This window comes from Cavia porcellus, unplaced genomic scaffold, assembly GCF_034190915.1.
Source record: "Cavia porcellus strain 051 isolate PalLab524CR breed Dunkin Hartley unplaced genomic scaffold, mCavPor4.1 scaffold_19, whole genome shotgun sequence".
NCBI classification, from domain to species: Eukaryota; Metazoa; Chordata; class Mammalia; order Rodentia; family Caviidae; genus Cavia; species Cavia porcellus.
Genome location: NW_026947502.1, coordinates 61,517,787 through 61,661,965, shown reverse-complemented (window position 1 = coordinate 61,661,965; position 144,179 = coordinate 61,517,787). Strand labels below are relative to the sequence as shown.

Sequence of the window (144,179 nt, the reverse complement as noted above, 5' to 3'; positions counted from 1 at the left end):
CTTTTCTCACCTACCATGCAGCTCCCTGAAAATAGTACAGTGTGACAGTAGGAAAATGTGTGTTCTGAATGCTTTACCAATTCCTACACCCATCTTATTTATCCCCAAGTACTTGAGAAAGAAGAACACTCTCTCCATCATCACAGAATGGTTGAGTCCTGGAGTATGGCAGATCCTCATACAGCGTTCTCAGACTCTTGCGTGCCTAATTTTTCCACCTGTGGGATCCCAACACACTTCCTACTTCCATTCCATTATATTTCACCCATCACACTGCACCTCAGTGCATCTCTGCACTTATTAGATATATGTTTACATTGTGTCTCCTCTGTGATACAATTTTTAAAAGACAAATAATTATACCTAAAAGAACCTCTAATCAAGGTGAAGCACTTGGGTGTGTTAGGAGAACATGAATAACTCTGGCTCGCTCCAAAAGACTGAGCTCAGACCCAGATGGGGGTCATGAAGAAATTCCCTAGACAAACAGGGAATCCACTCTAGTGGAGCTATGATAACGATTCTTTCTAGAGCAGCTAATAAAGATTCTTCCATTTCAATACTTACAGCAATTTTGCCAACTAGAAGTTTTCAGTCCATTCATATAACACAAAAGCAATAAGGGACTTAAAAAGACAAATAAACAGAATTTGAAAATGACTTTAAAAGTCAAATTTCCAACATTTGACACTTAAGAGTTTTCAAATGATCCTTCTAAAACTGTAGACCTGCTCTGTTGATCCGCGTCATGTTATCTTAGGTACAGCATCCCAGTGAGATGTGAGATTTCTGTTTTACCTGGAGTACACAGTCATATCCTTATCCTCCTCTTCCCAAAATACAGTGGCATTTATTCAAGAACTGTCTATTCCCCTCAGGCAAGTAGCACCCCAGACTCCTCCTTCATGTAATCCACAAACACCTGGGAGAAAAACCAAGCCACCATACAGTTAGAATCTTCACCCACAACAGGCCTTTTTCATGGGAAAAATGGAGGAAAAGGTTAATCTGGGTCTAAAGCTAGCATTTTCAAGTTCAGCCGCTCTCCTCTGGCTGCACATACCTCTTGCATTCCATGCAGAAGCAACGAGGCAGTATTAATCTACGTAGAATTCAGGTGCTTCAGTAAAGGAAGTACGAACTTTTCCTGAGAGGTGGCCTAAGTGACCGTGAGCTTGTCAGATTGGCTAACAGCAGAACCATGTGGCCAGCATGAATTATGAGAGTCGGACAGAATATATCTTCACACATAAGGCAGATAACATCTCCCCTTGGACTTGTAGATCTCAGTCACAAAACTCAGGATGGAAGAAGTCTTGTCTGTTTCCTGCAGAGACAGTAGCTGCCATCGACCCCCATCACAAAGTCCCAAATGTCTTTGTCACCTGGAGTGTGAAAGAGTAAGCAGAGCTTACTAGACAAGTGACTTAGGAATCTGAAGCAGGATCCCCGGGTATACTGCAGAGTTTACAAAAAGCAACATTTATAAAATTGAGGAGTGTGAATTCCAGTCTAAACTCTGCACAGGTCTCATTAATGCATCCGTTGCAGGCAGGCACCGTCACTAGCACTGCTTATCCTCCACAGGGTCAGAGTTCTACCACGTTCTCTAAATCCTACCCCAAACCTCACCAGCACACAGGATTGTGAGTTTCCCTTCTGCATTTCCTTTCCAGCCCACAGTCTCAACAGGGTATGTGGTGAGAAAGTAAAATTAATCACCAGGCACATCTGGTTTTTCCTCACTACAGGACTGTACATGATCATTAAAGAAAATTAGGGTAAGAGAACCAGCAATAAAAATCACTCATTAATTTTCAGTATGTTATAAATATTTTTGTTAACAGGAAGGTACTACTGATGCTCATCCGGGATTGAGGAGGAGGGTGTTTATCACTTACCAGCTCTGAATATGATTTTCTTCTCTTTCTCTAGAGTAAATGTATATTAGAATTCTGATAGTTTAAGTAATTTTCCTTCACATTTCAAGTAACAGTGGCCAGAGGGTAGAGGAAGGGGATAAGAAATTAAACATCTATTCTAATTATCTGATTTTCTTATACGTTACAAATTTAAAAACCTCATGCTTAAAGCTTGGAAGAGAATTCACAGTCAAAATGACCCAGTCTTTTTGTTTATTTCCCATTTGGCCTCTTTGTACCATTAGCAATCCTTTTTGACTTATGCTTCTCACTATGAAAATTAATCATAATAATAGCTATTGGAACTTTCTAAAAACTATTGTGTTCTTTTACTCCATTTCTGCTGGGTTTTTGCCTAACTCTACTATCGCTGAGTAATGTGCTAGGAGATCAAACTCAGGACCTCACATATACTCAGCAAGTTCTCTAAGCCAAGTTGCATATGTACTAATTGTACATAATTTTTCAGTTAGAAAGTTCCTTCCCTGACATGAGCAACACCCCTCATGAGAAGAATGGCACCTCTCATCCATAAGAACAAGCAGTCCCACACTGGATCCGCTGCATCCTCAGACACAGGGGACACCCAACCACCAACTCCGAGTCAGCTGTACAGTTGGTTCCCCACTGGATGGGGCAGCAAAATAAGCACTAATCCACTCACCTGATCCTGGAGTAGGAAACGGCCAGCCAGACACTGGAGCAACCAGGCCCCGCGACTGTGGACATTAAGACCAACATCTCCCTGAGGCCCCCTCTGCAGCCAACGTGCACCGCAGACCGAAGTTTATCACTCAGCACGGAGAGCAAACACACGCTTTGTCTTGGATGGAGGCTACATTATGAGGGGCACAAACAGAGGGGTTTCCATTTCAGAGAGGCCCCTCAGAAAACCGAAGGCCCTGGAGCGAGGTGTAGAAAATCACAAATGGCCAATGCTGCAGACTTCAGAACGAAACAATTCATTCAATAAGATGGGACATTTTTTTACTCAGTTTTTAAAAAAATATTTATTTTTGTGTTGTTTTTATCTTTCCTTAATTGGTTTTGGGGGATGTAATCCATCTTTTTAAGCCCTCTTTTCTCTTTTAGCTTTTTTCTTTTCTTTTTCTCTTTTTGTTCTTTTCCTTATATTTCTTCTATCCCATTTTTGCTGTTTCTTTTTTCCCCTTTTTCTTGTTTCTTTCCTCTGGTAACTATTCTCTATCACTGTTAATTTCCTTGTATTCTTCAATAGAACCACCTGTCTTAGTTTCCTCTTCCCTTTTTCAAATCCTATTAATTTTCAAATTTTGCATTTGCCATTTTTCATTCCCTACTTCCTCACCCCTCGGCCTTTACTAATACAACTTCTAAGCTCTAGGAACCTTCAGATAGCTGGCTAACTTTACAGCATTGCTGTTGAATATTGTTCTAGTGTTAGTAAAGGAAAAGTTGTTCCATTCAGTAGCTATTTACTGTAAAGTTGTTCCATTTAGTAGATTTTTACTATAGGTCAATATTTTGTTTGTTTTAGTGTTTGCACTATAATTATAGAGCTCTCTTCTGTGGTTAAGGATGACACTTTATTAGTCCATAGAGTTTGTCAACATTCAATGTGTGTTTGATGATATAATCAATGTTTATCTTATTACTATTACTGGGATGACATAGAAACTTCTATTACTTGGTTTTTAGGGTTACTAAAAAATCTAGATTGCACTAGGATCATTAATGATGCCGTGATTCTTTTCTAGAAACTGGTAAAGTCCCACCTCCAGTAAACAGAGGTCATTGGACCCTGGGAAAGAGGCAAAGGGCCTGAGGACACCACTGAGGATGGAAAGAAGAAAAAGATTAACTGTAATTAGTAAAAACTCAGAAGACGTAACAAAGGGCGCAAAAACTCTGTTTATAGAAATAATAACAAAAATCTCTCCACATAAGGGAAAGTTTAAACACACAGAAAGTGAGGCAAATAGAACTTCATATAATCACTATAAGAAAAGAAGTAACACATCACAGTCACAATCCCTGAAGATCAACACAGAGGAAAACCTTAAGAAAAGTTAGAAGAAAGCAATAAATCACTTATAAAGGAAAACTTATTAAAACTGTAGCAGGTTTTTCAAACCTTAAAGACCAGGAGAGCTGGGGTGAATGCTTCAAGTCCTAAAACAAAAAAATTTCTGACTCAAGTTGACATATTCTACAAAACTATCTTTCAAAATTGATGGAGAAATAACACTCTTTAATGATTAAAAAGCACCTGGAGAAATTCATGGCCACTAAAATAGCACTCTAAAAATTTCTCAAAGATATTCTAGAAAAGTCACTGAAGCTAACAATGACCAAAGATCTAACAAAACAAACTCATCAGGTAAGTTGAAGAATTAAGTACAAGAGAAAGATATCAAATCAGCAACATAAAAATACGGGAATCACCTATCAGTGATAACTCTCACCATGAATGGTCTTGATTCCTCAATCAAAGACATAAACTGGCAAAAATGGATCAAGAAGCAAAATTCAACAGTATTCTGTGTATAAGAAACATATTTAACCAGTAAAGAAATTTCTGGATTAAAAATTTAGAAGGATGGAAGACAATGTTTCATGCAATAAGAACCTAGGAAAAAAGCAGATATAGATATCTTACATTTGTAAGAGGCAAACTTCAGCCCAAAACTGATCAAAAGAGGCAAAAGTCACTGTATAGTGATTAAAGGAACAATCCAACAGGAATAGATAGCAGCTATTAACATATATGCACTAAACAGTAATACATTCAACTTCATAAAACCAGTACTAGTGGGTATAACAAGTCAGACAAAAGTAAGAACAATTACATAGAGAGACCACAATGCCCCACTATCTCAAATATATCAACCAGACAAAAAAGTAACCACAAAAAAATCAGAGCTGAACAAAATGTCAAACAAATGCTTATAATAGATAACAGCAGAGTGTTTTACCTAACAACAGAATATATGTTCTCCTCACAAGCACATGAAACTTCTCCACAACAGATTGCATACTAGCCAATAAATCAAGGGTAAGTAAATGTAAAAGAAATGAAATTGTACCATGCATATTATCAAATAATGGCAGCTGGGCATGGTGGCACACACCTGTAATCCCAGCACCCGGCAGGGTGAGGTAGATGCAGCACATCAAGTTCGAGAACAGTGCTGCATATTGAGCTATATGTCTGCATTAGTCAGAATTTTACTAGAGAGAACAGATATAACACAACATGTAAAAGAAACAACAAGATTGGCTTACAGTGGTCAGCCACTGAGTCTGATGAGGAAGCAGAGTCTGTATGAGGATGTGTGCAGGGGGTGTCTGCACGCTGGAGGCCGAAGGGTTCAACCCAAGGTCTGGAGTTCACCCCAGTATCTCCTGCAAGTCCACACCCGCAGGCTGACGGGTCTGCGACAGAAGACAGAAAGCTCCATGATGGAGCTGAAGGGTCTGTGCCGGAAAGCTGAGGAGTCTACACTGGAGGCCGGGAGACGAGGTCCAAATCAAAGGTGAAACCAAAGCTTCTCCAAAGAGTGGGATGCATTCGTCCTTCCTCCTTCCCTTTCATACCTCCAGGTGATGAGCCACCCTAGGGTGGGTCTTCTACGCCCTTGGATGTAGAGTTGCTAAACCCATTTAGTGAAGCTTCTAAATGTCTCAAGTTGACACAATCAATCAATCACTACATTGTCTAAAAATAAAAATAAAAATATCACAGATCACAGCACAAAAAGAACTTAGAAATCAATTTTAAAAACAGAAGTTATCCAAATCTATGGAAACTAAACAATACACTGTTAAATAAACAATGGATTCCAGAAGAAATCAAGGCAAAAATAAGTTCCTAGAATTAATAATGACAGTATGGTATTCCAAAATTTTGGGGACAGCAAGAAGGCAGTCTTAAAGGGAAGATACAGCTGTGAATGTCCACATCACAAAACAGAGTAAGTCCAAATTAATAAGCTAATGATGTATCACACAATCCCAGAAAAACAAGAACAATCTAACCCAAAGCTAACAAAAAGTAGAAAGATCAGAGCAGAAATCAAAGAATCTGAGACCCCCCAAAAGTACAAATAATTAATGAATCAAAGAATTAGTTCTTCAAAAGAATAACAAAAACAGAAAAACCCTTAGCCAATCTAACCCAAAAAAGGAGAGATAAGACACCAAATAAATACATTTAGAGTAACAATGAACAACACTGAAATCCTGAAGGTTATTAACAAGTATTTGCAGATCTGTATGCCAAACAAATTATATAATTTTAAAAAGTGGGCAGATTCCTAGTATACGTGAATTACCAAAATTGAACAAAAAAGATTTTAAAATCCTAAGTAATCCAATAACAACTTATGAAGTTGAAGCAGTAATAATAATTTTCTTTTAAAAACTACCAAGAAAAGCCTAGGTTCCAGAAAGTTCACTACCAAATGCTATAAAAACTTCGGGGACGTTCTAGCACTAATACTCCTCAAGCTTTTTGGTGAAATTGATAGAGGAAGCACCCTCAAACTAATTCCTGAAAGCTACCATTATCCTGATTCTAAAACCAGACAAGGATCCAACCAAAAGAACTGTACACAAATCTCTTTAATGAATCTAGATGCAAAAATCCTCAACAAGGTGCTCACCAAGCAATCAGAAAGGTACTACATTGTGGTCAAGTGGGTATCATTCCAGTGAAACACAGAAGGTTCAGCACATGCAAATAAATAATCGCAATGGAACACAGAAACAGAAGCAAAGTAAAAGTCAATAATTATCTTAATGTTGCTTAATAAGATGCAGAAACACCTTCAAAAACTCAACATTCTTTCATTAAAAAACTAAAGAAAATTAGTATAAATGAACCTTATCTCAATCTAATAACAGTCATTAGGACAAACCTACCACCAACATCATATTACATGGAAAAAACTGAAAGCTTTTCATGTAAAATTGGCACAGCAAAGATGTCCTCTCTCACCACTCTTGTTTAACATGGGCCTCAAAATATTAGCCAGAGCAAGCAGATAAGAGAAAGAAAATGGAAACAGATAGGAAAGTAAGAAGTCAAATCATCATTATTTACAGATGACATGATCCTCTACATAGGAGACCCAAATAAACCCATCAAAAGACTCACAATTAATGACCACGTTCAATCATGTAGCAGTACAAAAAATCAACACACAAAAATCTATATTTTTTTTCTGTACACCAAAAAGAAATGAAGAAAAACACCATTTGTAATAGGCAAGGAAAATTAAACATTTAGAAGTTAAGCTAACTAAGAAAATAAAAGAGCTGTACAAGGAAAACTATAGTGCTCCATAAAAGGAAATCCAAGAGGACATGAGAAAATGAAAAGTTATTGAAGAGGCAGGTATTCCTCTTCTAGGCATCTTCCCCAAAAAGTGAAAGATATTTTATTATGGTGATCTATACATATCCATGGTTAGAGTAGCACAATTCATAACAGCTAAGCCTTGGAAGCAGTTTTTATGTCCACCAACAGATGGATGGATAAAGACAACATGATGTGTATCCTGGACTATTACACTGCCATAAAGAAGGACAATCCCGAGTCATTGGTAGGGAAATGGATGCAGCTTGAGACCGTGATGTTATGTGAAATAAATCGCGTGCCCAAGCTTAAGTATCACATGATTTTTCTCGTATAAGAAACCCAAAGTATAAACAAAGAACAAAATAAGAGACATATAACAGGAAGTAGGGAAAGGGATCAAGAGATGAAGAGGTGATGGGAAACAAATATGATGAAAAAAAGAATTAAGATACATTATGAGCCAATTGGATGCAAGATATGTAATCATTATGCACTGGAAATGTATGCAAAAATAAAATATGAAGATCAAGAGATTTATAGAGTGGGGAGGGAAGAAAGAAAAAAAAGGGTTGCAAAAGGAAATTCACATGCCTCGTGTGCATGCAGCTTCTCTCCACAAGAGCAGACATTGTGTACTACAAACATACATGAATTGATGAATTAATTAAATTCAAACTTCCTGATACTTTTTCCTGCAATGTGCCAGAGGTGGAGCTATATGTGGGGTTCCTCCTACCTGCAGAAAACTGGTGGATAGTTTCAACTTTGGGAAGCATTTCACTTTCTCCTGTTTTCTGAAGCTGTGTTTTAAAACCTCAGGATTCATTGACTTGTGACAGGTGCCTGTCTAGTGAGCCTGACAGAACTTGTACTTATTAACACAGTTTAGTTGTTTTCCCTACTAAGTAGTAATTCTGATCTAGAGACACAATTTTATCATCCTCCTGCTACACACCCCCACACTCACTTACACATGTGTGCAACACAGTGCTCAAGGTCTGTCTCGGTTCAGTGAGATTGATCCGCACATCATTTCTTGCACAAATCCTAAGTTGCTCTTTGGCTACCTGGGAAGTTTCCAGTTTGCTTCTATTTTCTCATAAATACATGTGTCCACACTAATTATTGTCTATTATATATGTTACTTCACTACATTAATCAGTATTAAAATTCTTCATATTTTGACATTGCCTGTCTTTCTCTCTCTTGCTTCTCTCTTGTTCTGTTCTAAATTTTCTTGTTAGCTAAAGCTTTGCAACTCTTCCATTTCGGCCTTCAAATAATGTCCCTTGAGTAGAACTTCTAAGTCACAGAGGGTAAATTTTACAAGGCTCTTATTCCTTATGGCCAGATTAGCAGGCTGGTGCATGGCCCTAGTTTTACGCCTGAATGCCAAGCTTGATAATGATTTCTTTTTTTATTTCTTTGTTTTGAGTTAGTGCTAGATATGTTGGCTTATTAAAATCTAGTTCCACTTGATAAGCAAAAATAGTATGTCATTTTTAGTATAAGTCATGAATGTATGAGTGAAAGAAAACCATCATGATCAGTTATGAGGGAACATAAGCACATTAGGAATCAATTGCGAATCACAGTACCTAACCCATAATAAGCACACATTTTGAGATTTAAGAGTTTTTTAAAAATTCACAATACAGAACTTAATTCTTTTGTAATCACTATTTCCTCTCAAATCTGTCTTTTACTCGGTAGAAATGTTATAATTTTCCAGGTTAGGAATAACAATGCTTTATCTATACTCGTGGTAAGTTACAAAGCGTGGTTTCAGAGGTGCCACTTTGATGGATAAAACCGTTCTTGTTTAAAATAATGCAGCTGACAGAGGAGCCCAAGAGCTCAGGGCGACCCAGCCTCACGTATGTAGAAAGCGGCACTTACGAGGTCGAGAGGAAAAGAGAAGAATCAGCACTTCTCTTTCCTCTGCCTCTGGGAAATTCCCACACTACCACTGGCTGGTGCTTAATGAATAGATTCTCTCAGGAAGAGCGTCCCGTCCCGTCACAGTCTGATCTAAGTTAGCAAGCTTTCATTTTGTGTAGACAAAGAAAACAAAATGCCAGGCTGGCTTCTCAGCCTGAGGGCCTCTTAGTGAAGGAAGCCCTCTATAGTGCAATCCTTTCAGCTACGCTGAGCATGAATCAGTCTCCTAGAAAGCACGCGTTCTGCATGAATATGAGCACATCCGGATTGTTAATTTACCTTCACTCACGGGCAGGTAACCTGATGCTGCCGGACCCTGCAGGCTCTAAAGGGGCTGAGGAGCAGAACGCAAATGCAGGTCCTGTGTGTGTGCAGCATCTTTCAAGTGAAATGTTCCCCCAGGACTTCGGGAGCCCATCGCCAAAACTGCTAGGAAGCTGTGAAATGTTAGCTGCCCATCGGTAAATATGCAGGAGACCCTGGACAACAGAGCTTTTCTGTCTTATACAGCTGGAGAGGAAACTGCATGAAGCAGGGCTCACAAATAACTACCTGTACTGGATTTGGGAGTTAAAACTCTTGAAAAATTACATCTAAGCCCAGAGAGCTGTAAGCTGTAGATCTCCAAAGTCCATGTGAGCAGTAAGTCTTCACAGTGGTTTTAGCTTTCCAGGGTCATGTCCATAGCCTCTTCCCAGGCTCTTACACAAATACAATCACATCGGATTTATGCCAGGACACAGACAAGTACGTAATATTCCCTGCTTCATGGGAATAGGAGCTTAGTGCAGCTGAAGAAGAGAAGTGGGCAGACACAATGGCTTCTGGAAGGAAGTGGATTCATCTTGCTTTAGTGTACACCAAGGTGAATTTGGGTCTGAGGAGACAGTCTAAAGTGAAGTGTGCCAAATAATGTTAAAGACAACTGGAAAACTTTGAACTAAAGAGAGAGTTAGGGAATTTCTGGGTCAAAATAAGAGGAGGAAGGAAGACAACCAAAAAGCATTAAGAAGTAGGAGAATTCTGGAAACCTTCGATAAAAATCATCCTTTAAAGGTCTGGTTGAGGGTACTTTTATGTAGAATCCCCAAGTTACATTAACTTGTGTCTTTGTGCTCGTGTGATGTAAGATGCACCTTTAAAAATCTATCTTTAGAAATCTCAGGAGACTCCTTAAGAAGTTGCTTTAGTATTTGTATAAAGAAAACAGGGGAACCCCTAGCAAAATAGTTCTTTCCCTCCACAGAATGTACAAATATCTGTGGGTAAGATTCAGGCTTCAGGTTTTTTTGAACTGGTTCTTTCAAACACTACTAGATCTCAAACAACAAGAAGACTTCAGAAAATAACTGGGCTCTACTCAGAAAAGCAGTGTGGATGTGTATTTGGGGTGCCTAAAAAAGAGAGTGGAGTAGTTTTCATCTGTCTCGTGCTTCCAAGGCCAGGGCTCTCTTGCTGGGAGAAGACGAGAATTGAGAGAAGCACATGTGTAATACATACAATCTGTGTCTACATAGATAGCGCCTAATTATCTCAATAAACATAGAAACAGATGCAATGCAGATGGAAAGGATATGAACACATGGAGAATACGGAACCCGTGGGTACCCCATCCCGCCATCCTCCCTCTCGGCTTCCGTGTCTTGTTGCTGTTGGAAAATTGCGCTATTTCCCCATCTTGCCAACCCTAGGATTTAGGGCTTAAGACACGTTTGTTGTAGAATGCTGAGGGGGTCTCCCCTATAATCAAGCACAAGTTCCACACTCAAAACAGCCGGCAACGGTGCTGTGTGGGAAATGGTGCTGAAAGCTGCGTGACCATGAAATTCAGAGTCCAGGTCTATCTAATGTAATTATAAGAGTGTTTTGCTGAGTTCTGAGCTTATCAAAATTTAAGGGATATAAAATTGCATCTGCAAAAGAAAAGTATCTTTATAAAGATGAAATTAGGGTTTTTTACTTCATAACCATAAATTTATTTGTTGGAAAATTGTGCTTACACTTACTGAGATGTTATTTAAAATATTAATAACATTGGTAAACTAATATAAACATGAAATTTTACCTGATTGAATCTTTTTTTCGATTTGAGGAAAGACTAGGTAAGATTACAAATATCCACTCTATGGCAAAGTAGCTGAAATGTGGTCAACAATAAAATATGAGCTCTTTCTCTGGTAAAAACTTTTAAAATTCCTTTCTTATGCAGGAGGATTTGCCTTAATATTAAACCAAAGATGAAAGAGAATCCGGGACATGCCTCCCCTGCCATCACGTACACCTTCAGCATGTGTTTGAGCGGCGCCTTTCATCAGCCACCATGAAATGTATCAACAGGGGAAGTAAATTAGTGATTACTGGACTGGGGTAACATCTATCTATCTAATTATGATAAGTGGTAGGGACACGGTGCACACAGAGAGGGCACCAGAGCTGCTGCAGGGAAGCTGGATGGGGTTCAGAGAGCCTCGGCGGGGAGGCGGGCTGAACTGACACAATCGAGGACCTCATAATCAGTGTCAGCAAGTGTTATTCCAAGCACATTTTCATGAAATTAGAATAAAAATTGATATTTTTATTCAATCTAGATTGTTAATATGTTTCTTTCAGATTTAACTGAGTGTGAAGAAGCCCTGTACCTTTTCTAGGAAAAGTCTTTTCCCCTGAAAGCAGAAGAACAGAGAGGTACAAAATGGAGCACTTTTCACTCATTCACTCTGTTTATTAGAGAGCAGCTCTGTGCTTGCACTCACTGTAGGCACTGATGACATATGCATCAATAAGACCTGGAAATAATGGCACATGGTATTTCTAAATCCATTCCTAAGTGCCCTGGAGAGCTTGTATGTTAGCTGTAATGTATTAGGGAGAATCTCTCAAACTGTAAGATTCAAAATAAAGTAAAATAAACAGAAAATTCTGAGGCATACTTAGACATTTATTCAGAAACCATTCTGTACTTTAAACATAGTTGGTGACAAACAGACTTATAGTTTTTCAAGTGGGGTCCTGCAGGAGCAGTATTTAGACTAGCTTGGGAAGCCCACTGCAAGGTCACATCTGAGCTGGGGTGTGAGTACCAGTTAGAGTAGAATTACTCTAGGACTCATTTCTTGGCAAAGCAGTCAGAAATTCCTTAAGTCTAAATGAAGAAATATTTAGATTTGCCTGCATATATTAAAGACAATAAAGTATGCATTGGGCTACAGCTTCTACATTTCCAAAAGACATGGATTTGCTCTAAGCTTTTTTCACACAATGGAACCTTCGCGCTTAGAATTTTACAATTCATGATCATGACAATAAAAGAAAACCAACAAGGAAGAAGAGAAAAATAGGAAGATATGGATGAGAAACGGGACAAAAAAGATACAAAATTGTTTATATGGAGCATTTTGCTTTTAATACTAGCCTGATTCAAAATTGCCATTTATTTCTTCAGACTTCCCCAGTAAGACGGCAACAAAGAGACTTAACTGTCAAATTAAACTGCAGCGTGACCTATCTCTGTGGGAATCCAACAAATGAAAGACCTAGTTTTCTATGACATTAGAGATCATTTCATCTAACTTTCTCATTTTACAAATAATGAAACTGGGGCTGAGAGAGTTTAAATGTCAGCTATCAAATTTCACTGTGGATTTGTAGCAAAATCATATTGAAAAATAATAATAGTATTCTATGGAGATATGATGTTGAAGTATGGTAAGAAATGAACTTTGGGAATGGGAAAATTTCCAGTGTATCTGCTTCCCTTCTTTAATATTATTTCTACATACCACGATGCCTTTAAAATGTTAAATTTCATACACTTGCTTGATGCTTTCTTTTCTTTTATCTATTTGTTGACCGAAGAGGTTTAGAAAATGGTTCTCATTTATACTCTTTAATATCTTTCCTATCTTTGATACATGAATCTCAGTCACTATAAAACTTACTGTTTAACAAACAGCACTGTGGGAATTACTGACTCTAATAAATACATCAGATTCGCTGTAACAGAAAATTCAGATCATTTATTATTTTCCTTTTAATGTGGCAATACAGTAATGCTTTAGTGTTAGGGTATTTGCAAGAATGGTTCACTCCTAAGTTGCCTAGACCAAGGTTAAAATCTTAAAGCTTTTCCCACACAATTTAAATCTACTTTCCCTTTTAAATACACAAGAACTCTATGAATGCCATGTTCACAAAGGCAAATAGCAAAACTCTGGTAATGACTTCAATTTCTTTTTTTAAAATAAATTGGTACTCTACTAAGACCTTTATACACCCTGTTTTATTTATTTCTCATACCAAGTATGCAGACTTTTTTTACTTAACACATGCACTGAGTTTTAGAACCAGGTGTGGTGGCGCCTGCCCACCCTGGAGCCCTGCACTCCAGGAGCCCGAGACTGAGCCACCACAGGGTGAAGCCAGGTCGGAAGACTGAGCAATTCAGCCAGACTTTGCTTCAAATAAAGAATAAAAAGGGCTGAGTTTGTAGCTCAGTGTGAAGAACTAGGCTCAGTCTCCAGAGCCACAGAGAACATTCTCCTTTTTGTCTTTAAAAATAAGTGTCTAGTTTGGAATACAGCTCAGTGACACAGCGCCTGTCTGGCAAGCATGAGGCCCTGAGTTTAATTTCTGGTACCAAAAATAAATGAATAAACATGTATTTACCTCAGGTTGTGTGACCTGTATGGCTCTAAATAAATCTAGCCCCTGCCTGTGTTCCCCATCTCGTTCGTGCTGGCTCTCATCTTTCTTGCTGTTTGGGTTGTCCTGACCCTGCTCTCTACACCCGTTCTCTTAACTCTCCATGCAGCCAAAGTCCCGCTCTGGTGGTAACATCATGGTGCCTTTTCCCGGAGCCTCTGGGAGCTGCCTTTGGAAGCTGGTTGGACATGATTTGAAGACCTCAGCACATGTGCTCAGACAGCACTCTAGTTCTGAAGTAGATAAGATTTGGACCACACTCTTCCCCTGTGATGGTGCAGTGGGGGTTGTCACAGCCCTTCTCACCGCCCTTCACTGCCTCGGGGTCCTCTCACCACCACCAAGGATGGCCAGTGGGAGGGGGCACCTGGCCTCGCTGTCCTCCAGGGTTGCTTAGCAGCTGCTCTCTGGCCTTTCCAACAGAGGTGCAACTCCGCTGCAGCCATTCCATTCCTCTGTTGGTGCAGACACTGCTGTCTCTGAAGAAGTGGCAAGGAAACCATGTGGAATGTGGCAAGGTATGGGGAGGTCTCAGACCCATTATTAACATCTCCAGTTTCCTCACACCTCAGGAAACAGGGGTTAGCCTGGCTAGCTAGCCCTCTTGCAGATTCTCTGGTTTCAGCCCTGCCATTTCTCATAGAGACACCACAGCTGCCATAACCCAGAACTCATGATCCCCACTGAGTGCCAGTGTGACATGTCTCTCCTGGAGGCCCTGCACCCCCTTCAGAAAGTGTCTACCCTGACTGCAGTGGGCTTGAATGTAAACAGCAGTGGAATTGCAAATTTAGACTATCCAATTGGTGTGATGAAGAGTTTAGACTAATTTCAACTAATTTCTAGCTGTTAGGCACCCAGCAGTCCTCTCACACCTCCAGGGCTGGTCCAAGAGGGCTCACTTGGGTATTCCAGCTCCCACTGGTGTTGCAGCCCCACTCCTGTTCAAATAAGAACCCTTATCCTGACTAGTGTGGGTACACAGCGTGCACTGAAAGAGAGCTGTACGCACTAGGGCCATTAGCCTTGGAGTGCTCCCAGGACCAGAAACGATGGAGCTGGCCAGTGGCGTCCAGCACACGGGCCAGTGGTGGCTTGCAGCAGCAGAGGTAGTGTTGACTGATAGCATCCAGCATCAACCAGTGTCCCCAGCAGCATCAGGGCCCAGGCCTGCAATCACTAGCTCATGATTTCTATCCTAACTGAGCAGAGGAATCTTCAACTGACTGGTGACCATTTCCTATTTATTTTTTGAGTTCACAGTCTCTATGAAGGTAGAGACTTTATGTAGATTAGCTGAAGCTAAATACCAGAAAATATGAAAAAAACAAGCACTTAAGATACAAAAAAGAAAAAAATGAAAATAAAAATCAAGTGTTCTCTGTGCCCAGACTCTTCCCCCCCACCCCCTCCACCCTCAGCCCCAGTTTACCTGTCAGTCCCCAACGCTCCGCTCAGCTTCCCCTGTGTGTGGGCTCACTTAGATGTCTTCTTCTGTGAACTTGGCCCTTCTGGAATCTCTTGAAATGTTAGACTTGGGGAAAATGGATTCTGGGCTAATAGCTTACCTTTCCATCTTTACTGCAACCTGTGTACATCGCAGTTTGCACATGCAATTACTTCTCACAGCAGCACCCTCATATTTTCATTGGTGAACTGGATGAAGAGATTAATGCAGGTATCAGAAGATCAGGAAGTGAAGAGGCAGAAAAGGAAAAAGAATCAGAAATAACTGCAAGCGAATAATGACACCTATTGCTTCAGGTTAACCTACTGAATAAAATAACTAGTTGTCTTTCATGGGAGAGGTACTTTGGATATTTAAAAGATTCAGACCCTCAATTCCAATTACCCGAGTGGTTCTCAACTACAAAAACTTGGTAGGTGTGAGAACCAACTGAGGAAGCTGAGAAAGTATTTCTCCCCGTTTTCCTAAAAAAGTAAGAAGAAAAACAAAAGTGAACACAAACAGAAAACAACTTTTTCTCAGGGTTGTTTATGAAAGCACTAAGGATAAATTTACCAAAGTTGCCATTTCCCACCATTTTCTTACAGAGATTTGGCCCAGGCGCACTAAATCTGCAGGCTGCCAAATTTTGACTCATTCGTCTTGGCAAGGGCCGTGGAGACAGGCTTCCCGATGGCACACGTTGTGGTTCAGTGGAGAAAGCAAGCGCGTTGAAAAGCGACACCTGGGCCCCGCGGCGCTCCTTTCCCATGGCTGTTACTGAGATGGGGTCGCCAGTGTCCCGGGCCTTCGGCGATGCCAGTGCACTTCGTAATGCCCATGCCCGCAGCAGGAAAGCATGGAGGAGCTCAGGGAAAGATGCAGAGCCAAGTCAGGAAGAGGTGGAAATAAAAGGCATCAGAATGTGAGAAATTCTTCTTTCTATGGTCATGCCTTCTGAGGAGCGCAGCCAAAGGCTCCCAGCTTCGAGCCATCTGTGACTAGGCTCGCTCAGGAATCTCAGCTGGAGGTACGAACAGGCCTTGGTACCCACCCTCACTTACGTTTCATCCAGAAATAGCATAAGCCTAGGCCCTGGGTAGGAGTAGAAGAAAGCGCATTGTCAGGTACCTACAGAAAGAGAAAAGGAGGAAGCCTGGGCTCCAGGAACACACAGCTTCTCATGAGTTGCCCCAACTGTCCCTGCCGTGGTCCTCAATGTGGTGGTGGTGGGGTCTTATTAGAAGCAATATGAGGGGACAGTGCGATCTTACCTTGCCAGAATGTGGACCTGTATGCTTCATGGTGATGGAGAAACTTAGGCAGGAAGAATTTGAAAGCAGAATCATGCCTTCAAAAACTGAAGCCAGTTAGGTTATGAAATGCGTACAGAGAGTGCATTATGGGTGTGGATTGGGTCAGAGGGGGAACGTGGCACACTGAGCACCCTAACACACCACCTGCTGGCCTCGACCCCCAGCAGGCTGTTTCTCCATGACGCTCAGCTGGACACAGCTCGTTTCCGCACTGTGCAAGGCTGTCTTCTTGCTACAAAAGCAGACTTGAGAGTGGACTTCAAAATTTAAAACACTGGGCTTTGCCAGCGATTTGTTTTGTCAGATTTATTGAATTCTTTCTCTATATGAACATAACAAAAAAGAATCGTACTTCGTTTTTAACCATCATTTTACTAGTTATAACTGTTTAATTGTACCTAATCATGCCACATGCCTATTAAATGATCCAAGTTTTCTCACTGTACTTCCTGTTCATCTGTTTTGGCTGATTTTGTTTTTTATGCTCTAATTATTGATTTGTAGGTATTCTCCATGTTGATGTTAGAGTCTACTATTTATTCAGTTATTGAGACAGAGGTAAGGCAGGGAATTTAAACGCAACAAAAATGGACTTCTAAAAATTATTCTATGTTGCATCCATGATACCTAGAAAAGTGCCTGATTGTACAGTAGTTGGTCTGTAAAAGTATTTTGAATGACAAAATGTCTGACTGAGTTCGTTGAAGTTTTGGTTTTTAAAATATCTTTGGTTGAAGAGGAATTTCTGACCTTATTAAATTTATTAAAACTAAGTGTTAGGGAATCACTAATATCCAAGCTCCTGTTCAACAAAGGACTGTGCTTATGGGTTGATTCAGGAAGCCAGACTTCCTCCTGGTGTTTGTGCCTTCATTTGATCTGCAGATGGGGGACATGAAAGCAGAAAAGTCTCCTGTAAATTCTGAAATCTTCAGACTGCAGATTTGTTCACGCATATATGAAATCATGAAGGCTGTGTCAAAGGAAAGCTTGAGGAACTGGCAGCAAATAGAGCTGAAACGCCTGATGACACGGATTGCAGTATGAATTATAGTAGAAGTCTGCCGCATTTCTTACCCTAAATATAAGCCTATACCTGAAAAGCAAAAAGAGACAATTGATAATAAAATAAGAGGATAACCTTGGGGAGGGCAACATGTTTGGAAAGATACTGAAAGTACTAGTCATAAAGAATAATGTTACTGAACTTACAATTAAATTTAAGAATAATTGGGGCTGGGGATTTAGCTCAGTGGCATAAGTGCCTGCCTTGCAAGCAGGCAGTCGTGAGTTCGATCCCTGGTACCGATAAAAAGGAAAAAGGCAAAAAAAAAAAAAAATTAAGAATAATTGTTTAGCTAAAGGTAGCATTCAAAATGCATAAAGTCTTTTTGAAAAAGAAAAACACCATAAAGTGAAGATATTAGAATATATATGTATATATATATATGCACGCACACACACACACACACATATATATATACACACACACAGAGGAGGAGTGAGGGAAGGATTAAAACTCACAATATAAAAAAAATCTGCAATACAGGAAAAGGCTAGCAACTCAAGAGCAAAATAAGATTCATATATGATTAGTCATTAAACATAGGAAGCAGCATCTAATCTTTTTATTATTAACAAGAAAGCAAATTAAAACCACAAGATAGCATTATATATCCAATAAATTAATGGATTTAAAACCAATTCCAAATTTGAATATGGAGCCAAAAAACAAAACAAAAACAAAACAACTGTATGTAGACTGTTCATTGATGTGAAATTTGATAAAACTACTTTGAAATAAGTTTGGCTTTGTCCAATACATTTGGCAATTATATTCTAATATTTCCATTACTGGGTAGACTTCTTTCAAAAATATATTCCCGTTTGCAGAACTTTACATATATATAAATTTTCATAATGCCACAGACTATTGTACGCAAAACTGGAAAGATGGCAAATATCTATAACAAAAGAATGTGTTTGTGAGTTGTGTGTATTTAACTATGAAAATGAATGAACTATAGACAACTATATTAATATTCATAGGTAGCTGTAATTACATGTATAATTATAAATAATTTTCAGCAAAAAATGTGATCCACAATACATACAACATGCAGAACATAATGCAATTTACAAAAATTTCAAATATCCTCTCCTTGAATGAGTAGGGTACATCTATTATTTTAGATTTTGCTTTTTTTCTCTCTATATATGCTCCTATTTAAAGATTATCAAGTAATTAATTATATTGATATTTATCTGAAACATTTCATTCTTTTAAATATCATAATTTTAGAAATTACATTATTTTATAATGTTTGGCATAAGTATTAATTTACATATATACATATATCATTTTCAGCTAACAGTCAGCTCTTATTAGCTCTAATTAGTTTTTGTGAGTAGAAATCATCCCTTTCTACATAATGGACATTTTATTTGTTTTAACCTTTTAAATTGCTGTTTTATTTTATTTAACTTGTTGATTTTTCTTAACTGAGACAATAATTTCTTAAAAGAATGGAAATGTGATGTAACGATAATCAGGGTTTTTGTGAGCTTAAAATGTTATAATTTTTCAAATCTCTGTAGTTTTAAAGTTTATAAACTTTATGCAATGAAAAACAAAACTTTTTTCATGTATCATCTTATTTTGTTCAAATATTAACAATTTTGAGTAAATTTTCAAGAGTTTAGAGGTTGTTTATATTCTCTCTTTTATGAGATGCCTGCTTGCTTTTCTTGTGTACTGTTTTATTTTAGTGGTTGTTGTTTATTTTAAACCTACTTATTGTTTTCTCTTTCTGAAAATTTTGCAAACAGTACAGATGTGTGGCACGATGTATGACAAACATCATGACGTAAAGGAACAAGTTTCGGGAACCGACAGTCTGAGTCTGTGGTGGGAAACACCTTCTGCGCTTGGGAAATGATGGCAACCCTGAATTTGTTGTCAGGGACTTGAGGAGCCCCCCAACGGCTTTTGTTCTGCCATCCCTTCCTTTTTCCTTGTCATTTCCCCTCCCCTTTACTCCCTTCCTTTATTTTCTAGCTAACCTAACCTAACGTAAGTTTTTAGTTCCCATCAATTCAGGAGTACTCATCATTTTCCTTTTGTCTATTCATTGTGTTTTATGTATGAATATAATTTACCAGTGTTTTCATATATATATAGAGGGAGAGATTTTATAGTTTTAATTTATGCTTGGAAAAATATTTCCTTAATCTAAGATAAAATAATTATTTTGTAATGTTTATGCTAATCCCCTGACATATGTGGAATTTGTTTTGGCATATTTAGACATAGATGTATTTTTCCATCTGACCAATCAATGCTTTATAACATCAGCTATTATGTAATTACTATTTCTATATTTTGCTGAAATTTTTGCTTTTCATTTCCAAGTCTATCCTTGTTTAATACTGGACTCCACGTTGTTCTATTGATCTTATATGGCTTGTCTTATGCCAATACATAAAACAATTACTAAATTTCTAGGTATGTTTTAATATTTGGTAGTTCTCTCCATTCTTACGTTTTTTGAGACTTTATTTTATGTGTATTAAAAGACACATTTTAGAAAAATTAATGAGATCAACTATCTGACAAAACAAAAAATACTATAGTGAACTTAATTTTACGATTTAATATATAATAAATTGATATATTTACAAACATTTTCTTACTCAAAAACAAATATATCAGCAGTAGTATGTTCTAGTATTATAAAATGCTAGATGTACAGGGAAATTCTCAAAGCGAAATTATAGAAGGTTAGATTAAGTAGAAAATAAGATAAAAAGTAAGACAAGAAAGAGAGATAAAGGGAGAAATATGACAAGGAAAATGGAAGGATAGGAGAGCATTGAAAATGTTTAATGAGCCATTTAAAATGTATATTTAGAGACATATAATTTATCTAGAAAGATATTCTTAAAAGCATTAATCCTGAGCAGGTACCCATTCAGAAGGCTGAACAAGATGAAGAGCTTGCATTTGTCCTGGAGGTGTCGGGCAGACCTGCTTGCTCTAGAACCATAGTTTATATGGACTGTTAGTCTAGACCAAAGAAATAAACTCCAGGCCCTTAAAAATACTTACTTCATCAGAGACTCCTTGTAAAAAGACAACACAGACTGAAACCAAAGACAAAAGAAAAATTGCTAATTCTCAGAAAACATAAATCTGTTTAGGCAGGTGGGTAGCAGAAGGAACCAAAAGAAAAGCTGTGTCCTGCGGTGGCCCAAACACAGCCCAAAAGCTGCCTGATTGTGAGGGGAACACATTCTCTCTTCACAGCTGGAAGTCAGTGTTCAGAGGCAGAGGCCCTGGTGAGCCCTGCTTGTGTGACCCAGAGAGCCAAACAAGCCACGTCTGGAAAACGGGCTTTTAAAGCCAGAACTTAAAGTTTTGAGATTAATACATAAGAGCATAGCAAATAGCACCAAGATTAAATTGTAGTATTAAATGACAGAATCAAGGCCAAGCCCATTGCTATATTGAACGTATCAAATATACTAGATGTGGTCATGACCAATGATTGAGTCCAAAATTTATTCCAGTAAAGGACATTTTGCGTTAATCTCCATATATCCTCCTGGCTGCAGACACACTGATCTTATTTTCTTGCCACTGTCATAAGCCTTCTAGAGTCCTCTGCAGTGACTGGACCTGTGAAGTGTGCTCCAGCTTCAGTGACTGAGGCTGCTGCTGCCTAGCGCCGCCCAGTCCAGAGCGAGGCTCGCTGGGTCCGAGCCGTGGCTCTTCCCACGGTGAAGTGACCGGGAAGGTAAACGTTCTGAGCGGATTCGGGACACGCAGGCAGCCGCACAGTGGGCACCGGCTGAAGAGAACTTTCAGAACTGCTGTAAATGTGGCAAGCGAGCTGGCTGAACGTGCTTGATGGGAGAGGGAGCGTTATGCCACATTATTGGCCATATCACATAGAATATAAAATAATTGCCTGCTATGACAGTGCAGGCTTGTAAATCCCAAAACTCCAGATGCTGAGGCAGAGGATCCTGAGTTCATGGCCACCCTACATCCTATCTCAAAAAAAAAAAAAAAAAAAAAAAAAAAAAGCATATATATATATATATATAGTAATATACATAACATATAATATATATTGATTTTAACATCTTAAAGTTTATTAAAGCTTATAAATTTATCCATAGACTGTTAGTAATATCCCTTTACCTTTTTTAAAAGCAAAAATATTAAGAGCTCAAAAAATTAAAATTACATAATTAATAACCAAATTGTACAACTGTTTAGATACAGTTGAAAAGAGAGTAATATAATTTGAAAATAAATTTGAGGAAATAATGAAACACAGAAGGACTAAATGACAGAAAATAAAGAGAATTTACATTAAAAGCAAAATAAGTTGTTTTTGAGATATCTATTTAATTGAAATGCCTGAAGGAGCCAGAATAATGAAGTAAAGGGTATGTTTGAAATTTAATTTGATGTTTTTCACTCTTAAACACAGGGATGTGCATTCAGAAATGTCAAACATCATAAAGAATTTAACCATCAAAATATTTTAATACAAAGGAATGATGACTTTAAAAAGGTGAATAGAAAGTAACTAATAATTACAAAATATTTCTACCATATGTAACAAATGATTTTCTATTAGTAAATAAAAATTTTTAAGAAGTAGAATAGTATTTACACTACAAGTCAAAAAACCCCAAACCTCTCATTTAAAACACTTTTCAAGAGCAAGTTAAAATTCTGATATACAAAAGTTGAAAAGGATTACTAAATCAGAGTATCACTGTAAAAGTTTCTGAAAATATACTAAAGGAAAGACAAAAGTAGAGTAAGAAAAAGATGAAAAAAGGATGATGATAGAAAACAATAAACATATAAATAATTAAAGAGAAGTCAGGTTACTACACAAAAAGTAGCTAGCAAAATATAGTATTAGTATCTAATTTTTGAATTTGTAAAGTGGAATTTAATAATGCAACTGAGAGAGCATTTAACTCAGAAAAATAGCCCTCATTAAATTTTTCTAATATGCTTGTATCATTTGGAAAAATACTGAAACTGGTCAAACAATGTTTCCATTTTGTTGACCTACAATAAGATTAATTATAATCAGTACCTATGCAAATTTCCCAAGCTAATAAAGAGAAAACGCAATGAAATAAAGAAGACAGTCCATTTAATGAAGATGTCCTCTAATTGGAAGGCAAGGGCACATTTTTTTAACAACTGTTTCACTGGACTTCTTCTTTGCCAAAATGTCTCTTTTTCTGCAATTTCCTTTTGTTTTTTTCAGTGCAAAAGGGTCTTTGGGTGTAGCCACTAGACCTCACCCAAGGAGTCAGTCAGCTTACTCATGAATTAGAGTTTCCTTCCAACTCTCTGTTCAGTTCTTGTGACACTCCTTCTAAATGTCAGATCAGTTGGCTTGGTTGTCACCAAGTGTAAGAGACAGATGAGCCTGCAAATGTAAAACTCTTTTATCTCTCTCTCTAAAATGCACAAACCAACCACGGAATAGGAGTCCTTTTGCAGAAGCTTTGAAAGAGTTTCCCACATAGAATGACAGCTGGGTTTATTATGGTAGTGAGTAACACGGAAAGAAGTGGCCAGAGACCCACAAGGAGAGGACCGACCCTTCAGGCAGGGCTGTTTGACGAGCGTCAGCTGGGCCCAATGTGATGACAAGCTGTGTCTGTCCCCAGAGGAACACGCACCCCTGAGTGGCACAGACATTTGTGTCTTCCACACAGGCAGAAGAAAAACAAACTAGCTCCATGGTAACCTCTGAAACTCCAGCCGGGTTTCCCAGCTTCATTGCTGGCTCCTGTTGGTTTTCGATGTAACACAACCACCCAAGCATATTCACGCAAACAAGTCTTTGACTTCAGGATTTCCTGTCTGCACCTACCACCAAGTGCCATCTAGCACAGATTTTGAAACCTCGTTTCAGTACACTAACAGTCTTAAATTGTCATTTCATCTCTACTTCATAATGTCATATATTCTAACCTAGCAGTGTGGTTAGAATTAATCTGGACTTTGCCAAATAGCTGTGCATATAATCATACATATGTGCAAATCTCTTAAATATTTATTTCAATAGAATAATAAGAACCAGAAACCAAAAAGAAAATTATAAACATGAAATTCTGAGATTACAGATATGTAAATATATAAATTGAAAAGAGATTCATGTTTTACAAAGGTAAGTTTCTTTTGCTGAATTTTGAGAAATAACAGTTGTTTAATACCTTGTCCTCATTTAGAGGCAACAAAAATTTTAAAGATTTTGCCAAGAATAAAAAATAACTCTGATTTTTAAAAAATAACAGCACTTCTCTCTAATGGGATATTTTAAAACTTGCTCCATACAAATATCTACATATGTGCAATTAATATATGCATAATAAGATGTATGAAAATATTATATTGGCAAAATTATAAATATTGTAAGTCTATCAGTAGTATAATACTTAACATTAATGAACTGCACATTAATTAAAATAGTCATGTTATATACATTTAGTTTTGTATTTCCTTAGTGTATTGAGAGATGGAGAATAAGAAATAATATATAATTATATATAACACTAAAGAGTAATACATAAATAAACACAGTTCATATTTATTTTTAGTGAGATGAGCATATTTTTCGAATGGAAATAAAACTGCGTTGATAGGCAACCACATTCTAAGAACTTCAGATCAAAGTAGGATTGGAGTCTGTCTCAGTTTTTTAAGTCATTTTTTCAAAACTTCCAGGTTTCAGTATCATAAAAGTTCTAAAAAACAACAGAATCCTACAAAGAGTTACCAAAATGTATTTTGCCAAATATAGCCTTTCAGATGTCAAGCAGTCATACACTTACATCATCAATTGTTTATGAAATGATTTAACATTAAACAAGTAAAACATATAAATAAACAAAATGTTTTCAGATTGAAAAAATTGCTTAGAAAGATGATTATTTTATTCTGTTCTCTTTTCTCATTTAAGATTTGTACATTTTGCATAGATTTGCACTTTGTCATTTATCAAGGATTGATTTAGATATTTCTCTTTTATTTTCATCTACTTTCAGTAAAAAAGAGCAAAATGGAGTATTTGTACCAGGGAACAAAGTGCAAACTAAACACCTGAACTTAGCTAGGATATAAATCCAAAAAGCACTAATGAGAAAGTAAGTCACTCTTAAACCAAAATTGTTTGGCCAGGGATCCAGGCCAGTGGTTCCCGACATCATGGGCTATCCACTAAAATTAACTGGGGAAATTTCAAAGAAATAAGGCACTAATCACATCTTTAGAATTTCTGATACAGCTGGTTAAGTAAGAAGTCCAAATTCAAGCATTATTTTCTACTTTTTATTGGTATACATTTGCCGTACATGAAGTTCACATTCCTTTTGTGAAGCTAATGCACATACATAACTTATCTTCATTCCTTTTGGCACCCTTCCTTCCTATCTGTCTCTTGATCCCTTTCCCGTTTTAGAAAGATTCACTTCCCTACTTCCCATCACTTATCTTTCACTTTACTCTTTGTTTACACTTTGGGTTTCTCACATAACAGAGAAAGCATAAGATAAGAAGACCTACCTGTATGGTTGTAACAGGCAGCTACAGATGATATATATTGACTTATGCTTGTCATATTATTTTCCTGTTGTTTGTTCCATTTTTGGCCCTCAGTTTAATTTTTTCCCTCCTGGTGTATTCATTTTCCCAGAGTTCATGGAATTGTACTCTTTGTTATCTCTAGAATGTTCTTCAGAATAATTTGGAGTCCTGGTTTGGTGGTCAATAATTTCTTTAGGTGTTGTCATGGAAGTATCTTATTTCACCACGAATTTTAAAAGACAGTTTTATGGGGTAAATCAATCTAGTTTGGAAGCTGTTTCCTTTCAGGACTTGAAATACTTCACTCCAAGCTCTCTTTGACTTAAGGGCTTGTGTTGAGAAGTCTGCTGGAATTCTGATGGGCATTCCTTTATAGGTGATTTGTTTCTTTTTTTTTTTTTTTTTTTTTTTTTTTGGTCTTTATTCATTTTTATCGGTACCGTGGATCGAACTCACGACCGCCTGCTTGCAAGGCAGGTGCTTATGTCGCTGAGCTAAACCTCCAGCCCCTGTGATTTGTTTCTTTAACAGCTACTCCTGTAGTTTTTCTTTTTTATCTGCAATGTCCCTAGAGTCATTAACCATTACTTTCATGATGGTCAACATCTCAGTAGTTTTCTAAGAAATTATTTCTGATTTGATTTTTTTAGAGCTTCATTATTAGCCAACTTTATTGGAAAAAAGGAAGAAGGAAACTCAAATTCATGCAATTAGGAATAACGGTGAAATCACAAGAGTGCCTATAGAAATCCAGATCATGAATAGTTATTTAAAGTAGTTACTTTAAGAACCCATATTCTAACAACATGGAAAAAAACAGATGTAATGGACAAATTCCTACATATATAGGAATTAACAAAACTTTATATCATGAAGATATAAAAATTCTAACCTAATATCAGTCAAGGAAATGGAAAATGTAGTTAAAACCTACCAAAGAAGAAAATCTTAGATCCTGACATAATAACTATTGAATTTTACAGGAAAATTAGAAAGAATACAATGCCATGAATTCTCAAGCTCTTAAATTAAATTGAAAGGGGACCAATACTCCCAAAGTCATTTCTGCAAGCAAGTATTAGCCTGATACCAAAACCAGAAAGTGATCCAACCCTAAAAGAGAACTATAAGCCAGTCTCCATAATGAACATGGACACAAATATCTTCAATAAAATACTATTAGACAGAATGAAGCAAAGTGTCAAGATTATATACCATGACCAAATGGGATTCATCAAAGTGATGCGGGGATGGTTCAGCATATGCAAATCATTAAGTATATTGCATCATATTGTCAGAACCAAGGACAAAAACCATATTCTGCATAATGCAAGAAAAGCATTTGAAAAAATACAACACCCATTCATGATAAACAAAATGCTACAGAAAATTGGAATAGAAGGTTTTTGTTTCAAACTGATGAAAACCAACAGCCAACATCATACTAAATGGACAAAAACTGATAGCTTTCTCTCTAAAATATGGAACAAGACAATCCACTAGTACCACTGTTATTGAATACAGTTCTGGAAACATTAGCCAGAGCAATTAGACAAGAGCAAGAAATGAAAGGAATATGGATAGGAAGGAAGACGTTAAATTTTCATTACTTATAGATTACATGATACTATACACTGGAGACCTCAAAAACTACAGCAGCTTATAAATAGTTGTTCAACTTACAAAATCAAAGCATAAAAAGTGGACAATCAAACAATGATAGTACAAACCATACTGTTCGATAAACCAACAAAAACTTAGTAGTATGGTTATCTATCTTACACACTTATATATACAGTTATATTGTTTAGAGCACTTTCCTACTAGTGATTCTTATGTTTTTTTTTAAATTCTGTAATATTTCTGCCCTTTTTTCTGTTTTGTTTTTTTCTCTAAATAAAAAAAAATCTGTAACAACTACTTCTACATTTAATAACCAAATTCAGTAATGTAGCTGGACATAAAGTCAACACTAAAAATTCAATAGCATTCCTATATACAAATAACAAACTTACTTAGCCAGAAATTAGGAAAATAGCACTTTTCACAACAGCATCCAACAATATGAAATAGCTAGGAGTAAATCTAACAAAGGAAGATAATGAATTTTACATCAAAAACTATAGTACTCTTAAAAAAAGAGATCAAAGAGGATATCAGAAAGTAGAAAGATATCCCTCGTTCTTGGGTAGGAACTCATATAGTGAAAATTACCATACTTCCAAAATTGTTATATAGATTTGCTACAATCCCAATAGCATATCTCATAGAATTAGAGGTACCAATAGCATATCTCATAGAATTAGAGAAAACAATCCTAAACACTCCTAAAATTCATTTGGATCCAGAAGAAACTTAAAAATATTAAAAACATTCTGGGATAAATTACATAGCCAGAGTTATCACAATCCACAACTTGAAATTATACTACAGAGTCACTGCGATTAAAAACATCATGGTACAGGAGAAAAAAACAGACTTGAGGATCAATAGAACAGATTCAAAGATGCAGAAAGAACTCCAAACACACTTGGACCCAAAGGATTCAAACGCCTTCACTGGAAGAAAGACAGTCGCTTTAATAAATGATGATGGAAAAATTGTCTTTCCACATGCCAAAGATTAAACTAGATTCATGATTCATTATTATCACTATGTAGTAAAGTAAAATCAAAATGGATCAAAGATGTAAATATTCAACAGAAACACTAAATATGCTGGAAGAGAGAATAGTTAGAACTCTTGAAGACATGGTTGTAAACACAGACTTTGTGAACAAAACCCTAATTACAAGGCAAATATTACAAAGACTCAGCAACCGGTAACTTGTCTTATTAAAAAGTTTTAATAGGCCCGTCTCAAATGAAGAAGTATAAATGGCAAATAAATACATGAAAAAATGTTCAACACCAGTGGCCATTTGAGGGATGCAAACAGTACTGAGATACTATCTTACTCTAGAAACAATGACCGCCATCAGAAACCAACCCTTCACAAATGCTGGAAGGGCTGTGGGTAAAAAGGAACCTTCTCCACTGTTGATGGAAGTATAGGCTGGAACAACCACTATGGAATCATTGTGGAGATTCTTCAGACAACTAAAACCAGAGGCTTCGTTTGAACCCAGTATTCACTTTCTTGGTATCTTCTCCAGAGAATTAAAGCACCATACCATGACAATATATGCACAGCCATTTTTATGGAAGCATAGTTTGTAACAGCTAAATCTTGGAAACAGCCCAAATATCCATCAGCTGATTAAAGGATAAAGAATATGTGAGGTTTTTTATGTCCTGGATTAATATTTGGCCATGAAGAATAAACTTGAGACACATATAAGTAAATGGATAGAACTTGAGACCATACTTTTAAGAGAAGTAAATTCTACACGTACATTGTTCTACATTGTTTCTCTGATGTGAGAAACTAAAAGTGTAAATAAGGACCAAAATGTATAATAGATATTCAGAAATGGGAAGAAAAAGTTCAACTAAGTAGAGGAACAAGAAAGGGTTAAGGACAGAAGACAGAAGAAAAAGAATAATGAAGGCAAAAATGGAGGCAAAGCTTTTGTAAACAAGGAGGGGAGAGGGATGGAAGGGTGGAGAATAGAAAAAAGTGGCAAGACACATCATGTACGAGTAGAAATTCCTATGATGAATGTTATCATTTTTTATATGTAAAATGTTCCAATAAAATTTTTAAAAGCTATTGGTTTGATAATTATATGACTTGTGGACATCAACAAGAAGCCCTCCCTTCAAGATAACATCCTTTCGCCTGAGTCGGCGCCTTTCTTGGACTGCAGGGAAAGAGAAAAAGAAGTCAAAAGAATGCAAGCCTTCCTGGTGAATCAGTGCAGGCTACTAGGGGAAAAACTAGATGCCAGTCCCTTCTGGTTCATGGGCTGGGAGACAAGAAGAGCCACCCCCTCACACACACACACACACACACACACACACACACACACACACACTACTGTAAGAGACTGGTTGATTTGGAGAAACACAGGCTGTGATGACAGCTGTTGAGGTAAAATACAATTTAATGCTTGTAGTGTTTATGTTTCACTGACTGTAGGTCTAAAGCCAGTAGTCTGATCATCTATTCAGAGGATAACAGTACTCAGTAGGGCGTCGATGGGGATCTCCTTCTAAAGGCGGTAGCCATTGTTAATTCCCTATTATCTTGTTTTGAAGTTCTGTATAATTTTCATTGTTTTGTTGAGTTGGGTTTTATTTTGTCTTGTTTGATTTTACTATAGCCAATGGCATGGGCAGCCAATTTTATTATAGCCAATGGCATGGCATTTCATAGATCAAAGATATATTATGGTAGCCATTTTGGATTTACTATTATCTCGTTTTGAAGTCTTTTTTTGCATTCACTGTTTTATTTGCTCAATTCTATTCTGTTTTGTTTGATTTTTTGCTATGTCAGAAGGTATGGGCAGCTATTTTGAAGACAACAAGAAGTATTATGTAACCACTGTTGATTTCTTATTATCTTGTTTTGAAGTCCTGTATCACTTACATAGTTTTGTTTTCATTGGCTTTATTCTATTTTGCTTGGTTTTATTCTCTTTAAAATAAAATTAAAAAATAAATAAGTGACCTAGGCACAGTTGGAAAGCTCCTATGTTACTGCTGTTTCAAAATTTTTCAGGCCTCCAGACCCATCTGTCTATGATACATGCCACAGCAGGGGTCCTGCTATGTCACTTGGGGACTTACAGGCCAACCTTGGATGCCCTGGATGCAGGAAAGTGTCCCCAGCACTCTCACAAGCCCAGTCCAGGTCCCTTACCAGTCATGATCAAATTCCAAGCATCAATGCAGAAAATAAATGAACAAAGAAAAAATAGAAAATGACAAAATATGGAAGCCCATAACACCCAACTCACCCAAGAAAAATCAAGGGAACAGTGAGGGGGAAGCAATACCAAACAAAACAAAACAAAACAAAACAAAACAAAACAAAACAACAACAACAACAAAAACCAGCTAAACTTTTGAAGTGGTAGCAGTGGAAATAACAAAACAGATAAATATGTCTTTTGGCAAATAGCAAAAGGAAGATAATTAAAGAGAGTATGATGATAATGTAGGAAGTTATTAGTGAGTAGAGAGCAGATATAGTTTTTAAAAAGAGGAGCTTTTGAAGGGCATAGAAAATATGAATTCCTGACAGAAAAGAACTGGATTCCATAAAACAGACTCAACTAGAAATATAGGAGAGGAAAAATTGTATTGGAAGTTTATACAACAGAGTCAACAAATGTGAAAATGGAATATCAGATCTAGAAGAAAGGCTTGTAGTTGGGGATTATCAAATGAAAATAGCAAGGAATCACACAAAATCAGTGCAACAGCTACTAGATGATACAAAGAATACTAATATGAGATTAAGTGGAATCAGAGAAGAATCAAAAGATAAGACAAAGGGCAAAAATCCCTACTCATGGAATTGATAGCAGAAATTTTTTCAAACTCCTGGAAAAACAATTTGAGACACAGATAAGTGAGTTATACTGACTTCCATACAGTCATGACCAGAGAAAACCTACAACAACTATAATAGTCAAGATTCCAGAAATTCCACACAAGACAGAATATGAAAAACTGTTAAAGAAAAATATCATCTTCAAAGGAAAGCCCATGAGATCAAAACAGGCTTCTCAGTTTAATCTTTCAGTGCATCAGAGTTTAGAGTGAAGTATTTTAAACCATAAAAGAAAATTTAAAAACCTTAACTGAAATTATTGTACTCTACGAAATTATGTTTCAAAAATGATTAAGAGGGGGCTGGAGATTTAGCTCAGCGGCATAAGTGCCTGCCTTGCAAGCAGGCAGTCGTGAGTTCAATCCCTTCCTGAACTGGCATCCAAACAAGCACTCTCTCCAGGTGGTACAGAAGTAACCTGGACTGGAGTCACTGACCAGCTATTGTAACTTCCAGCATCAGTTTCTCTGATCCACAGTGTGTTTCTGTCTAGAGGACTCTGGAATCACACAAGCTTGCAATGTCTCTGTAGATTCAATTCTCCCTTTTCATACCCTGAGTGGGGAGCTGAGAAAAAAAGTGCAGATTCCTCACTTCTTGTTCTACACTGAGTTCTGTCTCTATGCTTTCTCTGTGGGCTCCCATGTTCTCCTCAGACCCTTCCTGGGTCTGACGGATACACATCTTTTTCTCCCACCAAGTTGTTATTTTCTGTTTTTTAATGTTTATTGAAAAGCAACTATACTTCCACTTCATGATAACAAAACATATCAGTTACAAAGTATTAAAATATAAAATAGTGATAAATCTCGCCATAAAATGTACAAGACCCACGTACAATAAACTAAAAAACATTACAGAGAAATTAAAAATTTCAAGAAACATTTTAAAATGAAGCATTTGAAGATAACAATTTTATATGAAATTCCAGAAGACTTGAAATAATTAAAGTGATTTTGAAAAGGAACAAGAAACTTTGAAAGGTTGATATGGTGTTATTTCCAGAGTTAACATACATTCATATCTTATTTATTCTTTCAACTCGTCACTCAAGTTGCTATTTTCCAGTGTCTACATTCAGAATCTTGGAGAATTTGACTTGCTGCTGTTTACCACTCACCGTCTTTCTGCAAGTCTCTTAGGGACATCTGTGAGGGAGCAACTTCACGATAGATTTTGGACTTGGTTTTTGACTTCTTAGCTTGAATTACAGGAAATTAATTCATTCAATCCAGGAAATTAATTAATTAAATAAATTAATTTCTGTTCTCCATAAGCTACTCTGTCTGTGGCATTTTTCTGTAGCTGCACAACCAGAGATGATTTCTTACTGTTTTATAAAATTCTGTCATTATGTGATTGTCTGTTCATTTTTTATGCTTTGACTTTGTAACTTGAACAACTACTCCTAAAATAACAATATGTAATACATCAACTAGCGATGACTTTTTAATTTTTTTTAAAAAAAAATACTGTGTAAGAGTTCATGATAATCCTTGCTGTGCCTATGTGGTGAATGTGTTTAAACCTCTCACTCGTGGACCACTGTACAATCCAGAGAAAAGAATCATTAGATCAGCGCATACGCCCCAAATTTCTCAGTATGTTATCTAATCACTACTCAGGTTTGCCATAATCTTTTATCCCATCTCCAACTCACTCACTTTCCCTAGTATTCAATTTCAAGCTAGTCACATATTACTGATTCTCCTCTCTTCTCCTTATACTTCAAGGACTACATATATTATATATTATATCTATTTACTCATTTATCTTTTACTCTGTTCTGTGGAATATGCTAAGGGAGGATTGTAGCTTTTATAATTCCAGATAATTGACTTATTATTACTTTCCAACATGTTTATTACTTTGTCTACATGTTTTCTATACATATTCAGAAATATGGCTTATCAAAAATTATTTGAGCATTATTTGGAAGGATTATTAAGACATTGACTGGGGCTGGTGATTTAGCTCAGCGGCATAAGCACCTGCCTTGCAAGCAGGCAGTGGTGAGTTTGATCCCCGGGACCAATAAAAAAAAAAAGACATTGACTACTTTATTTTTAAACATGAAGAACTTCTGTTTATGTAGATCTTTCATTCCTTTTAGAAACTGAAGAAACAAATGTTTAATCTTGAGACCGGAGGACACACTTGGTGACACAGGAACATGTCAGCAAGTGGCATTTTTGGATCTCCTTGTCAATATCTGTGCCCAATACTACTTGTTACAAGACTGTTGACGATTTTATCCTTTGCCAAAAATGAGCACTCTTTCCATTCTACTTTCAGGTTGAAGTAAATGACACAAATGATCACTAATGAGTTTCAGAAATAAAATACATTATATAATTTATAGCTTTAGATAAGGCTCTACCATTTATTCATTAACCCACATACAACTTGGCGTGTTTGTGCAACACAATTAATCGCACCTAGTCTAGAAGGTTTTGTGCAGAGTAACCTACATGGATCCCAAAGTCAGCCATGAGTGGAATGAACAAAAACCACCAAATGTCCACACAGGAAGGCAGATGAAGTCTGGCAACATATCTAAAGTATAAATTACCGCAGAGTGTACAGTAAGTTAAAAAATAAGTCACCAGAGGAATGACCATACTATTAAATGACTGGTGTAGACACATTAATTCTAAACAAGCTGTACCTATAAGAAAAAATAGAGAGGATATCTGAACATCTTTGATCAAAACACTGACAGAAATCTACACAAAAGAGGAGAACACAGATATTCAAGTCCTGTGTGTGAAACAAGCCTCTGCGCCCTGCTTCTGTCTGTGAGTTGGCGATCTCTGTTCCCACCACCATCACTCCCTCAGTTTCTTTCACTGATGGGCATCTGCTATCTCGTCTGGCCTTCTGTGTAACTGCTTAAATCTATTCTTTCCCTCAACATTACAGAACCTTAATTTTTATCTAATCTGCAACACAGAAAGGAAAGTTTGCCAGGAATGTTCATAGAAACCATTAGATAGTCTTCATATTTTTATACATTTTTAATAGTAGGTGAAGTAAGAGATGGCTTCCATAATTAGATATTAAGAATACCTCTGAAATGGCACCCCTACCTATATCTTCCTTTATTCCTTTTAGTCATTTTCTCACAGTGCTTGAAATATTACTGGTATTGATCTATTCTGTTAAACTGAAGTAGAACTTGTACAGAAACAGCCTTTTTTCTGCCCCTGTAAAATGTTCCTAGTGCAGTCAGGCAGTCCTCAGGCAGTCCCTCTCTCAGGAATGTAGACTTGCTGCGTTCTCACTGTGGTCCTGCTCCTTTCTCAGTGATAAGGGAGACACTTCAGATAGCTCTGTTATGGGAATCTCCTCCATTAGAGGGACAACACTGGGTACCAACGTGGATAAAACCAGTAAATGGGATCATAAACAAGCTTCACAGTATCCCTCACCATGAGGTACATGGATTTGTTTTCTTTCTGGATTAAGATAAGGTTAGCTGCTAGGGTAACTAACTGTCTTTGTGTTGCCTCTGTGTCTCCATCTGCTTAGCAGCACAAAGTGTATAAAAGGTGACCTCTCCTTGGCTCAAGGCCCAGCCTAGTTATGAGCATTTCTAACGGCTGGAACAGTGCACCATTAAAGTCCTCCTGAAATATTCTTCCTTGTCTCCCCAGTTTCTTGGAAATTTTGAAACATAATCACATAAAAAATACTTATTGCCAAAATTAAAATAAGTATGCATTTATTATTTTTAAATTTTATCAGCAGAGATATGTAACCTCTTATTAAGAGAGTGGGAAAAACAAAAAAAGTTAAGAGTCATTCAGAAAAATTCTAACTTCATTGAAAACTGAAGAAAACAAGATCAAAATAGTCTACAATTCTCTTCCTAAACTGGAATTACAAGATTTGGCCAGGTCATGCACTGTGGGAAAATAGATTTAAGTTGAAATCCAAGTATATTCCTTTTTAAAAATAAGAAGAGCTTTCTATGTACATATTTCAGGAAATGGATGTATTAAGAACAATCATAGGGGAGAATCCACAAGTGCACAAAGAACTATTTTAGCCTACCAATAGAACCCTAGAAGGAATGGTTACTGACGAGTCTACTTTCAGTGCAAACTTTAAAATCAGTGGCTAAACCTCTGTCTTTTTTTTTTTTTTTTTCTTGTAAACCTCTGTCTTGGGAGAGTGAAAAGCTTTCCATATTTTATAGGTTATGACTCCTGTTCATCACTTACGTAAAGAAAGAATTGGAAGAGCTGTGTCATTCTGGTAATTTTAGAGCCTAAAGTGGGAGTACAATCACAAATTTATTATTTTTAAACAAAAAAAGATGATACAGAATTTCAAAAACAAAATAATAAGAGACTGTTCAAGTTACAAGATATAGGCTTGAAAACAATGATCAAACAACGGAAGCATGAACTGTTCTTTTAGGGGAAGTAACAGAGATTTAGTGGTACAGTCTAGGCAGATCTATGAAAAATGTATATATTCTCTTCCCTTCTTTCTTTTCTCCTTTCCCCCATCCCAGGTGTTCTCTTCATTGAGGGAATTACAGGCAAGCACTGGCAAACCCAGCTCCACCCCAAGTTTATTCCACATTTGCTGAACTGCTGTAGTGGAGACAGTCCTGACACTTGAAATGATCAGTGCTTAGCTAAAGATGATACATAATTAATAGCTAAGTGGGCTATATTTCAGGCAGACATAAGACTGAATCGAGACAGTCTTTTGTGTTTAAAGATTTTAGGCTTTGTAAATTTAAGTTACTTTTTCCTTCATCTAATCCATATCTTTCATGCTATTTTAAAATTTTATTAGGCATGATGTTGTCACCAAAATATTTTCACCTTCAATAATGTCAGCATAAATTTATTTTTTCTAATAGAATCACAGAATCTAGAATGAGAAGAGACCTAAGAACATTTGTGCTTTTTAATTTGAATCTGTAAAAATAATTACTATTCATTCCTTTTGAACTCTAAAGAAAATAAGTAAACCTCTTTTTCTGAAAAATGTTTGTGCTCATGGACAGTTATGTAGGCAAACACACTCATTTCATACAAACCGTTCCCTTATAACTTCCCTGCTGTGCATCTAAAAACCTCTTGCTTTGCTAGACACCATGGAAGCACTTCTAATTTTAGGAATTGAAGTAAAGAAACAACTCTGGGAAGCTATAAAAGCAATCATATCAGAATTAATCTCCCAGGTAAAAGAAGAAATGATAAATGTAATGAAAAAATGCTGAACACATCTAAAGAAGACATAGTTTAAAAATTAGAGGAATAATGCAAAAAGATGAAAACTCTGAATGAACAGTATAAGAAACAAACAGAATGCATTAAGCAGATTCAAAGAGATATACAGGAAATCAAAAATTCCATTGAAAGTTGTGAAAACCACCTCAGTGAAAGTGAAGATAGAATTTCAGACCTCAAAGACAAGAGTGAAGCTATTGAACAGGAAAGGAAAGATCTTTTAAAAATAACAAGGAATCAGGACATAACAATTCAACAGATGCAAGATGGAACAAAGAAAAACAACATAAGATTGATAGGGATAAATGAAAAATAAGGGGATAACACAAATGATATCAAGAGGCTACTTACAGAAGTAATAGCTGAAAATTTCCCAAACATGGGAATGAAAACTGACATGAGGATTAGTGAAGCATATAGAACTCCAAATAGCCATAACCAAGATAAAACTACATCCAGACATATAATAATCACCATCCCAGAAATCCAACATAAGAACAGAATATTAAAAGCTGTTAGAAAGGAAAACCTCAGAATCACGGAAGACTTCTCAACACAAATAATGAAGTCAAGAAGAGCATGGAGTGAAGTATTTCAGATCCTAAATTTCAGATTCCAACCCAGACTGATGTACCCTCCAAAATGGATGGAGAAATAAGATACTTCCATGACAAAGAACAGCTGAAGAATGTCATGACGACCAAACCAACCCTGCAAAGAATATACTGAGAGACAGTTTAGATACACATAGGAAAAAACCACTAAGCAAAGCAGACAATTAAACAGAATGGAAAGGTAAAGATGCAACAGCAGAAAGATAACATGTCAAAAGTAAACTAATATATAACAGTTATAACCATTAATGTAAATGGTCTCAATTCATCAGTTAAAAGAAACAGAGTGGCAGAATGGATCAAGAAACAACATCCAAGCATATGCTGTCTACAAGAACCCATCTAACCCAAAAAGAAACTCAAAGTCAGAACCTGAAATTCAAAGGATGAAAAACAATATTTTTCTGTCTTTTTCATTTTTATTGGGACCAGGGATCAAACTCGCAACTGCCTGCTTGCAAGGCAGGCACTTATGCCACTGAGCTAAATCCCCAGCCCCTGAAAAACAATATTTCATACAACAGGAACTGAAAAAAAAAGTGGAGGTAGCTATTTTGTTTGCAGATAATGTGAATTCCAAATCAAGAATGATCCAAAGAGATAAAGAAGGTCACTACCTACTGGTTAGAGGAAAACTTGAAGAGGAAGAGATAACAGTCTTAAATATATATGCACCAAATTCCAGAGCAACAAGTTATACAAATCAAGTGTTAATAGAAATGAAAAATCAAATTAGCAATAACACAATTATAACAGGAGACCTTAACACACCATTGATACCAAGGGACAGATCAATCAGACAGAAAATCAGCAAAGAAATAACAGAACTGAATCACACCTGTGAACAAATGGACTTGATAGACATATACAGAGTATTCCATCCAGCAACATCAGAATATACATCCTTCTCAGCAGTTCATGGGACATTCTCTAAAATAGACCATGTTCTATACCACAGAACATATTTAAATAAATGCAAAACAATTGAAATTATCCCATGCATGTTTTCTGATCATAATGCCATGAAACTAGAAATTAATGACAAAAGAAACTGCAAAAACCCCACAAACAGATGGAAATTGAATAATACACTCTTGAGCAATCAGTGGGTCATAGGGGAAATTAAATAAGAAATTAAACCATACCTACAAGCAAACAAAAATATAAATACAACTTAACAGAATCTGTGGGATGCAATGAAAGCAGTCCTCAGAGGAAAATTTATTGCACTCAGTTCCCACATCAGGAAGACAGAATGAAAACAAATAAACAACCTGATGCTGTGCTTTAAAAAACATATAGAAAAAGAAGGGCAAGTCAAGCCCAAAGCCAAAAGAAGGAAGGAAGCTATAAAAATCAGAGCAAATTAACGCAATACAGACTAAGAAAATCCAAAGAATCAATGAATCAAAGAGTTGGTGCTTTGAAAGAATAAATAAAATTGATAAGCCTCTAGCCAATCTTATTTAAAAAGTGGGAAAAAAAGCTCAAATTCATGCAATAAGGAATGAAAAAGGTGAAATCACTACAGACTCTGCAGAAATACAGATCATCAACACCTATTTCAAAAACCTCCACTCTCATAAGTTCAATAACACAGAAGAAATGGACAGATTCCTAGAAACATATGAAGTACCAAAGCTGAGTCAAGAAGATGTAAAACTGCTGAATAACCCAATTTCTATTAATGAAATTGAAAATATAATTAAGTCCTTACCTACAAAGAAGAACCCAGGCCCAGACGGATTCACTACTGCATTCTACAAGAATTACAAAGAAGACTTAATGCCGACACTCCTCAAACTCTTCAATGAAATCAAAAGGGAAGCAATTCTTCCTAAGTCATTCCTGGAAGCAAATATTACTCTATTACCAAAACCTGAGAAAGACCCACTAAAAAAGAGAACTATAGGCCAGTCTTCCTAATGAACACAGATTCAAAAATCCAGTGAAATATTGGCAAACAGGATGTAGCAAATCATCAAGAAAATAACACACCACGACCACGTGGGATTCATCCCAGGCATGCAGGGATGATTCAACATATGTAAATCAATAAATGTAATCCACCATATCAGTAAAGCCAAAAGTAAGAATCACATGATCATTTCTATAGATGCAGAAAAAGCTTTTGATAAGGTCCAACATTTATTCATGGTAAGAACCTTACAGAAAATTGGAATAGATGGTCTTTACCTCAATATGATAAAGGCCATCTATGACAAAACAACAGCCAGTATCATATTAAATGGCCAAAAACTGAGTGCCTTTACCTTAAATCAGGCCCAAGACAAGGATATCCCTTATTCCTGCTCCTATTCAACATACTACTGGAAATACTAGCCAGAGCAATTAGACAAGAGAGAGATATAAAAGGGGTAAAGATAGGAAAAGAGGAAGTAAAATTACCATTATTTGCAGATGACATAATACTTTACACAGAAGACCCCCCAAAACACCATTGAAAGTCTCCTAGATATAATAAATAAATTCAGCAATGTAGCTGGATACAAAATTCTCAAAAATCAATAGCATTCCTATACACTAAAAACAAAACCACTGAAAGAGAAATAAAAGAAGCCACACCCTTCACACTAGCATCCAAAAAAATGAAATACTTAGGAATTAATTCACGAAAGACTTCAAAGATCTATATAGGGAAAATTATATTACCCTGAAAAGAGAAATCGAAGATAATCTCAGAAAATGGAAAGAAATGACTTGTTCATGGATATGAAGAATAAATATTGTGAAAATGGTTGTTCTCCCAAAACTGTTATACAGATTCAATGCAACCCCAATGAAAATACCATCAACATACCTCATAGATCTAGAGAAATCACTCCTAAAATTCATCTGGAACCAGAAAGGACCTAGAATAGCAAAGACAATTCTAAGCAGCAAAGGCAAGGCAAGAGGCATCACAATCCCTAACTTGAAGTTATACTACAAGGCAACTGTAATAAAATCAACATAGTACTGGAATAAAAACTGATCTGAAGATCAATGGAATAAATTCGAAGATGCAACCACAACTACACTCAACCACCTTATCTTAAATAAAGGGGCCAAACATGTTCACTGGAAGAACGACAGTCTCTTTAATAAATTGTGTTGGAAAAACTGGCTCTGCATATGCCAAAAACTAAAACTAGACCCATGCCTATCACCATGTACTAAAATAAAATCTAAATGGATCAAAGATCTGAATATTAAAACAGAAACACTAAATCTGTTGGAAGACAAGTTGGGTAAAAATCTTGAAGACATAGGTGTAGGTAGAGAATTCATGAACAGGAATCAAACCGCACTGAAAGTACTTCCCAAAATCAATAACTGGGATCACATCTTATTAAAAAATTTCTGCATGTCAAAAGAAATCTCCAGCATTATGAAAAGAAAACCCACAAACTGGGAAAAAATCTTAGTGAACTGTCCCTCAGACAAAGGACTTCTTCCTAAAACATATAAAGAATTTTTTAAAAATCAGACCCCCAAAATTCAAAGACCCAATCCAAAAAAGGGCATCTGAGATGAATGCACAGTTGTCAGATGAGAAATACAAATGGCAAATAAATATATGAAAAAATGTTCATCATCATTACTCATTAGAGAAATGCAAATTAAAACGACGCTGAGCTTCCATTTCACTCCAAAAAGAATTGCCAGGATCAAGAAAAGTACCAACAACAAATACTGTAGAGGCTGTGGGGAAAAAGGTACTCTGCTGCACTGTTGGTGGGAGTGTAGACTGGTGCAACCATTGTGGAGGTCAGTCTGGAGATTTCTCAAAATGCTGGGACTGGAAGTCCCATTTGATCCAGCTATTCCACTTCTAGGCATATTCCCAGAAGAACTGAAAACATCATACCACAGTGATATATGTGCACCCATGTTTATAGCAGCACAATTTGTAACAGCCAGATCTTGGAAACAACGTAAGTGTCCAACAACTGAGGAATGGATAAAAAATTTGTGGTATTTTTATACAATGAATTACTACTCAGATATAAAAAAATGATCATATTGAGATATTCATAAACAAATTGATGCAATTGAGACCATACTCATAAGTGAAATAAACTCACATGTATAAATACCATATAGTCTCTCTAGTGTAAGAAATGGTAAGAATACATAAAAGTTTATGGTGATCATGATTCCCATTACATTGCTGTGAAGCCTTACAATGTTTCCATTCATTAGTTGGATTGGTTTTATCCTGGGTTGTTTGCTTTTATTATGTGTGATGGTATGAACAGCTATTTTGAAGAAAACAAGACACTATAATAGCCAGTGCTGATTTAATATCATCTTGTTTTGAAGTCCTACCATACTTTTTTTCTTCTGTTTCCATTGGTTCTATCATGTAGTATCTTATTGGATTCTATTATGTGTGGTAGTATAAACAAATTTTTATGGACAATGGGATAATATAGTAATCATTGTTTATTTTCTGTTATTTGGTTTCAAATGCTCTGCAATGCTTTCATTCTTTTGAATGGTTTTATACTATTTTATTGTGTTTGATACTATTGTGCATGATGATATGCTCAGCTATTTCAAGGAAAGAGACATTATGGTAGCTACTGTTATATCAGGTTGTCTTTTGGTGAAATATTGTGTTGCTTAAATTGTTCTGTTCTGATCTGCATTGTTATGTCCTCTTTTATCTTAATTTTTTTTTAATAAAAATTTTTTTTAAAAATTTCATGAAACCTGAAAAACATGTCTCGGTCAAAAGTTCAAAATTCCACAGCTCATTGAGTTTGCGGCTAATTTGGGCATGTGATCTTAGTCTGTACTGCTCACTAGAGATGGGGGGTAAGTCACAATCCCAGGCACATTGTCAGGCTGCAGCAGCAGGAAAAACTGGAATCACTGATGCTAAAAAGAATACAAAGGCTAGAGTTCTTTAAACACTGACATAAAGGAAGAATTGGTTGCTGAATCTGTATCTGGAACTTTCTATGAATTTCTGCATCTCCATCATTGGTACTTGGAATATTCCAGGAACAGTCTCTTTTGAGCACCACATAATTTGAACACACAATATAAAGTGAGTCAACACACTGACATGTGAACTCTATCCTTACTATCAAAACTTGGCTTTCTTTGGTTATGTCTTTCCAGGTCATTTTTATGTCAAAATTAATGTTGATCACCAGTGTTTTTCAGTCATGAATGAGATGTCAACCTGAACTTTGGAGGTTTTGTAAAGACTATTTAGTCACTAAATCCCAGAAACTAGAGAAGGTACCACTGAGCTCCACCTCACATGTGTGGAAATTTACTGTGATAAATTTTTTGTGCTCCAAAAGCTAAGGCTTTCATGATTGTCCTGGGTACTCCATATGACTGACAGTCTTAATAGTTGTAAACACTTGTCACATAATTGTCACATAAGGAAAACATGAAATTAAGTATTATATTCTAAGTTGAATCTGCCTGATTTCAACACATAACAGAAGAATATTGTGGAATAGGAGAGAAATCATTTTGTATAGTAGCATTCAAAATTTTACTAGACTAGAACATTTCTGGCACAAAGGTCTAGTTTGTCATCAGCGACATTTTCTGTGTTTTATGCAGTGTATGGAAGATGAGCAAACATGTAGCTCTTATGTGAGGAATAAGAGAATTTTAACAGATGGAATGGAGGTAAAAGAAGAGAGAAGGAAGGGGCAGAAGCTAATTAGAGAAATTTTCTATTTGAATGGCCTAGGTAACTCCTGCTATTCAAATTTGAATTAATCATTATTAATTTATTTCTAATTTTTAAATAAGTAAATCAGAGATGACCCACCAGTTCCATTTCATTGTCCATTCTCATTTTGCTTAACTTTGTCCTCTTCCCATTGTACTGCTGACTTAGATATCACTCATTTCCTTTGTCTAAATTTTATGTCTTTTCTTAAGGCTGTGAGGAGCACAGAGAGAATGTGTTATACTAGGGACATGGGTGGATTTAAAATCTGGACACAGCTGCTCTTTCAAACCTCAGCCATAGGCATGCATATAGCATAGCCTGGTGGTCCTGGTTTCCTGTGTAAGGAAAAAGCTCTACCCTCTAAAAGCTGATTCACCAAGGTATCATTTCCTCAAGTGTCACTTCATGAATGTAGGTGTCTACAGAAAAGCCTTCTTAACTGATGATCAGCATTCACAGTGATGCATAATCTTACTGCTAAAAGAATGTACTTGAATGTATTTATTCAACAAAAACTTTTAAAAGTTCAATTATTATTTTTTACTGTTGTAGTCAGGGGTTGTACACAGAGAACAACTAAGATTAGGACATGGAGTTTATAATATTTTTATAATGGTCACCAGAAGTTAACAGAGGAAAATGCAGGAAATCCATCCACAACATCAAAGACATAGATTATTTAGTCAAGAGCCTAAACCCCACAGCACATGTCCCACATGAGTCCAGATAGAAACCCAGAGCTCAGGACAATGCCTCCCACGAGTCCACCTGGAGGCCCAGAGCCCACAACAAGGACTCATGCCAGTCTCTTTTACGAATCCGTGCAGGGAAGACCAAAGGGTCAGCGGTGGAAGCCAGAAAGTCTACGCCAGCTGGATGAAGGAGCTGTGCTAGTGGGATGAGAGTTCTACGCTGGAGCCGAGAAGTCACACTCACAACACAGACCAGGGCTATCCTGAAAGGCACCGCAGCTGTCCTCAGTGACACGGAGGCCCCGAGCTCCTCCGACGACAAGCACAGTCGGGTACGTGCCAGGAAGCAGCGTGACAAGTTCATCCTGTCAACCTGAGACCAAGCGGCACATGTCTTCCCCTCCAGAGCCAAGAAGCAGTGCTCAATGTGAGGACCAAGGCTTCTCCAGGAGAACCAACAGCCCAGACGGCAACTCGTAGGAGAACCCACAATGCCTCCTTAACGTCCCAACCCTCTACCCTCCCTTCTTCTCCACCTATTTATCCTGGCAACTTTCCTCAGGTGGAGCATCTTCATTCGGTGCCATGCTAATATAATCCAGCTGACCACCAGTTCTTAATCCATAACGCTTACCCTATGACTCTAAATGTGACAAAATTATTACACTTTTGGAGATTATCACAGGGTACCAGGTAATGACCATCTAAGTAGGCTAGTGCTATGCATATAAAAGAAGTGGTAACATTACATAGAATATCTCAGCTGAACGAATGCTTCTGTTTGCACAAAATTTGGTTACCAAACAGAAACATTCCACAAACCTTTGCCTCTCTCAGGGAACTCTGCCACTCAGCCATCTTTCCCAAAATTGATGAATGAATTTTAATGAACCAAGATAAAGCTGTATTAAGATATAGATTTTGTACATAAAAAATCTAATGATTGTCAATATTATCTTAAAGGAAATATTACATTGGTTTTATAGTAGTAGAGAATAGTTTCACAATCCAACATTGTAATAAATAATGGCCAGGAAATACTGAAATTAGCAATGAGGAAACATCTACTTAGATATCTATCTAACTGGTCTGACTTATCTAAGTGTTGAGGCACTGTATTTCTGTTTTCATCACCACCAGTTGCACTGAGATTCTCTCAATGAATATGCCTTGAGTGAAAACATAAATTTCAAAAAGCCTCTTAAACAGAGATTTTACTTTCTTGGGCCTAAACATTAGTATATGGCTTACTTTTTTTCTGTTTAAAAATTTTTTGATTGTAACTAAAATTTCATATTTGGTGTAATTTCATGTTGCTTTCTTTTTAATCTTTGAAAAGTTAATTTCAAATTTGCCAACATTTTAGCATTTTCTTAGGGTTCCTTCCAAATTTTTCTCATTGAAAATTTTGGCATATTACCATATCTACTTATATACAAAACTCTCAATGATTAATCAAACAGTTTTAACTGTGTCTGAAGACTTCTACTGACAGGATGTTCGTTCATAATAGCTAATTAGGAAACATTCACTACTCACTGCCCAGCACCCAACTGGATTTGAAAACTCAGGCAGATCAAGAGGCCCCTCTGCTGGCAGAAAGACAGACCAGAGAGCCAGTGTGAAGTGCTTCATCTGTTTGCCCATGTCAGGGAGGTTTGCAGACAGAAAAGTGGGACCTCAGGGGCAAGGCGGTGGTGGCCAGCAGTAGCAAGAGGATTTGAATTCTGTTGTCCCCAAAGCAAATCCCCATGGGCTTCGTCTTACCTGTGCCATCTGGATTGTGCTGTACTTTATGCATTTGAGTTAACTTGGTGAATTCAACAAGCTGGTTGTTTGACTCTTAAGTGATGAATGTGTCAGCAAATTAGTTATCAAAATACTAATTTTAGTCATAAATAAAAAGCTAAAATTCCCATTTACTTTAAGACTTAAATTAAGATCCCTCTAAAACATATTTCAGATTTGTTTAAATACTAATTCATCCACTTTTCTTTATTAAATCGGGTATTATACATTCAGCTAGTACTTCCGAAATAATACTATTTGCCAAGAACTGTTTTGGATGATGGGTACATTTTGCTAAGGAATTTATAAAAACATTTTAATATTGCAGAGGATGTAAAAAATCTACATAACATCAGAGAGGGGGAAAATACCGGCTCATGCCAATGTGCCAGGAGAAGTGGGGTTTAAAGCAGGTCAAACGAGTTCCTGGAAGTTTCAGAGAAGAGAAAACTGTTGTCCAAATTTTTGCTAAGTGAAGTCAAAAAGCCACGCTCAAGAAAAAAGGCACCATGGTGAGCGACAGTGTGGAGTGTGTCACTGGAGTGACCCCGGCTGCAGAGGGGAAGCAGTCAGCGTAGCCTAGAAGGGAAGAAGGCAGCTGGCCCATTAAGAACAACCGTGTGCACTATAGACGATTTCGGTGGGAGGAAGAAAATACTTGTGAATATTTCCAGAACTATGGTAGATTATTGGAGTGAGCTGGGATAAGGCTTTAGACAGGAAAGCCAATAAAATCAGTGTGACAATAGATTAGCAGAGGTGACCTAGGGCCACAGCCTTCACACTGCCATGTGGAGATGAGCAGAGGCATTTAGGAGATGCCCAGACACAAGGTCCCACTGAAAAGAAGGCAAGCTGATGGGGAAGAAACATTTTTAGTTTGGTATGTTGATTGCTCATTGCTTAGTGAGATGGCTATAGAATTGTCTTAGTCCCTGCCAGCACCCAGTTGATTATTGAGTAAAATGCCACACTTTGAAGAGACAGATATTCAGGTAAATTTGTACATTACATGGTACTTATATTGTACTGTTTCTTTTGGTCTTTGACTTTTACCTAGAATATCAAAACATTGGATCTAGTTTTCTGACTTCACTTCTGAAATCAAGACAAGTTTCCTCTTCTCTGAAACTTCCAGGACCTCATTTGACCTGCTTTAAACCCCACTTCTACCGGCACATTGCCATGAGCCCATATTTTTCCTCTCTCTTTGATATTATGTGGATTTGTGCATCATCTGCAATATTAAAATATTGTTTAAATTCCTTAGCAAAATGTGCTGATCCTCCAACATTGAGGTAACAAGGAAAAGAGAGGCAATCTCAAGCTGGAATTTCAATCTTAATAGTATTCAAATTCAGTAGGTTGACTTGTGTTTTAGAAATAGAGAGTAATAAAATTAGGAAAGAGCTCAACTGAGTGGTCTGTGAATAATAACGCATGTTAGTAGAATGCTTTTCATTTTGGATCAATCACCAATGGCCATGGAAGATCCCAGGACATCCCAACAGCTCCCAGGTGAGGAAACTAGTAAGTCAAGTAGGTCTGGCAGATTTCTTAAAAAATTTGTTTTCAGTTTGCTTTGTCAGTTACCGTCAGGTTTTTCCAGCTGGATTTCTTTCCACTTTATTCCAACACCTTTAATTCTACACATATTCCTGTATCATGGAAACTAATCACTTCTCTGTTTTGAAGTTCTGCTAGTTTTGCCTTGGTTTGATGATTGCCCCCTAAAATTCATGTGTTGAACCCTAGTGCCCACCACAGTGGTGCTAAGGGGTAAGGCCCTTGGGGAAGAGATTAAGTGATGAGATTAAGTTTTGTCAATAGATCAGTGCCTTATACAAAAGGGAGCAAACTGAAGTCTTTTTTATGCTTCTGTCCTGTGAGGACATGGTGTTTGTCCTCTCTGAAAGACACAGTAAAAAGGTACCCTCCTGAAACAGAGACCAGGTTTCACCAGACCTTAGATTGCAGGAACTTTGGTTTTAGACTGTCAGCCTCTGGAAAATAAATTTTTCAGCCTCTATAAAAATAAATTCTGTTCCTTACCAATTACTTGGTGCAGGGGTTTCATTATAGCACTACAAATGGAATGAAGTGAGTTCAGTTAGTATTGTAGCAAGACTTACTAAACAAGTATGAAAAAAGTATCCTAGTTGGGGTACAGATAAGATTCCAAAATATAGCAGACAATAAAATAATTAAACAAGGTGGAAGTTTGATTTTTTTCACAAATACAATGATTCAAGAGTGTCACAGTTCATGATGTGTACATAACTGTGCTCTGTAAGGTTGTCCAGGGATTCTATGAAGGTTTATCTAAAGTGCATCCCCCCAAATTCTCATGTGTGTAGAAGGTAATAGGATCATGGAAATGCAATACTCAGCAGTGGACCAACTGATGAATCCCCAGCTAATTGTGCTATCAGAGGGTGAGGCCTGGTTGGAGGTGAATCACCATGAATAGTCTGAAAGGTGTGTAAATCTCTCCTCTACCACTCCTTTCTCTCTGCTATCTCATTACCACAGAATTCAGCAGCTCTCCTCCACTAAGGTCTGTGTGCTATACAGGCTTCTGCCTTGGATCCTGCTAAAAATGGACTGAAACCATGAGTGAAAAAATGCCTGTCTTCCTTTAAGTCCTGAGTGTTGAGGCAGTGACATGGCTACTGTTAGGGGATTTCAGCCAGATTTCTGTTGAGAATCAAGAGTGAAGAGCTCAACAGGATGACTTAAAATGTTTTGAGTTTGGCCAAAAAAGGAATTTCCAGTAAAGCTGTGGCTGCAAAGATACAGCAGAGGAGATCTTAACTACTGCGGAGGAGTAGGAGAATAAAAAAAAGATAGCCAGAGGGCATCACAAGAATCAGCAGGACTCCACCCTTACAGCCTCCAAATCTCAAAAATTAAGGACTTTACTTTGAGAAGAAATTACACAGCACCATGTTCCAGAATGCCAGTGACCCAGGGAGGTTGTTCCTTCAGATTTGGTCCATAGCTCTCAACCTCTACAGCCAGAAGGGAAGAAAGCCTGGCTACTGCTCCAGCTGGCAGCAGACCTTGCTATCACTCACACAGGGCTGGTTTTAGGCACAAGCAGAATACAATAGTTGTGTACCAGAAAGGCTTATACCCAGATTTCAGAAGAAGGCTTAACAGGGCAGGCAGTGTGACACTGACAGGACAGTGAAGCTGTGAGTGTGAAGGCACAGATATAATGGAGACCCCAAAAGTTGTAGAAGCCAGTAGTGTGAATCAAGTAAGGAAAAATGCAGGGAGAGAGCAGAGCAGCCTAAGAGAGGATTCATGGGCGCTACAATCACTGGTAGTGCCGTACTGGCAGGACCACCCAGTTCCTCTGGAGTTCACAACTTGCCACAGATTGCTTGGGATGCTGTACCTGCAACTACGAGATTTAATGTTTGCTCTGCTGGGTTTTGGTATTGCTCTGTTCCCATTCCTTGCTACTTCCTTGTTTGTAACTTTTGAATGGGAATTTTTAACTTGTAACATTGAATGTTGGAACAATTTTTTCATTTTACAGGGACTCACAACTAAGAGTTTGCCTTAGATCTCAGACGCAATTGGTACTCAGGCTTTTAAGCAATGCAGAAACTGTTAGAACTTTGGCAACTGTTAGAGATGGACTAAATTCCTATTGAATAAAGGTATGTGCATTAATCTTTTGGCAGAATGTTACAGCCTCTGTCTGTCTGTGTCTCTCTCACTCTCTCTCTATTCATATATACGATATATATGACTGTGTGAATTCTCTGAAAAGCTCTAATTAGTGAATATTATGTTAAAATTACATTTTTTCTTTTTAAAAAACATCTTATTGAGATACAAAATTGGTATGTTTTGTACAAGCACATTTGACATAAACAGCTGAGTGGGTTTAAACTTTTGTACTGTACTATGAAATCATCAGTGCAATCAGGTCATGAATGTACGGGTCCTCGAGGTCATCTACAGTCTCTTATCTGCTCCTCTCCTGACTGTCCTCTGTCTCCAAGTAACAATGATGTAGTTCCTGTCACTCCACCTGTGTCTGCATTTCTTAGATTAGTATACAAGTGATAACATACAGTATGTATCCATCTTAGTCTGGCATCTTCTCTTCAGATAATTATTTTCAGATTCATCAATTAGTTCCTTGTATCAGTAGTTACTTTCTATTTTTTATTCTTTAGTATATTCAAACATCTAAATTTTTAACAATAGTTCATTTATACATTCAAAGATTAACATTTGGGTTTGGATTTTGGACATTGCAGATAAAGCTACTATATATATTTACTTATGTGTCTTTGTATTCATTGAAATGCTCTTCTTCTTGCTTGAGAAAATATTTATTTTTAGGAAAAATAATTGGAATACATAGTATTTGTAATTCAAATTTTAAAAACTACCAAACTATATTAAAAAGTGGTTATAGAATGTGAGAGGTCCAGCAGTATTACCCTTTCTTTGAGTTTTTCTCTGTGACTCTTTACCTAGCTTGTTGACTAAGAGTAGTGAAAATAATTTTTTTTAGCAAATATTGGATTTACAATTAGGTTCCTAAATTTATATGAATGCAGTATTTACTTGCTCATTTTAAAATTCAAATTGTATTTCATGAAACTTTAACTGCTGTTTTATTTAGGGACCAAATTCAAGAATATAATATGTATTCTGTTGCTAGAAAGTGAGAGATCTTTAAAAGCAAATTGGAGAAGCAGTTGTCTCTCTGTAATATTTTCTGTTCATTTCTTATGTGTTTAAAATTGAATTCAAAACTTGTGTGTTTTCTCTTTCCCTCTCAGGAGCCACCAGATGACAATGCTGGTACTTTTCACTGCTGCCCATGGAGATCCTCCAAGATTCCCCAACACTGCAATTTATAACTCAGGCAGGCTGCTAATGCAAATGCCACACATTGTTTGTGGGACAGCAGCGGGACTGTGGATGCCACAGACCCGTCTGTGTCTATAGAAAGTCTGTTATTCTGAGCAATCGCTTTCTTCATGGCAGGCTCGCAGTATGAGAGACAATATGTGAGTCACCACCAGGTCAACTTGGCATCAGTGTGAACATGCAGCAGCTAAGGCTGTGAGCTAGTTTCTGGGAACAGGAATCACCGTGCAGAGGGTTCCCCTCTCGAGTCAAAAGCAGCTATTCAAGAAGACTGTGGAATTCGTAAGTCTTTGCTGAGAACATGCCCTTTGAGTTTCTATTTTTGGAGTTGAACTTTATGAATTACTGAAAAAAGAATTTTCATTAATTGTAGTGGTCATAAGGATTTCTTTTGCCTAACTGTCTACACATTGGTTTCTAAGCACCATCAAATGTATACATCTCTCAAAATGTCTCTTTTTGCCATGTAAATATCTTTTTCTGAACATAAATACCAGGTTTTTGTTCTTTTATTCTTTTGAATTTGTTTTGGTTTGGGACATTAAAATGCTTTAAATTTGATCAAGATGAGAGTAACAAGTCTCTATTAATGAAGATGACAGCATTTCTACAGTGACCTTTCTTTAAAAATACAAAAACTCAAATACCAGGGCCTACATAATTATAAAGGCCTCTGCTAGATATTCAATTACTAACACCTTACAGTGACTTATATGCCAGGTATTGAGACTATATGAGACATATATACGCATTTAACTAGAAAAGAGAGATAGTCATCTAAGCACAAATCAATAGTACCAGAAACATACAGAAAACCACAGCAGAGATTCCCAGCCATCTTTTCTGCTTATCACATATGAAGGAGAAGTCAGAATCCTATCAGTATGCATTGCTCTGAGGACAAAGATGACAAGTATAGCGGTGGAGAGAGCGGCATACACAAAAAAATGAGGTGCACAGAAATGTCTAAAACTCACTCCCATGGTCAGGGGATGGTCACATGGTCAGGAGGTAGTAGAGGGGAAGACTGCTAACTGTGGAGATCCGGAACAATAACAATTGTGACACATCTTATGAGTCAGGTAAAGAGCATGTGGTTAACTAAGCTAAATGAGAACCATGGAAATATTTTATCCAAGATATAAAGATACTTCTGTTTTCAAGTTTCTATCAAGTTGTAGTATGGAGACCATTTTTTGAGAAGACTGTGTACAGCTGGGACACGGATATAACTGCACTACAGTTTCATAGGGACAGTATCAATTTAAGTATTAATTTAATGTTGCTTTACATCCCAGAGGAAACAATTCTGAGACCAAGCCCAGTTGTGTTCTTCATCATGGCCAAAACTGTCTTTGGAAATAAGATAAGAAGATATAAGAATATTAGCTCCACAGAGGAAACTCTGAGATTACCTTATGACACAGTATTGTTGGTCCTCTCCATAGGTGACGAGACAGAAGGTTCAGTTACCCTAGGAGAGGTGAACAGAATGGCAAAACACTACCATTCGCTCTAAAATCTCTTGACTGAACATTGCACCTCACAGAAACGACTCCGGCACACTATTGGAAGAAATTTGTAGTGCTTGACTATTCCTCATCAGAAAGATGGTAAACATTTCTACCTCATAAGGCTGATGTAAGAATTATAGAAAATATCCACAAGGGGAGCAGAATACTTCCCTTTTATAATGGATCTTTCATAAGATTTCAACTATTTGGATAAATTAGTGTTCAAATTCTGTACATTATTCTTCTGAAAGAGGTCTTGCACCGCTGGAACATCTGGGATAAGGATGAAAGGGAATGGAGGAGGGAAGAGATGAGAGCAAGGAGGAATCAGTGTTATGGCTCACATTTCACAGAATTGAGTGAACTTTCTCACACTCTGGAACGTCAGCTAGCTGGAGTTCCAGTGGAGAGAGAGCTGGCACAGATAAGGCTCTGTGGAGAGCCATGGTGGCTGTGAGGATAGTGACTGTCAGAGAAGACTAGCAGGCCTCTGAGGAAGACAGCAGGGGGTGAAAGCACCAACAGAGAGAAGATAAACTCCAGAGACTTAGAAATAAGGGATAAAATCCCAAGCTATCTAATCACCAGCCTTGCTGACAGACAACTATCATGTTCCTACACAAAAGAACCCAACCCCTCAGAGGAAGTGCATGTGGAAGCTGGGAAGCCCTCTGTGGCAGCAGAGGTTGAAGAAACCCGCTTTAGGAATTTCCTGAGGCAGATAAACTGAAGGACAGACTCTGCCAGACAGTCCGCAGCAGCAAGCCCTCCCTAAACATGCAAATTTGACATGAGAAGGTCATCTGGCTAAACTGGAGATTTTTCTCCCTTTTCATAGTTTTCATTTTTTCTGCAAAAATTCAGTTTTTCTGGGTCCATATCTTCCTATGGAAGACAAGTCTCTTGCTTACCTGGAAACTCAATATAAATTTATAGACTGTTTGTTTATTCTTATATCCAGCCAATGGACTGGACTCCTTATGCTGATTTCCAGAGACAACAGTGAAAAACTGATTTTGATCTATGTACAGTATAGTCTAGTAAAAGAGCTATCAAACTCTAAGTCACACAGCTAGTTACTTAATCTTCACTGAAATAAATGGAGAGGCACTGTGAATGTACACCACTGTAACCACTATTGCCTTTAGTCTGTGAGCAGTGGGGAATCATTGATTAAAAGTCAGGCCTACCATAATTTGCTTTTTGAGGAATTGCCAGGATCAGCAAAGTTTTCTTTTCAGGTATTTATTATCTGAAATTTCCTTTGGACTTACAATGGGCTATGCCACCGGTCAACAGTAGCACTCCTTCCCCTGGGATCTGCAAATACTCCTGCATGGCAGTGCGAACGGCTGTCCCCAGATATTGCTTCCCAAAGAAACACACGAGGCAGACAGGACTTAGATCATCCGTTACCAAAAAACAAGGCCACTGCCCATCCTTTGGGCCTATTGTGTGTACTTTCTTTTTGTGGTAAGGATAAATTCACCGTCTTCAGTTTTGCCACGGGACCTAGTCATTATGTGTTTAGGGACCTCTGTTTAGAATTCTGGTTTCTGCTAGATACTGAAGTATACCAACATAGTATTAAATCAATAAAAGAAAAATACTCAAATGCTGCCCTGAAACTACCTGAAAACCATTGTGTTAAAGGCTGAGCTTTGTGGCCAGGTGTGATGTGCACACCTGTAATCCAGATATTCAGGAGGCAGAGGCAGGAACACCACAAGCTCGAGGCCATCTTGGATTGCACAGTGAACTCAAGACCAGCCTGAGCTGCATAGTAAGATGCTGCCTCAAAAAAATTGAGATTTATAAAATTAATTTAAACAATATTAAGCTTATACTGTGAGAGAGAACAAAAGGTAACACAAAAATCAAAATTAAGCTAGCCTCCTTTTGAAATTTCAGAATAGCTTTCGATTAAAATTAAGCCTGTTAGTCATCACGGATTGAGAGGAAAATTCATTTATGTTTATATAACCACTTTAATATGCATGTGTACTATATACAAAAATGTCAGTTTTAGATAGTAATTACAGTTGTCATAGAAAAACAAGAGAGAGGATCATTGGGCTTAGAATCTGTTGAAATTTAGAGAAACCAAATTTTCTGAGATTTTGATTATTCATGGAAAGAAAACTTTCATTGTCAACAGATATATACAATCATCTTTTATAAAATTAACTGGGAAAACAAAATTTTTGCTGTGTCACCTAATTTCTAAATCAGAACAGGAAAAGTCTGAAATGTCCAAGAAAAAGGAATAGAAAAAGAAAGACTAAACTTTCCAAAGCTGCTTGGTATATAACTGTATTTCCCTGAAACTAAAAATAGAACCAGGTTTTACATTAATCTTCATGCTAAAAGATGCAATAGAGCTTATTTTCAGGGACTTTTTCTTCATGTATAGTAATCCACATTTAATTATTTATTCATATAAAAGCTACTTGTATTTATGTGCAAAAGTTTACATTTACTCAAATGCAGTCATGTCATCTTCTTCTAGAACTTCATCATAACTCTTCAAACTCTGAATTCTAACCTGAATTTCTTAGGACTCCATTTCCCGCAGAACCACTGGTTCCAATCTCTCAGGTCCACCAATAGGACTCTCCTTACATACGCATTTTTCATCCATGTAGTCTGCTCCCAGTGCATTGGCAGCACGGCTGTTAGTGATTTTATCCCATGAAATCTTCACCACAGGCATGATGTCTTGCGGGCTGGGCTTCATGAAGTTTCTGTTAAATCAGTGTTAACTGGACATTTATGAGACAGGAGTGCCTATAAAAATGATGACAATTAATGATAGTTCACACAAGACAAACCAATTTGCAGAAACAAAAATTCAGAAAAGGTTTCTGAATTTTACACCGGTGCATTGTGTTCCTCATCCCACATGACACCCTGAACCACAACAATTCATTTTAAACCTGCCAATTTCCTTTCACTGGCCAGTGTGCATGGTGTTCCTGCATTGTGTGTGTGCTGGACTGGTCACTCAGCCAGGAGACTTCAGTTTGTCTGTTCACATAGGCATGTGCTTCTTGTCCAAAAGATCCTGCTTACAAATACTTAATTTTAATTCCTTTTTAAGTATTAAAACATAATGTCTTATTTGTATTATTTATAGATTAATATTATTTTAAAATTCAATATGTCTGCTGTATCTTGCAATAGATCCACTGGTAGCAAAATGCACCTACCTGGCCGGTGAGCTTACCCAGCACTTATTTTAGAAGGAGGACTTATATTCCATGCATCCTGAAGTGTCATGGTAGGGCTTGTCTTCTGGTTAGGTTCCATTTTTAGAGAAATACAATAGATACACTCAAACTTTTTTATTAAGTAACTTTATTGGTATACTTGAAACATACTTAATTTTATCATAGGAACTTTGTACTTGTACATGACTTACCTCAAATCCTCTTTTTCCCTATCCCTTTAGTGTCCCTTATTCCCTCTTGCCTTCTGATTTACACAAGCTTTCTTTCCACTTTTTGTTACCTTTCCTTTCTTTCATCCTCTCCCTCCCAATTTCCCTTTCTAAGTATTTTCTTGATATTACATAATATATATAGCATATACTATATTCCTTATGTACACTTTTGGTGAAAAAAGTGAAAAATGCAACATTTACACATGGGTATTCAACTTACTTCACTTGAGTATGATCTTAGAGTTCCATCCATTCACCTAGAAACGTCTTGGGTTTACCCTCCTTTGTGGCTGAGTAGCACTTCATTGAATAAAAGAGAACACATCTTTATCTGTTCCTCAGTTGATGGACATTTGGGCTGTTTCCAAGGTTTAGCTACTACAAACTGTGCCGCTGTAAACATGGGTGTGCATATATCACAGTGGTATGATGTTTTTAACTCTTTTGGAATTATACCAAGAAGGGGAAGAGCTGGGTCAAGTGGAACCTCTGGTTTTAACTTTTTGAGGACTCTCCACACTGGTTCCCAGGGTTTCACCAGTCAGCGCTCCTACAGTAGTGGAGTTCCCATTTCCCCGCAGTCCTACCGCTGTTTGTTACTGATTGATTTCTTGATAAATTCCATTCTTCCTAGGTGAGATGGAATCTCAGCATTGTTCTTTTTTACATCTCTCAAATGACCAGTGATGTTGAACCTTTTTTGTATATGTGTTTGAGATTTGTTCTTCTTCTGAGAAGTGTCAGTTCTTTTCAGATGCCCATTTTAGTATTGACTCTTTAAATCTGAGAGATCTGATTTCTTTTTTAGTTCTTTATATATTCCAGCTATTAGTCCCTAGGCTGAGGAAAAGCCAGTAATTTTTTTTTCCATTCTGTGGGTTGTCTTTTTGCTCTGTTGATGATTTCTTTTGCTGTGAAAAAGCTTTATAATAAGATAAGATCCTAGTTGTTTATTCTTTTTAATATTTCCCTTGCAATCAGGGTTTTGTAAAGCCTTTGCCTACATCTATGTAGTCAAGAGTTCTACATATTCTCACTTCCAAGAGATTTAATATTTGGTCCACTTTCACTTTAGTTTAGTGCAAGGTAGGAGACATGGATTTAATTTTTGTTTTCAGCATGCTGAAAGCCAGTTTTTTAACACCATTTATTTAAGATGCTATTTTTCTTCCAGGGAGAGTGTTTAGCCCTTTGTTGAAGATAAACTGGCTGAGTGTGTTTGGAGTTGTTTCTGCATCTTCAAGCCTGTCCACTCATTCTGGGGTCTTACGGCCAATAGCATGCTGCTTTAAGACAATAGCTTTTCAGTATAATTTAAAGTCATAGACTGTGATGCCTCTTGACTTACCTTTGTTGCTCATAATTATTTTTGCTGTTCTAAGTTTCTTCTCATTCCAAATGAATTTTAGGGTTTTTCTCTCTAATTTTTTGATGTGTGTTACTGGTATTTTGATTAGAATTGCATTAAATTGTATAACATTTTTGGGAGTATGGCCATTTTCATTATGTTGGCTCTTCTTACCCAAAAACATTTTATCCTCTTCAATATCCTTTATCACAGTACAGTACTTTTCAATATAAAGATCTTTTACTTCCTCTGTTAGCTTGATTCCTACGTATTTCAAACCACTATTCTTGGGGCAACCTTCACCACCACCTGTCCTGCTCCCCCACCCCTGCCACCATGGCCGCTAACTCTGTGCTTCTGTGCTGGTACAGAGACAGCCCAAGGCTAGTCTGTTGACTTCAATCTCCTCTCCAGGAGAAATGCTAACCTCCCACTCATGGCTGCACCCTTGCTTAAATCCCATGTGCTGGAATCCTGTCTGAACCACTGGCTATGGGGCAGAAAGGATCATGCCCTTCCATTCAGTACCTTGACCCTCTCCTGAACATTAAAACTAAGCATATTATGTAAACAACTGTTACAAATGTTAAGCATTACAACACAGGGATTCTAAACAAAATCAAAAGGTAAATACAAGCTATACTCCTGTTTTCTCATAGAAAATTCTCTAAATTTTGATACAGGAAAATAAAATCACAAATATAGACAATATATTTGGGTTCTGTGATGCTATTAATTTGGTTTTGGAGTTCAACAGATTAAAACAGGACTGAAGACAAGACGATACAAAGTTCCTTCTGCATTCTTGGCCAGTTACAATGGTACCTCAGTTCACAAATTTAGTTTGTTCCATGATTCTGGGAAAACATGGCCACGTTCACTTTCATGTGGGTGAGGTTACCCCTATCGTGCTCATCACTGGATGCAGAGATTGCACACAGAAACAAAATGTTGCCAAATGTTTCTGTTTACAAGCCACACTGTTCACAAACATAAGCATCATGAACTGAGGTGCCGCTCCATTATGCTCTGCAGTATGAGACTCAAGGACCCCTAGTGGAGATGGACAGTGGTGAGACCGGAAGAAGACCAGAGATTTTAAAAGGTCACAGCTCTGAGAGAAAGGAAATCAATTCATTTTAATTTCAATCTAATGTTATGGCATTTGACCTACGAACTGCAGCCCTTCGGATGGTGTTGGGTTGTGGAGGAGCTGTTAATGACTTAAAAGAGCTCCTATTTCCCACCACTCCTTAGACCAGAAATGCTATTCTGAAGATGCCACAGCTGGTAGACACTGGGGAAGAACTATGCCACATGGGTCATATAAGCAGGTGGCGGAGCCATTCTCCCATGAACCCTATTGCAAGGAGGGATCCAGTCAGAACAGTTGGTCAAGGCTGCGGTTGTCCCATTTCTGACATCTTCATATTGCCTAAGCAGTACACAAGAGAGCACAGCAGCTCACCAGCAAGTCCCACCGCTAGTCTGGTGGACCTGGAAGCTGAGCTATGATGCAACACAACCTATCGCTGACTCTGAGCTGCACAGTCTACACCAAGTGGTAGTAGTAGTGGCAGCCAGATGGTGGTACCAGACGTCCCTCCCCACAGAACTGAGCACAGTGTGCTTGCTTTGTGGGAAGGACCCACGAGGGGCAGTGAAGCACAAGTGTCCAACTCTTCAAGCTCCTCCACAGGCAGTTTCTGCAAAGGGAGTTGTCAGACAAACCCCCAAAGCCTGGCAACAATTCTATGTTTGCTAAAAGGTACAGTTTTTCTGTGTATTAGACCACAGAACAAGGGATGCCCCACACAACTGTCAAAATTCACAGCAATTAAATACACATTTTGAAAGCTGGGTATAATTCTAAGACAGGCAGATCAATCAGAAGTTAACGAGGACACAAGAGAAAGTAATAGCCTCACACCTTAATCATTCATAGTGCTGCGGATGACAGGCAGTCATCAAGCTAGGAAATTCCCTGAACAGGGAAAACAGTCATCAAGCTAATATGTTCAGAGTGAAAAGATGAAAATGTCTCCTGTTTGGGGAATTTGATGACAATATCTCATCGATCATCAATAGAATATCTATTCTATCAAACATCGTACTGACTGTTCTGGGCAGGATAACTAGACAAGAAAAAGTTGAAAGAAAAGGAAACTAAATTCAAAAGAAAGAAGTAGGCTGGGGACTAGCTAAAAATAGAGCATTTTCCTAGCTTGCACACTAAAATTTAAAACAAAAAAGGCAGAAGTAATGTTGCAGATAGCATGATCTTAGAACCATAAAATGGAATCTATTAAGTCTAAGAAAACCAATAAGAGAAATAGCAAAAATTTAGAATACAAGACAAACACTGAAATGATCAACTGTATATTCATGACTACTAGTAAATGAATAGTCTGAAAGAAATATTGAGGATAGTTCCACTAATAATATCAGGAAACAAATAGTTCTAAATCTAAGAAAATACATGCAAGATTTTTCACTGAATACTAATTGATGCAGTTGAAGGAAACTAAAGAAAATCTAAATATACAAAAGATATCTCATGTCCATGGATTGAAGAATTACTAATGTCTTTGAAGAAATGTTTCCATTTAATGCCAACTACAGTTACAGTCACAGAGTCAATGCAGTCTGTTATTTTTATGTCCATAAGGTTTATAATGGTTTCTTCTGTTTCATTTTTATTACTTGTCTGTTCTGTTTTGCTTTCTCAGCCTGGCCTGATAGTTTTCATGTTCATTTATATTAAAAGGATGAGCTTTGCTTGCATTTTTTTATTCTTTCTTGTTAATGGTGTTTGTATTTTATTAATAGCTACTCTTAAACTTTATAATTTTTCTGCTTCTTTTTGATTTTTTGTTCATTTCTTAGTTTCTAAAATAGGAAGGTTAAACTGTGAATTGAATCTCTTCCTAAGGTTCCCAAAACACCACATTAAGTCTAAGACAGAAATTTTTATGTGCTTTCTTTTTATTTTTCTTTAATTCAAACTGTTTTCAATTTTTCTGAAACTGCCTAGTGAAATTATAATCTATTTAAAATGGAGAACATAAATCCCATGTATTTGACCATATCCCCCAAAGCTTTGTATCTTGGTATTTTGAGTTTGTGGTTTACTATCATTCTGGCAAGAAAACATATTTTATATTATTTGAATCATTTTTAGTTTATTGACATGATCTTACATTGCATATGATAAAATGCACCTTACAGATTCCAGCACAAGCAGTCTGAAAGGGTGTGTGAGATCAAGCTGGCTGATAATGGTGCCCACGCCACTTGTTTCCTACTCATTTTCTGTTATTTGCATCATTTATTAAAGCTGAAGCTTTGAAAAGGTCATGTGTGGCTGTCGATTTCCTTACTCTTTTCTGCTTTCAGAACTGCCAACATCCGCCTTACACATTCTGATGGTGTTGGATGACCATCAGTATAAGCCGGCTGTGTCACTACAGCCTTGTCTTTGACAATATCCCACATCCAAAACAGGCATTTTCTTATGACACTACCACTGCCATTTATTTAAGAAATATGACTAGATTTGCCTAGTTTGTGTTTTTAGTTATTTTACTTTTAACTTCTATATATTTGCATATTAAGTTGGTTTACTGTAGGCATCTTGTTTTTTCATTCAAGCTAAACTGTTTGTTTTTAACTTTTCCTTTGAGTGTGCTTTAGCCAAAGTTGCCAACAATTTCTGGAACAAGCCTGACCATAAATGTTTTCACGTGTTCAGGCATTACTGCCTGTAGTCACAACTGCTCTATTCCCCAGGGTAGTATAAAAACAAACAGGCAGATTGCACTTGTCTCTTATTCGTAATTCACTGACCTTTGATTTAGATTAATGACAATTTTTTATTATTAATTACATTTAATATTATTATCGATATGTTTGAATTAAAATCTTTGTAGCTGTTTTCTATCATCTGTTCCTCCTGCCCACCCCACTCTTCTCCTTTTGGATTGAATATTCCTTGAATATTATTTTGACTGTATATTTCATCTTGTCTTGTTTTCCTCTTCCTTGTGAATAGTCTTGGGTTATAATATATGCAATTAGTTAATTGTACTCTACATTACATAAGTGTCACTTCAGCCATAGTGATACAGGGGAATGAAACTCCCAACCTGCTAGATGACCTGTATGAGTTCGTGTTCTGTAAATCGAAGAATGAATTTTAGGAACAACAGAGCTTAAGAGCAGAATATATTTATTGAAAGAAAGAAAGTTCTGTCTGAGGGACAGAAAGAATCCAGAGTGGGTTGCCAAAGACTGTCTTTTCTAGGGACTTTTATAAAGCAAAACCACAAGGTGAGATGGGTTCAACATGAGGAAAAAGGAACCTCCAAGGGATAAGGTGGGATAGAAATATGGTTAACCAGTAAGATTAATTGCTCTGGCAAAATTGATTGAATCAGGAACAAATGGGGAAGCCAGTCAGGTAGAAAGCAGGCTTTCTTACTGTGCAGGGACTCTTCCTGTAGGGGGCTGGGATGGTGACTAGTGACTCCCTCAGGGTGATGAGACCTATTTAGAATGTTACTCCTTAGGACTTGGGCATTTGTTTGATCTTTTGTCTTAGGCCTAGCCCACAATGAGAGGTGTCTGTCTCCCGATAGTTGCAAGGTATCTGGGCTTTTGCACTGGCTCCTTCAAGGACCTAGCCCAGTCCATTGCCTAGAATATCTCTACCTAATTCAGTTGCCTGCAACAGTAGTGCAATGGTCTCCAACGATAAACTCCTAGTGTCATTCCTCTAATCCATTGTGCCAACATTGCATAACATTTTAAACTTTTAAAAAGTAACAAATGTACTTTTATTCAATATTTTAAAAATACAGACTCTGTGGTAACATATAAACAAATTTCTACAATAATAATAAACCAATATTTTGAGCTGAGAAAATAACACAAACAGAATTTTCAAAGACAAAGCATTTCATATTAAAAAACAATTATGCTTTTAAGAAAGATGATTACTAAGCATTTTTCATGTATTTATTGGTCATTTTTACTTCTCAGAAGTATCTACTCACTGCAATTGCCCATGTTTGGATTGGGTCTTTTGCTTTGGAGCCCCTAACTTTTTGATACCAGTCCACTGTCTAAGAAATAGCTAGCAATGTTTTCCATTCTGCACGTTGTGATTTTTAACCACTTAGTTATGCTTAAGTTCTATAAAATATTTGTTATTTTAGAGAATAAGACATAAACACCCTGTATGTTTTTCAGTGTTTCTTTTTCTAACAGGATAAACGTACTTCTTAACGGACAAAACTCAGAAAACATTTCTGACCACGCCCAGACCACGCTGAGGTCTAGAACACTTGTCCAAGGGACCCAGTTCCATCTCTCACGAGGGCCAGGTTAGACAGGAGAACACCACGCATGTTAATTTTTTTTTCATCCCAGTAAAAAACATATTGCCATGAATCCCTTCAGAGCTCCCCCGTCACTTCAAACACTTCTCCTGCCCTTCTTGCCACTTTCTGAAGCAGCTCTGGCTGTTCATTTTCACAAGTGTTTCTAGTTGAGTGGTCCTGGTTGCCTCCATGTCCTAAATCTATTGGAAATATTTACCTTTCATGGTCCTTGTGGCTTTGAGAAAGACCCCTGAAGTTGCACAGTTGAATAATGTGGATTACAACATACAGAAATGTTTTGGACAGAAACTTGCTGTAAACACTGTGAATCCATTCCAGACATTCAAGAAACCACGAAAAGATGCAAAACAGGACTTCCGGAGCAGCTTCAGAAAGTGGGAAGAATCACAGGGTAAGTGTGTGTGAGGCCAGGGGGAGTATTTGAGAAGGATTAATGCCATTGGGCCTTTTATTACAATATTTGTTTCATTTTAACTTAATATTCACCATATTTTAATCTCACAGCTTAATAGGTGGGAACTAACAATAATACTCACTATCATAAACACCTCTGCTCTGGATTTCCATGGTTTGTGCATATCTGAAATTTCTTCATAGTCTGCACTTTCCTTCTGTTCAGATATCATCTCTGTGCATTGAATCTGTCTAATTATTGCCTGACTAATAACTGATTTAAGTGCAGGGGTAAGGATTGAGCCCCAGGACTCTATCACTGACTTGCTTACATCCCCTACACGTTTTACTTTATTTTGAGACAAATTACCCAATATGTCCTCAGATTTGTGATTCTCTTATCTTAGGCTCTCGAGCAACAAAGATTACATCCCTTTTTCACCAGGTCCCACTTGAGGCTATCTTTTTAAAAATGTCCCAGGGCACAAAGCTCCTGGTAACCACCGTCAGTGTAGAACCCTCTGTGATCACAGGGGATATGGGGACAGAGCCCATGTCCCCAGTCATTTCACAAAGAGACCCAGGGGAGCCTGGATCTGCCCTAGCTGTGTGTGTGGTTCTATCTTGCTTTGTGGGTCCACATCAGTGTATATATCCCAGGGCTCTTATCTTCATTTTCAAGGACAGGCAATTTGCAACTCCAGGTCCAGATTTTCCACTATAGAAAATACTGCTATTTATTTCCACTGGATGTCTTTTTTTTTTTTTTTTTCCACTCTTTGGTTTATTTTTCCCACATGTCTTTTTTTTTTTCCCTTACTCTTTTGAAGGATTGGCAGTCAGACCAGGGTACACTCCCCCACTAAGCTACATACGCAGACCTATTTTGTGACATGGTCTTGCTAAATTGCCCAGGCATGACTTGAACTTGCAACCTTCTTCCTTCAGTCTCTCTCAGATTGTGCCTGGCTTGTTTTCCTACTCACCTTCCATTTTGTCCTCTGTCTTCTATTTTTTAAACCACTGAAATTCTTCCTTTACTTACTGATTGTTGCTAGAATCCCCTTTGGGAAACATTTGCTAGTTCCTTTGTCACACTCTGTCAGGAACACATTCACACCTTTATTGTAATCTCAGATACTGTGTACAGTCATCCAAGTACTATAATCTTCCTTTAGTTTTCCTCACAATCCAAAAAGTTATATTTGTAATCCCATTGAGACGTTATTGGAATCCCAGCAAGTTAATTCCAACCTACCACCTCCAATGCAACCCACAGCGAGAATGAAGACACCAAGACATGTTCCAAGTTAAGGGCCCCTAAGGGGTCCTAAATTCAATCCTCATGAGGACATGCGAGCAAAGGCCCTGACCTTAGGCCTCTCTCAGAATTTATTATCTTGTGAAGAAAGGGGGTGGTTCAGGGATGAGTGACAGTGAGGATGGCAGGAATTATGTGAGTAACTTGAGCTGGCTGGACAGGTGAAAGAAGGGCATCTCTGTAAATTTCAGAGATAAAGATATGTAGAAGAATCAATTCACATAATCTAATTAAGATATCAACTGAATTGTTATGGGAGGCTGTCAATTCAGTTTCTGATATGCAAACTCTTATGCCCTATGGAATCATAGCCTCTTTACCTTGAAACTCTACCCAGTTGACATTCCTGGAGCTGACTGGCTCTAAACATCCCACTGTGCTCATAGAACACTATGGGAGGAGACAGGACTGTCTGTTGGCTTTAGAGATTACATACCAGCTCCTGGCTAGCCTTATTTGCAATGCTTAGAGCCAACTGAAGAGAAAAGGAAATACCATAGTCAGCTCTCTACATATCAGTATATGGAAATACGTCTCCAAATAATCAAAGTCCCAGTAATTGTTCTGCATTAAAGGGGAGTCACTGGAGTTGTCTCCCACACACAGTCATTTTTTTAAAATCATTTTTTGTTTTGCTTGGAGTGCAACATTTTTAAGAGACAACCTGTTGACTGCAAGTTGTTTACCCTTAGGTAGGTTTTATTTTATTTCCTCAAACTAACACTTCTTCATGGGCTCATGCAATGTGACCAGCAAGGAACTCTGACCTGTGTGCTGGTGTTCTCCCTACCTGGTCACATGAGGGAACCTTATCAGTTGTGCATCAGTTCTCCAGGGGGCAATCCTGACATGCCAGAAAGGATTCTATCCCGAGGAACAGCAGCCTTCAGGTCCAGAAGATATATTTTATTATTGTATATGCTATAACAGACAAATGCTGCCACTTTAAAGGATATTGTATTATCTTTTATCTGTGCACAGCACTTTCATTTTAGGCGACTGAGGGGTTAGTTTTGGGAAGCTGTGCATGGATTCAGTGTATCTGACTTGAATTCTATTATACCCTCTGTTCCATTCCTTCCCCTGCCTTTCTGCATCTCCAAAAGTTAACCTCCTGGTTTCCTGTCAACTCTCTTTTATTTTCAAGTGATGCTGTTTTCTAGCCAGTCATATTTAATAAAAATGAAGTAGAGGAAAAACACTTGAAATTCTATTTATGCCAAATCCGACATTGTTCACTTATTTGTGTAGGTTCACGTTTCTGTTAGCACCATATTCTTTTGTAAGAATAATTTGCTTGAATATTTATATTATGCATTTACTGATTATGATCCCCATCAGCTTTGTACTTGAAATCTGGAAAGTGGTTTATACTTGTTTATTTTTGAAATGTTTTTGCTTTTTATAAAACCGTGTAAAAAGAAAACTATTTTTAAAAAGCCCCAAAGAAGGAAACTGAAGAAGACAAAAATAAATAAAAGAATATCCTGTGACCTGGAATAATTCATACTGTTATGTTCCAGTGTTCAAACAGTCCAAAAACCTACAGGTTAAATGCAATTACTATCAAATGATGTTTTTCATAGAACTGTCTCCAGAGTCTTCTATAGAAACAACCCCCCCCCAAAAAAAAATCCCAAGTAGCCAATGCAATTGTAAACCAGAACAACACAACCAAAATCATCACATTACCTAATATCAAAACCTAGAAAAGCCAGCATAATCAAGTCAGCGTCATGCTGGTCTAACAGCAGAAGTACAGACCAAAGGAACAGAATGGAGATCCCAGCAGCAAACCCACTCTGACAGCCAGCAGAACTTTTCCAAAGGCACCAACGTCTCACAATGAGGGAAGAACAATCTCCTTAATAAATGATGTCAGGGCCACTTGCTATTCACATGCAGAAGAACCAAATTGGTCCCTCATCTCACATCATCTACAGAAGTCACTTAATTTGGATTAAAAATGTAAATCTAAGGCTTAAAACTCAAAACTGTTAAAATAAACCCGCAGAAAGCCTCTTGACATTAACATGGGCAACAATCTGTGCTTTATGACCCCAGAAGCACAACCAACAAAGGCAAAAATAGGTACGTGGAATTGCAGCAAGCCAAAATAATTCTTTACAGCCAAGGAAAACAGACGAATAATACCATGTGCACTTTGGTAGAAAATGTTTGCAAACTGTATGTTTGGTAGAAGTTAATATCTAAATTTGCATAAGAAATTGAAATGACAATAGCAGAAATAACCTCACTTAAAAAGTGAGCAAAGGCCTGAAAACAATACTCAGAAAAGAACTGGGGAGCAGGCGGGGAAAAAGAAGGAAGGAAAAGGACCAGGAATACAGCTCAGTGACACAGGATCTGCCTGGCAAGCGTGAGGTCCTAATAAAATAAGACTAAAAATAAAATCAAATAAGGAAGGAAGAATAGGAGGCAGGGACATGAGAAAGGAGATCCAACAAATTATTAGAACCCAGCATTTCAAGAATTCCTCTGACTTGCGTAGCTTCTGATAAGAAGTCTGCCTCATCCTTGTAGCTCACAACTCTGTAAAGTACCAGTGTTTATCTATTAGTTAGGTGTTGTGTAAGCTGTTCAATTGTCGACAACATATTTTGTCTTCTTTTCTTCAACATTTTGGATGTAAATTTGTGGGTTTTTTTTTTTTTTTTTGAAACAGTGTCTCATTGTGGGTTCAAGCTGGCCTGGAACTCACAGTGATCCCCCTGCCTCAGCCTCCCCAGTGATGGGATTACAGGTGAGTACCACTACATCTGGCTTATATTTGTGATCTTATTAACTTTTTAGGCTTCTCTGAAATAATTTTTTCAGTACTTCTTTATAACATTAGCTCTCTATTCTGAATCCAGGTATCATTGCACTGTGCTAAGCAGTTTGATATTTTCTGTCATTCAGACTGAACATTTTATTTTTCTTCATCTTAGTTCTTTTTATTTATTTTAAAGAAAAAAAATAGAAAAATTGAGAAGCAAATACACAAAAAAACAACAACAAAAAAAGCAAAGTGATGATGACAACCACAACAAAAAATAATGGTGATATAGGATTTCAAAACAAAATGATAGGAATTTAACAGTGGTTGCTATATTGCATGTTGTCATCCTCAAAGTAAGTTGCTCAGGCTACAAGATACAGGCATGCAAGACTGATCAAACAAGATAATTTCACTTTGAGCAGTTGCTTTCCCTTTGCTATAGCTATTATAAATTTTGGATCTTATTTAATCTTTCAATTTTTACACTAGGGAGACTATACAGTGTTTACACATGCGAGTCTGATTTACTTCACTTATGAGTATGGTTTTAGTTGCCCCTATTTACATATAAAAATCCTTGAGCTCATCATACTTTATGGTTGAGTAGTACTCCATTGTATAAAAATACCACATCTTCTTTGTCTGTTTTTTAGCTGTTGGGCATTTGTATTTCATCAGCTGAGAAGTGTGTATTCATCTCAACTATCCATTTTTGGATTGAGTCTTTGAATTTGGGAGCCTGATTGTCTCCCTAGTGTGAGACACTGAAAGAATAAATAAGATCCAAAAAGTACAATAGATACCATGAAAGGAAAATAAACTGCTCAAAAGGAAAGAATAACTGGGACGGAAGAAAGAAGAAAACAAGCAAAGGGAAATACATATACACCTGTCATGGTTTATGTCTGTGTCCCCCAGGCCTCATGAGTTTGAATTGTGCATTTGTTATTCGTTCATTGTCTAATGCTTGGATTGATGGTGTCAGTGCTCCACCCACATAGAGGTGGAGCCAGGATGTGATGCAATGGCAGGAAGAAGGTGTGTTTTGCTTTTTGCCAGTTCCTGTTTGCTGTTGGCAGCTGCCATGAACTGCAGCCCAGCCATGCCCACCTGTCTTGGAGCCAACTGAGTGTGGACTGAATCCTCCAAAAACTAAGAAATAAACCTTTCCTTTCCCAACTTTGGGCTCCAGGTATTTTGTCTCAGCAATGAGCATAAAGTAACTAAGATAGAATTTGGTACCAAGGAGTGGGGTCATTTGCTGTGACTATACCTGGCCATGTTTTTCAAGAGGCTTTGGAAATGGCTTGTGGGCAGAATTTGGAAAGATTCTGACATGTCGCCTGGATGCATAGAGCTGGAGCAGCTTAGGCTGTTCTGTAGAGGAGATACTAGTCAGAGCTCAGGAGACCAGAAAGCTGATAGAAAGCCTCATGGTAAAGACCAGGCTTGGGAGGTTTCTGCTGGGAAGGACTGCATTGGTCGTTGGACTCCACATGATGTGTGTTATGGCTTGGCAGAAAGTTTGTCTGCATTTTGCTCCTGCCCAGAGACTTTGTCTGAGACTGAGACAAAGGGCAATGGACTGATTAATCTTGAAAAAGAAATTAAAAAGCAATCGAACATTGAGGCCGTGGCATGGCTATTGTTGGGGGCTTTCAGCCAGCTTTATGTTTCGAATCAAGAGCAAAGAGCCTAGCTGAGTAATTTCCAATACTGTGAGTTTGGCCAGAAGGAAAATTCCAGGAAGGCTGTGGATTCTAAAGACAGAGTTGGGATTTTGATTCCTGAGGAAAAACAAAGAGATAAGAAAGATGGCCCTGGGGCATCCCAGGAATCGGGTTCCCACCCTGTGCAGCTTCACTGCAAAGGTGAAAGAATTTGCTTACAGGGAAAAGCTGCAGAGTGCCATGCTCCAGAATGGTGACAGAGGCCACATGAAGTTCCAGAATGGCGGCAATGTAGAGAAGCTTTTTCTCACAATCAGGTAAACAGAGTCCTGCAATCCAGGCAACTGACCCCTACAGCCGAGAGAGAGAAAAGCCTGGCTACTGCTTCAGCTGGCAGCAGACCTTGGCGGCATCCACAATGTGCTGATTTTAGGTGCAAGAAAAATGCACGAATTCTGAGGGTAAGATGGCTTCCACCTCGAGTGCAAAGGGCCTGGGAGGCCAAGCAGTGTGCCCTTGGGAGGGCAATTTGTGAAGATATTAAGGTGAAGCCCAAGGTGCAGTGGAGACCCCAGAAGTTTGGAAAAGCCAGGAATGTGGATGATCCAAAGAAAGCTGCAAAAAGCAAGCAGAGAGGATATAAGAGAAAAGCTGTGGGAGTTGAAATCGCTGGAAGTGCCCTGGGGGTAGAATCACCCAAGGCTTTTGGAGCTTGCAAACAGACTGCTTCAGATGCTGAGCATGGAAATCTAGGACTTAATATTTGTCCTGCTGAATGTTGGACTTGCTTTGTTTCCAATACTTTATATTCCCCTGTTTGTAACTTTTGGAATGGTAATGTTTATCTTGTGCCTTTGCATTTCAGAAATGTTTAACCTTGTTTCATTCGTACAGGGGGTTATAGTTAAGAGTTTACCATAGATCTTAGAGGAGACTTGGGACTTGGACTTTTCAGCAATGCTGAAGCTGTTAGGACTTTGGCAACTCTTGGAGGTAGACTAAATGTCTTTTGTATAAAGGATGTACATGAGTCCTGGGGGCCAGGGGTGGAATGTCATGGTTTATGTCTGTGTTCCCCCCCACCATGGCCTCATGAGTTTGAATTGTGCATTTGTTATTCATTCATTGTCTAGTGCATGGATTGATGGTGTCAGTGCTCCACCCAAATAGGGGTGGAGCCAGGATGTGATGTAATGGCAAGAAGAAGATGTGTTTTGCTTTTTGCCAGTTCCCATTTGCTGTTGGCAGCCGCCGTGCACTACAGCCCAGCCATGCCCGCCTATCTTGGAGCCAACTGAGTATGGAGTGAAACCCAAAAACTGTAAGAAATAAACCTTTCCTTTCCCAACTTTGGGCTCCAGGTATTTTGTCTCAGCAACAAGCATAAAGTAACTAAGACAACACCTATATACAAGGTAGCTAAGATAATTTTACTGCTAATTCCATTAATTCATTGGGAGGAATAGGGATTATATTGCTTGATAATTTGGCATGCCTATATCTGGTAACCTGAGCAACCACTTTGAAGGTAACAATACAGAATAACAACTGTTAACTTCCCATCATCTTGTTTTGAAATTCTGTATCTTTTTGTCTTTTATTATCTTTAAAATAAAAAAACTTAAAAGGAAAAAAGAAGGCAAGTGTTTTATTTAATAAATGAATAGATCATTATATTTATGTAGGTTTTTGCACCCTTTGGGAAAAAAAAGTAGTGTTAACTTAAAATTTGTGGAATTTTTTAAAAATTTTGTATGACATGAAGTTGAATTGTCTGTAATTTAAAACAAACCATTGTTAATGTTTTTGGAAATTACCACAGCAAAATGAAATGTTCATTAAAATCAGAGGAATGGAGTAATATGCATGAGCAATGAGTATATACACACATAGCTTCGTAATTTAACGTGCATTTCTATTCTGAAAAGTATGATTTTCTGGTTCTATTCTACTTCAGGGATTAGTCCGTTTCTGCACATTTTCCTACACAGGAGACCCAGGCTTCCCGTTTTATCACTTTACCTCTCATCACGTTACCTTGCACATGGTATGAATCTGTAAATCCACGTAAGCCATTAAAAAAACGGGAGCAGGAAGGGGCATGAGCAGAGCCTGGGAACAAAAGCATAATTCAAAGTACTCTGCTGGATAATTTTTTAATTGATTATGAAATTTTTGCCAAATGCTTAAAATGCCTACTGTGAAGATAAAATACGGCTATTTCTCCAGTTCCTGCACTTTGTAAGAGACCATAGTTTCTTTCTAAAATAACCTTTAAAAATGATGATGACGTTGGATTATCTTCCTTCCACATTTCAGCGTTTTTATGAAGTGTACACTGATGACGTGGAGCCACAGGTTTCTCTGATACTCTCACATACAGACACGATGTACCTTTGGCTCACGCGTCCCTCTTTGCCCTTTTCTCCTCTCGCCCTTGATTCTTGTGAGGTCCTCACCATCACTTCCTCTTCTACTTCTGTTCTCCTTGCCCTGGATCCCACATACAGGGAGCGGTGGTATATTTGTGTTTCTGACCCTGGGTTATTTCACTTATCATGATTATCACTTTCAATCATTTTCTTTCAAATGACTTGATTTTGAGCTTTTTAATATTTTTTTCTAGGAGTCTTTTGGGGACCTCAATATAAAAGGTCAAGTCATCAGCAAATAATGATAATCTAATTTTTTATTCCCCTATAATCCATATCCCTTTTCTTTCTTTTATTCTCTAGCTAGTGTTTCAGGAATTATATTAAACAGAAGCATTGACAGCAGACATCCTAGAGGCTCTCCATATATTTTGAAAATGGGTATTCGATGGCTCTATTTCTCAGTATTATTTCTGTATTTCTCTATTTTCTCAGGCTCTATTTCTCTATTTCTTAGGATTATATTGGCTTTTTGGGTTTAACTATCTCATAGGCCCATTTCCAAAATCTTGTCTTTAATTAGACTGTTTTGTTCTTTCCTACTTCCTTTGTATTCTCTTCTATTGCTTGAATATAAAGGAAAATCTGTTCCCGTAACCAGGCAGTCCCTAAAGAGTGTACCATGACGCAGAAACTGTTGAGGCGCGTCAGGTGATGAAGGATGAGCTGCTTACCGCAGAGCAGACCCACAGTGCAATCCTCCAGATTACCAGGTTGACAGTTACCTGTTTTATTTTGGACTACTTTCTAGTTACAGTCAATTCTTCTCCCACCTTAGATCTCAAAGCCTTTTTTATAAAAAAAAAAAAAAGAGCAAAAAAATTTAGATTCAGCAAAAGGAAACTTTGCAAAACTGCATCTTCTGTTCTCAAATGTCACCACTGTCTCCTACACTACAAAATAATCGATAATCTTATAAAACTATCCTGGAACTGATGATACATAGAGTATCAAAGAACTGCCAAAGTAATTTACATCATTAAAAAATAAACATTTAGAAATGGATTTATTTCTACTTTACAAAATTTCACTCAAATGGTATATTATAGTAAACATACTTTTAAAAAGATTCCAATAAGCATTTTGTTGTTTATGATAAATCTTTGGTGTCCTTTTCTGTTTGATATAGCTCTATTAGCTAGTCATGGTGCTCATAACTGACTTTTGGTTTTTATAAAAACACTAACATCAGTCTTCAGGATCTCATTACATTAATTACACAAAATAATGTTTCTTGTAATCTGTGAGGAATATTTCAATTAAAATTTTATTATACTATTGGCTACTTTATATATTCTACTTTGCTATTCATTTAACATAAATTTTACATAGACCCTGGTAGGAACAGTTAGGGGTGGATAGGCACACTGGCGTGACCTGGGCAGCTGGCCTTGTGGAGATAACCGCGTGCTTACTGGTGCTATGATGCACTGCCCGAGTCCACCCTTTGGGGAACTGTGCACATCGTTTGCTCTGTGCCCATAGCTCACACCAGAAATGAAGGCTAAGACACAGATTGTACCAATCAGTGAAATATTTATTCTCAGAAAGTCAGCTCACCCCTATAAATGTGGGCAACATCAAGACACTACGCTGAGACACGTGTCGTAGGCTTCTCCCCACCATGCAGCACACTCCCTACACCTCCACTTCCCACCCACTTCCTCATCCCTCCTTTGCAATATTATCAGTAAAACTTCCGCTTTGCTTTCATTTCTGAGTTCTCATTCTAAGCCAGACAGACTTTTGGCTCTGAATCAGCCTCACTTTATCTCTTGTATTCCTACTGGGGTGAAGAGATGAACAAGGGAAGTGGTTCATCCTTCACAGGAGGATCCCCAGCACCCAGGCCCCTGTCCCACTCAGTGTCTGTGGGGGAACCCAGGAGACCCCACAGGAAGGACAATCAAAGACCTACGGTAACATCCCTGGCCTGAACAGCAGTGAGTATGGGAGGACACTCTGTTTTGTCTTCTCAGCCCACCTCCCCAGCATGGCACAGGGGAACGTGCATGGCTGTGCCCTCATCGGGCACAGGAAAACCTCGAAACCTGGGCAGGGTGTGGCAGTGTTGACCGTAGCAATGAATTGTGGACGGATGTTCTCTTCATTGTGCTAAATGGTGATGCTCACTGACCTGCTGAGATGCCTGCTGCCCAGAGCTATTTCCATGGTCATGAGTGAAAGGATTTTGCCCCAGTTGGGACACTGTACCCAATGAAGCTGGGAGGCGGAACCAAGAGGTTCTATCTTGAGCCTCTTCCCTATTTTCCCCAGGTGCATGCCCCGCCCACTCTGCATACACCACCCCCCACCCTAGAGCTCCGCCTGTGTGCCTTTGAGGAGCAGTCCCGGCTCCACCCTGCGCTGCAGGCCAGCCACTCTGCGTGCTCCGCCTGCTCTGCATGCTCCGCCCACCCTCCACTGCCCACCAGAGCAGGCCCACCGCCAAGTGCAAGCGCCACTCTGAGCACAAACACAGACAGCAGGCAGCTCAGCAGCTCAGCAGCTCAGAGATGCTGTTTCTTGGTCCACACCAGCCCTTTTTACATTCTCAAACCATTTAATCAAGGTTTGAGTTAAATAAACCAGGATAAAAAGACAATCGACAAGACTTTGGCTGATAAACGGGGAAGTGGCCACCTGGTAATTTTACCAGCTTTGTTTATCAATTAAAGCCTTCATTACTCTCCATAGCCTTATGTGAAATACCTCAACTAAAGTTCATGTGACTAAGACAATTCATTGTTGCTGATCTGATGGTGTATTCATGCCTTAAAATATAAAATTCGGATGGTTTCTGCTACCATGACAAATGTTTTCTTTCAGATCCAGACATACACTTAGAGATGTTTCACAAATTGCTTTGGCGTTCAAATGTTAAAATGCTCATGGTTAATAGCCATTTAATGTTCTATGTTAAGCTTTCTGCCTATATTATACTGTACTGTTCCCAATCTTCTAGATGTTTAACAGCTAAAATTAAGAGGTAATTATAAATTCCTTTTCGATTCTTTTTGCTGGAAACTACTAGTTCTTTTCCAGAAAAAAGCTTATATTATGCAAAACAACAAGACCAACACTGGAACATAATAAGCTAGGCTTACGCCTTTCCCAGCCTGTCTACCTGCCCTGGCTCAGCCCTCCACCAAGCCTTAAATTAACTGTATTCAACTAATGTTAAATGATACCTTAGCTGATCTCGCTCCTAAACTAAAAGGTAAAAATTAATAAAACAGGCCATCCTCCAAAAATCAGATGGCATTAGACATTTTAATAACATAAAGAGATACTTATATATGACATAAATGACATGTCAGTTCCTAAAATTCCCTGGACCTTGTCCTCCTTATGGAAAGCCATTACTAAAATCATAAATACCCTGTTGATTGTATTATTTGACTCCTGCATACTTACTTAGTTCTATAGATACCTTCTACTGTAGATCAGATCCCAAGACAAAAAGCAAAACTTGGTAAAACCCTCAAACCCCATAAGGAGACCTTAATATGGTTTTTCATGTTTTCAACAACAGAGATAGCTGTGACACTTGGAGTTCTGAGACAGGTAAACCAACACAAGGTGGAGCTGTCTGAGTCCCCCCATGAACCATGCCTCAAATGCAGCAGAAGGACATTGGGCAAGAGAGTGCCCCATCCTTGTGTTCCTTTGAGATCTTACCCCAGGGCTACTGGACTGTCCTAGCCACCAGAGAGTGGGTAAGCCATCCTAACTTCTGGCCCTCACAGGAACTGCCAACACTGCCAGATTCTTGCTGACAGATCTACTTAAGCTTGCTGCTGAAGACTGACGGGGCTCGGGGCCCACAGCCCCCTTCAAGGTGTCCTCCTCAGAGTCCCAAGTCCCACTAGAGGTCTCAGGTAAGACATTCTCTATACTTGTGGACATAGAGGCCATATATAGGGTTCTTCCTGAGCTTTCAGGCCGCTATATTAAGTCCTCAGTCTCTATAGGAGGTATTGAAGGCCAACCTATGCCATTTACAAACCTATAAGGGCCTATTTCATGCAGGTTCCAGACTGCTTCTTCCCAGTCCACCCAGTGGTACCAAACTCTTATACCATGCTCTTTCATTTCCTTCCTTCCACCACTCACTTTATAGTCCTAAATTTTAAAAATGCTTTTTATTCCCTTGTGTTTATGTAGACTGACCCAGACACTCTGAGACCTCGACAGCTTATACCTGTTATCACTAATAAACCTCTCCACCCCCTTCCTTTCCTATTCACCAGTTTCTCAGACACAACCCTGGTCAAGACTGACAGATAAATTTTATCTTCTTGCCTTTATTTATACTTTTTCAGGATAAATAAAAGCCTTTCCCACAACCAGGGAGACTGCTGATATACTTACTAAAGTCTTGTTACAGCAAATCATCCAAAGGACTACAACCAAGTTAGAGCGGTCCATACTTCGTCTTCTTGGCAACCTCAACAGCGGTCAAATTTCTAGACTGCCATCCTGGTTTCACATCACTCAGGCTAAGTGGTGCCCTTCCTGCCCTACATCTAACCATCCTTTTGCTCACTCATCTCCACCTCACCAAGGCCTCACAGCCACAACTCTCAGACTGTCATGTATGTTATCCAATTTGGTTCCTAATTTCTTATCCTTTTTACAGCAGGACTCTCAACAGTATTTCCTAAAGACTCCCACATCATACATACCCGAGACAAGTCTTATGTACCTACCCTCTAAGTTTTACCCTTTCAGATGGGGGAATAATCACATCTCATAACTTCCCTCCTCCTAACTCCACATTTATTTTTCAGAATTCTACCTTACCATGGCAATGATTCTACCTCAACATGGTCCTGATAAAATGACATATCTAAATCAAAGGGACCTTTCCTTATACCTCACCTGGGTCCTTAAATATGATAGTACCATGCCTCCTTATAACATCTTGTCTCTTTGTTTTTCCAGTCTAACATACGGGCATTCACCAGTGATAAAGTTGTCCTGGCTAAAACACCTGGCACCAACTTCTACATGGGCATCAACTGACATCCGTCAACACTCCTAAACCCCAGTACATCACCTGCTTCCAGCAGGAATCAGTAAAAGAAAGAAAATTTTTGCCCTTTTTTCTAATAATCAAATGAAATGGGAATGAAAGGATTTTGCCCCAGTTGGGACACTGTAGCCAATGAAGCTGGCAGGTGGAACCAAGAGGCTCTATCTTGAAGTCATCTTCCCCACCCCAGGGAATTTACCTGTGGCACAAAATGAATATCAACGGGCTTCCTGTGCATCACTAATGACCCGTAGGTACCACCCCAAAACTAAGCTTACATGTATGCCCCCACACCACGTGTCTAGTGGAGAGAATGTCCTCCGGAGACAATGCCAGACCCGGAGGGTCAGGGGGTCTCTCCCCACATTCTTAAAATAAAGGTTATTTATATTTCATACTTCTTATCTTTTCAGCCATGCCAAAATTCTATCAATGAGTAAGGGTCAGACCCGCCCCCCATCTGTCCAGACAACTCCTCTGCTCAGAAGCTCTAGCTGATTATTTCTTTCCTGTGGTTTCCGATTAATTTCTAAAATTGGCTTCCTGCCCCTGAGCTGTTTAGTTTTACAAGTTTGGTAAAGATGAAACTTTTAATTGGTATTAGGAAATTCTTACTTCTTTTTGGTGGCAACCTGAAATTACACCTAATGTTGATTTACCATTTCTGTCTTGGAAGAGAATCACCAGCCCACAATCTCAAGCCTTGGTATCAAGCCTCAGAATTAGTCTGTATCCCCCTTGAGTTATTACATGAGATAGAAGGAATTTCTGGAAGGCCAATATGGGAACCACCTTACCTCCCTTCGTTATCAGCCTACATTCTCCTCCATGGCCTTGGATTCTAAGGCTCCAGGCCAAATCCAGCCTTTCCAGCAGAGAAACAGTCTTAGCTCTCCAGCAGTTAATCATTCTGCCCCTCCTTAAACCTCTTAAAGAGGAGCCTTTTGGGAAAGTGTTCCACATCAACAAAGGCTTAAACAAGCCTGTCCGGGCCATAGGCGAAACTACCATGGACTTGACCTCTCTGTGGACCAGATTCCAGATTTCAGGCCTCAGTCTGCCAAGTTCCCACAGCAGAGCTCGTAAGCCAAGGAGTGCTGAGCACAGAGGATGACTGTCGCTTCATCCCAGGCTACTGAGGCCACTTCTGCTGAGGGAAGTGGGTCTCACTGCCTAGACCAGTAGCCTCTTGTCCTAATGCTCAGGACAAGGCTTCTAGAACACAGGGGACTAGGACCTCACAGGTTTCCATTTTCACTTTTTTTCAACGTGGCTGGGGTTGGAAACTCCACAGCAGCTCCCTGGCACTTTTGGATGCCTGCTTAGACCCTGGGAAGAACTGGAGTCCCAGACTCTTAGCAAAATTGTTCTCACCCTTCATACCACGGAGGCATGAATCCTCTACCTGCTGGGTGATGGGGAGAAGTGACTGCACATCACCAGAACCTTCCATAAAACCTCCCACAACTTGTGGAGTGTAGTTTTCCAATTCTCTAGGTCAGTGTCACCCCTGCACAAAGGTCACATCAGAAATGAGCATTAAACTGAGACATTTTCTTAAAAGTCGTAGCCCAGTTGCTAATCACACACACAATACGTTTACAAAAATAATTATATTGGTAATTGTAAGCATTTACAAATACCACAATATGTTTACAAAAATAATTTACTGGTAATTTTTTAAAGCTAATGCCAAAAACCGTGTGGGGCCATGTGACACGCCATTCCACTGAAACGTATAGAATAAACACTGGACTTGAAACTGTAACCTAGCATGGCCTATCTCCAAAGCATTTTGTTCTATGAATATCTTGTTAAGATGCATAGGTCCTGCTTTCCAAATACATTTGATACGGTTTTTTAAAACAGGGCATAAAATTACAGGCTATTCTTCTGGTTCTGCAGCCAAATGTCAGCAAACCAACTTTGAGGGGAAATGGTGAAAAATACATTGAATTTAAGACATGGTTCAAGAATAAATTTAAACAAAATATCACAAAGTAAAACTTTAAATGTACAAGCTTATTTTAGAAATCTGCTGAGATAGCACATCCTGTATCTCCACAGACCAGCAAAGCATATCAGCACGCTGCCCAGACGCTTTTCCCCAATGCGGTCTCCTCATCCAACTACCACAAAATATACTTATTAATAAAAACAATAGTGTCACACTTTATTTATTGAACTCTCAGTGAATGTACTGAACACCATCCTAAACTCTTTACACATATCATAATATTAAATAATGGAATGGGGCATATGATGAAGAGTCCTGCAAGGTAAGCTGAAGATGTTTTATGTTTTTTCTAAAATTCATAGAAGTCCACTGAAACATTTTGCACAAGAATCATCAACATATTTGGATTTATGAAATTCTTAAGTGAGAATTCAGGAAATGCAGAGACTGCTGCTGTCTACAGGAGAGATGATGGTGCCACACACTTTAGTGGCATCTGTGAACAGAAACGAAGCTTGTTCATGGAATTTTGAAGATGAAAAGTGAGCATCAATCTATAGCTTGTCCAGTGTAGTAGTGAGAAAACTCTCAAGACGACTCTGAACTTTAAAGTTTGAGCAGCTGAATAGAGTTTGAGACAGAAGAAGCTAAAATCAGCGTGCACAAGTTGCCACTAAAACAGTTATGAAGTGTCCCAATGTTGCCACAGAAGAGGAACACTCAGGTCTTCATATGTGGGTGTTTTCAACAAAGAGCAGACACTTAGCTTTTGTTGATTTAGTTACTAACATCTCAGTGCTGAACCATGGCTTGGTAGTGTCTCTAAATACAACTCTGGTCCTCTGCAACATTAAGGAACCTAAGCAAAGGTCAAAAATAGAGAAAGTAATAAAACTAGTATCTTAGTTCCTCAGATGGATGGATGATATTTTCCCTTCAACCCCATCACTTGAATCTAGATGATTTCTACCAATGAAGAAGTTTTTGCAAAAAGTAGGTTAGTACGAAGAAAAAATTACTTCATTTTGAAACTCTATTTGCTAATAAGTACAATGGAACGAAACATCTTAATAGGATATGTCAGATATATGCTGTGCTACAGAATGCAAAGTGTTGAAGTGTGTAAACATGGGAATAAATTACTCAGAAGTAAAGTGAATGAGAAGTCTTGAGTGCTAGGCTTTTTTTTTTTTTTTTTTGGTACAGAGAATTAAACTCAGGACCTTGCACTTACCAGGCAGGTATGCCACTTAGCGATATGCCAGTCAGTTTTTAGTATTTTGTGCATACTCTTCATGCCAAATTGCAAATCTGAATTAGGTATTACTATATTATACATAAATTGATATTTTTAATAATTGTGCTATTATAACTACAATAAGCTGGAATTGCCCTAAAAATCATGATATAATATAGTCCCACCTTAAGCATCAATAAACTAAAACAGAATGATGCTAAAGTTTGACTGGCAAAGTGAAGGTTTCTACTCAGACCGCTGGGCCCAGAGAATTTACTCGCACTTATAAGACTTGAATATTTCCAACACATTTGATTAGAAGTTTTATAAAATGTGACTTTTATTCTCTTTCTAAATATACAAAATATGACAAATATTCTGCTCTTATATATAAAAATGGAAATACATAAGGCAAAAGTAAAAAATATGAGGCTATATTTCCAGGCTTTACAAACACTTCTTTGTGGAAAATATGTGTACAAGTATCTATGTGTACACACACACACACACACACACACAAGCAATTCCATTTCCATAGTCCTGAATATTTTATTTTTTGTTTTATTTTTTATATATTTATTTTTTGGTACTGGGAATTGAACTCTTGACCTCATGCTTGCCAGGAAATCACTTATGCCACTGAGCTAAATACCCAGTCCCAGAATTGAATATTTTATAAGCCTGGAAACTGTTACACCTAGTGCCATAGATCCACACCAGTTTGCTCCCTGTCACCTACAATAAATATGTTACCTCGATACCGATGATAGAAGTGAAACACTGGTCGTACGTCTGCCCATCCAAGCATAGCTGTGTCTGCAGCTCAGCATCACTGACGGCTGACACATTGGGATCTAAAAGCTGCCGCTGGGTCCGGCTTTGTCTTCTGCTGAGCGGTCTCCTCTCTGTCCTCATGGTGGAGCCTGGTTCATGGGAGGCCATGCTCTGTCTCTAGCTGCACCTTTTGGGTACCCTGATAGGGCACTACTCTGATGGCTCCACTCGGTATCATCTTCCCAGGGCCTCTCTGACTGTTCCTAGCCCTAGCTTCTACCTGCCCTACCAGGCTTTCCTTTGAAATCGTGGTGGAAGCCTCTATGACTACAAAACTCCGGCCCTCTGCAAAGCCAGCGCCACATAGACTTCTCATGGTCTACCAGTGGTATCAGCTGTCCTAGGCCTGCTGGAGCCCCAGCTGCAGCAGCTGTGGGGCACTTCATGGAAAGCCACACATTGAGGCAGCCCTGGTATCTGAGCCTGTGGAGAGCATTGAGACTAGGACCCTGAAAAAAACCTGCCTTGCTGGGCCTCTGCTTGTGAAGGGAGAGGCAGCCTCAGAGACTTCTGAGATTTCCTGGAAGCCCTTTTTCCTGTTTTTCTGATGCAAAGTAAAGGCATCCCTTTTATCCATGCTAATCTCTAGCAAGTGGTTTCTCAGCAGTGGTTTCTCTTATACATTCTGCTCTCCTTTCCTGACCAGGCTGCAAGTTTCCTAAATTTTTCTACTGAAAATTTTCTTTTGATCTGGTTGGAAGCAGTGGATAACACTCACCCTGCAACCTGCATGCTTTGTTGTTTTAAAACAACCAGATAATTGAGTTCCTAACTGTGGCCTTCAAAAGATGTGCAAGGTCATGATGCAGCCAAGTTCTTTGCAGTGTGTAACAGGAGGACTTTTGGTTCAAATTCTAATAAAATACTCATTTCTACCTAGAAATATTTTCTTAGTCCCTTTCTAAACCCACATCGGAATCTCTCATGATGCTCTTCTTACAATATTATCATTTTTCCTAGGCTGCTCAATAAAACTCTTCCACCTAATGACATAAACTTTTTAGAGAACAAGTTGAGTTTTTTGTTTGTTTGTTTGTTTGTTTGTTTTGTTAATTGGTCTTATGAAACAAGGTCTCACTATGCAGTTCAGGCTGGCCATGAGCTCAATTTGTAACCCAGGTTAGTTTCCAACTCACAACAACTCTCCTGCCTCAGCCTCTCAAGTGTTAAGAGTACAGGCATGAGCCACATCTAGCTTACAAATTGAGTTTTAAGCCATAAGGTAAACTCCATGTATCGTTGAGATTTTAGTAAACTCAACAGGTGGTGAGTAAAATGGAGGACTTCAGAAGAACTTTGAAGCTATAAATCCAGAACAATAGTAGTTTGAATCTTCTAAGGAAAATGACTTAAAAGAAGACAGAAACAGAAATGATGACAGGCATAGGTGGAGGAATCACCACTATGTCGGGGAAAAATAAGAAATGCGATCAGACAGACCTTGTAAAACCAACACTTAGAAAATCTAATCTTAAAGCCTTAAAAATAAAGATATGTTTAAACCTCCAGTTAAGCAAACCTAAGAAAGACAGGTTTGAGTATTAATACCATCAAAGATCTCAGCTGGTTCAGTGCTATTGAAAAAACAGCAGAACAAGTAAGAGACATTTTAAATAAAAGAACAAAGCTAGAGGCATTTAAAAGTAAGACATGATGTGAATTTCTGCAAGACAAGAAGGGAAAAGAAAAGAGATACATGTTTTTACACTGGACGAATAGAAGAAAAATTATATCAGTGACCATAATGAGGGTTTTTGAAAGGAACTTATTTTGGAGGGGAAAATGCAGAAAGACAAGAGGAGAGATTCAGAGTTGAAATGTTTAACTTGTTTCATTCCTCTGATATTGCAGTAAGCAGAGGTAACCTGTCTCCTAAGTGGATGAAAGAATCAATTAGAGAAATGCATTTTACAACTGTCAGAATGGATTAATTCACCGTAAGAGTGATTACCAGAAGGAAACGCCTGATGAAGTCATGGGGAGCCCGTCCATGAGAGGAAAGGAAGACAGGAAAACAAATAACGTGAAAACTCAACAGTATTTACATATGGACCAGATGCACAAAGTATTTCCATTCAAAGTAGAAAAATATTCATAAAGTAGTAATAGTAAAAATGAAAGTTCCAAGAGTTAAGTGCTACTGGTGGATCTTAAAAACACTTTGTGAAGTATTAAGGGTTCTTATTTTGTTTTATGGGATTTTTTTAATTAACTTACACGTTCTGTAGGCTCAACCATTTGCAAAAGCTATTTTGAGGAATACTTTCTGAGATCTTACTCATTAATCACTGTGTCATCAGTACAAATATTGCAAGCCACAAAAGTTTGCTTCTCTGGGAAAGGGTTGGATAAGGGTCCGAGTAGATTAGCTCTTACAGAAGTTCATTTCTATCTTTTCTTTCCAATGGGCCTCAAAGAAATATCCTGAAGAATAAAACCAGATTGAACCTGAAAATATCTTCCAGACACCACCAGATAAAATGCTAAACAACAAATAAAAACTTTCATAGTATTTCCCTGTTTTGCAAATAATGTACTGTAAAACATTCCTCCAAGTGATAACACATTTTGGTACCTGTTTTCCAAAGTCCCATAATCCACAATATTCATTTATCTATTTCCACTACTTACCAAGACTCGAAAGTTATAGATGCTATAATATTACTGACTAATCCATCTGTTTTGATTACTTGGCCCAAAATTTCTACAAGTATCAAGATTTTACAAAGGTCAATACAATTGCTGTAATGATATAATTTACACATATATTCTGTTTTTTTTCACCAATTTTAATCCTAAAATTAGAATTAATTTATATTTAGAAGATCTTTGGCGGGCACCCCAGGGAGAGAACCAGCCAGCATTTCCCGAGAGATCCACACCACGATGGAATTCAGGGTGCTGGGAAACAAAGCAAACCACTCACCTCCCTGGTAAGCAGCTGTAAGCCTACCAGCACGCAGCTGAGAATCAAACATCCCATCCCATCCCCCACCCCACCCCCGTTAGCAAATGGGAGCCAGAGGTCTGAGCATCTCTCAGGACGTTGACCATATGCAGTATAACTAATATGGGGGATTTCCTTCCACCATTGCTTTGAAGGCAAATACTGTTATCACTGTTTTGCTTTGTTCTGATTAATTGTATTGCCCTATTTAATATTCTGTTTTGATATGCTGTATAATGTTCTGTATTATGTGTGATTTTGCTATACCTGATTGAAAGGACAACTGTTGTGAAGATAACAAGATATACTGTGGTACCTATTACTGTTAACCCGGTAACCTGCTGTGAAATTCTGTACCAATTTCACTGCATTGTCTTGCCTGGCTTTGTTCTGTCTTTTTTTTTTTTTTTTTGTATTTTACTACCTTCAAAATACTAAAAAAATTTTTTAAAAAAGGTCTTTGATTTTAATGTAGTAGAACATTCATGGGTGTTCAACAGATTTATTTTTATAACAAATACTTTAGAAGGTATGAATGAACTGTAGCGAACTAGGCTAGGTATAAAAGAAATACAATGTCTAAATTTTTGATTATTTAATTTATTGACTCTGAACTATATTCTGCTTCACTGGGGCAACAGAAAGAAGCTAATTTCAGAATACCAAAGTCTGATTGATTGATTGATTGATTGATACCAGGAATTGAACTCAAAACCTTGCACTTATCAGGTAGGTACTTAAGCCACTGAACTAAATCCCCCGCCACAAAATATCAAGTCTTAAAGGAGATTTATTTATGAAAACTTAAAAATGTTTCCAGTTGCCCAAACCTCATGATTTCCCACATCTCAGACTCCCTCAGCTCAGTGTCAGGGTTAGAATGCAGGATTCTTCTGAGGTTACGTCTGCCCACACAGACTTGGAGGCACCACTTCGGTCTTGGGGAGATTCTTTATCCATCCTCCCCCACAAGCTTCCCAGAATTTCCAACTCACATATGAGGATGTCTATGTTAGGGCACAGACAGGAAACACTGTATTCACACATTACCAACAGAAGAAATTTAAGACGGAAGCTGATTTTGCAAGGCACCCCAGGGCAGCAGCAACTAGTTCCTCCCTTTAGTGTTAGATGATGGTGTTGGTTGAGTTGATGTAGAAATTTATTATTTTGCTTTATTTTATTTTACTTCATTATTATGCATTAGCAGTACATGAAGTTACAGTCACATAGGGAATGGATACACATATGTGACACATTTTGATTCTTTTCAAATCCCTTTCCCTTCCCCCACCTGCCTCCCTCTGTCTTTAAATTCCTTTCCCATTTTCATCACCATCATCATCACCACCAGCATCAGTTCTCATGTGTGATCCTGAATGCCTGCATTCATTATTAATATTTGCGACATGTAATGACACATCTTGGGTCTTTCTAAGGTATATTATCCTGCTCTGCTCCAAAGCAGTGCCTAAGGGAAATAAATTCCATTCAGCCAGTCTTCCTGTCAGATACTGTACTTTACATCACCAGAAGCTCTCTTTCAATCTTTTATTAAGTTTTTCATGTCTTTCCTGTTATGTCTCATTTCCACGGCCTTCCTAAACCCATGCATTGAAGATAGTCATTGCTGTTATTTTGTTGTAATAGTTAAAATTTCCAGATAGAATTTTTTTACTATTTTCCATTGAAATTCATGTCACTCAGCCATGAAAATTGTCCTTTTTAAAATTTAATGAGAACCACAATTTTTGTAGATGTTTCATGAAATTTAAAAGAAACAGATTGTAATGATTGAGACATACTTATTTTAGTCCAATTTTTCACCTTAATCTTGACTTTTAGAAAATACTTGTTTTGATGCTGATTATGGTTATATGACTTTCACTGCAGTTTTGCTTTATATATTTAAAGCTCATTATTAGATACTTCAAGTTTGTAAAATATATCTTTTCCTGATAAATTTTACTTTTTATCAAATTTAGGAACTTTGATTTTATTGATGGGGTGTATGGGGCTTTGTACCATGACCCACACAGTTTTTGAGGCTCCTGGGTTGAAGGACCATGACAGGGTGAGGAAATAAAGAAGAGACAAAAGCTGGGGTCAGGTGGAGCCCTTACACTCTGGATGGGAGGAGAGCAATTGCCCCCTCACTGCAGGGGCGTTTATTTATACATTTAGCAACACAGTCTCGCCTGGCAACCCACTGCTTGGCTTGTCTAGAGGCTTGTTATTTTTCTTCATGTGGCTTGCCCTGGGCACTCTTTGTTCTTGGGATGGCCATTCCCCAGTTCTGCATGTGTGATCAATTTCCAGCTTCAGTGGCTCTCTGAGGTTTTGTTGTTGTTGTTAATTTGTTTTGTTTGTCTTGCAGTCTTGGGGACTGAAACCAGAGCCTTCCACTAAACTAGATCCTCGGGCTCTTTTAGTCTCTGTATTTTGAGATACAGCACCACTGCATCACTCCTTTGAGTTTACAATCCTGTCTTAGGCTTCCAACTGCCTAGGATTACGGTGTATTCACCACACCCAGACTAGTCACTGAAATATACCCGGATAGCTTTGTGCTTCATTTTATTGTATTTAAAACAGCTTTGTTCAACATTGTTCCTTTTTTAAGAGTTGCTTATGGTCTATATCTTTAATTTCTCTCCTATCAGCTTGTGAAACCAATCTAATCAACTAGTTTTCAGCTTTATTCCATCACAGTTTTCCTTAACAGTGGTTGTTGCCTATGTACTGACTCAAGGCATCCGTTCTTGGCCCGCCCCGGTACTGAGAACACTAACCACAGGAGGCGCCCAGGATGCCACTGGTTTTCCTCCACTGTGGTATTGGCTGACTGTACTCCTCTGAACAGGTCACCCCACTTATGCTTCCCTCAGGAAGCATAAGTCATATCCTTATCTTTGTCCTTATAACCCACGTCTTCTTTATAATTCTTCTACCAACATAAAAATGTCCTGGCAGCAGTGACTAAATGTTCACATCCTAGCATTATCAAGACAAGAGTGAATACAGGCCAAGGGAAAAGGCGAGGAGATGAAGCACAAAGCCGTAGATAAGCAGCAAACTTTTGAAGGTCTCCCATACTCTTCAAAGCATTTATAGTGCAGTTGTCTCAGAGAATGGGAATAAAATCAACGCCGCAGTCATTGTTTAGAGTGTTTGCTTTTCTTCTTGTGAGAAAAATGACTTCTTGCTTTCTTCACCCAACTGACTTTTTGCCTCTGCCAGTTCCCCTCAGAGTACAGAATCCAAACCAGTGAGTCACCGTGAGCATCTCTGAGCTGCTGAGCCTCCCTCCCCTGGATTCCCTTAGGATCCTCCTCCTGCTTCACAGGCACTCTTTCCTTCCTCTCTGCGCAACTGTAAAACATCCCATTTTTCCCACTGAAGGAGTTTTCTACTCTCCTGTTATTTCCCAGTTACTTCGTTGTATCCTCCAGTATTGTAGGCACTGTGAACCAAAAAACCCCATCTATTTTGTTCTGTTACATTCAGTTGAACCTCACAGTAGCCAATCCATAACTTTTGAATCAATAATTGAATTAGAAGGGAAAGTTTTTGTCTGAACAATTGAATAGGTCCTTATAATCATGAATAGAAAGGATGAAAATATTTATGTGAAGAAGTACTTTTAACATTCTTATTATTAAGTTCCTGTTAATGCAAAATTTAAAATGATTGACAGACAGGTGTAATACAAGGAATAGACCAGGTTATTTTAAAAATGGAAGCCAAGGGCCAAGGGTTTAGCTCAGCAACACAAGCACCTTCATGGCAAGCAGCAAGTCATGAGTTTGATTCCCAGTATCAAAAATAAAAGGAAGTCTGCATTGTAAAGGTGGTAACGGAAGCTATAATAAGTGAAATGGCTGCCCAACAAACCCACATAGAAAGAGAATGGGACCTAACTGAAATCATGAGAATGCTCTAGACTATATATAAAGGACTGCATTTGATTGGGATCAATGGCGTCATGCTTTTATTCAGGATGAATGATTTCCTATAGGAAGGGATTGTTGGAATTTCTACCATGACACCTCAATAATAAAGTCTCAAATCTTTCTGAAAAATTTAAGGTAAAAAGCATAAGGAGTCAAGTCTTCCAGTCTCTAAGAATCTTTTCCTAAGTTCAAAATGTTCATTAAGCAAATCTTTATTAACACAAAGCACAGGTGAAAGATCAAATTACTGTGTTAATGTCTGAAGGGATCTTGGCTTGTATGATTTTATAACCAGTAAAATGTGAGTTCACCAAGTTGGCACTGAAGTAACCAGAATCTGCACTTGTAGGGTTCAATGAGGAATGTTAATAATCACACAGCTCTATGCTTTGTGTTTATGATTTTTGATTTTTGTGTGTTTCATTTTGTTTTGTTTTGTTTTGTCTTGCTTGCAGTACAGGATGCTGAACCCAGAATTTTCCCAAGGACCTACCTCCTCAGTCTTTTGTTATTTACTTTTGAGATGGGGTCTTGCCCAGGCTGGGTTTGAACTCAGGATCCTGCTGCCTCCCCCTCCCAGAGCAGGGATTACAGGTGTGTGCCACCACACCCAGATAGGGTTATTAATTTTTATATTCTAGTATTTGCATTATCTTTACCCACTGGTTTACCTTGGTCGGTCTATTTTCCTTGTTTTGAGCAGTAACGTTACACTTTTGCTTTAATTTGTGACTTTCCTCATGGGTCTGTTCTCTCAAGTACTTGTTAATTTCAAGCTTTTTGATTAACAATGAAACTTTTATCTTCTTTTCCTTTCTCTCTCCCCCACCTCCTCTTCCAATTTCTCCTTCTACTCCTTCTTCACCCATAGATGGCTTCTTTAGCATGGACCATTAATGTTATCCTCTGATCTTTCACTGCTTCAGGATAGAGCATTAGTAAGAACACAGTACACTAGTATTGAGAGGAATAAACTGAAATGCAGAATGAATTGGCCCATTCTAGAGAAGGAGGAGGATGGGGAGACAGCTCTTTGTGGTCAGCAGGTCACACAGGAATATACTGGTTTGGGGGAGGAGAAGTACCCAAGCAAAACAGAGAATTCTGAAGGGATTATTTGAACAATTTCTTGACTTGTTCCACAGGTTCTCCAGTGCAGATTACTTCAAAAGCTATGCCTGCAAACTAGACACAGAGGAAACGTAAAGAAGAAAGGTGACTTTAATGCCTGGGCAGAGGATGAAGAAGCTAAGTCCAGTCACTACACCATTCCTACCTAGTCTTCATTGCCCTTCATGATTTGGTATCCCGAGCCCATCCAGTAAACTTGGTTTCTGACATTATCATACCCTCCAAGCCAACTGACTTATTTTCTACAGTGCTTTCTTTGGGTGACATCTAGCTTACTAGGATTCTAATACCCTGGTGTGTTAGGACTTTCCATGTTTCCACATCACAAGCTCCATTAATGTAATGCAAGATTTAGCAATGTGGGTAGTCACTGAGCAATATAAGGCAGTGAGGACAGAATCTTAAATTGAGTTCTTGAACATATATGTCATATTGCATGTTTTCCTAGAAAGACTGAACTCTATAACCATGAACTAAGCAAGATGAGAAATGCTTTGAACCACAGATGGTAAAACGCTGAACATAAGATTTTTGTCTCTAGCAGGGCTGAGCAGGTAGCTCAGTGTTAGAAAACTTGCACGGCATGCAGGAGACCCTGGGTTCAATCTCTAGCACTAAAAGTAAGAGAAAGAGAAGGACAGAAAAAGGAAGAGGAGAGAAAGAGGAGAAGGGGAAGGGAAGAGTTCAATGTTAAAGTGGAAGAAAGTAGGAGAAAGTCATACAAGGCAGAATCACGATTAATTTCAAGAGAGTCAAACAATGTAATGAAAAGAATAGCATGGAAAAACTCAGTGAGGAACAGAATCAATCAAGCAAAGAGGAAAACAAGCTAAAGAAATCTACAGCAACAAAGAGTCCCACACCAGTAACACAGCAACATTCTGTCCTTGAGCCCAGGTTCAAGGTTGGGGTCTTCCTGCTCTGTTTTCATTCAGAGCCACAGAGGAGAACTTAGCATTCTGTCTTCTTCTAGGTAGAAAGCCAAAAAGAAAGAAGCTTCACTCCTGGACTTTCAGGTGGTCTGAATGGCTGTTTAAGGTAAGGATGTACCCTATGCCTGATATGAGAACTAATTATGACAGGCATGGAATGTCTTTTTCTCCAACAAGAGCTGAGAAACTCCCTGGAGAATAATGAATGCCTCGTTTATTCAAAATATAATAGTTTTGCTTTCTACATGTTGGTTTTAATCAATGATCCTTGTATGCTGAAACAAGCCCCATGACCCAATTACAAATTCTAAACTGCCAAAAGTTTTCTTAAAAAAATCTAAAATGCTTACAGTTCAAGACTTCCTCCTTAGGCAATGCCAGCCTAGGTGTCCCTGAAAAAAGGATAGTTACTAAGAGAAAATGCATGCCCGCTATGGACAAGAAACACAATTTAACATAGTTTAATATTACTCTGGAACAATTGAACAGGACTATTTTCTTAAGGTGAATTAATTTTCTCAATTCTGCTTGGCTTTTATTGTCTTCTCAAAATTCAAACATAATATTAAACAGATGGCTTGAACCAGGGAATAAATAGGTCATGAAAGAGTTTTGTATACTTCATTGTTCTGGTTTCTGGCTAAACACAGCAATCAGGTTTTGTTGAAACTTGGATAAAATTGCTGGTTTCACTTTGTTTGAGTTCCAGATGATCTGGAAAAAATAAAACTTTTCAAGAAGCATGTGTTCTTGAAATCCTTTTTCACATAATTTTCCCAACCTCTGAGGTTCTTCAAACTGTAGTTTAACAATAACAAAAAAATGGTGAATCATATCTTTGTCATTGTTCATCCAGAACAAACATATTAGCTAAATAGCTGCATAGATAGCATGAATGTTAAATGGGAAGAGTCAAGCAATCAAATGAGAGATAGCTAAATTTAAAAAATGGGTAGATTGCACAGAGGCTTCAATACAGAGTTTAAGCAACACACACACATTGATTATCTATTGGTATAAGAGCAGTCCTATGAGAGAACAACAGACCACATTCAAGTGACCTTCAGGCAGGGATCCTATCACCTTACCTCTGTGCTCTGAAAACAGTTTCTGCATTAATATTGTTGACCATATTATTTTACATTTTCAGCTAACTGATGAGTTGCTCTGTTGTGATTGTGTGAAGACCACAGAGAGTGACACTTGTAGCCATGCTCAATACTAAGTTACATTAAGAATTTCAGTCGGATAACACAGGTGCCCTAAACAACCTGAGTTTGAACTATGTAGTCTCATATATGCATATTTTTATTGATTGATTTGGCAGATTATTGACCTTTTGCAAGAATTTGCAGATAAACTGCATAACTTACAAGTGTTAGGCATATTGAGACAGAGGTATATATCAAATATATATGTGAAGATAAGTCTATCACTACTGCCTTAAAATAACATGATCCTATTACAAAAAATAAAATCTATCAACATTTATAATACAGAGAGAGACCACACATAGTACTAGGCAAGCAGCCAGGCATGGTGGTGCATGCCTGTCATCCCTGCATTCAGGAGACTGAGGCAGGAGAATCAACATAAGTTTGAGGCCAACTTGGATTACATAGTAGGTTTATGGCCAACTGCATAGCAAGACCCTGTTGAACTGTATAGAAAGACCTTGTCTCAAAGACAGACAGAAAGAGAGTGAGAGAGAGAGAGAGAGAGAGAGAGAGAGAGGCAAACAAACATAACTAAGCAATGTTAAAGCACAGCTACATAAAACCAACTGTAGTACAGTATAATGATAGCATCCAAGCCACCTTCTACTGCTGTTGTACTGGTATCCACAAGGATGACACAGGATGCCCTCACCCCGTGAGCAGTACCCATCTCCAGTCAATTGCATATGACAGTGAAGAGGTCCCATAGTTCTTGTGTACTCCACGCCATATATACTGTTATGTGTTAATTCATTCTTTCTGTTATTCCCAAGACTTTCAGTGAGCAGAAGGTTAGCAGCAGCTAAGTTTCAGAGAGTTAGCAATTATATAGGAATTTTCAACTCGACAGATGGCTAGCATCCCTAACCTCTGTGCTATTCAGAGGTCAATTCTATAATTAACTGTAGGATATCAGGAAATCGGAGGACACCCAGCAGAGTGTGTGTCCCTCAATAAAAGCAGGTAAGCTCACCTCCAGCCAATGCTGACTTTGTGTTTTTGCCAAAATTTTTTAAGTAGAAATCTTGTTTCCCAGATTAATTGCCTTAACAGAGACAAAACATGACTAACATGCTCTATATTTGTCTTATGCTTCTTGATTTGCAAAAAGATTATCTCAAACCTATGAGTGTGAGACCCACCTTACTGAGCCAGGAAGAAGCAATGAACCATAGATTGTCAAGGCTCCAGGGAGGGGCAGTCTACAGAGGGATCCAACTGTCAACACAAGCTGACTGCCCAAGCCAAAGCCACTGTATACCTTCAAGAACAGTTGCCATTGAACTGATAAAATTCCTAGGTTAATGCTCAATCTTCTTGGAGGAGATGGGTTGGCAGTTTGAGGGCAGGGGGAGACAGAGGCCTGTTCAGCCTGAAACACCCCTAACCAGACTGGGTCAAACTGCATGGGCCCCCACTTTTCCCTTTGCCACTTCCTGTCATCTGTCTGGTCCCTGGGACAGTCCTGAAGCCCCTGTGCTGTTCTGTTACTGGTAGTCCCCTCACCATGATGTAAGAGCAGCAACTGTGTAAAATTACTGCTGAAAGATTAACTGGCACAGGAGCACCATCTTAGTTACTTTTTATTGGTCGCTGAGACAAAATACCTGATGCCCAAAGCTGAGAAAGGAAAGGTTTATTTCTTACAGTTTTTGGAGGTTTCAGCCCATACTCAGTTGGCTCCAAGTCAGGGTGGCATGGCAGGGATGCAGTTCATGGCAACTGCAAACAGCAAGGAGGAAATTGGCAAGAGAGAGAGATATGCCTTCTTCCTACCATTACATTGTATGCTGGCTCCACCCCTATGTGGGTGTAGCACTGACACCATCAATCCAAGCTCTAGACAATGAACCAATCACAGATGCATAATGTAAACACATGAGGCCTGGGAGCCCCCGACATAAACCATCACAAGCACCAAGATGGCAGTGATCAGAAGCAGAGAAAGAGCCTTTCTGAGAGTTGCTGTCCAGACACCAGAATATAGCAATATGAGGAAGACAAATAGAAGGGAAGTAGGTCCACTGGACCCAGAAAGGATCTAAAACAAGAGGGGAAGCCCAAGAGACCATAAAGAATACACTTCAATGAAGAAGAAGGAGGTAGCCATAGAGCCTTCTACCTGGATCAGGACTCACTGTGTAAGAGAAGTGGTTCAAACCTGCAGACACATGGTGACTGCTGGTGACCCCAGAGACTTCCAGGGAGAGATAGCAGTGGAGAGAAGCAGTGGACATGAAGGACTGTGCTGGCAGTGAGGGCTGAGGGCTCTGTCATCCTGTGGGAGTGAGCCATTGGCCAGGAGTCATCTTGGAGAGTGGATGGCTGAGCTCAGAACTCAGGAGTGCTCACTGCTGCAGGATGAATGAATCTGGCCATGGCCACCCCTGCCAGAAAACAGCCTCAACTTCAGGAAAATAAAGGTACATGCAGCTGAGATTATCCACCACCTTGCCATAAATCTACCACCAGGTAGCTGGGAAAAATCAACACAGATCTGGGCTCTGTCTTCACGATTGTCTACCAGAGAAGACAAAGACAAACCTGGAAGTGGACTCCTTTTTCTCTCTCTCTTCAGTTGTGTTTTGCTGTCATAATGGTTTTGTTTTTGTTTTCTCCTTTATTATTTTGATCTCACTTTTAAATGATTCTCAATGTGGTTTCTAGTCTCTTTGTGGTTGTTGATCTGTTCTTCCTTTTATCTCCCTCTGTTCCCTTCCCCTCTTGTCTTCTGCACCACCAGTTTCCCAGAGCCTGCATGATTCCCCTTTGTCCTCCAGCATTACTTCTAATCTCTTCCTCTTCTTCTACTTCTTATTTTCTCCTTAACCCCTTTTAAGGTTTAATCCCTGAGGATAACATCGACACATTAAGGACTTGTACACTGCAAATAATTTTTTGGCTTGTTTTGGATTTTGTTACATAACCACAAATCTAGTTCATATGGTTAAAAGTGGCTAATTAATGGTTACATCAGTTTGTCATTTTCTAGGCTGTGTCTGATGCTATTGCTATTGCAGTACCACTGTAGCCAAAAGCGATGTAATTGTTCTAGCCAACTGTTCTTCCTGTTATCCCCAGACTGACAGTGACAAAAGGCCATAGAAAATACTGAGGCACTGTGCCAAAGAACCAGGCTGGCCCAAGCAGGCAGGCACTTTTATCCCACAAACTGAAGAGCTAGCATCTTACAACAGGCACCAAACCTAAAAACCAGCTACACCCAGAAGGTTCCTCAAAGAAGCAGTCATTTCCTAAGGGTTTTAAATACTAACAATAAAGCAACTCACCACAGAATTTACAAGCATCAGCTCAGGAATTAAACTGAAAAAAAGAAAACAAAAGAAAAAGACTCTAAACAAGGTGCAATCTCAGACGTTCAGTTCACCAAAGGCAAACCTGTAGGAAATGTTTGGGACAATCTGAAGCCACCACCCACCTCTCTGAAATGGTAACAGCAAAGCAAATGAATGAGGCTCTGGAAAAAATCACACCAGAATTTCTCAGATAATGGTTGAAAAAAACATGCAATCTATAGCAGATTCAGATTTAAAACATAGAAGAACTTAAAAAAATGATGGAAGACATGAATATTGAGCATGAATATTGAGTAAAGAAATGGAATCCATAAGACAAATTCAAGCAGATATTCAGAAGAATAAAAATTCTATTTAAAGTATCTGCAGCAGAATCAACAAATGTGAGGTCAGAATCTCAGATAGAGGAGACAGTCTTGCAGGTAGAAAAGAATCATGCAATCATGAAAAGAAAGATTTCTTAAAAATAGGAAGGGGGAGTCCACACTCTGCACTTCCTCCATTTCCCGGCACAAAGAGCGTGAGTCCTATCTCTGTGCTTCCTCCGTGGTCCCAGGACTTCAGTGTCTGAAAGAGTAATATAAGGGTACATGCCTTTCTCAGTAGACGACAGAACAACAGTCAGGCTTTGGGCCAGGCACACACACACACACACACACACACCCCTTTGGAGCATGGAGCAGTCAGTGAGGCCAGCAATGTGGAAGTGTCTGAAGCTGCAGCAGCGAGCAGCCAGCAGTTGGAATCTGGAGGCTCCACCAGTAGAAGACCAGTCCCAGCCCCACATCCAGAGCCAGATGGGCTCCACACCCAGCACACCTCTGGATCTAACACAGACACTGTCACAGAACTGCAAACGCCAGACACCTTTACTACTTTCCTTCTCCCTCGTTTGTCTGACTGACGCTCCCCTTAATGCCTAGTTGGATTTGGGTTTTTTTGTTTTCTATTCTGTAGTTATTTTTATATTTGTTTTTTTTTTTCTCACTCTCTTCTCTTTCTCTGTTTTTTTTTTCTTTCTTTTTCTCTTCTTTTTAATTCTTTTGTTCCTTCATTTTTTTTACTGGTTAGGTGTCTTATTTTTTAAATTTTTTTATTGACAATCTTTCTTCAATTGTTTCTTGAATTTAAACTGCCAAGTGAGTAATCATTTATCTTCCCTTTCTGATTCTCCTTTGCCTTCTAGTTCATTCTTTCCCTCATGTGTCCTCCAGTGTCCTAAAACTCAGATAATCATCTTTTGAGCTCCAGCCTTGACTCTACTATATCTGACCTCATTCTTCACCTTGCCCTGTCCCTTACCCATCTTAATCCTCCAGTCCCCTAAGAGAATTAATCCCCTAAGGGCACAATTAATCCCCTAAGAGAAAAAAATCACTGCATCCATGTTCCTGATATATGTTTGATTTTGTTATATGACCTTAGAATTCACTCTACAGTCAAAGGTAGCAGGTTAATGATTATCGTAGTTGGTCAGAAGTAAAAATGCACTTGAAACTATCATTATTACTAACTCTTTATTCAGAATGTCATAAAGCTATAATCAGTTTTTCTCCCCTGTAGAACAACATGGTGATTGTATGGTGTCATAATCATCACCTCAGCCCAGTACCAAAGGATTAGAAGCTAAATTAAATAGTAATTTTGCATCACTTTCAAACTGGGAAGGTAGTTTCTTAGGAGATCTATAAAGAATCATCTACATTTAGAGGACATACCTGAAAAAAAGACCTCTCCTAAGAGAAGTCTCAACAGTATTGATAATGCTATATTTCATAAGAAATTAGCAAATATCAACATAGAAAAAATAAAATAGGATAGAAAATGCTAAGATGCAGAAGCAAAATGCAATGCCAAACCATCAACCCACACAGGACAAGCCTAGAACTCAGCAAGATAAAATTGAAAGTCAAAAACTGGAATTTTCTGAAATGATGACAATAGAAGTGAAAAAACAAGTAGAAAAGGCTATAGAGAAAATAATTTCTCAGGTAAACACAAGGGTGATATCAGAGATATAGAGAAAATACAAATAAAATCATAGATGAGATTAGAAAAATGATAGAAACAAAAATGCCCAACATAGGAAAGAAATGAAATCCATGAAATGGGTCCAAACAGATATTAAAAAGATTAAAATCTCCACTGAAAGTAATATGCAACAGATTAAATGAATTAGAGAATAGAATTTCAGATCTTGAAGACAGAATTGCAGCTAGTGATAATGAAAAGAAAAATACCATAAAAATAACAAGGAATCATGAAAAACTTAATCCAATAGCTACAAGGTGAAGCAAAGAAGAATAGCATAAGAATGATTGGGGTCAATGAGAAAGCTGAAGACAGTGCAAATGCCATAAAAATCTCTTCACAGAAATCAGGGCAGAAAAGTTCTCAAGTACAGACAAAGAATTTGATATACAAATAAGTGAAGCATATAGAACTCCAAACAGCCATAACCAAAATAAAACTACACCAAGACATATAATAATCAAGATTCCACACAAATTTAGCACAGAAGAGAATATTAAAATCTTTCACCCAAAGAAACATATCACCTATAAAAGAAAGACCACCAGAATCATGGCAGACTTCTCTACACAAACCTTCAAGTAAAGAGCATGGAATGGAGGATTTCAAGTCCTTAAAGAAAACAACTTACAACCCAGATTGTTGTACCCTGAAAAACTACCTTTCAAAATTAATAGAGAAAAGACATGACAAAGAACAATTGATGAATTTTATGACCACACAACAAACCCTACAAAACATACTAAAAGACATTGTAGACAGAGACATAAATGACTATAATTTGAAGGACAACAACAGAAAGAAACCACCAGGCAGGGCAAGTAGTTAAACAGAAGGGGAAGGCAGGGAATCAACAGCAGGAAAACAACATGACAGAAGCAAGCCACTGCATACCAGCTGTAATCATCAATGTAAATGGCCTCACTTCACCAATCAAAAGACACAGACTGGCAGAATGGATCAAGAACCAAAATCCAACAATATGCTGCATTCAAGAAACACATTTTAACTCCAAAAAAATTCATAGGCTGAAATTCAAAGGATGAAAAACAATTTTCCATGCAATAGGAACCCAGAAAAAAGCAGAATTCTGTTTGCAGACAATATGAAATTCAAACCAAGAATGACCATAAGAGTTTTTTTTTAAAATAACAACTCAAGACCATACACATAAGTGAAATAAATCAGACTTACCTGTGTAAACATCATAGTGTCTCCCTAACATGAGAAGCTGAATGAGTAAATAATATCCAAACTGTACAATAGATATTGTGAAATGGGAAGAAACTCTTCAAAAGAAAAGCAAAAGTGGGATGGGCAAAAGGAGAAAAGAAGGAAGGAAAAAACAAATATATTAATTAAGATAGTTGTACCACCAATTTCTCTTAATTCATTGAAAAGCTAGATTTGTACTAATATTATTTGGACAATTAAATGCCTGTATCCTATACTCTGAATAGCTAACTCAAAGATAATAATACACAATGTATAATAATTGTTCCTCTCCTGTTATCTTCTTTTTGAATTGTGTTTTATTTTTTCTCTTTAAAATAAAATTTTAAAAAAAGATTAACCAGCAATGTGCAGTGCTCACTCAGACTCTTTTTGTTAAAGAAAAGATATTACAAAGAGTCATGATGGTGCCAAATTGTGACAGAATGAGGATGCCTCAGAATCCCTCAGTCCACAAGGAAGTGGAAACATACCTTTATGAGGAAAAAAAAGAAAGAGAGAAACCTTGGAAGCAACACCAATCACTATGCACATAGCCTCTGTCTACTCAGGCTCAGTGAATGGAACCAGAAACTGATGGACCAGAGTCTGTACCTGCAGCAAACAGTTTGGTCACTGCCTGCTCTCTGCAAACTGATTGCTAAAGGAAATTTCCACCAACAGTTGGTAAATACAGTGTAGTTTATACAGTGTAATATATATATATATGGTACTGCAGTAAATTGAAAAATAATGCAATGCTGTAGCACAGATCCTGAAACAGAAAAAAAAATCAGTGGAATAACTAATAAAATCCAAATAAAGCCTGTACTTTACTTAATCCTCTTCTATTTTGTCATGGTTAATTAATTCCTTAATTTGGACATGTGTCAGGGTTATCTAAGAACTTCGCCTTGCAAGACATGGGGTGAAAGGCGTTTGAGAGCTGTGTAATACTTCTGTAACTTTTTTTGGAGTTTAAAAGTATTCCACAATAAAAATTAAAATGCACATTGCCATGTAGTTTTACAGCTGTGTTCCTCATAAAAGTAACCCTAATTCATGGAAAAAATAACTTCGAATAGAATGTAAGGTAAAACATCATGAGAGAAGAGTCTGCTGCCGTGAGAGAACCTGGAGCCATTCGCTACCCTTCACTGGCAGCCAAATGGGAGAAGCAAAAATCCACTCAGATTTGGGGATTAAACAAGCCACACCCACTCAGCTTTTCTCATCAACTTGAAAGCTCTGTCGGGCTCTTTAGTCAACTCATTTCTTTTATCAATTCAGTGATTAATTATAGAAGGACTAAAATTTACCAGAACCATTCAAAGTCCAAGAAACAATGGTAATCTAAGTAGTTCAGGATCTGTTCTAATGGAGCTCCAGTTCTCAAGAACCCAAGTACACTTTTCTTGACAGTAAGGCCTGAGTGGAGAGGAGAACCATTCAGGAAGGCTGTGTACACTGAACCTTGAGCAGTATAGTGTTTTAAATGCTGCATTTTTTTAATGATACCCTTCAAAGCACTATGTAGTCCACAAGGAAACTCAGAAGTTTTAAAGTGAATCCTCCACTAGCTCTTTGTCTCATTTTTTCCCACTCTTTCCTGCTACTGTAGTTAGAGTCTTCCTTTTCTGATATTTGTCCTACAGTTTCATCACCACTGCAGCGCTGCTGGGCTACAGGGTCTGCTAGAACCTCTGTGGTTCAGGGTCTCTGCCACCGTAAGTGGGTCAGTGCTGTTGCCCAGAGTCTCCTCTCATGAAACTGCCCAGGAGCAGGCTCTTACACGGCTCTGCACTTTGTCTTTTGTTCTCCTATCCCACTTGCGCTTTTGCTTTTTGTCACGCATTGAAGCAGGACGTGCACTCAGCACAAATCCAGCGAGCCCAGCACTATGCTCTCAGGCTTCCCAGCATCCAGAACCAGGAGCAGAAATGAGCTTCTTTTCTGTATGAATCTCCTAGTCTCTAAGCCCTTTTATAGCACTAGAAAGTGAACCAAGGGGCATAACCTCAGTTTTGCAAACATTCATTCAACGTTCTGTTCTTGCAGGAGATAGGAAATCTCTTGATTCAGCTTCTAGTATGGGTTTCTTATCTGGAGGGAGAGATAGATACCCTACTTGAATCTAGACCTACCTTTCTACCGCTGTTTTCTTTTGTTGTAAGTGATTCTCATCGCCTACTTTAAGTTGATTCAGTGTATCAATCATTATGTTTCTTTGCATTATTTTTGAAAAAAACGGAAGGATATCAGGGTTGTTGTTACAAAATTAAAATCTTTTGAAAAGAAAGGTTTTTAAAAAGAGATCTTGGATACCAACTATTTGTTATTGTCACTTTCTGTGTCAAAGCAGCTTATCTTTCACAACTATTTCACAGATAGGATGACTTAAAGTACGTAATTTTATTCACTTATGGTCCAGGAAGCAATGCTCCAAAATCAAAGCACTGGCAAGGCCATTGTTTCTGAGCAGACGCTAGAGCAGGATTCTTCCCCAAATTTGTCAGGCTGAGGATGGTTGTTGGCAACCTGTGGCTGCTTGTGGGTGGTACTGCTCAGTTTGCATTTCTGTTGTGACAGGACCTTCTTCTCTCTGTGTGTGTCTCCAGTTCAGGAACTTTATGTCCACCCCTTCTCTGTGTCCTCCCGAGGCTACTGATTGCCGTATCACTGGATTAGACTCCTATAAGATCCGATCAACCTAAGTGTAGTTTGATGGCATTGACAGAGAATTATTTCCGAATATGATCACATTAACAGTTACTGATGACTTTAACACGTCTTTTTGTAGGACATAAATGAACTCACCACATCTATCCATCTGTCTGTCTGTCTGTCTGTCTATCTATCTATCTATATGGATGCATGGAAACTATCATAGCCTTTCAACCTGCTTTTAAGCAGAAAATACTTCAAATTCATTCAGCAATCATTTAAACATTTAAAGAAAGGTCTTATTGAGAGTGTTTTGAAGCTATTCAGATTAACCTTCTATTCTGTGAAATTTGCAAAGGACTTGAAGTGAAAGAAATAAGGATTTTCATCCCAGCTTTCTACTTACCATTTTAAGAACCATAAACTATATGTCATTTGAGTAAAATTTGGCCTCAATCCTAATTCTAACCTCTTGCCAAATCCCAGAGCTCTCTCCAGGATTTGCATTGATTTCCAGCTGCTCAAATTGTTGGGTTTCTCTCCAACCCAGCAACCTAATTCAAGTTATCAATTTAGTGCCTTTTGCACCAATCTAAGTCTGGCAGGAAAAACTGTGAAACATTCTGAAATGGACAGGATGATTATGGAGTCCTTGCTAGCATAGCTTTCTGAGTTCTCTTTCCCTTTCTGTTTTTCACTTATTTTTCATCTCTGTCAGTTGTATAAAAATGATACCAGTAGACAGCCATTGAAGCCTAAGTGCATTCTGGTCCGTCAGAAAAAATATATCCTCCTTCCCACTGGATGTAGCCAAGTTGATACATACAGCACTTATAAAATAGTTTTAGCATACCTGGCTATCTTTATAATTTGAATAAATTCTCTTTGAAATATGTTTGAACAGTTTACAACATCTTACTTGTTCTCTCTCATTAATCAGTGACTTACAAAATATTTGTCACAAGTTTATTTTTCAGAAACCATAACAAACATTTTAAATTAAATAACTATTTAACAAAGCGAAACCTAGTACTTCAACTCAAAATAAAATTTATTTCAATGTCAGAATTTGAAGGAGTTAAAATGTTTTAAGAAACATGGATGGAGAAAAACAGAAAAGGAATAGAAGCTAGGCCTTGTTTACTGTCTTCGGATCTCTCTGAAATTGTCTCCCACACATCATCCTTAATTTGAAAATATTCTTCCATAGTTCATGTGGGATTTCACCCATATTCACCTTCTAGATAATTGATAACTACTCCAAAAGACCTTATGGAGTTATATCTCAACTGAGCTAGATTTCTTCCTGAAATAACTTGCACCAGCTGAATAAAAGAAATAGACCTTTTCTTTTCCATTTCAGAAAACTGTGCAGTTTCTGAGCATTTGTCTCTTCATTAACCAAGGACTTACAGGAACTATTTCATAAATTTCATAATCAATATCTCATAGATCTCATAATTTTAAGATGCTGGAAACCAAGAAATGAGTTGCAAAATAAATACCCACGAAGTTATTCAGATCAAGTACAATGCAGAGATGGTATGAAGTTTAAAATTATAGTTTGACCATTCTTCATTAGTTGCTACTTCCTGAAACATGAGTTAATGTTCCATACACATTCTCACCTACCAGTCAGGAATTTTTCCCAAAAGGAACTCCTTTCCCTGACTCTCACGAATATAAAACATGTGAGTCACTCGTCTGCCCCACCATCTCTGCACAATTTCTCTTTGATTTGAGGGAGACTTTGCTTAACAACTCTCTGTTGTTTATTTACCTCATTACAAAAGAAAATAATCTTTTGCCATGTCTCCATCTGAATTCCAGGCTTATTTCTCTTCCTGCCAATACACCAAAGAAACTTCTAGTTTAATAGAAAATTAGAAGAAATATGCAGGAGTTACAAAAGAAAGAAGTACCTGGATTGTCATAAGTGAGTGCCTTTAAGTTCAGCTTCAGTTCCATGTTCAGTGTGATTCAATTCATGCCTGGGTGAGCTTGCATCTCCGAGCTTGGTCCTTTATTTGTTCTGGGCCACTTTAGGAATCTTGATTTTTCCATCCGTGGACTCCACACCATTATTTTCATTTTATGAAACATTTTGGAGGTCAAGTGAAAGAGAGAGAAATCCTCATGGTGAAGGAGTTCCAAAGAAATAAGACAGAGTCATGATTCCAAACATCCAGACAGAAACTTGCCATTGATGTGCAACTTGCAGCATTTGACGTAGCTTCGGAGGGTTATCCGCAGGCATTCTTCTTCCTAGGATACGCTTTATGGTGATATTTTGTTGTAGATTAGCACCTGGAAACAGCCGATGATTGAAATCTGACAATTGCCGTATGATTTGATCTATATCTCATACAAGAATTGGCCTTTAGTGTCACAAGGAGTATTTCTAAAATAATGATAGTAAGCATCTCTGTTCACTAAAATGGTCTGTGTTGATGTGCAACTTGCAGCATTTGACGTAGCTTCAGAGGGTTATCCGCAGGCATTCTTCTTCCTAGGATACGCTTTATGGTGATATTTTGTTGTAGATTAGCACCTGGAAACAGCCGATGATTGAAATCTGACAATTGCCGTATGATTTGATCTATATCTCATACAAGAATTGGCCTTTAGTGTCACAAGGAGTATTTCTAAAATAATGATAGTAAGCATCTCTGTTCACTAAAATGGTCTGTGTTTCTTTTTTTCAGAGGAAGGGTCCTTGCATGGTTTTAGAATCAGGTTCGTGCTAGCTTCCCGGGAATGCCTTGGAAAAACTCCTTCTTTTCCAATTCCATTAAATAGTTTGTGCAGTATTGGCATTAGATTTTTCCTTAAAGTTCTTATGGAATTCAATAGTAACCAATCAGCTCCTGTAATTTTGTTAGTTGACATATTTCTTATTAATGCTTTAATGCTGTTATCGGATTATTCAGGATTTTCATATTCTCATTTTATATTATCATTTAAGTTTTGGTAATTCAAATATATCTAGGTATCTATCATTTCTTCTAGATTCTTGAATTCATTGGAGCACAGGGTTTTGAAGTAGTTATTATAACCTTATAGTTTTCAGCAGGGTCAGTTGTGAAAACTTTTTGTTCCTGCTTACATTTATTTGGGTCTTTTTAATTTTTCGGTAAGGTTAGTTAAGGGCTTGTCTAATTTTGTATATTCTTTCAAAGAATGAGGTATTTCATTGATTCTTCTGTCTCAATTTCATTAATTTTCTACTCTGATATTTATAATTTTCTTCCTTATATAGTTTTGAATTTGAACTGTTCATGTTTTTCTAGGGTTTTTAGTACACCATTAATTATTCAATTATTGCTCTGTTTTGCTTATATGGGTGTTCATATCTATAAAATTCTATCCTTTATTTATTTATTTACTTGTTTTGGCACTGAGAATCGAACTCATGACCTTGTGCTTGCAAAGCAGATGCTTGTGCCACTGAATTATATCCCCTGCCCTACAATTCCACCTTAAAACTATTTTTACTGCAACACACGGGTTCCGATATGTTGTAATGTGCTGGCATTACCATTGGATTGTCGAAACAAATTTCTAACATGTTTTATTCTGTAACCAATTGATCATTCAAGAGTATATTATGTAATTTCCACATTTTTACATAATTCCTCTGTAGCTTCACTGACATTGATTTCTAGTTTCACTGCATAAAATGTATGGAATAATTTCAATTCTTTTGCATTTACTCACACATGCCATGTTGGCTAGTACGTGGTCTATTTTGAAGAAAATTCCATGGGATGCTGAGAAGAATATGTATTCTGTTGTTTGGTGGAACACTCTGAAGATATTTTTTTTTTTTTTTGGTACCAAGGATCAAACGCATGACTTCATACTTGCCAGGCAGGCACTTATGCTGCTGAGCTAAATCCCAGCCTGAAGATACATCTATTCAGTTCATTTGTTAGATGATTTGGTAAAACACTGATATTTCCTTTTTGATACCTCGTCTAAGTGATGCCTATTTTTAATAGTGGGATACTGACAACTCCCTCTAAAAATGTATTGATCTTTTATATCCAGTATTGTTTTATTTATGAAGTTAGTTGTGAGAGAGTTCGGAGCACACGTATACCTTAATTGCTATCTTTTCTTGTTGAGTTTTTCGCTTAACCAATGTGTTATAGCCTTTGTCTCTTCCAATCACTTTTGGCTTAATGTCCACTCTGTCTGAGAATACGGTAGCTACATCTGTCTTTTTGGATTTCTCATTGCATGGAATATTGTTTTCTATTCTTTGATTTTTCTTCCATGAATTTCCTTTTGGATGAAATGAGTTTCTCATATACATACAGCTGAGGTTTTTCCATCCAGCTAATCTGTGTCTTTTGATTGGGGAATCAACACTATTCATACTGAGAGTTACTATTGAAAAGGAGGGATTTACTCCTATCGTTGAATTATTTTCCTATTTCACTTTTCTGCTTCACTACACACTCTGCCTAGTTCATTCATCCCATTAGTCTTTTTGCCACTGTTGTCTTCATTATCTCTTTCTAGGCTGATGTTGGAAAATTTTTTGAGTGCTCATTTAGTGGCCATGAATGTTTTAACATCCTTTGTCATGAAAGGAACTTATTTCTCCATCAACTCTGAAAAATACTTTTGCAGAATACATATCTGTGTTAAAAGTTGTTTTAGAGCTTAGAATACTTCACTCCAGGGTCTCCTGGCCTTTATGTTTTGTATTGAGAAGTCTGATGTAATTCCAGTGGGTTTATCTTTATAAATGATTTGTTACCAGCCTCTAATAGTTTTTAAGATTCTGTACTTGTGTTGGAGTTCTGGGATTTTAACTATGATGTGTTGCAGAATTCTCTTCAAATTGTGGGTATTATGTACTCTGTGTCTCACTTATCTGCAGGTTAATTTCATTCTCCATATTTGGAAAGTTTCCTTCTCTTCTTTGTGCTTTTTGTGCTACCTTCTGATATTTTGCTAATTACAATTAACCTTTGATTAGTCTTCTGTTCATCTAGGAGCTGTTGGGTCCATTTTAGCATTCTCTTGTTTCTGAAGTATCTCTGAGTAGATGTTCACTGGCGTATAGCCTGTCTTGTAGTTTCTACACTGTCCTCACCTAGGGCACTTCTATTGGCCCATACTTTCAACAGAATTTTTAAATCTCTTAATTTATGATTAGTATTTTTAATAAACTCCAATTCTAAACTGGCCATTCATTGTTGTATCATTTTGTCAAACTCATCTAACTGGAAATGAATTGATTGTTTTGTTTGTTATATCTGTTCTGCTTAGTTACATCTTCTGTGAGCTCACTAAACTTCATTCACCTGCTTTGCTATCTCCTTTTTGATCACTTAGAATAATTCATATTTTTTTTATTTCTTCCCCTTTAGTGCTCTATGGATCAGCATAAGGGGAGTTGTGAGTTTGTGAAGACATTTTGTTACTTTATCTTCTCATGTTTCTTGTGTTTGTGCATGTATAATCTATACATGTGCATCCCTACTGAAGTTTGCAAGTCAATTACATTGAAAGGAATTGGACATTTCTACAGAGATCTCTTTACTTAGTGTCTGTCTTTTTTAGTGATACACTCTGAACATGACTAAGTCTAGGCTTTTCCCTCTGTTCCAAGATCTTAATTTGAGAAGTGAGTATACTGCACTGAGATCTCAGAGAATGGACCACAGCATTGTTAATAGCACTGAGACAACCCAGGAACTGACCTGTGGAGAAAATCAATGAACAGCAACAGCATTGACACCCTTTATAGCAATAAAATCAGCAACTATAACAGAGTCAAAGGCAAACTAGATATTGATATACCTTAAGAACCTATGATGTATCACCCTTAACCATAGAAAAGAGATCTATAATTATAGTATAAACACAGACAAAACAAATATTTACATACAGTAAATATCTACTAAATTCAATAACTATACCTCCACTAGCAACAGAAAATATTGCAATAGTAATAGCATAAGTTACTGTGGGTCAGTGTTGAGAGAATCAACAGTACACCATTTCCCCCTCCAGTTCTCTTTTTATGCTGTTGGCAACAATCCTCAGGTGGGTCATCCATGTCCAGAGCCACACCGACTCAGTTCAGCTGGGCATTACAAGTTGACCATTAGTTAATCACCACACTCTTGCACCTTATTGCAGAAAATCACAAGTATTGAATTGTCACAGTATGCACAGGGAACAGACGAGAGAAGGAATTAAGCCTTCAAGGACTGTCATACAGAAGTGTAAAGGTGGATCTGTGGGTATTTTCATAACCAGAAGCAATTCTTTCCACAAATCATAGGAACAGAGTTGAAATCGCTTAAAGTAAGTAATAGAAGTAGTAAATACCAGCACTGGACATAAAAGCTGAAAATTATTCATGGGGAGGCAACCTCCTACTAAACACTCCAAGTAAGCCCCAAACTCTCTGAATTTTCTAGTCCTTAACCTGCAATACCACCAAAAAAGCAAGGAAAAAAAGAGTAGGAGATACACACACACACACACACACACACACACACACACACACACACACACACAGGAACCGTAACCAGCACATGTGTGTTCACCTGTGCTCAGTTGTAGTTATAACTGCATCCCATGGTGCACCTGTGCTAGACAAGGGGGCCATATCCTCAGGTGCCCTTCAGCGTCCTGAGCTTTGAAGCAACTGAGAGGTTCCCCACACCCCCAAATTGTCCCAACTCTCTCAAGGCAGAGCAGTGGAGACGAAAACAAGTAGCAGGTGCAGAACTCTATGAAAGTTTTTAAGAAGGGATGAAAAACAGATGAGTTAAAAGGGAAAATAAACCAGATGTTCACAGCAATTTCACTGTCTGCTTACAGAGAATTTCAGGTAAATACTATAGGTTTAAAAAAGTGGGCAACTCACCAAAGCAGCTCGATATTTGAACGATGAATTCAATGAGAATGTAGAATCCTTGAGAATACATCAGACGGACATATCTGAAATAAAAACCAAATAGAATTCATGCATTGCCGAAATGACCAGTGTGAAAACACAGTGAATTATGATGAAAAGCTCAAAGAGACCAAAAAGGAAACAAGAGAACAAGGCAGAAGGGTCCTCACCCACTGGACCTAGTACCATGCAACTTCTGACTCTTCCCCAAAGGCAAAGTAACCATAAAACAGAGGTTTTAAATCGATTCAGAATAATGAGCCGCTACAACTGCACAACCAAGGATACTCACAGAAGAGGACTTCCAGAATTGCTTCAGAAAGTGACAAGAATGATGGATAAGTGTGCACCAAGCAAGGAGGAGTATTTAGTAGCAATGTATCTTTTATTGTAATATTTTAAGTATAAACATCAACTCCATTTTTGTCCTATCTCTTACATCTGCTTTCATGGACAATAAATTTCATTGGCTACTGAATGATGTAAGTGCCCAAATGAGATGACTTTTGTCTCTGATGGCTACTTACGTTTGAGTGAGCTTCTAAGGATTTTGCCTGGCCTTGTCAGATAATTGCTTTGCTCACCTGAATGAGCAATCTTTCCTCGAAGTAGCAAGATACTGATTGACTGAAGATTTTTTATCCACATGTCATGAACAGCATCTGTGGTGAATGTGCATGTAACTCAAAAGCAAAAGCAAATGTTGCTGTGTTTGTTCTTGCTTGCTGTAAAAAAAAGAAAGAAAGAAAGAAAGAAAGAAAGAAAGAAAGAAAGAAAGAAAAACACTGTGTTTCAAAGATGTGTGGTTGGTGCTTTGCCCAATAGTTCGAATGGAATGGGAGTGGTAATCAAATCTGGAAGAAAAACTGCAAATGTCTCGAAAGTCTTTTCTACAAATATTACAGATGTGCACAGAGGAACACTGGATTGATGCCTGATAATACACAATTAGGAAGAAAAATCAATGTCACATTATAAGAAATGAAGATAGAAACAGAGAACAAGTTGTTCTAAGAGAGGCATGAAAATGAACAACTTTATCTTATCTCTAGATGTACTGAGGAAAAGAATAACTGAACATTGATTAAAGCTTCAAGGCAGGACTCTCATGGCAGGAAGGGATATAGAGCAAACCTACTCAGTTTATGGAAGCCAAGAAGTGGGACGGCATTGGAGAAGAACGTGTGAAGGACCACGTACCTGACATCATACTCCGTGATCAATCGAGACACACCCAAATGCAGGCTTCAATAATATGCTAGCTGTCTCTTCATCCAATCAAGCTGACATATCTTGATTAATTGTCACAATTCATGATTCATGAGATTCACACTCATACTAATCTTCTTAAACCATAATCTCTAAATAAAAACAATGCCAAGTTGGTAATTCCACCTAACATAATACACCTGACTCACAAATAACTGAAAATGCAACAATTGCTCCCCCAAAATCTCAACAGTTGCAGCATTTCCCAAATGTCCAACTCCAAGTCTCTTCTGAAAGTAAGAGCAAAACCTTAGCTGTGAACCTCTATAAATTAAAAAATATATACTACATAATTACAAAGGGTAAATGTTTCATCCCAAAGAGGGGGAATAAGGCGAGAGAAGAGAACTGGACTGAAGCAACGTCACCCTGGCCCAGGGATTTAACTCAGTGCACAAGCACTTGCTGGCAAGCACAAGGTCATGAGTTCAATCGTCATACAAAAAAAAAAAAATCATACCAAATGGCTTGGGCAGCTCCACCCCTATGACCTTGCCAGTTTAGCCACGAGCTCTCATTTGAGCTGGCTCCATTCACTGCCTGCAGTTTTCCTTGTAAAACACTTCACATTCCTGGCAACCCGAACTTCCTGGGTTCTCCTGGGCATCTTTGGCTTCATTCCCACAACTTCAAGCCCTCTGGTGGGCTCCTTACCTGCCTTCTGAACCTTCCTGGAAATTGGAATGAAAGCTGACTGACCTCACTGCTGCGTTCTGCCAGCATCACAAGGATAACGCGAAGCTCTGTCACCAGGGCGGGAAGAGGCTGCGGGCCGTGGCTGCCGCAGCCTCTGGCCGCCTGGATGGCTGAGCATGTGAAATGAATCCTGGGAATCGACTCCCTATGAGGATTTTCTCAAACAGGGGTCCTAGGGGCTCTTTTAAAATGAAATGCTGACAAAATTTAACATTGGACCTGCAATATGTGGGGTGCTCTTGATTTCTGAGGTGCCCTAAAGGCATCTTTCTTCTCTTAGTACCAATTCATAATGCAGTGAGTACATTTGTCGTGTGGAGTTAGCACAGCTTCTGTTTTTCCTTCCTCTCTTTTTCCCTCCTTGCATGGTCTCTCCCTCCCCATCCTTCCAACTCTTGGTTCTCTTCACATTTGCAAAGCTCTAGTTTCATCTTTTTTCTCTTTCTGTTCTTTTTTATCTCATTCCCTTTTCCTCTGTCTCTGCTTAGTTTCTTTTTAATGTAACTAATGCCTCAGCTTTACATATGTTTCCTTCTGGGACAAAATTTTTTCAGTTTTTCTCCTCTACTTTTTGCCTCTAATTCTCATTATAAACCTGATCAAAATCCTGGGAAGTATCCCTCCTACAGCCTGAATGTTGACTATCTTGGTATTTCCCCTGCCAGATTAATTATTCCATTGTCCTAATCTCAGTCTCTCAGAAAGTCTCAGAAAACGGGAAAATGTAGGCACATTTTCCACAAGAGCGCAGCACACACACTCTAGTCCAAAGGCCGGCAGAGTCCTTCTGCCCAGCCCAAACCTCCTGGTTCTGCCTTTCAGTTTCCCTTGCTTTCCTCATGTGGGTTTTCAGATCTGGGACCATGGTCACCCGCTGGGCTCTGTTTACTGCAGTCTGAGGCTTCTACACTCCACGTCTCCAAACCTTTCATAACTCCACCGGCAACACAACTTCGAAAGTTTCTAAACTCCAAGGTCAGACACAGTCTCAGCAGTGACTCCTTCCCTCTCCCTCTCTCTGCCTCTTCTTCTTCTTCTTCTTCTTCTTCTTCTTCTTCTTCTTCTTCTTCTTCTTCTTCTTCTTCTTCTTCTCTCTCTCTCTCTGTCTCTGTCTCTCCCTCCCTCTCTTTCTCCCTCTCCGTTGCTCTCTCTCCCTCTCCATATAACCTACATATTATATATATAAAATACATTATAAAAAATTGTATTAGTCAACTTTCTTGTGCCTAAAACACAGCACATGACAAGGTTTATAAATAAGTAAGGTTTACAGAGGTAGAAAAGTTTTTGTCTCATTTTACAAATGCTTAAGTCTAGAAGAATGGCCATGTAGCACTTGGAAAGGACCTTTTTTCCTGTGAGTGAAAGAAACAAAGTAGTGTCCAAAAGTGACAAAAAATTATCAATCTCAATAGCTTGCTCAGTATTTATATTTTATCACTCTAAAGTTTCTTAGTGTTTGATGACTGATAATTCGTGTCTCTCCACGTGTTTTCTTTTGTGTTAGTACATGCCCACAGTCCCTAAGGATTGCAGCACCTTCGTTGTGGACTATCGGTACCTGTGTATAACACATCTTTTTCTGTTTCCTTCAAATGTTTGGTTAAAAATAAATCCAGGTCATTTTAAAGCCAACAATAGGTAAGTGACCAGGAAACAAATTTTCTCTTTTCCTAAACGGAGTCTCTTTCCATGATTATTTAACCAGTTTTTGTCAGGTTCAGAGGTTAGGCTAAAGAAACAGAGGGGACATGTAACACACGTGCTGTCTCCTGAGCTGAAGTCTATCCAGGGCAGCACTGAGGTAGGACCTCAGGGGCTTCCCCGGCCTCAGGAACCGCGCCAAGGGCTGCTACTTCCTGTGTCTTCCTCAAATCTGTGTGCTTTCCTTGCATGATTTTACGGTTCCCTGGAGCACCATAACCCATCCAGGGACTACAGTAATTCCCCTCGGTGGAATTTCCTCATCTTGAATTTCCCTGCTGTTTCTTATCTTTTCTCCACCCAACAATCAAATGAACATCTGTATGCAATGGAGTACTATTCTGCCATAAAGAAAAATAAACTTGAGGAATTCATAGGTAAATGAATGGAATTTGAGAATACAACATTAAGTGAAATAAATCGGACACTCAACCTTACATACTGCATTTTCATTTATATGAGAGACTCAAAATCGTATATGCAAATGAGGCACAAGTGAGACATAAGTGGAGGTTCAGATGGCTCCTCAAATGACCTATTCTGTTTTTCAAAAACATTTCAATATATATGCTGATAAGCTTTATTCATACTAATAATTTCTCATAAATCATTGAAAAGAAAGGTTTGTGCTAATACTGTTTGTTTCTTCATTGTAAGAGAGAATTTATTGTTGGTATCTTGTACTTCGAGAAACTACTTTGATGTTAACAATACACAATGTATTACGCAGAATTAATCTCTTATTATTTTGTTATGAAATTCAAGAATGAACACATGGTCAAAGAATAGAGAATACAAAAAACTCCCCAGACATAGTCAACTACTTGATCTTTGACAAAGGTTCCAGAAGTATATGTTGAAGGAAAGATAGATGTTCACCAAGTGGTGTTGGGAAAACTGTGTTTGTAGAACAAAACTAGCCCCCTAGCTCTCGCAATGCACTAAATTAAAATCAAAGTGGATCAAGGACCTAAACATTAAAACAGAAATATTAAACCTTCTGGAAGATAAAACATTGAAGACATAGGTGTGGGAAAGTATTTTCTAAACAGAACCTTAATTGCACAAGAAATAGCAGAAAAAAATCAACAAATAAGATTATATCAGACTAAAAATTGCTGTACAGCAAAAGAATCAATAAGTCAAATGAAGAAAAAACCTACAAAATGGAAAAATTTTTCCAGGTACTCCTCAGACAGAGGGCTAATATCTAGAATATACAAGGAATCACCAAAATTAAACCTAAAGAAGTGGGCCAGAGCAATGAAGAGACACTTCACAGAGGAAAAAGTACAAATGGTCAACGAATATGTGAAAAAAATGTTCCCTATCCCTGGCCATTAGAGACATGGAAAGAACAGCCACACTGGGAAATCAAAACTCTAGCAAATGCTGCAGTGGGAGAAGCACAAAAAGAACCCTTCACTGTCCTGGGAAGATGAACCAGCACAGCCACATGGAAATCAGTACGGAAATTTCTCAAAAAATGGCATAAGAATGCATAGATGGAAGCAAAAATAACGTTAAATTTAAATATTCATTTAAAATGTATATCTGCTCATATACCTTTAACGAGAAGAACTTTTTTCCCTCAAATCATGTCAGTTTTCATTTAGACAAAGCTAAAGTACTGTGAGGGATTACATTGTCAAATTTGTAGGAAGGAAAAAAGAAAATAATTTTACTTGGACTGTTTATCATTTCCCAGCCCCACTGTCATTCTTTCTAAAATGAAGACTACACGTCTCTCTTAAGCCACTGGTCAAGCTCTTTCATTTAGCGGCACAAGTGCCCAGCGGGGGTTGGCTGCGGTGGGGGAGGAACCCATGTGGGTTAGTGGGCGCTGAGGGGCCTGGGGTCAGAGACTGTGGCACAGCACATTAGGGGTGACGCTGCTGAAGAGCAGGCAGGAAGGGGGGATGCTGCTCTGCCTGAGGAGTGTGAGCCTGCCCTGGGCACTTCGCCTACCATGAGGTATAATGAAGATGTACACTGCATTTCTTTCCTGAATGTAGAACTGTCATAACTTTGAATGCCACCGCATGAAGAAGCTGGTTCCCTTGATTCTTTCTATTTACTTGTAAGACAATTCCATCCAACACCCTGATATTCTGAACTTTCCAGAAACATAATCTTAAAAAGTTTGTAGAGTAAGTTTCACTAGAGCTGACTATGCTTATTAGTAAACCCATCAGAGTGTCACTGGCTCACATCTTAGAACCCGTTTGAGACCAGAATTAGTTTGCTGAGTCTCATCATGGAGAACACAAGAGACTGCCCCGAGTGCACACTAACCTTCTCAGCAGCCTAACAGACACAGTGTCTGCTGGAGAGAGACTGGAGCAGGACCAATGTGCAAACATTCACTGTCTTAACCGGATCCACATGAAGGTCATTACCATCCAAACCATCTCTGCTATCAGTGGAATTTAGAAGAAAAATGTGTTTAGCATGTTCATTATGAACTTTCCAAGCTGTTTGACAGCATCAACACCCTGAGAAAATTTGTATTCCCATTATCCACTCATACATAAACCTGAGTGCTCATGAACCAAATAAACCAGACAGACAGACAGACAGACAGACAGACAATGTCAAGTGCTGTAGCTTGAGCTTTTCTGTCCCCTCCAAAACTCCTGTTGGAACTTAAATTCCAGCATAATCTAAGAACCAGGAAGTAAATGAATCAAGAGATTAGTGACTCTATAACAGGGTCGAACAGAACTAGGGAGCATCTTTCTGACTTTTCCCCTCTGCTGTGGAGGACACAAGCAACAAGGTACAATCTTGGAAGCCGAGATCCTGCCTTTACTCATGCTGGGGCCTTAATCTTGGACTTTCTGTCTCCAAAACAGTAAGAAGTAAACTTCTATTCCTTATAAATTACCCACTTCCATTTATTCCAGCTATTCCACTTCTAGGCATATTCCCAGAAGAACTGAAAGCATCATACCACAGTGATATATGTGCACCTATGTTTATAGCAGCACAATTTGTAATCGCCAGATCTTGGAAACAACCCAAGTGCCCATCAACTGAGGAATGGATAAAAAAGTTGTGGTATTTCCCATTCTGGTTTGACTATTGTCTTCTTTGGAAGTCCTGTAATGTTTACAATGCCTAAGTTTTATTGGTCTTGTTCTCTACTGTTTTGTCCAACTTTATAATATCTAATAAGATAGACAATTCTTTTTAAGGAAACAAGGGACAACGTTGATAACCATTGTTGATAACCTTGTACTCTGTTCTACACCATGTGCTATGTCTATCCTTGGTATTGACTGACAGCTTTGTTTTGCCATATTTGACTGTATTCTTCCCCCCCCCCCCAAAGAAAGTAATAAGCACTAAGGAGTAATAAAATCCAAGATGTGTAAATTTTGTTGTAAAAAAGAGAGGGAAAAAAAAAAAGAAAAAGAGCTCTAACGGATATAACAGCAAGTGTGCTTGGGGGTGTTAAATAGCTGACTTTATCAATGTTTTTGGAACATTGAACACAGCTGTTTGCAGTCTCCCTGTTTGAATGTCCACCTTGTGTTCTTTGATACTGTGATTTGAGGAACTATCTTCAAGAAGATAGTGTGTAATCTACTAGCAGGTAATTTCTTACTGTTATGTTTTTTTGTTTTGTTTTGTTTTGTTTTGTTTTGTAGTTCTGTATTGAGTGTACCCTTACGCCGCTTTGGTTTGTTTTGTGTTTTTCTCTTTTTCCTCTTAAATAAAAAAAAAAAAAAAAACAGTTGTGGTATTTCTATACAATGGAGTATTATTCAGCTATAAAGAAGGATCACATTGAGATATTTATCAATAAATGGGCGCAGCTTGAGACCATACTCATTAGTGAAATAAATCAATCTCGCATGTGTGAATACCGAATAGTTTCCCTAATGTAAATAATGATTCAAATATATAAAAATATGTGGTAATCATGATTCCCCATTAGGTGGCCTTGAAGCCTTATAAAGTTTTCACTCATTAATTAGAAAGGCTTTATTCTGGGCTTCTTGATATGAAAATATGTGAAGCTAGAGTATATGAAGTTTTATCCAAATATTTCAAGGAAAAAGACACTATGGTAACTACTATTAAGTCAGGTTATAAGGTGGTGAAGTACTAGGTTGTTGAAACAGTCATGCTGTGACCTCTATTGTTATATTGTTATGTCCTGTTTTATCTCAATCTCCCCCTTATTGTTTCAAAAAAAATTATTTAGTCATTTCTTATGTTTGTCTTAATTAAAGAAAAAATTCAAAAAAATTAGGATATATAAATAGTAACTCTTTTCGATTTCCTATTAACTTGTTTTGAAGTCCTGTAGTACTCCCACGATCTTGTTTTGACTGATTAGACTCTGTTCCATTCTATATGATAGTATCAATTTGAAGAAATAGGCAACTACTTTGAAGACAATAAGATTCACTAAGATACCCATTCTGGTTTGACTATTGTCTTCTTTGGAAGTCCTGTAATGTTTACAATGCCTAAGTTTTATTGGTCTTGTTCTCTACTGTTTTGTTCAACTTTATAATATCTAATAAGATAGACAATTCTTTTTAAGGAAACAAGGGACAACGTTGATAACCATTGTTGATAACCTTGTACTCTGTTCTACACCATGTGCTATGTCTATCCTTGGTATTGACTGACAGCTTTGTTTTGCCATATTTGACTGTATTCTTCCCCCCCCCCCAAAGAAAGTAATAAGCACTAAGGAGTAATAAAATCCAAGATGTGTAAATTTTGTTGTAAAAAAGAGAGGGAAAAAAAAAAAGAAAAAGAAAAAGAGCTCTAACGGATATAACAGCAAGTGTGTTTGGGGGTGTTAAATAGCTGACTTTATCAATGTTTTTGGAACATTGAACACAGCTGTTTGCAGTCTCCCTGTTTGAATGTCTACCTTGTGTTCTTTGATACTGTGATTTGAGGAACTATTTTCAAGAAGATAGTGTGTAATCTACTAGCAGGTGATTTCTTACTGTTATGTTTTTTTGTTTTGTTTTGTTTTGTTTTGTTTTGTAGTTCTGTATTGCGTGTACCCTTACGCCGCTTTGGTTTGTTTTGTGTTTTTCTCTTTTTCCTCTTAAATAAAAAATAAAAAATAAAAAATAAATAAATTACCCACTTCAAGTTGTTTTTATAGCAGACTGAATGAACTAAGACAAAGAGCAGGCAGATGATACATAGACTCAAAGAAATTACCCCCCAGCCTCGCCCTGGGCCAGCAAGAGATGAGCGTGTGTGGACAGGCTCTTTTGCCTTAGGCAGAACATTTGGAGCCGCACTCCAGGTGGCTTCTCAGATCATTTCCAGTGGGGACAAGCTCCAATTTCAGTAACAGCCTAGCTGGTTTCCTGGCAGACCCTGGGAGCAGTTCTTCCCTCCTGATGCATTCTTCCCTGCACCTTGAGAGCAGCCGAAAAATGATTTGTGGAATTCCTGTCTCAGATGCTGTTCCTTCTGCCACAGAGCTCAGGCCAGGATGCTGTTTGCCGAAATTAGAAAGCAAGATGATTTCTCCCGTGGTCCACTTTTCAATTCTAGGTTCAAAGTCCAGGGACTGTACCCACTACAGAATTAAATAACCCTTTCTCCTCTCAGGCTACTTTCTAAAGACAGATAAAGATGGCAGATAGATAGATAGATAGATAGATAGATAGATAGATAGATAGATATGATAGACAGATATCCTCCTACTTCTTCCACTCACACCACTATCCCTCTTTATATGCAAGTCATAGAATGCAATTTGCATAACAATAGTGTGACTAATAGTAGTATCGGGTAAGTGATAGGTAATAGATGGGGTGATGACAGAGATAGGGTTAGTGGTGGGTAATAGATGGGGTGAGTGATAGGAGACAATAGTGGGAGGAAAGGGAAAGAGGAGAAGCTGACATGGCGAGCCCTCAAAGCCTCTCCATATCTTTCAAATTTAACAGTAATACTGAGGACAGAGATAGGAAAAAGGATGTGGGTTTCCGGCCCAATTCTAGCCCACCAGAGGGACAGGCATTGGGAAGATGCCCGCTGGTGCAGGCGGCCGCAGTAGCTGACTGCGTCCCACATGGCAGAATTTAAGGTGCGCGCTCTGCGCATCCCTGCCCTCCAGTGCCGCGACTGGGATTGCCGAGGCACCCAGGCAGGCACAGAGTGAGAATGCGTGAAGTCCAAGGACTTGGGCATCAGCAGATGAACCCCAAGAGAGAGGCGCTCCAGAGCCCAATCAGAATTTTTTTAAAGTGTAGCTTTTACCTTTTTCTGTTGTTCTCCTTTTTATCACTACTCCCTGAAAGCTTGTAATCCACTTCTAACAAACACAGAGTTACTTCACCGCATGCCTTTCCCAGGCCAGCCTGCAGAATTGTCTACCTGCTCTCTTTTAGAATGACTACAGTCTTTACTGGAGTCTACACTTGCTTCTGTCCCAAGCTGCTAGTGACATCCATGTCACCCTTCTCCTGCATTTACTTGCAACCCTCTCCTGTTATCAGGCTAGCGAGGCTTCTCAAATCCCCCTGGCACCATGCCTTGTCCAATCTTTCTCTTCAGAGCTGTACCCAACTGCACAATTTCTCCTTCTTTTCTGCAATCATGAGAACACACCGTCAAACAGCACAGTGAGTGAACCGACGTCATGTACCAAGAGCTGAATAATTGGTCATACAGTAATTAGCAATAATTCTTCCATTAACCCCCAGATCATATCAAAAGAATGCAGAGGTGAGAAATTAAGGTTACAAGAAGCTGTTTGAGAATTAGTGATGAGACAAAGAACTTTATGTTGTTGGACTCTTATGTACCAACCACACAAATGGTGGAATCTACTGTCTTGCCCACTGCATGTATGTTGGATAGTGTGAGCATTGGCCAACTCACTAAATAATCAAAGCTCACATGCTACTTTCACAGACTAGTCATTGTCTAAAGATGAAATACTTTCATTTGAAAGTAGTAAAGAACTGATGTAATGGATTGAAAAGGGCTGAAAATGTCAGATGTCTGAATAACATCAAATACATGTTAATAACATGAGAATTTTCACAGAAATTTATTTTCCTTGTATAAAATTTTAAAATACAAATGGCTGGTCACTTAGTAAGTTACAAAGTTGAATATATTCTTAATTCAGTTTCTAAAGCTATTTGACAAAAAATTATATTTTCATATAATATTAGGAGGCAAAACAGGAGTCCCAGTGAGTACATGTCTGTTTGGGAGACAGTACTCCCAACCGGAAGAGAGCCCTTCAGAGCTGGTCTGTGCAGCACAAGCCTTGGCCCCAGGCAGTGAGAGTTCCCTTCAATCAGACTACTTAGGAAGATCCTGAAAATGAAGTTGACTGTCCCTGCAGGAGCTGGGTCTGTTCAGCATCAACCATCTCCACCAATCAAAAACTCACTCAGCCATTTTCTTCCTTCTCACACAGATTTCTATTTTCTTTACCCAATTATTCCAGTGTCTTAAGAACTAATATCCTTAGGTACATTGCAACTCTAACATAAATATTCTGCTGAAAATAAATTTCCTACTGGAGTTACTAAATAAAATTCAGTTCTCCAGATCCTCAACCCCTGAAGTTTGACATCATGTAAGAGAACCATCAGTTTGATGGCCTATCTTCTCCCCCAATAGTATATCCTTTATCTAACCTCCTCAAAGAAAGATCTCTGTCAAAATCTGAGTCCAGCATCTTCCAAAGTCTGCCTCACTCAACATTCAATGTCAGAATGACTCTTTCCTCGGGGAAAAAAGAGAGATAATCTTTGACAACAGACACAAAACAAGTAATTCATCTTTTTTTCAGAATACCATTGAGTCTGTCCTGCTTTCTTGGACCAGGTCCGCACTGGTCAGCATCATCCTTCCCTGACTTTCCCTATCCGTCTGTCCGTCCCTTCTTGATACTGAACACATCTCCACCCATTCAGCACACTTAGGAATGCTGGCTTTCAGTTCTGAAGTGTGTGCTGCTGCCTGTTATCGTCAGTGACAGGAAGAGTCTCATAGATGCCTGCATCCAATGACCAGTTAACACAGGATTGCAGAGGCCCCAGTTCAAGTGAACATGAGGAGCCCACGCTCCAGAGCACCCCTGGGGATCCTTCAAGGCTACAGTTGCCATTGCATCACAATTCAGCCTTCTCTTCGCTGTTCCTGCTCTCCTCACTTTCCCTGTGTTGAATTCGAGGGCTCCGTGATGAAATCTCTGTAATTCCCGTCTCAGAGGCTTCTCATATATCTCAGGTGAACACAGTTATTTTTGAATCTTGAGACTCCACATCCATAATAGTAAATTGTGGAGTAGGTGCTTGCAGAACATTTTAAATATTACAAACACTTCTATCCACCTACTCTATCAGTTCTCCTTGGAAATTAAGAGAAGTAGACACAGCAGATCCATCCCAGTCAAAGTAATGCGTTTGCAGATGGTGTGCTAACAATAGGACAAGCTCCATGGACTTGGGTTAACAGAAGCAGGCTGACACCGCAGCTGAGAATGACTGTTGTTAGTAGGGTGACCACTGTCACACCTTTCCTGTATTATCCCAATTAGTACTTATTGCCTGCAAATAATAATTTAAAATACCTTCCAAAAGGCTCCCAATTTGGAAAACAACATGAATGCTTACCTAATTGTAAGGGCTATCTTCATTTCACAAATGAGCGAGTGAGCACATCGGAATACAGACAAATGTGGAAAGGTATGTGTCGACAGTCAGGTCACAGGACATAGATGAGGGGCATCCCACTCCTCTGAGCACCAGCAAGTGGAGAATTCAGGGATGGGTGCACTTTCAAGCTATTAAGAGACTAAGGATTTCCAGATAGTACCGAGCTCGCATGCCACTGATATTGCTTGATTAGTAGCTCATGCTTTACTATGGCTTCTCTAGCAGAAAAATCCATCAGTGGCCTGCAACTTTAATAATAATACTGGCAAGCATTAGTTTTCAGAGCAACTACACCATTTGAAAGTTATTAATAGATCATCAACATTTCCAGCTTGCGAAGCTGCTCTCAGAAGTTACAGGGACACTCCTTCTTTCATAGCATTAACTATTGATTTTATTGGTTTTGCAATGGTTAAGACTCTCACAGAGCCAGATATCAAAATCAAAGAGAGGAAAGTTTTATTTCACAGAGGAAAAAAATTACATAAAATAACACTGCTCCATAGGTTACTATGTAATGTATGAAATCAGATAGACAAAAAATTATGACTATAAAATAGAAATCCAGCCTAATTCCAAAGCTCTCTAGAGTTTACTTTGACAAATTATAATACAAATCTTTCATATACTCTACTCCTATAGATTATTAAAGAAAAGAAGAAAAGGTTTAAAGATAAATCCTTCTCTATCCATTGATTCAGTCCCCTTCATTTATCTATCTGATTACTTCATAAGAAGTTATAGAAATGTATTCATCATAGATTCTGAGATTTCCTGACAGGACTAACAAGTGATCTGGGTCAGAAATAAATGGGTTCTGGGGATGAGGCCAATCAGGTCACAAAGGTGCCCTCGTTGCCACCATGTTTGTCCCTGATCCACCATGAGTGGCTCCACAGTTGTGCCCGTCACAGTGGCATATCAGGGCATGTGTTGTCAGATGAATTTCAGGAGTAAAAGCAACTGGAAATTGGGGGACTTTTTTTTAACTTTATAGAAGCTCTAATAAAACAGAGAAGGAAAAATGAAATGTATAAAGAGTTTGGAAAATGCAGTTGTCCAAGTAAATCAGATACAAAAATACTTTTTAAAAAATATTTGGCAGCCGTAAGTGAAGAGCTCTGGGGGGTCATAGCTAATGAGTACCTCAGCTCGCTGATAACTGAAAAGGTCACTATATGTTTGCTACAACATGGGCCAATGCGACGACACTGGGCATAGAGGGCCAACATCCAAACAGAAACCCTCTGCAGGGTGGGGTGCTGTTCACTATTAGCTAAAAGAAGACACAGCCTGGAGGTACCTGTACATTCAAGTCCACCATGCGTCCAACTCAGAGCATGGTTACTCTGAACCTGTCCACAGCCAGAATGTCCTCACACACTCTGCAAACAGAAGAAAAGAGTCTGAAATTCCAGAGGGGCCTTACCAACATTGAGGCTGGCTCCCAGGGCAGACTTCAGTCATCTTTGCAGACAACTCTCAAACAGCTTTTGTTTTCCAAGAGGTTTCAATGGTATTTTAGATAAAGCTCATACTTTGACAGCATTAGCACTTCACTTTGGGTCAGGAGACCAAGGTGAGTGTCTATTCCCACTCACTTGCTGTGCTAAGTATTCTATGCACAATGCACACAATCTTACTTAATTCCAGGAAGTAATTTCACCATACCTTCATCTGACACATGAGAGAATTGAGACACAGTTATAAAACAGCCAAAGCTGCATAAACACCAAGTGTGGGTGTCTAGACTAAACCCAGGTAGGTCTGATTTCCATATGTCCTTCTTATGTAATTTGCTTCTCTCACACCTGTAAAGAGCAAAAGATGTGAATGAGCAGTCAACTACCATTCAGTTGATAGTATCATTGATATCAATAATTCTATAAAATAAAAACTATTCCACTCAACAGATATACAGAAGAATAAAATATATAACACATAGTAGCACATGGGCCGGGCTTTTTTATCAATGCATGCTACACATTCTGTGCAATTTTCACAAACTGTCTTCATGAGAGCTTATTTATACTGAATGCACACAGCCCTCTCGAGGGCTGAGGGACAGAAACAATACGATCTACTTATTTCCATGGGAGACTTTGCAATTCTCAACTCTCTTTCACAAGATTAGTATCAAGTAAGCATTTTTTGAGTAGCAACAGTCAGTCATCACACTTAAACGATACTACTGGAGGTGGAAAATATGTTGTCACATTGTGGGGAAGCCTCAATTTCTGAGAACTTGCTAGTATTTTCTAGATATTTCCAAAATTTTTTGCTCTTAGAGATCCAAGTTATGATCCACACAATCGAAAGCTTTGAATTCCAAAAGATCAGACCAAGAGCTATGCTAACATTTTCAGAAGTCAACATAGAACTTTTCTAATACCTAAAATGTATGCTTTGGATGTGTACTCTGGATGGAGACTGCAAATATTTCTAGTGTGATAAATGTTCTGTAGCTTGAAAGTAGCTTGATATATATGGTGACAAAAGTATATTTTGAAGAAGAGTAATGTTTTGATCATTTCTGAGGATTTCTGAGTATTTATAATAAATTCTTACATCCTTATTTGATAAAGTTACTTTAATTAGAGATTGAATATATCCAGTGGGATAATTAGGTGAAACTGGTCTCTGACAGTTCTCAGATGGACAAAGGACAAAGTTTAAAGGGAAGTGAAGAGCTGAGTTTGGAATCTCCATCTGTCCCCACTTTGCACCCCCAGAAACATCCTGGGACTTGGCATCAAACTAATATAAATATGGAAAGGAAGCTCAATATTCAGTGCTTGTTAGCCCTACACACAAGACTCTTGTGATACCCCACAATTTCATTACCTACATTTCTTCCAGAAAGCTTCTTTTTCACAGTCCATCTTGTGGGAAAACTCACAGTATTGTGAGTCCATAACATCAGTCTTTATTAATGTGCCACGACTCTTGACTTACTGTCAGTGTCAAATTTAGAGCTGCCACACAATGTGGGCAGCCAGAAATACATTCTTTCATAACTGCTAAGAGAATTAACCATGTAATATCCCATTAATAGCCATTCTCCTATTGGCTGAATTGAATACATCTAGACCAAAACATAAATGAGGGAATCGGTCGCTCCTGCTGGTCACATGTTATTAGCATTGTTGACAGAACTTTTGTAGTGTGGCATAGGGTGCCCTTGCCAGTTTGAATCAACATAATATACAGAAGTCTAAACACAGAGAATACACTGTAATTGCTTACCAATTGCCACCTCATTGAATTCTTTTGACTTAAAAACAATACATCTGAATGAGGGAGCTTATTCCATCTGGGGGGATCACTGTGTTTAGTTCCTTTTTAAAGCAGTTATTCCTCCGAACCACTTAGGATTACAAGTTGTCATGTTGTCATCAGGATTTCCACTTCCGCTGTATGTGCCTGCTGAATGAGCAACCATGCATGTCTCTGCCGTGGTAGTATGTACACTTTAGAGTTCACTAGAGGTTTTATCTTCATTCCCTCATTTAATCACACAAGTATAAGAAGCTAGTGGTAGATTATTCTTACATCATTCTACAAATAAATACACTGATGTTTGAGGAAGTTAAGCATCTCGCCCTGAACCCATCAAGGGCAGTTCTTGAGTGGCCTGCAGGTCCGCTCTGTCACTCCAGTACTCTGCTGCAGGAAGACAGGATTCCAGGGCGCCTATCTTCACAGCCTAAGTACTGTGCTCAAAAACCTGCACCAGAAGAATGAAAACCTAAAACTGCTGGCCTTCAACCCAGAGTGATCAGAGGCCAAGGAATTACCATCAAGGGGAGATAGGATAGAAAGAGTCAGGCTGAACTGAGCATCAGAACCTAAAACATTTTATGTTTATTCAAAACCTGAAATATTATGACCTGCTGAGTAACAGAACAGGGGATGCTCTCTTTCCCTTGTCTCCATGCCTTGTCTCCATGTCATTTCTCTGTTTGTAACCCTTTGCTTTTGTTATTTTGCTCAATACATTTGATTTTCCTCTTAGATGGAGAAAAAAAGCGTGAGAGCTACGTGCAAACACTTGGGCTGACAGAGCAAAGCAGTGGTACTATTTGTAGCTGAAATCCCATAAAATTCAGATCTCAGGAAGTTCTACCTTTGTTTATTGCTTGCTCGTGCTGTGGACTATCTCAAAGCCCCATCCTCCTGTAGACAGAAGAATAATAGACTCACAGAAGAAACATTTTTGTCTGTGTGACTGAAGGATGGAGAAGGGGCCATAACGTTTTGCTCTCACCACCAGAGAATACAGGAGACAAAAAGAAAGAATGATATTCAAAATTTTATTTGGTGTTTTCTATTGAAAGAGAACATTCCCCTGGTAAAAGCCCTGTTACTACAAAGAGAATGACTGAGATCTTGCAGTGGCTTCTCATGTGATATTGCCCAGCTGTCTGTGTATATGCACATGCATGGTTATGTCTATGGGCATGACAGCTCTTAGCTTTTTGTTTAATTGGTTTTGCTTTGGCTCTAAAAAATTAGCAAGTGGCAATATTAATCAATTTGAAGAGAAAAGTCAACTCACAAAATAATTTGCCACTCTTCCAATGTTTGCTTTGATAACAAAAACCATTATTACAGCTAAGGATGACAAGTCTGAAAAACAAAATGTTTTAAAACTAGGAAGACGCCTTCAAAAATAAGATCTGCACTTCCCAGAGAAAAAATTTCAGAAAAATATAAAAGTAGCAAGTCTGATTCTTAGACTGTGGGGGAAGAGAACAAGAAGGCACCAAGAAGCAAGCCCTCCCTCCAGATCGGCACCATGCGCAGGCCGCTGAGGGGACAGCCGGATGCCAGCCCCTTCCGACATGCAGGCAGGGAAACAAAAAGAGCCAGCCTCACTCCCTGCCTCCTCCCCACCATAAGTGACCAGCTGATCCAGAGAAACACAGGCTGTGATGATGGCTATTGAGGTAAAATATAATCTAGTCCCTGTAGTGTTTAGTGTTTCACTGGCTTTGCAGGTCTAAAGCTGGTAGTCTGATCATCTATTTAGAGGATATCAATATTCAATGTGACATCTATGTGGGATCTCCTTCTGAAGGTGGTATCCATTGTTAATTCCTTATTATCTCGTTTTGAAGCCCTGTATCATTTTCATTGTTTTGTTGGGTGGGTTTTATTCTGTTTTGTTTTGTTTGATTTTATTGTTCCCAATGGCATGGGCAGCTATATTATAATAGCCATTTTGGATTTGCTATTGTCTGGTTTGAATTCCTTTATTGCATGCATTGTTTTGTTTTTATTGCTTCTGTTCTGCTCTGTTTTGTCTATTTTTACTATGTCTGAAGTGTGGGCAGCTATTTTAAAGCCTAAAAGAGGCATTATGGTAACCACTGTGGACTTGTATTGTTTTGAAGTCCTGTGTCACTTACACTGGTTTGTTTTTATTGGCTTTATTCTGTTTTGTTTTGCTTGGTCTTATTCTTTTTAAAATTAAAAAAAAAGAATATCAAGTTTGAGAGGCAATTGGGGAAAATAAGCAATGTAAATATCCAAATGTGTTGGCATTAGTGACCACTAAATCTCAAAGTGAGAGAAGGTAAGCACATATTCACGTGCAAAAGTCTTTATTTCATTCCTTCCTTCTTCCTCCCAGGCATAACTGGCTTTTGTTTAATCATGGCTGTTGGTACCATCACTATGAGTCTCTTTTCATAGATAAAACCAAGCTTCTGTCATGTAAAAATTACAATTTCAGTATTTTGTAAAATATCACTAATCAAATTAATGTAACAAAATCTTAACTATAAATAAATATAAACCAGAAAACACTGATAGTCATGAAAAAAGTGGAGAAAAACCTCAACTGTTTATAGATGTGTTTTTATCATGTATAGCATATATATATACATACACAGTAACATATTGTGCACTCTCTAATTACAAGGATGTGTTAGCATTTCCTTGGTCATAAAACCATGAGACCATGCCAAATATATATATATTTTCACCATTATAATATTGATGATTAATCTAAAATTGAATCATAACATTAGTGCCTTTTTATAGTGCTATTATTCTTACTTCAGTTTTAATTTGCAAATATCTTAATTATATTTCAAATTATTTAAACAGAAATTCCATTTCACTATCTACATGAATACCAAAAGCAAGAAAAGAAACGTGTTACCAGTAAAGCTTTTCAAATACACTAACCTTCTTCAAAGAAATGTGAATATACATAGGGAATACATATGTAGTTAATATTAAAGGGAATTAAAGTTACTCAGTGTGGGAAAATATTATTGCAATACATAGTTTCAAGAATACACTTATCTAACTGCTCTACAACATCCAGAATTCCAAGGGAAAATTGCATCTAAAATATTATTTTTTAAAATGGACCCTCAGCACAGGGATCAATGGAAAGGAAATGAAAAAGCAGAAATAATCCCAAGCATATTAAGCTATTTGATCTTTGACAAATGAACCAAAAACATACATTGGAGGGAAGACAGCCTCTTTAATAAATGGGACTGAGAAAATTGGCTCCCCACATGAAAAGGATTGGAACCAGACCCATATATTTCACCATGTACTATATTAAAATGAAAATAGATCAAAATCTAAATGTCAAAGCAAAAACACTTAATCTGCTAGGAGATAAAATAGGTTCAACTCTTGAAGACAGGCATAGATACACACTTTCTGAGCAAACCCAATAGCACAAGAAATAACCCCATAAATCAATGAATGGGATTATATCAAATTAAAAAGCTTCTGTACATCAAAGAAACAACCACAAGAGTGAAGAGACAGCCTACAGAACAGGGAAAAAACTTGCAAGTTATTCCTCAGATGGAGCACTAGCATCCAGAGCACATAAGGAACTCAAAAAAATCAGATCCCTCAAAAAAAAAGACCCAATCAAAAAATGGATAACTGAATCCAAACAGACACTTCTCAGCAGAATTGCAAGGGGTTAATAAATACATGAAATAATGTTCATCATCAGCACCATTGGAGAAATGCAAATTAAAACAACACTGAGATTCAACCTTACTCCAGAAAGAATGGCTGTCATCAACAACAACAACAACAAAAATAAGTATCAAATTCTAGTGAAAATATTGGTAAAGGAACTCTTCTACATTTTTGGTAGAAATGTAAACTAGTACAACTACTATGGAAATCAGTGTGGCGATTCCTCAAAAAACTAAAGCTAAAAATTCCATTTGGCCCAGCTATCCCCCTTTCTAGATATCTTCTCTAAGCAGTTAAAGTCATGTTAGAGGGACATGTGTACACCCATGTTTATAACAGAACAATTTATAATAGCAAAATTTTGGAAATTATAACAAATAAAAATATGCAGACAAATATTTTTATTTCTATGTGCTGATGAAATTATAAAAGAAAGAACTCTTTTATAATTTTCTGTATTTCAAAGCCTTTAATAGTACCTTTTACAGTTTTCCCTAATTTAAAAATATAGTTAAAAATTAAAATTACTGTCAATAACACAGCCCATAGACCATGAAGAGTTAACAAAATATGTATAACCTGTTATTTTCTGTTTTTCTCACCTGAGAAAGTTCTAACGCACTTGTTCCCATTGCCTGAAATAGGAGCTAGACATATTTTCTCCAGTCGTAGAGCTAGTATTTTTCTGTTCCTCTGCCCAGCCATTATCATCATCTTGTGTTCATTCCCTCAAGAACATAACAGAGAGTGTTCATTTAATCCTAAAGGTGTGTGCAGCACTTCATTGGGTCATGTGCCTTAGTCAAACATGGAAAGTGTCACTGTGATTTCTTTTTTCCAGTGTCTTCTAGTTACACATAGTCCTGTCTGCCGGTAAACCTTCAAGACTTGTTCATTCTTCTTTTGACTAGAATAGTCCTATGCTTGGATGTATCCTTAAACTTTCTCCAAGAATTTTTTTTATTGATAGTGATAGAAAAAAAAAAAAAGGCCCATAGTTGCAAATAGGTACAGGAAACTAATAACATATCCATCTCTTATTTGAGAAGGTCTTCCGAAGACACCGGATTGGCCAGTATCCCATTCACATTTTCAAGGACAGACACACTGAGTAATTGAATCTTGCTGGTCAGTTAGTTTGTTAGCTGCCACTGCTGCTTGAGCATAGCACTTTCAGTGAGACAAGCAATCACAGTAGAGAATGTAAGGGAGACATCATTACTAAGAGTTAGAAAACAAGCTTCGTACAACAAATTCCCCTTCATGATGTTTCTAGATATATTTGTTTTCAGTGATAATCTTATCATGGATATTTTGCATCTAGAAACGGTTTTATATGGTCATTTTGCTTTTTCAGAAGCTACGTGGTCCTACAACTCAAGAACAATGATAAAAGGCAGGATTTCAATCTGCGCTTTAGCGTTAGCCATTGTCTGCCTTGCATACATCATTTCACTTTTCTACATGTCAGTTTATTCATGTGTAAATGAAAAGTTATCGAAAAGTTAGGCTTCTTGCAGCTCTAATAAACTACTATTCATCATGAGAGCCACTGTTGATTTCCTGTTGTCTTATTTTGAAGTCCTATGATGTTTGCATTGTTCTTTTCTGATCTACTTCATTATATTTTGTTTTGTTTTATTCCCTTTAAAATAAAAATTTTAAAAAACTACAACTCAGTGGTACAAATAAAAATGGCATGTTTAAATTCATGGATTCACAGAACGAGAATCGAGAGAAACCTCAAAGATTACCTAGGGATCACAGAAGCTAACCTTCACGTTGAAAGATAATAGATCTGATGTTTTTCTAAAAGGGAACATTATGTAATAAATAAATGAGCTGAACACTTTTAAAATAAAAATCATATGGACAAAATAGATTTTCCACTATTTTGCTTCAGAAAATGTGAGTCCTAGAGGGAAAGTGTGTCTTGTCCATTATTTTATTCTTACTATTTTGCAGTATTTTGATAGATGCTTCATATATTTTTACTAAATAATTCATCATAAGTTTTTGAGTCAGATATTACTATCTCCATAAAACTGTAGAGTTCAAAAATGCAAGATAAGCCTAGATTGGTGGTGTATGCCTGTCATCCCAGCACTTGGGAGGCTGAGGCAAAAGGATCGTTGTGCATTTGGGACCAGCCTGGGCTACAAACTGAGTTCAACCCAGCATGAACTGTATAAGGAGACCCTGTCTAAAAAAGACAAAGAAAAAAAAAAAAAGAAGAGAAAAGAAAGAAAAAGATACTGCATCGAATATGTAATCCATTTAGTGCACACTATCTTGCAAGTAGAAATCCCAGAATATTCAAACCCAAGTTGTTTCAACTTTAAATCACTGTTCCCTCTACTCTATTGCACATTTTGTCTCATACTGAGATTTCGTGGCAAGCCAGGCCTTCACATGGTGCACATCTTTGGCAGGGGCAAGCTTTAAAGCCCAGAAGAGATTCTTCATGATGGGGCCTAGGGCCATTGCAATCGATTTCATTTGACTGTTCATTTTTTCCTTGAAAATACAAACTATTTCCCAAAGAAAGTTATCTATTTAAATAGTACTTAACTAGCCTATATTGTTGCTTCTTTAAAATTACCCTGGAATTGTGCTAAAATTGTTTGTAACTTTCCCCTAATATTTATCCTTAATTAGTTATTATCATGTTAGTCCTGGAATCCCAAAGACACGTCAAAATGTTTATGAGAGAGAGTCACACAGTCAAATCTTTAAAGTTTAGGAGATATTTGTATGATTTTCAGTGGATTCATATTTATGGCTTCTTATGCCTCATTAGCACAAATTACTTAGTTCCCAAGACAACTCGGCAGTCATACGTGGACTGAAATTCCTGTTTGAGTGTTCTTTCTCTTTCTTATGTTTGTTGAAAAGATTGTCAATATAAATGAAATTTTATTTAACACTGGAATTACAAAAACAATGACTATTAAAGTGAAAAATGTATATTTACAATCACATCACCAAAATAATACATTATTTTATAAAGATATTCCTAATTGAAAATTTTGAGGACTGGGGCCAGAGGCAGAACAAGTGCCTGCCTGGCAAGCTCAAAGTTGTGAGTTTGATCTCACAAAAAAAGACAAAAAGAACATTTTGAGGGTTGACTTCTGGTTCTGAAATTATGGCTACCCTTCAAGAAGGTCATCATTCTTCAATGACCACCATTAAAATAGTTAAAATGACGAAAAAAAATATACACATGCACAAATATGTGTTAATAAGCTTTTGTGTGAGGTTTGTAATGTATATTAATGGGTAAGATTAGATAAATAAGACTAAATAAAACACATGTACACAACTACATATATAGTAAACTGTAGAGCACTAAAGAAAGAAAAGAGATCTTAAAATAGCCATGCTAAAGAGAAATCACTTAAAATTGTGTGATTATTTTGTTGAAAACTAACTTTCCATGGACACTGATAAAATCAATGACAATGGACTATTATTTTTCAATGAATTGAAGGTATAAATTATAAACTAAAATGAACTTCTGAGAATAAAACAAAGATATAAATAAGGATGTGCATAACATGGTAATCATGGTTATGTTTAAGCATTGTGATCTCCACTTTTTGTTTATAAATAGTATCTTTACACAGAACTATAGAGCCATAAAAATGATCATGAAGGTTGAAATCTTGCAAAAATGATCTTAATAACTAATGGGAAAAAGTACAATGAATTTTAAATTCTTTCAAAAATATATTTTCTTCCTAGGTATTATAAGTATATAAGGAAATAAAATACAGAAATACTCACTAGCATCCTTATTGAAAATATTAGAAATCTTGAGACTGAAAGTTTAACTTTTTGCGGAAAGTCATCTGGAGTAGTTTGCACTGTGTTTGTCTTCCTCTAATTGTAACTTACAATGTGGATAAACATCCTTCTATGCCTTGCCCAACTGTGAGACTCATTCTTGTTTGTATCAGCATTTAAGATTGTCTCCTCTGTTCTTTAAGTGTTATAAAATATATCCAAAATCTTGTCTAGTGGGACATTTTTGCCAGCATCACAAGCTCTGGAACATCTTTTGTCATAAGGTATGCTTCATTTATGTTGACAAAGTCAATTTTCTTCAAGTTCCTGCAGTGGTACATCTCTAATGTCTCAAAAAACAGTCCTGGGTATTATTTCCTCTAAATTTCCATTTACAGTAAGTTCAAATTTTATTTACAGCATTTTTTTTTTTTGCTTCACTTTAATCTTTGTTGGCCAGTTCTGTCTTTTGTTATTTGCTTTCCAAAAGTGCTGCATATAAGTTTGCCACTGACCTCCAAAAGTTTCATGTGTTCAGAGGCAAAGCTTTTGAAAGGCAGTTGGATCATAGCAGTGCTGTTCTTAATGGCAAACTAACCCACTGGTGAGTTTGTAACTAGACATGCAGCCGTGAGGTGGACCTGTCAGAGCAATCCTTTGGAGGCCATATCTCCCTCCCTCATGACTCCCTTATTTTTCTATTTCCTGGTTGCTATGAAAGGAGCAGTATCATCCAGCCTTTCCAAACTGATGTTTCTGCCTTGAAGCCAGTTGCCCATGGATGGGACTCCCCCAGTTATGAGCTAAATCAAACCTCTCCTCCTATGAGTTGTGTGTGCTAAGTATTGTCACAGCGATGAGGTACTGACTAGTACAAGGAGGGTAGATTTTCAACTCGACTGGTTTTGAGACCCTTCCCAGAGACTGGTGGAGCATACTTGTAGGTGGGCCTGGGTGGGTTACAGAGGCATCACCTTGAGGTTCATGTCTGTTCCTCCGCCACTTCTAACCCTTCTCTCCTGGCCTAGGACCCATTCACTTGAAACTGAGCATCTTTTTGCCTTAGAGCTCTGCAGCATGGACTGAAATCATGAGCCAAATTCCTCCTCCACACCTTTCAGTTGTCAGTGTTGGGTACTTTGCTCAGCTACAGGAAGCTGCCTAACACAGAAAAGGTAGCACCAGGAGTAGGGCCATTGTTGTGACTATATCTGAGTATGCATCTTATAAGAATTTGGAAATATCTATGGGAAGAAGTTGGAAAATTTTGGCAAGTAGTCCAGAGAATCTAGAATGTTATGAACAGTGCTTGATGGGCAATACTACACAGAACTCGAAGTCCAGAATGCTGAAAGGAATGAGAACAGCAATGCTCAGAAAGTTTCAGTTTGGAGCAAGGGTTTTACTGGCAGCTGGACTAGAAGCCATGTGTGTTACACTCTCTGGCAGAAAATTTTGTCTATGGTTGCTCATGTTCTGAAACTTTGCAGAAGACTAAATGAAAAGTTATGGACTACTTAATTTTGTGGAAGAAATTTCAAAAGACAATCTAACATTTGGCTGACTGTTTTTAGCCTAATTTATAGTGAGAATTGAAAGCTAAAAGCAGAAGGAGCAGGAAAATTTGAAACACATAAATTTTAATGGAGAATAAAACACATATAAATTTGGGGCCAAAGAAGATAGAGCTGCTAAAGAGACAGCATCATTAAAAAGACACCAAGTACTTTGTACAGGAACAAAAATAATGGTGAGTTGGGGTCATCTTAGGAGACAGCAAGGGTTATTGCAAGCTCACAGGGCCCTTGCAGGCACCAGAGGGCAAAAGTGTGAACCTTCTGAGAAGAGTCTCTGGGATTCCTGTCTGACTAAGGCCTCCTGGGATGGTGGTTCCCTCCTGGGATAGCGGTTCTCTCCTGGGATAGTGGTTCGTTTTATTGGGCTCAGCCTTCCAGACCTTCAGACTGCACTATAGTCCTGGTCCAAGGCGGCCTGGCTTTTGTTCCTAATGGCTGCAGGTGCTTGTTTTACTGTCATACAGAATGGAAGAGTCACCAGATCTGGCTGGTGTCCATCTACATTTCAGAAAAAAGCCTGGAAGCCCTCGAAAGCAGACCCTGAGAGGGCGCCACATGAAGCTGTAAGAAGGAAGCCAAAGATGCAGTGGAGACACAAAGAAATAGTAATGCCAGGAACATGGGATGCCTGTCCAACAAACCCAGATGCCACAGGCAGCACCATCCCAGGAAAGAGGACACGCGGTCTGCAACTGGGGAGGCCAAAGGTGTGGTGCTACCTGGGGCCTTTGGAATCTCATATACCACTGCATGCCTCAGATACATAACGGGGCCCCCCAAGACCTAAGGTTTGCCCTGCTGGGTTTTATTCTTGCTTTAGTTGGATTCTTTACTCTTCCCTTATTTCTCCTTTGTGAGATGGGAAGATGTCTCCTGTGTCACTGTACCTTATGATTATGTTACTTGTTTTTTTTTGTTTTTTTGTTTTTTGTTTTTTGTGTTTTTTTTTTACAGAAGTTGAAAGCTAAGAGTTGCCTTGAGTCTCAGAAGTCCTCAACTTGTGAAAAATGCTGGAACCGCTGAGACTTTGGGGAAGGATTACTGTGCTTCCAGCTATCTACAGGACAGTTGTCTTAGTCACCTTCTCATCACTGAAACACCATAGCCATCGCCCACAGCTTAAAAAATAAGGGTCTACTTTGCCTCAGCATGTGAGCCTTTAGTCCACAGTGGGCCTTCATAATGCAATCATCTTCCTGAAGCCCTGCCTATGAACATGAGGCAAGGCTTTGGGGGATACAAATCATAACATTTAATCCATGCTCCCAGGAGAGTTATACATATTAATTCTTTATACAAATCCATCTAGTTCATCTCTAAGAACTGCAAAATCATAGCAGTTCCAGACTACTGACAAGACCAGTCTTCTCTGAGACTTACAGCAATCTTTTGGCTGTCAGCCTCTGTACAAACAAAAAATACAGTTAAGCACTAATGACAAAGGCATAGGGTAAATATTCCAATTCCAAAAGATTGAAATAGGGGAGAGAAAAAAATGGGATCAAAGCAAGACTGAAATGTGCAGGGCAAGCAGTGTGTATCCCACAGCTTCACATCGAGTTCGGGCAAACTGGTGAGTTATGAACTCCAAATAGCTTGAGTAGACAGACTGGTGGTTGCAACTTATTCTCTCCCTTGGCCTGGCTTTCCTCACTTCTTGTAGCTTTCCTCAGAGCTCCACATTCTTGACTCCTCCAGCCCATTGCTGGATGGTTTCAAGGCAAGAGAGCAGGGCAGAGTCATGGCAGAAGAAAGCTACTCGTGGCCTGGCAGACAGGAAACTGCGAGTGAGGAGAGGAGTCAGAATGAGAGAGATCAGCCTTCCAGGCCTCACCCCTGTGACACATCTCTTGCAACTAGGTTCTTCCCTCTCACGGTAATCACCCTTGAGCACCCTATGTACAAGCGTATGGGGCTTTGGGGAGACTTAAGCCATAACAGTAAATTTATGCAAAGTGGAATTATTATCGTATCATTATCTTTATTTAGAAATTAAGCATGAATTAAGACATGTTTGGGTGACAAATAGGTCAGTTGGGATGAAATTTCAACTAATTGGCTTTGGAGCCTGCCCCAGGGATTGGTGGAGCACTTCTAGGTGTCTGGGGGTCGTGGAGAAACAGCATTAGGGTCTAAGTCCGGTCCTTCACTCTTTCTCTCTGCAACTCCTGTGAGCTGAGCAGCTTGCTTCATATCACCACACCCTTCCACTCCCGTGTCTCTGCCTCGAAGCTGAGCTGAATTAAACCTCTATTTTTAAAATTCTGGGTGTTGGGTATTGTGCCCAGTGAAGGTAAAACTAATACAGTATACAACTATAGACTTTGCATTCTGTAAATAATAAACAGATGGCAGCAACCAATCAGTGTCAGATTTCAAAGAAATAACATAATTGGTCACTAATAAAATTTGGATTTTTTTATTCACATAGGCATTTTTAGAATGAAGCTAACAGTAGAATTTCTATTTTATGAAATTACACTTCATATAACATGGCAACTTGTTCAAATTCTATTGATGTGAGACAGCTATTATTTAAACTGTGATAACTGAAACCTGTGCATATCAGAAACATGCAAAATAAAGAATGCCTGCAGATGATAACATAATGTTGTGTGTTATTCTCTGCGTTTTCTATAATGAACATTTATTATTGCTGTGATAAATGAAACATGTCAAGCCAATCAAATGAGAGTATTTACCACTTACAGTCATTCTCAAAGTCATTATACTATGTTCTTTGGTAGAAAGGAAATAATACAAGATTGGATCTGAGATGCAAGAAAAAAAGAAGAGAAAAAATTATAAATGTATATCTTTTTAAATGAACTTATTAAAATGTAAAATGTAGAAGAATAAGATACAATTAAAACATTGGGCAAATATGTTAATTTGGAAAGGTTGTGAACAGGAATTAATTTGCTGAACACAAAGATAGTGACTGCTTTGTAACTATTGTGTGCAAAATAGGGCGATAAAGAGTCAGTATGAAAACAGAAAACATTAAGGCAGAGGACAGGGGCTAAGAGAGGGTAGCAGGTGGCCCATCCTCTAAGCACGTAATATTCGTGCATGTAAGTATTACAATCTAAATAATTATCTTATACAATTAATATGTGCTAATAATCATAATTTTAATAAATTATGTGAAATTATTAAAAATGTGAATCCTCAGCATATGCTCATCCCAAACACTAAATCAGAACTTTTGGGGTGTGCTCTCTTTCTTTCTCTGTGTTTCTCACGTGTGCCAACACTCCAGGGGCTTTGAAAATGTCAGTGAGGTGGTCCCAATTCTAAGGTCAGTATAACTAGTGATTATTTTGTCTTTAAATTGGAACTTATCATAAATAATCATGTCCTGTGCAGACCTATAGTAAAGATTGATTGAAGCGAGGTACATTTGATACCCCACACACACACACAAAAAAAAACTTAACACAAGCTCAGGAAAGGCAGTGAGCAGTCATCCTGGTTTGCTCACAAAAGACGGAGTCCTGGACTTGAGTTTTGTGGCACACTAAGATGGACTGCTTACTTTATCACTGGATGCAGCCTCTCTGTTCTTGTCCCTCACTGTGGGACATACACTGAGCATGCCAATCTCCAGGCTACAGTGGAGACACTGAAGTTCTTCAAAAGACTCCACAAATTGTGGCACCCCATAAATCTGTGATACCGCTGGGCTAAGACCTAGTGGTCTGACCCTAGTAGAACTCTTGCTTCGGACATGTGTACCAAACCTCTGAGGGACAACAGTGCATTTTCTAGCACAGTGGGGTAAAAACGACTGATAACGAATGGAATATTGCAAAACAGCTAGGATTTAGAGTTCCTCACACAAAGCTACCACGAATGCCTCAGGTGATGGATACGCCAATTACCCAGAGATGATAATTACACATTGTTTATGTATACTGAATTATCACACTGTCCATACACAAGTAAAATTAGTATGTACCATATGTGTGTATATCAACGAATATACACAATTCTTATGTGTTGATTAAAATAAAAATAGCTTTTTAAAATTATCTCTAGAAGAATATGGAATACATGCATGCCCAGATAGAAGGAGACAACAAGAAACACAGCAAGAACAATAAAGACAAGAACAGAGGTGCTCAATACAACACAGATGGGAAATAGTAACATGCAACTAAAAATACTTGTTTTTTACAGTGCACGAGGGTCAACCGCTATAATACATGTGAAGAGACGATTGCAATCCAAACCTACACCTACTGTTTAATAAATGCAAGTTAAATCTAAATCCAAATTCATCATGCACGTGGGATGGAAGAAGAATCTTACCGCTTCCAAATATCTATCAGAGGTGGGTCTCACAGCCAGACTGGGTATCAAAATAATGGAAAGCAACACAAGTTCTACAGCATTAAAACGTGCTATTTCTCACATAAAGAGTAGAAAGTCTGTAACAGGTAGTGTGTGCCTGCAGTGTTATTATGTTACACTTACACATGTGGGGTTAGGCCTCCAGGTTGTCAGTATCTCCAGCGGGAAAATGCACAAGCAATGCCTGTCATTTCTTGCACAACCTAAGATTTAGAGAAAATAAATCTTTGTTATCATGGGTGATAACCAAGGTGTCTACCTTACAGCACAGAATTTTATTTTGGATCTGAGAAACAGACTGAATTCCAAGTTAATAATCACTAAACATAGTGGACTGTATTGGAATGGGCACCTGGGAGAAGAGCAGGGAAAGTTAATTAAATTGAGGAAAACAGCTGTCATGAAAAAGATCCCAAAAAAGATTTTATTTGCTTTTCCTATGAAAATAATAAGGAAAAGTATAGAACATGAGATATTTAATAAAAATTTTCCATTCCACTGAAGCCCGCTTGTTGATGCAAAGCAAATGTTCGGTTTTTGTTTATGGATGCATGTGGTTATTAGGCACTGAACACAGACTCCTCAGAGCAGAAGAAAGTGCAAACAGTCTTCTATGAAAGACTGCAGATTCTTTTTCTGAGGGTGTTTAGGAAAAAAAGGAAGAAAAGGAGCGCTTTTCTTTGAGCACTTATTTCATGGCAGAGTTTGCCAGGTAAGATGGGAGAATGAGGGTACAGATAGATGAGATAAAGAGACGGGGAAGAAGAGGGAAAGAAAGAAGCACGGGGCTGAGGAGATAGTTTAGGACAACCCTCAGATAGTGACTAATTATCACTTTCCTATGAAAACAGAATAAACTGAGAATGAGACACATTTAGCACTTTACCTGCCTTAGGTCAGGCTAAGATCCAGGACTCAGACTTAGGTACGTCTGATGTCTGTTCCTCTGCCCTTTACTCTGTTCTATCCTGAGAGTCCATGTGAGCTCGTTTTATGGGTGCAGTCTCACCTGCAGGTAAGAGTGGAAGGTGAGACAAGCCAAGCATCCTCTAGGAACAAGAAGAGGCAGACATTTAAGATGTTCATACTTTACAAGCCAGATGGCTTCTGTCACAACTATATTGCCACTGTCGTAAGAAAACACACATACACAGTCTCAAATATGAAAACCCTGTCATTTTCCAGTAAGACTATTTGTGGGCAATGATCTGAATTCAGATTGTTCTCAGGCCACCACAGGATACTGTCTTTAGATTTCTTTCCCAATCATTTAAAAATGTGCAAAATATCCTTAATTCCTGAGCCATACAAAAAAGGCCACAGGTCAGATGTGGCTCATGGACCATACTTCCCTAATCCTGGCTCTAACAAAAAACTCCAGGAGGTCGGCTGTTGGCCTTTCTGGGTTCATTGCCACATCGATGTTGAATCAAAACAGTCTTCCTTGGTAAAACCCTGAATGAAATTTGGACTGGAGCCTGTTGACGGGGAAACGGCCCTCTTAATGAATAGCCTCCCTTTGTTTTTGATTGGCAAGGTTGCTCGCAATCAGTCATGTTCTTAGATTTAATTTAGCTGCTGAATAGTAAACACCTCTGGGCATTGGTTCATCAGCTTCACAATGAAAATCCTGCCAGCATCCGGATTTAGCATTCTGAAAACAACCATTGGCAAGGAAGAATGAAAATTCAGTCATTAATCTCAAATGCTTCTGAATAAAAATCTGATTAAACATGATTGACAAATCACTTCACAAAAATAAACACATAGAGAGACAATATGAGATTCATGAACAGGAAAATTGAACAAGGATGAGTGTATCTTAAACTCCCAGAGGGTTCAAAGGAGATAGGCCATTTCCTCTAAAATCAGCCTTGGACTCAAACTTTAGTGTTTACTCAATAGCTGCTTACAGGAGTGATGGCTCTCTACCACTTGTTCCCCTGGGAAGGGGAACCAGGCCTTTATGGGCCTCCGAACCCCTATTTCCACTCAACCAATACAACAGATATTGGTATACACATGAAAGCAAATAAACATTTTATTATGAGTATACAAACAGTTCATTTTCTCGCATTCAGAAGGTGTTTAATAAAATGTCTAAAGAAAGGAATTAATGTAATGGGTGAATCTGTAATTCTCAACAAGAAGGATTTGGCCTCACTAATGAGGTTTATAAAAAGGGCAGTACCAACTTTGGCATGGCTCCTCCTTTGGAAAGAATTCTTTTCCTTCTAAATGACTAGCACTCTTGAACAACTTCTTATGCCTGCAACTCATTTCCCTATAAGAGAAGTACTAATGTCATTCTGGTTGCACAGAAAGACAACGGAATGTAAGAAAATAAGTAAACCGGCCCAAATTATGCAGAAAGGAGCAAATTAGACCCAAACTGTGATGTGTCAACTTGAGAAGTTTAGTAAGAGAAGCTTCACTAAGTCAACTCAAAAATTTCACACCTCGGTACAGAGGACCCGCCTAGGGCAGCTCATCCATCACTGGCTGGGGTAAGCGGACATGAGGAAGGACAGATCTGCTAGGTACAGAGGACCTGCCTAGGGCAGCTCATCCATCACTGGATGGGGTAAGGGGACATGAGGAAGGACAGATCTGCTTCCATTCTTCTGAGGAGCTCCAGTCATTGCCTTCGGTTTGGACGTTTCCTGGTTTCCAGCGCAGACTCTTCAGCTTCTGGCACAGACTTTCTCACCTTCCGTCGCAGACCCACTGGCCACCTGATATAGGCTCGCCCGGGACACTGAAGTGAGCTCCAGACCTTGAACTGAATCCTTTGGTCCCCTGCATGCAGCACCCTCTATGCTGATCCTCGTCTGACTCAGTAAGCGATGTAGGTGACTGCTGTAAGCCAATCTTGTGATTTCTTATACATTTCTATATCTTGTGCTTTATCTGTTTCTCTAGCAAAACACAGCTAATAATATCTACCTTCACAGGCTTGTGTTCTTCTGTTTTCTTTCTACTAACATTTTTGTTGCATTTAGGACTAACATAAACCACGCAACAAATATTCTGACAGAATGATTTCAAAAGAAATTCTCTTTGGCTCTTGTAATTCTCACTGAACACTTAGAATATTCAAGAGAATGGTTTCAAAGAGTATCTATGACAATGTCAAAGGACACAAAATAGAACTAAATCTCAAAGTCAATTGAGATGGCAAAGAATTAGCATTAGTTTAATGCACACATATAAGCCAATAAATTTAGAGCAGACTATAGAACAGAAACTTTTGCTATAGTTAGAAATAGGTAATTGTGTTTTCTGAGATAATTTTATACATTTAAACACATATTTCAGGGAGGGGCATATTGATACCAATGTTTCATGGCATAAATATGAAGTTTTGACTCTGTGAAGTCACATTACACTTAATGTCAGGAAAATAACCCTGATATTGAGGATGCATTCCTGTATTTTGTCCTCCATGTGTGAACTCAGGAGACAAGAGGAAATCAAACCTGTTGGCTCTGCTGGTTAGTTTTCCTGTCTCAGAGACAAAATACATGGCACCGCAAAACAAGGAAGAAGTGCCAGGGGATTTAGCTCAGTGGCATAAGGGCCTGCCTGGCAAGCGTGAGATCGTGAGTTCAGTCCCCGGTACAAAAAAAAAAAAACACACAAAGAGGAAATTTACTTTGGATCAGGCTTCCAGGGACTTGTCCACAGTCGGCTGCCTTTAAATTAGGATCACTAGGGCCAAAGTCGGTTGTGGGGAAAAGCTGCTCACTCCATGGACACCAGGAAGCACAGTGGGGGAACAGTGCCTGAAATGAAGGGGACAAAAGTGTGCCCCGAAGCCGTGTCTCCGTGACCAGCCCGAGCAGCTAGGACGCTTTGCTAATCCCCGTGGAACCGCCCATGGCCACGATAAAGTTTGGCTAGCACCATGCCCTAGGAATACTGCCACGGACTTGTCCTTTCTCAAAGAACCAGAAGGTCACAGTCCCAGGCAAATCGAAGCCTCACTGAGCATGAATCTCATTAGAAAAGTGAGACTGTGTCCAACACGGACTCTTTCTGCCCATAAGCTTGTCATGAGATAAGCAGCCGTGGGTTTATCATGGGTCTGCCCACCAGAACAGTAGTACCAAAGTGCCTTCAGTTTTGATTCTCTTCAACATACACACTTTGAGCTTCTGCAGAAAACAGAGACAATGGCCCCCAGGGTGCTGGCTCCTGCGCTGCAGGGCTGGTTGTTGCGGACTGGGAATCTGCATCACAGTTAGTACTTCACAGGTGCAAAGAATTGAATCAGGAGAGGCGAGTTCTCTTTACACGTATGTCTTGTGTGTACATGAGTGTGTGTATGTGCTTCCTCCTCTGGATGGGAGGATCCTGTCTTATGAGCATGTAGGAAACATATCTCCATCTTTGTCATCCTACTTCTGCCTTCCAGTCCCTATGTGTTCCTCAGATCTGGCTCTAGGTGTAAAAACCAAGCAATGTAGAACTTCCACAGAAGCTGACAGCATTGTCCTAGCTATTTAAGAAAGCTGCTCAGTCCTTTTATGGTGAAATTGAGCCATTATTTCACTATATCCCAAAGGGAATAGAGACTCAACTTCTTCATGAATATAACATTTATTCTGTTCTTCTTTGCAAAATAGATATAATTATTATAATTTTGTTCATGCTCAAGAGAAAATACTGTCTCTGTCCATTCCGACAGTAATTTTCCTTTTATAGGCTGCAGGGCCATGGTTCACCATTTACACAGCAACAGACAATGCAATAGTGAATGTGAGGATCTAAGATATTTATTCTGTCATATTTCATGTATGGACAAGAGTGACATGGTCTTCAGGAGATGTTTTCTCTCATCAGCAAGTTTAACTCGATCTAAACAAAAAATGTTACCTTGTGCACCATGCAGTCGGGTCGCAATTGATAGGACACAGTGTCTGTGACCTTTATTCCAAATCTAGTGTTCTTAGCTGAGGTGTAGTCTCAAACCAACCATGCACACTCTGTGGACCCTTCCTCTGTTTTTTCTCTTTGCAGTAGATGTTTCTTAGCACAGAGTCCACACGTTTGTCCAGCGGAGCTGGCTCTTATTGGTGTCATCTCACACCTTTGCTACCCGGGCCTCCCCCTCCGGGCCTAGATCATCTTCCCATCTTCAGCGTGTCCATCTCCCTGACAGCTGTTCATGGCTTTCTTTTAGTCTTCAAATTTCTTATGTTTGGAGTTTCTCATATAAGAGAAACCTTGCGATAATTAACCTCTTGCCTCTGAATTATTTCATTTAGCATTATGTTACCAAGGGGTATCCTTTTTTCTAGAAATTGCTCAAATATATTGTTCTTTATGGTACAGTAATACTATTGTGTGTAAATACACATTTTGATGTTCAACACATAGGAAGATAATTGAAAGATTTAGAAATGGAGAAAATTAACACAAGCTGCAGGATTTTATGTGTCTAAAGCATTGCCTTTATTTTAAATTTGTGTCATGTCTTCTTGTGTGTATGTATTCAGTAAGAGAAGGATAACTTTTGTTATTTTTCTCAGTATTGATCCCCAACTCTTGATGGTGGAGCAAGTGTTCTGTAAAAAATTTAAGAGAATTTTAGCATATTAATAAGTTGATATGAGAATGTAGGAAATTACTCTTCACAATAATATTTACACTAAAGATCAAAAATTAATTCTCAGTTACCAGCTACAGTTTCAGAATGCTCATTTGTAAAGTTTGTGCAGTAAATCACAGAAGAAAATAATGTATCATGTGGGGAACAAAATAGTATTAAATAAAAATGAAGATGACCATCAGCTACAAGTTTCAGATATCAGTAATGCTAAAACCCATGTAGAGATATAAATAGCACTATGTTTATGCTTGCATCTATGTTTCCCCATTCTAATGTCTATGTGTACATTCATTACGACCTAAGTCTGTTCAGATCTTCTTGCTTAATAATTGTAATGGAACATAATAGAAGTTGGAGAGTTGCTTAGTAAGAACTTCAGATAAATAGCAGCAGCTTTTATAGGAAAGGTGAAGAACTGGGTTTTATGACTTTGAAAAATAAATGTAAGATTTTTCATATAAAAGCCACAGAGTTTTCATCCTCAGAATGAGGGTAAATTTTCCCTTTCCAACCCCATCTGGTACACATCAAGTATGAGGTTGTGCACCCATTTTGATTTCACCCAGTACAGTTAGAGCTACTGGTGTCTAGGAGCTGTACAGGAGTCACAACTGCTGGCAAGCATCCTGCAGTGCACAAGACGGACATCCCTGCCTCAGCAATGGGTCATTCATTCCTAAGTCACCACTGCTGAAGGCTGAAAACTCTGTCACAGAAAGACAAAATTTCAAATCACATGGAAGAAACTGTGAACACGGGGGTGCAAACATCTACTGCGCTGAGCATTTTTCATGCTCTAGGTCTGTTGAAGAATCTCGATGCAAGTACCGGAGCTTAGGAGAATAACCAAGAAATTAGAAGTGTTGTGTTTTTCTTTGTGTTTAAGGATGTCACATGGTGTCACAGTTTCACATTGTATCACAGACAATGTGAAATTCACTTTGAAGCAGGAAAAGAAGGGGAAAATAACATTTACAATACAGATCACGAGTTCATGATCTGTAAGAGCAATCACATGATACAAATCATGGAAGGTGCTCAAATTAATGTTCTTAGGTGGATCTTGCCTATATAGTATCCAAGATCCAAGATTGCTTTTACTATCAATTGCAAGTTCAACCAGAAAAAAAGTACTTAAAATTTTCAAGCATTCTATTTGGACTATACGCTCAGGAAAACTTCTGTAACTGTTTTATCTGAGATTGAATTGACATTTTTGTTTGAGTCAAATAGCAGACAAGTTCAAAAATGAGCTTTGTGTTTGGGAAATTAGGTGATTGGTAATAACATTCTTTATCTCTTTTGAGATAAAGAAATTATGCATAAAAAAGCATAATTATGTGATTGAAGTTGCAAGAGTCTATCAACATTTTCAAACTATTCATTTCTTTTCAGCATGAGTAAATTGGCCTTTCACTCCATGAACCATGTACAGTTAAGAGTCGTTGATCCAAAATGGTGGAAGAAATACAGTCTGGCCAATCAAATCTCAAAGAATACTTTAGGAATATTTAACAGCCACAAACATTTGCCCAAAAATTGTGTATAGTTTAAGCGTAATACTAGAAGCAGAGTGGATAATACTAGATTGTGTATATAATTTAAAATTTGGTTATAATTTCCTAATATTAATCTTATTATAAGATTCTATCAAACGTCTATATATTGTTTCATGTTAAAATCATGTCATATACAATTCCTTATCTAACAAGATTTAAACAATTTAGTTTTTGTGTATAGTATCACAATCTGATTTGACAAATGACATGAGTCCATCTCCTAGTATCACTATTACTTACTTTTTCTATTATACTTATTCACAGTGAAATGATAGGTTGAACTATGTGAGAAACTTAATTTCAGTATAATTTTTTCTGCAGTATTTATTTAATTTCTAACATTAACATTTTATTAGGCCGCATTTAAAGTATATCATGTTCCCACACTTTGTGTAGCAATAGTGCATGGACAAGACATATCCCCCTTATCCCCTTTTCTAAATTTTTATTTTAAAGAGAAAAAAGCATAAAATTCAAGAATCAAAAAAAACCAACTATAAGTAACAAGTAACAAAAAATAATTATAAGTAACAATAGTGACTCAAAACGAGAGGATAAGAATTTAACAATGGTTGTTATGCTGCATATTGTTATCTTCAAAAGTTGTTCACATTACCAGACAGAAGAATAAAATGGAATAAAACTTTGGATTTCAAAAACAAGACAGAAGGAAATTCCCCACCATTACTCTAATGTATATTGTTATCCTCCAAATAGGTGCTCACTCAGATTACCAGCTTTAGGCCTGCAAAGTCAATCAGACAATACAAGCATTAACTTTTTGTTTTTATTTCGCTTGCTATCATCTTAGCCTGACTTCCTCCAAGTCAAATGGTTACGTAAGGGGAGGGTGGCAATTGCTCTTTGTGTTTCCCAGTCCACATGCTGGCTGGCTCACAGGAAGGTGTAAGTGGACTTCTTGTTTCTCCTCTCATCCTGCATGGCTGCCACTGGCTCATAAGAAGGCATGATTTCCCTCATGTTCCTTCTTTCCTTCCCTTTTTATGCATCTCTTAATTCCCTTCCTTTGTTTTTTCTCTCTAGACATGTATGTAGTTCATAGTATTTACATTCCTTGTGTGATTACACATGGAATTAACACAACTTAACTTTGATTTTTAATGTTGTATTTGTCATATAGAGATGGATATTCCAATATTTGGTTTATGATTTTTATCACTTTCTCTTTAATTTTCCTCTAATGACTAGGTAATAACATTCTTTATCTCTTTTGAGCATTTTTGGTTTAAAGTTCATATTGTCAACAAATAGAATAGCCACTCCTGATTTTTTTCTGGATTCCTGTTTATATGGAATACTGTTTTCTCTCCCTTGACTTTCAGTCTGAGTTTCTTTTTGAGTTTGATACATTTCTTGTATGCAGCATATTGTTAGATCTTGTTTCTTCATCCATTCTGTCGATCTATTTCTTTTAATTGGTGAACTAAGGTTATTTACATTGATATTATTACAGACATTGGTGGTTTGGCATGATATAAAATTCCAAAACATTTTTACCTGCACCTGTGACAGCAGGACATATGTGGAAATGTCAACATGATCAACATTTTCATCTTTTATACTTCTTAATATAACATGCTATTCTAATACTATCTGTTGTAATCTGTTTCAGTAACCTTGCTATGTAGTTATATCATCTGTTCCAAGAGTTATTGAGGTGGGTTAGCATAGGATAATTTCCATTTTTTGCATTTAATTAAGCATGTTCTATGAGCTAATGTTTGGTATACTTTAGAGAACATTCCATGCATGGAGCCATGTGTTCAATGTAATTTCTCAAAAAATAAAACCTCATAAAGAATCTGTGGTATTTACACAAAAAAACTATTCTTCCAAAAAAGAATAAACATGATTTCTTTATAGGAAAATAGCTGCACCTCAAGACCACAATGTTAATCAAAATAAATCAATGTCATATCATTATTATTATATGAGAAATCCAAAGTAAAATTAAGGAGCAAAACAAAAGAGAGATGGTAAGTGTCAGGAAGATAAGCACTTTGGAGACTGAAAGGAGGTCAAGAGATGGAGGGAAGGAGGGAGGGAAATGGGTTGAAATCACGATTGTAACAGAGAAACTTAATACCCATTTCTCCCAAAAAGATTGATCAACTAAACAAAAAGTCAGCAAAGAAATAATAGAATTCAATCAAACCTGTGAACAATAGACTTACTAGATGTTTATAGAGTATTCCACCCAACAACATCAGAATACACATTATTCTTAGCTACACATGGAATGTTCTCTAAAGTATACCAAATATTAGCTCATAGAACATGCTTAATTAAATGCAAAAAATTGAAATTATCCCATGCATACTACCTGACCATAGTGCACATGGTACTGGAACCAAAACAGAGCTGAAGATCAGTGGAATCGATTAGAAGATACAGCCACAACTGCAAACACATTCAACCACCTTATCTTCGATAAAGGGGCCAAACATGTTCACTGGAAGAAAGATAGTCTCTTTAATAAATGGTGCTGGAAAAAAATGGCTTT

General features: G+C 38.1%; 1 long non-coding RNA gene across 1 annotated transcript; it reads right to left on the bottom strand.

Moving 5' to 3' along the window:
- Positions 1-51,771: 51,771 nt before the first annotated feature.
- LOC134471671 (uncharacterized) lies at positions 51,772-135,629 on the bottom strand. Its single transcript, XR_010041247.1, has 4 exons — positions 135,369-135,629; positions 134,606-134,685; positions 105,427-105,500; positions 51,772-54,058 (listed from the first exon to the last, which is right to left on the bottom strand). It is a non-coding gene; the product is annotated as an uncharacterized LOC134471671 (long non-coding RNA).
- Between the last annotated feature and the right edge of the window lie 8,550 nt (positions 135,630-144,179).